General features: G+C 43.7%; 1 protein-coding gene across 1 annotated transcript; it reads left to right on the top strand.

The window, feature by feature from the left end:
* The first annotated feature begins 31,666 nt into the window (after positions 1–31,666).
* Positions 31,667–98,308, top strand: LOC115461519. The gene is made up of 10 exons (XM_030191373.1): positions 31,667–31,686; positions 35,286–35,439; positions 37,530–37,644; positions 52,590–52,666; positions 57,895–58,003; positions 64,972–65,071; positions 67,132–67,214; positions 70,084–70,180; positions 95,813–95,911; positions 98,047–98,308. Exons 2-10 carry the CDS (start codon positions 35,286–35,288, stop codon positions 98,080–98,082), a joined length of 870 nt encoding a protein of 289 aa, XP_030047233.1. The 5' UTR covers positions 31,667–31,686; the 3' UTR covers positions 98,083–98,308.
* The last annotated feature ends 36,726 nt before the right edge of the window (positions 98,309–135,034 follow it).

Below are 135,034 nucleotides of genomic sequence, written 5' to 3'. Positions count from 1 at the left end.
TAGAAAACAGGCTGCTACCTGCATCCCTCTGCTGCTCCATTATCTGGAGTTTTGAAAGTTACTGAGTTCTGTCCTCCCCTCCACAGGTAGGATCTCTACTCCAGCCCCCACCTCAGAGCCATGTCCTGCCGCTGCCTCCTTATCCTCTGGCTGCTGGGTAAGTGCTCTAGACTGTGTTGCCAACTGTCTCATGTATTTTAAAGTGGGGTCACCTCTGAACCCAGACAACTCTTTTGAGTCTAATGCTGCTGAAGACACTGAAGCTTGCTGCAACTGTAGTGTTCCTGAACCCCCAGACTGAGGTATTGAAGCCATCCTTTCTCGGTTAACATAGAGCTCCCTCAAAGGATTCACAGAGCCCTTTTTTAAACAGTTCAACAAGTGTTCTTTTTTCCCCAACAACTTTGATATCCGGGCTTCCTCTTTAACATACATTTGTCTGTGCTCCGCTGGGGCAAATTTACACATAGTTCTTGCCATTTTCAGACGTTTTCCTAGCTCCACTACTTCTTTTTCCACCAGCTTAATTCGTCTTACAATATTTACCACACTACTTGCTGGATCATCAGGGTCATAGCTCACTTCAAGGAACTCCTCATCTGACGATCCATTCTCCTCACTCTCACTCTCAGCTGCCTCCAGCAAAGGCTTCTGGCAAACTTCCATCGCCTCTTCCTTCTCCCTTCCTTGGAAGCGCCCTTCTGGGGCCTGTACTATCTTCCTCCCCCCTCCACTGTCTTCTCGCTTACCTTCCGCAAGCTGGGCCATGGAGGGGGAAATGCTCTGGTGGCCTCCACTGGGCTGCTTCTCCCTTCGGTCCACTGGACTCCTTTCCCTTCTCCCGGTAGTCAAACCAGGGAGAGAGCCACTCCTTTCGGCCTTCTGGTCCCGGGCCCCAGGAGGCCCCATAGCCTGGGACTTTCCTGAGGCCTTCTCCCCAGGGACCCTCCTCATCTTTGGGGAGGGAGCTAGGTCTCACTCCCTTTCCACTGGAAGTCAGCAGAGCTCTCTAAAACACCTCCTTCCTCCTCAGCAGACTGGAAGGACCATGCAGGTCTTTTTCTGCCGTCATTTACTATGTTACTATACTGGACTGTAGGCATAGGCGGTCGGTGGCCCAACTGTTTGGGGGAGGCTAAAGGGGGCGGAGTTAGGGGTGGTGCCAAGGGTGGGACTTATATCCAAAATTGTCTGGCAACAGAAAAAAATAAAAACGTAAAAGTAAAATAGTCAAAATTACTACCTTTTATTAAATTTAGATATTAGATATATATGTCAAACAATATTTTTATTTTAACTTATAGAACCTCTCTGCCCCAATCCGACATTGCCCCTTTGTCTTGTCCCTCACCACTATCCAACATTGCCCCTATGTCCTCCCCATCTCTCTCTCCTCCCTTCAACATCCAGCATCATCACCCTGTCCCCTCACCAGTTTCCTGTTCAACAAAGCAATGAGACCCAAATACTCCTTACCGCTTGCTTGCTCGATCCGCTGACTCCCTCCCTGGCTTGGTCAGTGTCAGTCACTGATTGAAAAGAGCCGCCCTGTGCTGCAACACTCAGGCTCCGCCGCTCCTGCTGCTCGCTCTTCTTCCTGGCACCCCCCGCATCTGCCCTTGAAAAAGAAATGTCCGACATGGTGGTGACGCGCAGCGCCTCGCATTTGCATGTAAAAGAAGCGGATCGTCTCATTGGGCCTTGCCTCACTGTCCTGCCCTTGCGGAAATAGGAAGTTGCGTCAGAGGAGGGCGGGACACAGTGAGGGAAGGCCCAATGAGATGATCCGCTTCTTTTACTTGCAGACACGAGGTGCTGCGCCTCGCCACCACGTCGGACATTTCTTTTTAAAGGGCTGGTGCGGGGGGGTGCCAGGAAGAAGAGGAGCAAGCAGCGGGAGCGGTGGAGCACCCCCCCCCTTGGGCTGACACCCTGCAGCCAGTAAGAAAAGAAATTAGCGGAGCGGGCACGGTGCTGGTGGGGAGAGGAAAATACAATTTTGTTCCTGCCCTGAATTCAAGAAGGCAGGGAAGCGATACGTCATGGTTGGGCTGGGGAGGCTTAGCCTCCCCAAGCCTCTTATACGGGGCGCCTATGACTGTAGGGGATGGCATGAAGCCTTCACCTGCTGGAAGTGGGGGTGGCACAGGCAGAACACCCAAGGCTAGCCTGATACCTTTAGACCAACCATTTCCATTCAGGTTTGTCACCATAATAAACTACTGGGAACCCTGCCTGCCTTGCTGCAGAACGGTAGCTTGCTGGAAAAATGAACTTCATGGGGGGGGGGGGGGGGGGGGGGAGGAGGGAGTAGGCAAAGCTAGTAATCTGTATTCAAAGCACTGGCAAGTTTAAATTTTTGCATAGCCTTGCATACTAATTAGGAAAAGTCCATGGGGTTGAACTACTTATGACCATAATGAGACTATTTTTTTGAGATGGGTGAAAGAGGAAACCATCTGCTCAGACTGGACTGTTGTGTGCAGACACCTTGTGCCAAGGTGTTAAGCTGCAAACAAGTTACAAGTATGAATCATATCTAAATCAGTTACAAATAGGTGGATGTTTACCTTGCACTTATGTTTTATAGAAATGCAGCAGGTTGTAGACTGACTTGACAGTGATCTTAACCCATTCAGCATGATTGTAATGAGCATGTCTGGCAGATTAAGTACCTTAATGTTGCTATACTGCAGTGACCTTTTTCGCATAAAGATCCACAAAGTGGTCACAAGCTCAAAGGGCCACCAAAAGATAATTATTCTTACCTGTGATTTTACTTTCAAATCCCTTTGTTCCTCCTTTGCTTCCTGCCCTATATCCATTCACCTTTCTTCAATTTTTCATTCTCAAATTTATATAGTTTCCATCTCTTCCCTTTTCCTCAGTCCATAGGTACGGTCACCTTCCATCTTTCCTTTCCCCTCCCCTCCCCTCCATGGGCATCATCTTGCCTTTTCTTTGTTTCCAGCATATGTCCCTCTGAAACCCCTATGGTCCATCTCTTCCCTTTTTTCCTTGGGCATCTTACTTACCTTTCCCAGCACTCCTGCACACCCCCTTCCCTGCCCTCTGAACTTGCCTTTAGTGCTGCTGTGCTGAAGGAATGCTGCTTCTCACCACCTGAAGTTTCTCTGAAGTATCCTGCCTCCTCTGACAGAACTTGTTTCTGGCCAAGATGCTTCAGAGACTGGATGGTGAGAAGCAGCATGCCTTGAACATGGCAGCGCTAAAATCAAGTTTAGAGTACTGAGATGGGCAAGTAAACGGAGCTAATAGGATGCGGAATTCGGGAGATGTAGACAATCTCTCTAGACCAGGGTTTTTTTTTTTGTTACATTTGTACCCCGCGCTTTCCCACTCATGGCAGGTTCAATGCGGCTTACATATTATTATACAGGTACTTATTTGTACCTGGGGCAATGGAGGGTTAAGTGACTTGCCCAGAGTCACAAGGAGCTGCCTGTTACATTTGTATCCCACATTTTCCCACCTTTTGCAGGCTCAATGTGGCTTATATATAACCGTTAACTGTGTTAGCCAATTACGGTTTGAACAAATACATAGTATGAATGAATACAAAGTGATATTGTGGTATAATGAGGTATATGTATGGTAGGGAACAGTTGGGGGAAACTTAAGAGAGGGAAAGGGAGAAGCAGAGTCAGTAGTAAAGGTCCAGATCATACTTAACCGGCTCTTGAGCTGCCCAACCCTAGGTGCATTGCTCAGCACCAAATCCCTCAACCATCGAATATTATGAATAAACAAAACATACCAGTAATATATGCACTCAATATGCAGGTTAACTATTGCTAGTCTCTTCTTCAGTCATTACCTGTAATACTTTCTTGGACTTTAGCCACATTTAGAGTCTCAGGGCCAATTCCTTTTCACCTAACTTGCGAACAACACCCATCTGTACAAGTTCCCCAAAAGTGGAAATGCTTCTGCTGCTCCTTCCTGACCCTCCTTGCCATGAGCAGACTTGCCTATTCTTGCACTCCAGCTCCTTTTGCCAACATGTGCATACAGCAGTCATTCTGTTACATTTACCTTGGCTGTTGCTGGAGGTGATGTGATTAAGAGCTTTTCCATTGCTGATCAACATTCATGGTGAATCATTTGATGCTCTGCATAGTCACCTCACTGGGCCTGGAGGGGGAAAATGAATGATGAGAGTATTCCGTGCAGCACAAAGCAGGGCCTGGCTGACAGAGACCTGCATGCTACCCATTAATTCCCACACGTACTCAAACAGAAGCTTCTACATATCTGAGAACCACTGCTGGTGTCTAACTGAAGAATGAGTGCTAGGCTGGCAGTAGTGACCAGAGCAGCAGGCAGCCATGACTTCTGTGCACACTTAATCAGATCTGAATTTTTCCAAACCAGTGTATTGTGGCACTAGTGTACCACTATTTTACCACACAGGCCCCAGAAAGAAAAGGTCAAAAAGGAATCCTGTTAAGAAGGAATGTAGCCAAAGAAGCTTAGCAGTGATTAGATGGCAACACCAGTAATTAGGCAGCAAAGCCAGTGCTGGTCAGACTTCCACTGTCTGTACCCTGATTGTGGCTGGACAGATTCAGCTTCAGAAGTTGGAGAACAAGGCCAGTAATGGGCAGACTTCTAGTCTGCTCTGATCGTAGATGGACAGATTTGGATGGGTTGAAGTGGAGCTTCGATGACAACTTCAGAAGTTGGAGAAAAAGGACAGTGCCAGGCAGACTTCTACAGTCTATGCCCTGAAAATGGCAGGACAAAACCAAGATCAGGTACACATAGGTATCACACCATACCTTATTGTATGAGTATCTTGTTGGGCAGATTGGATGGACCACATAGGTCTATCTGCCATCTACTATGTCACTATATTCCTAATTTGAATCACAACTAAAAATTCATATTTACAGAAGTAGCCTTAAATTTATCTTTATTTACATCCTACTGTGGAAGTTAACAGCTAATGGGAGAAGCACAGAGAAGATTCTACTACTAATCATTTCTATAGAGCTACTAGATGTATGCAACACTGCTCGACAGAGCTTATAATCTAAACAAACAGTACAAATAAGGGATAAGGGAATTACTTAAGGTGGGCATTATAAAACAGTGCATGGCTGAGAGGACAGGGTAGCCTGAGAAGGGGCATTTGATAATAGGAATGAATTGTGTGTGTATTGGGGGTAAAAAGATAGAAAGACTAGACTTGATGGAAAAGGAAGAGAAGGCAGGAAAGCCTTTTACAGATTGATATATTAAGAGATCTACCACTATTCGAGTTCCCATCAAACAGGGCTACTTTTATTCACAGTTAGAGCAGTTGTTCTTAACCAATGTCAGGCTACAATGGTGTCACCAAAAATCTGAATACACTGGTGCTTTTCTTAGCCATGTGTGTTGCATGTTAGGGTAAGTTGAGAACAAGAAGTCAGGTACTTGAAATCTCCATAACTGATCCCTACTAACACCAGCCTCAATGGAAAATGCTGCATCCCTTTCTTCCACCCCCCAGCAACCACCACCATTGCATCTATATGTCCCTTACATCATTGTTAGCAAAAGTGAAGTGTTATATAGGGTTTTTATCTTTGTTTAGCTGTGAATTGTAGTATTCAGTGCGTCACCAATGTGAACATTATCTGCCAGGTGTCAACAGAATAAACACTGAGAACCACTATGTTAGCCATGTGTTGACAGGCATTAGGAAGCTGCATCAAAAAGCATGCACCCTCAAAAAAACAGCACACTGCTGCAGTAATATGTAGCCATCTTTTGTATCGAGAGTAAAACTGCTTCCTTCCTATCAGCATGTGAGACTGTGTGTGGGCACATTAGCTCATACATTTATAAGAATGGACATTATGAAAAAGCTGTCTGTTGGACTCTATCCCCTGACACCCAAACAAGATCCCCAATGCGCCACTGCAGGCTCCCTACCCTTCTAAGATGGGAAGCAATAGTTTCCTTACTTAAAATGGTGGCACAGAGGCAAATGGGGATTGCTCCTACCTCATCTTAAAAAGGCACATGGAGGTGGGCCTCAAGACCACATACTTCATTTTCGGTGTCCGGGTAGGTGCAAGCCACTTGATGAAGAGCACCTTCCATAGAGATCCGAGATGACATGCCCCATTCCATAATCCAGCCACAAAAGGTGCAAGTTCTCTTTTGATCTAGGCACATGAAAACAAGATTTTACTTCTCCAAAGGGCACATGAAAACAAGATTTTACTTCTCCAAAGTTTCAATCTAAATCACGATTAATATGGGCTATAGAAGTAAATAGCAACTCTGAATGTTGAGGCACTTGATTCTCATAACATGATATGCTTTAGTGGCCTTTTACGAGGAGAAAAAAATCTCACGATATAACACATGCTAGGGTGTCACTATAACCAGCCCCTCCAAATTACACACTTATTACGATTTAAAATAAATTACTACTCTACCTATACAAAGTTATACTGCCTCTGGGAACATTCGTATGCTGCACAAGCTGGCACGTTTGAAAATATAAGTGAGCTTAGAGATTAAATAAAAATGCTACCATCAATAAAGCACGACAACGTAGCTGCAGCAAATAGAACTAGCAACTCCTAGCTCCGCTCCTCGTCCTCGTCCTCCTGCGTTCAACTCCCGAACTCAGTGACTCACCGCTTTCTTCTGCCTTCTCCTCCGGTGCCCGACTGTCCTCCCCTCGCCTCCTCTGGCCGGCATGGCGCAAGCCACGTGGAGGACAGAAGGGATGGCATACGGAAAATCTAACCAGCACACACACTACAGCAGGAAACACAGACCACTGGGAAAAAGATGGCGCCGGACCGGATGATAATTTAAGTGGGCCAGATCCCGCCTCCCTCGGTCTCCTATTGGTCCAATTAGGACCAATAGGATTAAGCAGTACAAAGCCGTAGCGGTAAAAAAAGAAAAAAGAAGCGCCCAACCAGCAACCCCCCACAAAAACCAACGCGGACTCTCTCTCGGGGGGGGGGGGGGGGGTTATCAAGGAGGTTTAATAAACAGACCAAGTGACGTCAAAACGTTGAAACATAGTAACATAGTAGATGACGGCAGAGAAAGACCTGCACAGTCCATCCAGTCTGCCCAACAAGATAACTCGTATGTGCTACTTATACCTGACCTTGATTTGTATCTGCCATTTTCAGGGCACAGACCTAGAAGTCTGCCCAGCACTAGCCCCGCCTCCCACCACTGGCTCTGCCACCCAATCACAGCTAAGCTTCTGAGGATCCATTCCTTCTGAACAGGATTCCTTTACGTTTATCCCACGAATTCTGTTCAAACACGCGTGGGATAGTAGTAGATTGGTGAGATGCTTCACATCTACCCGTTCAACTCCACTCATTATTTTATAGACCTTTATCATATCTCCCCTCCCTCAGCCGGCTTTTCTCCAAGCTGAAGAGCCCTAGCCTCTTCAGTCTTTCCTCATAGGGAAGTCGTCCCATCCCCTTTATCATTTTCGTCGCCCTTCTCTGCACCTTTTCTAATTCCACTATATCTTTTTTGAGATGCGGCGACCAGAATTGAACACAATATTTGAGGTGCGGTCGCACCATGAAGCGATACAAAGGCATTATAACATCCTCATTTTGTTTTCCATTCCTTTCCTAATAATACCTAATATTCTATTTCCTTTGGCATGTTCTTGGTGCCTTAAAATAGGTACCTCATATACAATTACCTTCTACATGACTGTCAGGTGAATTTTTGAAAGAGAAGGACACCCATCTTCCGAGACAAATCGGGAGATAGGCGTCCTTCTCTCAGGGTCGCCCAAATCAGCATAATTGAAAGCCAATTTTGGGCGTCCCCAACTGCAGTCCATCGCGAGGACGACCAAAGTTCCTGGGGGCGTGTCGGCAGTGTAGCGAAGGCAGGACTGGGACCTGCTTAAGAGATGGGCGTCCTTGGCCAATAATGGAAAAAAGAAGGGTGTCCCTGACGAGCATTTGGTCGACTTTACTTGGTCTATTTTTTTTCATGACCAATCCTCAAAAAGGTGCCCACACTGACCAGATGACTACCGGAGGGAATCGGGGATGACCTCCCCTTACTCCCCCAGTGGTCGCCAACCTCTTCCCACCCAAAAATAAATAAATAAATAAATTTTTTGACAGCCTCTATGCCATCCTCAAATGTCATACCTAGCTCCATCACAGCAGTATGCAGGTCCCTGGAGCAGTTTTAGTGGGTGCAGTGCACTTCAGTAGGCAGGACCCAGGACCATCCCTCCCACTTGTTACACTTGTGGTGGTAAATGTGAGCCCTTCAAAACCCACCCGAAGCCTACTTTACCCACATGTAGGTGCCCCCCTTCACCCCTTAGGGCTACAGTAGTGGTCATAGTTGTGGGGAGTGGGGTTTTGGGGGGGGCTCAGCACCAAGGTAAGGGAGCTATGCACCTGGAAGCAATTTGTGAAGTCCACTGCAGTGCCCCCTAGGGTGCCCGGTTGGTGTCCTGGTATGTGAGGGGGACCAATGCACTACGAATGCTGGCTCATCCCATAACCAATGCCTTCAATTTGGTCGTTTTTGAGATGAGCGTCCTCGGTTTCCATTATCACCGAAAACCGGGGACAACCATCTCAAAAATGACCTAAGGACGACTATCTCTAAGATCGACCTAATTTCATGGATGTCCATCTTGTTTCGATAATCCGAGTTGCCCTGCCCCTTTACAGGGCCATCCTGCGAGGATGCCCTCATGAAAACTTGGGCGCCCTGTTCGATTATGCCCCTCCGTATTGACCAAAATTAAAAGTATATTGCTGGAGAATTTTTTTAAGTACTTTATGTAGCTGCACCACAGCTGAGTTCATTAGGGGCCCTGTTACAAAGATGTGCTAACATTTTTAGTGCTCACTAAAAATTAGCACGCACGAACCATGTGGATGCCATAATATTCATATGGTTAACACGTGCTAATTTTAGGTACACTAAAATGCTAGCTCGCTTTTGTAAACAGGGCCCTAGCATTTTTAAATGTCAGTCTCGGTATGTCCTGTCTGTGCTGCACACACATAAATTCTTCTTTCCCCTGCTTCTCTATGCAAGAGCTGTAGACTCTCAAGAAGGTTCTACTACTACTACTACTACTACTTAACCATTTCTAAAGCGCTACGAGGGTTACGCAGCGCTGTACCATTTAAAAGAGAGGACAATCTAAAGGACAATCTAAAGGACAAAGTGTGCAGTCAGTCAAATTGGGGCAGTCTAGATTCCTGAAAAGGGTATAATGGTTAGGTGCCGAAAGCAACATTGAAGAGGTGGGCTTTGAGTAAGGATTTGAAGATGGGCAGGGAGGGGGCTTGGCTTATGGGCTCAGGAAGTTTATTCCAAGCATAGGGTGAGGCGAGGCAGAAAGGGCGGAGCCTGAAGTTGGCAGTGGTGGAGAAGGGTACTGAGAGGAGGGATTTGTCCTGAGAGCGGAGTTTCGGGTAGGGGCGTAAGGGAGATGAGGGTAGAGAGGTAATGAGGGGCTGCAGATTGAGTGCATTTATAGGTTAGTAGGAGAAGCTTGAACTGTATGCGGTACCTGATCGGAAGCCAGTGAAGTGACTTGAGGAGAGGGTGATATGAGCATATCGGTCCAAGGCGGAAGATAAGACGCGCAGCAGAGTTCTGAACGGATTGAAGGGGGGATAGATGGTTAAGTGGGAGGCCAGTGAGGAGTAGGTTGCAGTAGTCAAGGCGAGAGGTAATGAGAGAGTGGATGAGAGTTCGGGTGGTGTGCTCAGAGAGGAGAGGGCGAATATTTTGCTGATGTTATAGAGAAAGAAGCGACAGGTCTTGGCTGTCTGCTGGATATGGGCAGAGAAGGTTTAGTTCCAGTTTTTGGGTCTCAAGGCCCAGGACACAAGGGATATTTTTTTTGTGTGGGAAATAATCTCACTGGTGTCCAGTCCAAGTGATGAGGTTCAGCAATCTGTTACTCCCTGGCTAACATGTCAAAATGTAAGAATTTTCACTCACCTTCCATTGCAGCATGGCTAAAGGAAGGTGAGGAATGTAATTTCTCAGATATAATCTACTCACTGATGTCATGGAAGTGTGGCGTCAAGAAATTGTTAGATTAAACTCAGAGCCCCAGTGCAAGGGTGTTGATGCCCTAGGCAACCTTTAGCCTTGCATCCCCCCCCCCCCATCCCACCCATAGTTCCCCTCTAGTATTTTCTTAAATTCAACAAGCCTGATTTTCCAAATATTACCCATTCCAGAAGAAACATGTAAAATGCATAGATAGACATCACACTTTTAAATATGAAATGTTTCCCTCATACATGGGTACAGGTACATGCTGATTCTTTGAGCTGCCTGGCTGTCAGGATCTATGTTTTCTTTTGACTCTAGCTGCTCTTTGTCCTCCCCAGAAGCTGTCACCCTGGTGACTGCCTAAATTCCTCTAATGGTTATATTGGCCCTGATTGAGTTGCTGGATTGCAGGCAGTCTCTCCTGATGCCAGCCCTGGTGCTCAGGGGCTGCAGACAGTGAGAAGATCCAGCACCAAAGGGGGTCACTACTCAATCTTCTCAGGTCCTCTAGATTCTTCTAATGCCCTGACACTCCACAGAGTCAATTAATGGCAGCTCTCACCTCACATTCCTGGAACAGTCTGGAAACAGAGATCTCTACATACCTCTGCAGGCAGAAACCACTTATTGCAGATTTATGAATGTTTCACTCTGTGTCAATAATGTATTTGCTCTTGCCATAAAAGAAAGGGCCTCTATTATATTAAATATTGTATTTGATGTTCTTTTAGTGTCAAATTGCTGAGTTTACATTAGCTTAATGGAGGTTTGCCCGGTGTGATAGTGTTGTGTTGCTTAGACTGGAGTCAGAGTCTGCACTGTATATAAGTATGGACAGTGATTCTTTTTCTTTTCACTGTGCTTTGACAGTTTGGGAATACATGCTACTGTAACTCTGTGCTGCAGACCTTGTACTTTTGCCGGCCCTTTCGAGAGAATGTTTTGGTATACAAGGCTTAGCTGAAAAAAAGAAGGAAAATCTACTGACTGTCTGACAGACCTTTTTCATAGCATTGCCACGCAGAAGAAAAAAAGTTGGAGTAATTCCACCAAAGAAGTTCATTCAAGGTTAAAGAAAGAAAATGGTGAGTGCAGATGAAAAGTGTTGTTCAAAGAGAGAAATAATCTGTTAGTGTACAGAGCACAGGCTTGAGGGAGGTGGTATTTCTGCACTTTTGTCTGCATTTCCTACATATATGAAGTAATGAATGAAAGAGAATTTTCCTGCAACTGCTCTTAACAATGAGCCACACAGCCAATCTAAGTACATAAGTACATAAGTGTTGCCATACTGGGACAGACCGAGGGTCTATCAAGCCCAGTATCCTGTTTCCAACAGTGGCCAATCCAGGTCACAAGTTCATGGCAAGATCCCAAAACAATAGAATACATTTTATGCTGCTTATAAGCAATGGATTTTCCCAAGTCCATTTTAATAATAGCTTATGGAATGTTCTTTCAGGAAGCTATCCAAACCCTTTTTTAAACCCGCTAAGTAACCGCTTTTACCACATTCTCTGGCAGTGAATTAATTACATGTTGAGTAAAGAAATCTTTTCTCCATTCGTTTTAAATTTACTACTTCGTAGTTTCATTGGTGTCCCCTAGTCCTAGTATTTTTGGAAAGAGTAAAACAAGCGATTCACATCTACCCGTTCCACTCCACTCATTATTTTATAGCCCTCTATCATATACCTACTACTACTACTACTTAACATTTCTAGAGCGCTACTAGGGTTACACAGCGCTGTACAGTTTAACAAGAAGGACAGTCCCTGCTCGAAGGAGCTTACAATCTAAAGGACGAAATGTCAAGTTGGGGCAGTCAAGATTTCCTAGATAGAGGTTGTAGTGGTTAGGTGCCGAAGGTGACATTGAAGAGGTGGGCTTTGAGCAAGGATTTGAAGATGGGCAGGGAGGGGGCCTGGCGTATGGGCTCAGGGAGTTTATTCCAGCATGGGGTGAGGCGAGGCAGAAAGGCGGAGCCTGGAGTTGGTGATGGTGGAGAAGGTACTGAGAGGAGGGATTTGTCTTGAGAGCAGAGGGTTACGGGTAGGAACGTAAGGGGAGATGAGGGTAGAGAGGTAAGGAGGGGCCGCAGATCAAGTGCATTTGTAGGTTAGTAGGAGAAGCTTGAACTGTATGCGGTACCTGATCGGAAGCCAGTGAAGTAACTTGAGGAGAGGGGTGATATGAGTATATCGGTCCAGGCGGAAGATAAGATGTGCAGCCGAGTTCTGAACAGACTGAAGGGGGGATAGATGGCTAAGTGGGAGGCCAGTGAGGAGTAGGTTGCAGTACTCAAGGAGAGAGGTAATGAGAGAGTGGATGAGAGTTCGGGTGGTGTGCTCAGAGAGGAAAGGGCGAATTTTGCTAATGTTATAGAGGAAGATAGTGACAGGTCTTGGCTATCTGCTGGATATGCGCAGAGAAGGAGAGGAGGAGTCGAAGATGACTCCGAGGTTGCGAGCAGATGAGACGGGGACGATGAGGGTGTTATCAACTGAGATAGAGAATGGAGGGAGAGGGGAAGTGGGTTTGGGTGGGAGACAATAAGCTCGATCTTGGCCATGTTCAGTTTCAGGTGGCGGTTTGGACATCCAGGCAGCAATGTCGGATAAGCAAGCCGATACTTTGGCCTGGGTTTCGGCAGTGATGTCTGGTGTGGAGAGATAAAGCTGGGTGTCGTCAGCATAAAGATGATATTGGAAACCATGAGATGAGATCAGGGAGCCCAGGGAAGAGGTGTAGATTGAGAAAAGAAGGGGTCCAAGGACAGATCCCTGAGGAACTCCAACAGAGAGCGGGATGGGGGTGAGGAAGAACCATGAGAGTGTACTCTGAAGGTACGGTGAGAGAGATAAGAGGAGAGCCAGGAGAGGACAGAGCCCTGGAACCCCAATGAGGACAGTGTGCAAGAAGTAAATTATGATGACAGTGAAAAAAGCGGCGGATAGGTCGAGGAGGATGAGGATGGAGTAGTGAGCTCCCCTCAGCTGTCTTTTCTCCAAGCTGAAGAGCCCTAGCCACTTCAGCCTTTCCTCCTAGGGAAGTCATCCCATCCCCTTTATCATTTTCCGTTGCCCTTCTCGGTACCTTTTCTATTCCACTAATCTTTTTGAGATGTGGTGACCAGAATTGCACACAGTATTCAAGGTGCAGTCGCACCATGGTTATTCAGGAAAATGACTGATCTCAAGTCTTGAAAAACATAAATTGAGACCGTACAGGGACAACAAGAAGGGAAACGCTGGTGGCTGTCGTAGAAACATAGAAGAAGATGTCAGATAGTGGACCATTTGGTCCACCTTGCCTGTTTATTTGACCCTGCCTATTTTGCCGTTAGAAGTCTTCCCTGAACTATGGTTTCTGCTCTCATCCACTGCCCTCTGCATCTGTCTGAAGTATGCTTGAATTTCATCATAATTTTTTCTCCTGCCAGCTCCACTAAAAGTCTGTTTCAATCTTTCAAGGAAAAAAACATGGAGGTAATATTCAGCTGGCAGTAGTCATCAGTTTTATGAGTACTGAGTGTTGCAGGCTAAATTAGTCCTTTAGATATTCATTGCCAGGCCTTTTCTGGGCACTGGCTTTGAATAACTGAGTTTGCAACAGCACCCAGACTTATGCTGGTTATGGCTGATATTCACTAACATACCCTCATAGCTAATCGAGCAGAGTTAGGACTGCTATTTTACAGGGTCCTACTTGCCAGTTAGTTATGTGGGCACCAGCACTGCATATCACTGGTAGGCTAGATAACTTCCATGGACTGTACTAACTGTGTCCCCAGATCACCCCTCAACTGGCTGCTTTTTGACATGGCTAGTTAAGCCGATATTCAGTGGCACTGCCCAGTTAGTGCTGCTGAATTTTGAATATGGTGGAATTCCGTCCCGAAATTCATCTGATGGGAACCTAATTATTTGATAGGAAATACCTTAAAGCCACTCTGTTTAAGCAATTCCTCACGGATAATCATAATTAATTTAAACCCCTAATTGTACAGGTATTCAATTTCTCAGTTCCATTAATTGTTATTATACATGGATGACTATAAATTGTTACCTTTTTCGTGTCTAGTATTCATTTCCATATTACATATTGTAATTACTCAATCCTCATTAATTTTGTTATTACTACTGAATGTATACTATCCCCACATAACTTTTTGTACCGTTAATCACAACAAGTTGTTAGCCATATTGAACTTGATCTATTGGGAAAATGTGGGATATAATGAAATAAACAAATAATAAATAAAATATTGGGCCCATTATCTTATCTTTCTCTTTAAGCCTGCATCCCGCCCGGTTCACAGGGCAACCTCTTTTACTAAGCTGTTGAAAAATAGCTACTATCTGGTACCCAGTGGGTAGGAAGGGGGGCGGGAGGGCGGTCCGCCCCGGGTGCACGCGCTCGGGGGGTGCCAGCCCCGTTGGTTCCCTGCTCCCTCTGCCCCGGAACAGAGAGAGCAGGAACCAGCGGGGCTGACGCAGCTCAGAGTGACGTTGCACTCGAGGCGGATCGGCCTCCTGCAGGTAAGAATGCGGTCCGGGGGGGGGGTTCGCGGTCCGGAGGGGGGGGGTGCGCCGCAGAGGGGGGTCGCGCCGTGCTGCACCCAGGGGGGGGTGCGCAGCGGTGACACGCCCCGGGTGCCATTAGCCCTCGCTACGGCACTGCTGGTACCTTAATGATAACACTGGTAACAGTGCTAGTATAATATTATCTCTTTTATTCTCTTCTTAGAGAGTCCATCTTTTGTTCTTTCTGTCTCTCTGGATATATGGTTTGCAGTGCAGTTATGCTCCAATTTGGTGGCCCTCCTTTGAACTGTCCTTTTATAGATGTGAAAAACAAACAGGGCCTTACCAACTGGAGTAGAGATGGTGAAAGCCATGATAAATTATCAGAACATCACTACTTATGGGGGTCTTTAAAAAGCATTTTCCATGTTTCAGCATGCTTTACATTTGGAAAACGGTTCTTATAAAGTCACTGTGCTACTGATGCTGACTGTTGCATTATCTGCTGTTCATTGCAGTTATTCTCCTTATTGGTTTCTGTATTCATATACAGTTGTAACCCCTGAGAAAGGCATATTGCCAAAACACAGTCCATTTATACTACCTTTTTTGGAGAATAAATTATATTTTTTAAGACATTGGATTTCTGGAAGTTCTGGGAACTTCCTCCTTCCACTCTGTGCTTATCTCTTATAAAGCGCTCATGGGTGTACATGTGTAGAATAGTGGCATAGCCAGACCTCAACGGGGGGGGGGGGGCATAGCCCAAAGTTGGGGGCACATTTTGACCACCCCCCCAATGCACCCTCCCCCGCCACCTCTCCATCATCATACTTTGGCTGGCAGGGGTCCCCAACCCCCACCAGCTGAAGCATTTGTCCCACGCAGGTCTCGCATTGCCTGCCCTGCTCTTCTCAGTCACGCCGTGCACACTTTTTTTTAATGAAACTGAGCATGCTCAAAGTGTAGCACATGCTCAGTTTCACTAAAACGAGCGTAAACAGTGTGACTGAGAAGAGCAGGGCAGGCAATGCAGCGAGACCAGTGCAGGACAAATGTTTTAGTTGGCGGGGGTTGGGGACCTCCAACAGCCAAACCAGGGACCTCAGAGCCAATTTGGGGGCCCAGGCCCCCGTGGCCCCCCATAGCTACACCACTGGTGTAGAATTAAATTTGCTGATGAGCCTGTGCATATTTTTAACGATCCATGCAAAGCTGTTCTCAAGGGGTGGAGTTTGGATGGAGCGGGGCAGAGTCATGATGTAATTTTATAATAGGGTGCCTATATGAAATGTTCAAAAGTCTATTTTATGCCTATTTTATAAAAGAAATCATACACAAAACATACATGCTCTGGGGGATACCAGAACAGGACCATCAAACATGGGAGAGCATTAATTAGAATAGATAGACAACCTTTGGTCATATCTTTCAGTATCATCATGAGTACAGATAAAGATATTTTTATATATATAAATAGCACCACTGTTCAACACTGTTCAGTAGAAATAACTTAAATATATATTAAACACTGATCTCCACTATTCAAATTCATACTTTATTCTCCGTTCCAGGTTCATATTTCACTCCGATATGATATCATATCTTGATGAAGCCATTTGCACCGGGGGATCCTGCTGATACTGATACATTCTTGTATTCCGCTACAACCTGCAGTTCAGTGCCGATCACATTTAACTAAGAGTTCGGACAAAATCAGTAAATGGTTCTAAACAGATAAAAGATGTTTCTTAGAAAGATATGTTCCTAAAGTATTTCTAAAAACCAAATAATCTGAAATAATACAGATCTCAGCTGGAAGAAAATTCAGCACGGCTTTTGTGTGGGGAAATCTTGCCTGACCAATTTACGTCAATTCTTTGAAGGAGTAAACAAACATGGACAAAGGGGAGCCAGTTGATATTATGTATCTGGATTTTCAAAAGGCATTTGACAAGGTACCTCATGAAAGGCTACAGAGGAAATTGGAGGGTCCTAATGTGGATTAAAAACTGGCTGAAGGATAGGAAACAGAGTGGGGTTAAATGGGCAGTATTCACAATGGAGAAGGGTAGCTAGTGAGGTTCCTCAGGGGTCTGTGCTAGGACCGCTGCTTTTTAATATATTTATAAATGATTTAGAGATGGGAGTAACTAGCGAGGTAATTAAATTTGCTGATGACACAAAGGTATTCAAAGTCGTTAACTTGCGACAGGATTGTGAAAAATTACAGAAGGACGTTACAAGACTGGGAGACTGGGCGGCTAAATAACAGATGACATTTAATGTGAGCAAGTGCAAGGTGATACATGTGGGAAAAAAGAACCTGAATTATAGCTACGTCATGCAAGGTTCCACGTTTGTAGTTACGGACCAAGAAAGGGATCTGGGTGTCGTCGTCGATAATGCACTGAAACCTTCTGTTCAGTGTGCTGCTGCGGCTGGGAAAGCAAATAGAATGTTGGGTATTATTAGGAAAGGTATGGAAAACAGGTGTGAGGATGTTATAATGCCGTTGTATCGCTCCATGGTACAACCGCACCTTCAGTATTGTGTTCAATTCTGGTCGCTGCATCTCAAGAAAGATATAGTAGAATTGGAAAAGGTGCAGCAAAGGGCGACTAAAATGATAGCGGGGATGAGATGACTTCCCTATGAAGAAAGACTAAGGAGGCTAGGGCTTTTCAGCTTGGAGAAGAGACGGCTGAGGGGAGACATGATAGAGGTATATAAAATAATGAGTGGAGTGGAACAGGTGGATGAGAAGCATCTGTTCGCGCTTTCCAAAAATACTAGGACTAGGGGGCATGCGATGAAACTACAGTGTAGTAAATTTAAAACAAATCAGATAAAGTTTTTCTTCACCCAACGCATAATTAAACTCTGGAGTTTGTTGCCGGAGAACGTGGTGAAGGCAGTTAGCTTAGCAGAGTTTAAAAAGGGGTTAGACGGTTTCCTAAAGAACAAGTCCATAAACCACTACTAAATGGGCTTGGGAAAAATCCACAATTCCAGGAATAACATGTATAGAATGTTTGTATGTTTGGGAAGCTCGCCAGGTGCCCTTGGCCTGGATTGGCCGCTGTCATGGACAGGATGCTGGGCTCAATAGACCCTTGGTCTTTTCCCAGTGTGGCATTACTTATGTACTTATGTACTTATTCCAGGAAGGACTGTGGAAGACAGGAGAGCTAGACTGAATCCTGAGATTGTTGATGATTTCTTTTTTAACCACAGATTAAAAAAACATAATAGTGCTTTATAGGGCATATTTTTCCCGTCTAGGGCATATAGAATGGGTTGTATTTTATACCCCTAGACATTTTAACAGTGTGAATTAGGATTCCTAGGTATAGTAGAAATCATCTATTGTTGGGGTTGGAAGGGTAGAGGATGGTGGTGGGAAGGAGGGTTATTACAGCTGCTCATTGTTATTATTGTTCTCTATTTGTAATTTATACACAACAGTTGCACAGCATATTGTTCCTTTTTATATTTTAATAAAGAGATTTAAATATAAAATCATAAGTTTTCAAGGCTTCTGCAGATGAGGACAGAACCCATGGGGACGGGGCGGGGACGGGGACAGAACCTGCGGGGATGGGGCAGGGGTGGAGACAGAACCTGTGGAGATGGGGCACCAACCGGGCACCCTAGGGGGCACTGCAGTGGACTTCAGAAATTGCTCCCAGGTGCATATCTCCCTTACCATTTTTCCTTTGACATATGTACTTGCACAGACTGCATTTTCATCACGTGGAAGTAATTGTTATTATATATCTCAATAGTCTACTACCATACACTAGCAACTCAACAAAAAAGTAGACTTAGGGTCCTGTTTACTAAGGCGTGTTAGTGTAGGTGCCTATAGAGATATTGAAGGCATGTACATGGTTAATGCACGTACTTGGTTAACGCACATTAAAAATGTTAATGCGCCTATAACGCTGCTTAGTAAACAGGGCCCTTAATGTTCACTCAAAAATATGTTGTGATGGGGGGAAAAAAGGTCTCGTTAGTCACTGGGATATGCTGCCGTATGGCAACTTCAGGACACAGATAAATCCCACTCGTGACTGAAATAATCATTGACCAAAAACTCCCCTCCTTACTGAATCTGTGCTCTGTGAAAATGTTTTCTAACTTTTAAGTTTTTATCAATCGTGATATATCTTTTCATAACATTGTTAATACTCTGAAGGATCATGGGGCCGCAAGGTGCGTTCGAAGTGTCAGTGATCAATGCGTCCTGCAATTCACACTAATTCTCGCAGCTTATAACACATTCCTCGTGGATCACTCAGCAGAAGCAGGGAAAGCAGAATGGGAAGCTGAGAAATGGCAATGAAATGGTACAGAGTAATAAATCTGAGCTCACCTGGATGCATGAAATCTTCCAGCGAACACTGATTAATGAAACGAGGTGCTTGACCCATATGAATCTGTAAGCATTGCACTGTTTACTCTACTGCCCATTCCAAGCATTTATGCTGCATTCCATTCAGAACAAAGCCTCTTTGTTGGCTGTTACAGAGAGAAATATTGAAATACATGGAGACAATAGTCACATTGACATACAACAATAGAGTTAAGAGGAATAAACAGTTGCTGGGGTTAAAGTGGTACAAGAATGATGCCTCTCTGGGAGTACATAAGCATTTGAGCTTAGGCTGTGGCTCACATTTTGCCCAAGTTATCCTTGAGGTGCACTGGAGCCCTGGAGGAGGGGGGGGGGGGAATGCAAGCAGCTGCTCCCAGGTCTTCTGAGATGGACACCCCACCCTCTCTCAGGGTGCTTTCCACAATTGTTCTTTGGTGGCCTTTAATTTGAATTTCTGCTACTGGTACACTCTTAATTTAGAATCAACTAAACTGTGAAAAATGTTCGGTTACAGATCGACAAAAAATAAATAAATACACAAAAAAAGGATCTTCACCAGCAGGTTTATGTAGTAACAGGTTTTTTGGCCAATTATGAAAGCAGGGTCTCTAGACCCGTTATAGCTTCAACAGATCGATTCAGGACCTGGAAGCTCTTTGAGGCCATTTTTCCTGCTGGATGTTAATACTCTTTTAATTTATGCAGAGTGAGTCCATTTTCTATGTGTCTTCTCTATAAACCATTCTGGATCTTAGCAGGCTTATCCAAAAAGTATTTTTTGTCACCTCAAGTTTCACACAGAAAATCAAAGGACGATTTGCTAGTTCTTGGTTAGCATATAAGATGCAAAGAGCTTTCTGAGGTTTGTTTCCTGGACTAATTAAATTTGGTACTGCAAGCAGCCTAACACAGACATATGGTGCAAGAAACACTGCATACCCTTCTGGATATAAATATGAGCATTGTCTTAGAAGTACCAGCTGATGCGGTGGTGTTGATGTTAGTTAATAAGTTGTCACATTCCTGTATTAACCATGGTACTGTTGCAGGATATGACATACAGTGGTGGAAATAAGTATTTGATCCCTTGCTGATTTTGTAAGTTTGCCCACTGACAAAGACATGAGCAGCCCATAATTGAAGGGTAGGTTATTGGTAACAGTGAGAGATAGCACATCACAAATTAAATCCGGAAAATCACATTGTGGAAAGTATATGAATTTATTTGCATTCTGCAGAGGGAAATAAATATTTAATCCCTCTGGCAAACAAGACCTAATACTTGGTGGCAAAACCCTTGTTGGCAAGCACAGCGGTCAGACGTCTTCTGTAGTTGATGATGAGGTTTGCACACATGTCAGGAGGAATTTTGGTCCACTCCTCTTTGCAGATCATCTCTAAATCATTAAGAGTTCTGGGCTGTCGCTTGGCAACTCGCAGCTTCAGCTCCCTCCATAAGTTTTCAATGGGATTAAGGTCTGGTGACTGGCTAGGCCACTCCATGACCCTAATGTGCTTCTTCCTGAGCCACTCCTTTGTTGCCTTGGCTGTATGTTTTGGGTCATTGTCGTGCTGGAAGACCCAGCCACGACCCATTTTTAAGGCCCTGGCGGAGGGAAGGAGGTTGTCACTCAGAATTGTACGGTACATGGCCCCATCCATTCTCCCATTGATGCGGTGAAGTAGTCCTGTGCCCTTAGCAGAGAAACACCCCCAAAACATAACATTTCCACCTCCATGCTTGACAGTGGGGACGGTGTTCTTTGGGTCATAGGCAGCATTTCTCTTCCTCCAAACACGGCGAGTTGAGTTCATGCCAAAGAGCTCAATTTTTGTCTCATCTGACCACAGCACCTTCTCCCAATCACTCTCGGCATCATCCAGGTGTTCACTGGCAAACTTCAGACGGGCCGTCACATGTGCCTTCCGGAGCAGGGGGACCTTGCGGGCACTGCAGGATTGCAATCCGTTATGTCGTAATGTGTTACCAATGGTTTTCGTGGTGACAGTGGTCCCAGCTGCCTTGAGATCATTGACAAGTTCCCCCCTTGTAGTTGTAGGCTGATTTCTAACCTTCCTCATGATCAAGGATACCCCACGAGGTGAGATTTTGCGTGGAGCCCCAGATCTTTGTCGATTGACAGTCATTTTGTACTTCTTCCATTTTCTTACTATGGCACCAACAGTTGTCTCCTTCTCGCCCAGCGTCTTACTGATGGTTTTGTAGCCCATTCCAGCCTTGTGCAGGTGTATGATCTTGTCCCTGACATCCTTAGACAGCTCCTTGCTCTTGGCCATTTTGTAGAGGTTAGAGTCTGACTGATTCACTGAGTCTGTGGACAGGTGTCTTTCATACAGGTGACCATTGCCGACAGCTGTCTGTCATGCAGGTAACGAGTTGATTTGGAGCATCTACCTGGTCTGTAGGGGCCAGATCTCTTACTGGTTGGTGGGGGATCAAATACTTATTTCCCTCTGCAGAATGCAAATAAATTCATATACTTTCCACAATGTGATTTTCCGGATTTAATTTGTGATGTGCTATCTCTCACTGTTACCAATAACCTACCCTTCAATTATGGGCTGCTCATGTCTTTGTCAGTGGGCAAACTTACAAAATCAGCAAGGGATCAAATACTTATTTCCACCACTGTATTACTAATTTTGTTTCACTTCTAGAGAATGCATTTGTTTTATCACTCTGCACTCACAGACTATTGACCCAGGGTTTCTGATAGAAACATTTGAAGCTTGGAATATTGAAATCACGTGGAGGGGCATAATCGAAAGGGGTACCCAAGTTTTCCTGAGGACGTCCGGCGAAGGGGCGAGGAAACCCATATTATCGAAACAAGATGGGCGTCCATCTTTCGTTTCGATAATACGGTCGAGGACGCCCAAACCACAAAATTTAGGTCGACCTTAGAGATGGCCGTCCTTAGAGATGGTCGTCCATGATTTTCGGCCATAATGGAAACTAAGGACACCCATCTCAGAAACGACCAAATCCAAGTCATTTGGTCTTGGGAGAAGCCAGCATTCGTAGTGCACTGGTCCCCCTGACATGCCAGGACACCAACCGGGCACCCTAGGGGGCACGGCAGTGGACTTCAGAAATTGCTCCCAGGTGCATATCTCCCTTACCTTGGGTGCTGAGCCCCCCAATCCCCCCCCCCAAACCCACTCCCCACAACTGTACACCACTATCATAGTCCTAAGGGGTGAAGGGGGCACCTACATGTGGGTACAGTGGGTTTCTGGTGGGTTTTGAAGGGCTCACATTTACCACCACAAGTGTAACAGGTAGGGAGGGGAATGGGCCTGAGGCCGCCTGCCTGAAGTGCACTGCAATACCCACTAAAACTGCTCCAGGGACCTGCATACTACTGTGATGGAGCTGGGTATGACATTTGAGGCTGGCAAAAAATATTTAAAAAGTTTTTTTTTAGGGTGGCAGGGAGTTGGTAACCACTGGGGGAGTAAGGGGAGGTCATCCCCAATTCCCTCCGGTGGTCATCTGGTCAGATTGGGCGCCTTTTCGAGGCTTGGTCGTAAAAAAAAAAATGGACCAAGTAAAGTCGCCCAAGTGCTTGTCAGGGACGCCCTTCTTTTTTCCATTATCGGTTGAGGATGCCCATGTGTTAGGCATGCCCCAGTCCCGCCTTCACTACGCTTCCGACATGCCCCCGTGAACTTTGGTCGTCCCTGCGATGGAAAGCAGTTGAGGACACCCAAAATTGGCTTTTGATTATGCCGATTTGGGCGACCCTGGGAGAAGAACACCCATCTCCCGATTTGAGTCGAAAGATGGGCGCCCTTCTCTTTTGAAAATAAGCCTGTAAATATACTAGACCACCAGGGTATGTTAAAGTACATGAGGGGAGAGCACCCTGAGGCCTGCCTGCTCGCAAGCCAGCCTGCCCGGTCAAAAGGGCAGGCTGGAAAAACCCACCCAGATGCCCTCAAATAGAGGACATGGCCGGGTAAACCCGGACATATGGCAACCCTAGTTCTGGCCACCTTCAGAGGAAGACTTCAGCTGACAGAGCTTGGGGATTCTCATTAGCTAAAGTATTTATAGTTTGAGTTGTGAGGTGCCGAGGGAGGGATGAAGAGTGACAGTAGGGCAGGGGCAGAGAAAATGTTGTGCCTTCCCAATTTGAGTTCAGGCCCACTCAAAATTAGCTGTCTGACTACACCACTGATATCGTGCCAAACGAACCTCATTGAGTTCTTTGATTGGGTGACAGGAGAATTGAATCAGGGACGAGCTATGGACTTAATCTACTTAGATTTCAGCAAAGCTTTTGACACGGTTCCCCACAGGAGGCTCTTAAATAAACTGGATGGGCTGAAGATAGGACCCGAAGTGGTGAACTGGATTAGGAACTGGTTGACGGACAGACGTCAGAGGGTGGTGGTGAATGGAATTCGCTCGGAGGAGCGAAAGGTAAGTAGTGGAGTGCCTCAAGGATCGGTGCTGGGGCCGATTCTGTTCAATATATTTGTGAGTGACATTGCCGAAGGGTTTAGAAGGTAAAGTTTGCCTATTTGCGGATGATACTAAGATCTGTAACAGAGTGGACACCCCAGAGGGAGTGGAAAACATGAAAAAGGACCTACGGAAGCTAGAAGAATGGTCTAAGGTTTGGCAATTAAAATTCAATGCGAAGAAATGCAAAGTGATGCACTTAGGAAGTAGAAATCCATGGGAGACGTATGTGTTAGGCGGGGAGAGTCTGATAGGTACGGGCGGAGAGAGGGATCTTGGGGTGATAGTATCTGAGGATTTGAAGGCGACGAAACAGTGTGACAAGGCAGTAGCCGTAGCTAGAAGGTTGTTAGGCTGTATAAAGAGAGGTGTGACCAGCAGAAGAAAGGGGGTGTTGATGCCCCTGTATAAGTCGTTGGTGAGGCCCCACCTGGAGTATTGTGTTCAGTTTTGGAGGCCGTATCTTGTTAAGGATGTAAAAAGAATTGAAGCAGTGCAAAGAAAAGGTACGAGAATGGTATGGGATTTGCGTTACAAGACGTATGAGGAGAGACTTGCTGAACTAAACATGTATACTCTGGAGGAAAGGAGAAACAGGGGTGATACGTATGATACAGTCGTTCAAATATTTGAAAGGTATTAATCCGCAAATGAACCTTTTCCGGAGATGGGAAGGTGGTAGAACGAGAGGACATGAAATGAGATTGAAGGGGGGCAGACTCAAGAAAAATGTCAGGAAGTATTTTTTCACGGAGAGAGTAGTGGATGCTTGGAATGCCCTCCCGCGGGAGGTGGTGGAAATGAAAACGGTAACAGAATTCAAACTTGCGTGGGATAAGCATAAAGGAATCCTGTGCCGAAGGAATGGATCCTAAGGAGCTTAGTCAAGATCGGGAGGCGGGGCTGGTGGTTGGGAGGCGGGGATAGGGCTGGGCAGACTTATACGGTCTGTGCCAGAGCCGGTGGTGGGAAGCGAGACTGGTGGTTGGGAGGCGGGGATAGTGCTGGACAGACTTGTACGGTCTGTGCCAGAGCCGGTGGTTGGGAGGCAGGGCTGGTGGTGGGGAGGTGAGGATAGTGCTGGGCAGACTTATACGGTCTGTGCCTGTGCCAGAGCCGGTGGTTGGGAGGTGGGGCTGGTGGTTGGGAGGCGGGGATAGTGCGGGGCAGACTTATACGGTCTGTGCCCTGAAGAGCACAGGTACAAATCAAAGTAGGGTATACACAAAAAGCAGCAAATATGAGTTATCTTGTTGGGCAGACTGGATGGACCGTGCAGGTCTTTTTCTGCCGTCATCTACTATGTTACTATGTTACTATGTTACTATATGCGAGAGTAGGGGTTTGCTGTTCTATTTTCATCATCGTTTGAGGTCTTATGAATTTGTAATTGTTAAAATGAGATCATATTGGAAAAATGTTTTGGAAATACTGGTCTAATAAAAAAAACTCATAAGTTCTATTGAAAAGTTTTAACAAAATTTCAGCTCTTCAAATGACATTTCTCAGGGCCCGATGCACAAGGCTTACTGAGCTTCGATGGTTTGCTTTAGACCGGTTGGTGCCGATCTACAGCAAATGTTATTTAGCAAGTAATGCACCAAGGGGTTTTCCATGGCTCTAACGTGCCCGTTAGTGGCTACCGAGAACCCTATGCAAATGTATTGCAAGGAGCTCATTAGTATTCAAATGAGCATTCTGAGCAATGCACAGAACCAAAATTCCCTGGTGGTCCAGTGGACCTCCTCCAATCCCCCCCTCCCCGGTACCCACCTGAACCAACAAAAATCCCTGGGGGTCCAGTGGACTGCATCCTTACCACCCCCTCGCTCTAACTCCCTGGTAGTATAGTGACCCCCCCCCCCCCAATTACCTTCAAGACTCTGAATGGAGGAGGGCAGGAGCAAATCCTCCCTCCTCCTGCCTCTGGACCCGCCATCTCAAAATGGCAGCACCCAGCCCATCCTCGTTGCATTCTGGGATGAATTGGGAGGGGCTAAACACCGCCATTCTGAGAAAGCAGGCTCAGAGGCAGGAGGGAGGAGGCGTTGCTTCTGCCCTCCTGTCTCCAGCATCTTGAAGGTATGTGGGGCGGTGGGGGGGGGATCACTAGACCACCAGGGAGTCATTTAGAGCAAAGGGTGGTGGTGGTGGTAGGAAGACAGTTCACTGGACCACCAGGGATTTTTGTTGGTTCAGGGGCATTGTGTGTGTGGGGGGGGGGGGGGGGGAGTCACAAGGAGGTCCACTAGAGCACCAGGGATTTTTGGTTGAGGGACGCCTGGAACAGGGGTCAGGAGGTGGTCTGCTGGACCACCAGAGATTTTCTGCACATGTAGGGGAGAGGAGAGGGGTCACTAGACCACCAGGAAGTTTTTCGAGTTGGGCAGGGGGCTCGAGATGGGGGGGTCTGCTGGATTCCAGTGGACTCCCTCTTGAGCCCATCCCCCCCGACACAACAAAAAAACTCCCTTTTGGTCTAGTGTCAAATGCATTTGACAACTCGAGTCGCAAACAACGACTGATGCACAAAGGGGGATCTGTGCATCTGATTTGCATACCATCCCTTTTGTGCATCGGTCACTGTTTGTGACTCAGTAAATTTTACCACAGCAGCCATTTTTAACAGCTGCCTTTGTGCATCGGCCCCTCAGTCTTTATAAACAACCACTTAGCAAGCCAAGGCTAGTGTTCAATTGCTTAATCCATAGATGAACAATGAACACCACAATCTACTATTTCTATGTGGACAGAAATCTTATGCTATCTTCAGATCCATGCAGAGATATACTAATGCTGTTTGTGTAAACACAGCTTTTTGCTAAATATGAAGGCCCATTTTGCATAGGACCTTGAGGGAAGAATTGAAACATCCAGATCAGGACATAGAAAATTCTTCCTCTATTTTACAAAGGCTCTGTATATAATACCTAAGAGGTACAGCATGCCTGTCCATTTCCTGGCATCTCTAGTGGGAACACTAATTTAAAAAATGCCAATAAATGAGTGCTTTGTGGTCTGCTAGTTGCATCGCTGCAGCCAAAAACATCTTGGGTTCCTGTTTATAGCAACGGGCATAGCAGAGCCCAAGCCAAACCTGATATCTGTTACAAGGATCAGTGGGCGTGATCAAGTCCCACTCCCACTCCCCACAAACACCGTCACAGTTCCCTTCCCTCCCCATAACCCCAGACACCGTCACAACCTGCCCCATATCAAGTATTTTGGCACATGCAACCTTGCCCCTATCACTTCTCTGCCATGGCTTCTTTCAGTCTCTGCACAACAGATGCACAAATAGCAGCTTTTTACAATTGCTATTTGCACATGTATGTGATGTACACATGTAACAGTGCCATTTACATATGTAGATGTTTCTAAAATAAGGGCCATAGTTTATCACCTGCGATAACCTGAACTGTTCAGAAAAGTAATATATTCTTACTTTTTAAAATAATACTCAAATGCAATAACTTAAAAAGTCATCTAGTTTATTGAAGAAAGGTACAAATTAGAAATGTGTCCTCTTTATGTGTCTTTGTGACAATTTCCTAACTCTAGATAGGTTTGAAGCACATTACGTTTACAATAAAGTGCAGTGCTCATTGCAACATATAGACAAAAAGAAAAACAAAAAGCAAACAAAAAATGTCTTTGGAGGTTTGGAAGCAAACATTTGTTCTAGCAATGGAAAAAATGGTTTCTATCTTATCAGTCATACCTAACAAGACTTAATAAATGCATCCAGTCCTCTACAGGTATAGTACACCACGTACTACTCATTACAAAACTAGAGATAATAAAAAGATACAAAAAATAAATCTATTACAGAGGAATAGATGCTGTAGGTTCTAACAAAATAATTGAAGCATTTTCTTTTCATATTCTATAATCTTAGTGCTTAACTGTCAAACATGCAGGGATAATTTTGGCTTTACTTTGAGTGCGTGATTCTCACACAATAGCAGTACTTTTCTAAACTGCCTTTAGGTTATAAAAGAGTAGTCTGAATTCTTTCTGTGAGTCGCACGACTTCATGATTCCCAAACTGAGCTGAATACATAGAAACAGAGAAAAAAATAGGCAGATAAAAACCATATGGCCTATCCAGACTGCCCATCCAAGCGATCTACTCTACCTATCACTCCCTTAGAGATCCTATGTACTTGTCCCAAGCTCTCTTGAATTCAGACACTGTTTTCATCTCCACCACTTCCAACGGGAGGACGTTCCATGAATTCACCACCCTTTCTGTGAAGAAGTATTTCCTAAGGTTACTTCTGAGTCTATCACCTTTCACTTTCATCCTATGCCCCTCATTCCAGAGCTTCCTTTCAATTGAAGGAGACATGCTTCCTGTGCATTTAGCCACATAGGAATTTAAATGTTTCTATCGTATCTCCCCTCTCCTGCCTTTCTTCCAAAGAATAGATATTGAGATCTTTAAGACTGTTCCCATATGCTTTATGACAAAGATCAACGACCATTTTAGAAGCCGCCCTCTAGACCAACTCTATCCTGTTTATGTCTTTTTGAAGGTGAGGTCTCCAGAATTGTACACAATATTCTAAATGAGGTCTCACCAGATTCTTATACAAGGGCATCATCACTTTCTTTTTCCTACTAGCCATTCCTCTCCCTATGCACCCAACCATCTTTCTAGTTTTCTCCATCACCTTTTCTAACTGTTTGGTCATCTTAAGATCATCACATTACAATCACACCCAAGTCTTGCTCCTCTTTCAAGCACTAAAGTTCTTCACTCCCTAATCTGAATCATTCCCTTGGGGTTTTGCAGCCCAAATGCATGATCCTGCATTTTTTAGCATTAAATCTAAGCTGCCACATTCAAGGTCATTCCTCTAGCTTCGCTAAGTCCTTCCTGATGTTATCCACACCATCACAGGTGTCTACTGGATTACATATTTTGGTATTATACACAAAGAAGCAAACCTTAACAGATAACCCTTCAGCAATATTGCTTTCAAGAATGTTAAAAAGAACTGGCCCAAGAACAGAACCTTGCAGCACATCACTGGTAACATCCCGTTCCTTAGAATGAGCCCTATTTATCACTACCCTCTGTCACCTTCCACTCAACCAGTTCTTAACCCAGTCAGTCACTTTAGGGCACTCAGTTTATTTATTAGACAGCTATGCGGAACCATGTTAAAGGCTTTGCTAAAATCTAAATATGCCACATCTAGCACTCTCTCTCGATCCAACTCTCTGGTCACCTAGTCAAAGAACTTAATTGGATTTGTCTGACAAGACCTCCTTCTAGTGAAATCATGTTGCCTCAGGCCCTGTACAATCCATTGGATTCCAAAAACTTTACTATCATCTGTTTTAAAAGCGTTTCCATTAATTTACTTACCACAGAAATCAGACTTACCAGCCTATAGTTCCCAACCTCTTCCTTACTTCTGCTTTTGTAGAGAGGGACCACATCTACTTTTCTCCAGTCCTTTGGGACCACTCCTGACTCTAGAGAAGCATTGAAAGGTCTGCCAGCAGAGCTGCTAGAACTTCCCTAAATTCCTGGAAGCCCAGGTCAAATATATTCTATGTATTAAAAAAGGAGGATGGAAGACCAAACAACAGCCGGCATAGTTAAAAAGTGAGGTGAAGGAAGCTATTAGAGCTAAAAGAAAATCCTTCAGAAAATTGAAGAAGGAACCGACTGAAAATAATACGAAACAGCATAAGGAATGTCAAGTCATTTGCAAAGTGCTGATAAGGAAGGCAAAGAGGGATTAAAAAAAAAAGATTGCGTTGGAGGCAAAAACACATAGAGGAGCATAATCGAACGGGGCACCCAAGTTTTCCTGAAGGTGTCCTCGTAGGACATCCCCGTGAAGGGGCGGGGAAACCCTTATTATCAAAACAATATGGGCGGCCATCTTTCTTTTCAATAATACGGTCGGGGACGCCCAAATCTCAACATTTAGGTCAACCTTAGAGATGGTCATCCCTGGTTTTCGGCCATAATGGAAACTGAGGACACCCATCTCAAAAACAACCAAATCCAACTCAATTTGTCATGGGAGGAGCCAGCATTCAGAGTACACTGGTCCCCCTGACATGCCAGGACACCAACTGGGCACCCTAGAGGGCACTGCAGTGGACTAACTGATGCACTAACTGAGCAGAAAAAGCCCTTCCCTTACCGATCCCTTAGCGATTCAGAAAGGAACGGGCAAGCATGAAGGAAATCGCATGCAAATGAGCTGCTCACTGTTAGCTCATTTGCACACGATTTCCTTGCTAAGGAGGGGAAGCCAAAGACGGCTTCATAAACGCAGAGAAGCTGTGTGTATAATAGCCGTCTACAACCTTAAATAAATTGCCATCTACAACCTTAGAAAAATGCAAGTCCAGGTGAAAACATCCAAGTGCACTTCAGGGATGTCTTTTTTTTTTTTAGAGTATGGGTGAAGGACGTCCTTTGCTATGCCTCCGTCCCTGCGACTGCAGTTGAGGATGTCCAAAATGTGGATGTTTCTGTGAGAAGGATGTCCATGCCTTTGCTATGCCTCTGACACCCCCTTTATTTATTTATTTATTTATTTATTTATTTATTTGGATTTTGGATCACAAGTAGCAGCAGTGGGATTTGAACTGGCCACCTCTAGAAACAGGAAATGAGGGCAGGACCAGAGCTGAGAGAGACAGAAGGGAAAACAACTAAGCACCGAGACGAGCCTGCATGCTTTTTATCGCTGCTGCCGCCCTAACCCCGACGAGGTAAAATAGATGACTTTTAAAATTTGGAGGGAGGGGGCCTGGAACTCGATGGGAGGAGAGAGGGAACGAACTTCCGGTGGGTGAACGAACTTCCGGTGGGTGAAATATTGGGGGTGCTCGAGCATCCACAGCACCCACGGAGCCGGCGCCTATGGCTTAAGTTATCTGCAGCAGGACCCATAGGAATAACATGGGCCCTGCTGCAGATAGCTCGAGCTAAGCTTTAGTAAAAGACCCCCTTGGTGCCATAATAGTCTGACCTGGATTGTGCCTGCACAAGTCATGGGATTACTGCTCAGATGTGTGTGGCAGCCATTCTTATTACTCTCTGCCTGTTCTTTGTCACTCATACAATTACTTCTTGTGAGGGAGTCTATAGGATGCTACCACTCCCTCTTAATGACACTCCCTCACAGTAGCAGAACCATCTTAAACCTCACATTCCCAGGGGGTGGGTGGGGGGGGGGAGGAGGGAATGGAGCCAGGAGGGCATGTTCCAGAGAGTATAAAAGCTCAGGGCACAGCTAGGTTGAGGAGGCCCAGAGGGAAGCAGCGAAGTCCCACTGCATATGCCTCCACATGTATTTGTGAATTGCAACTGCAACAGACAGGTAGGCCAAGTTCAATTTGGGAGCTTGCAGAACTGTACTTATGACTCAGTTGGACGCCAGCTGGCAAATGTTGTCTGATAAAGATTGTACTGGTAACAGAGTCAAGTGGAGTATTCTGCCTTGCTGAGAGACAATAGTACACACCGTGGCCCTGCAGGGGCAAGCCAAAAGAGGAGGTTCCTACATCAAAGAACTAGTTTTATGTTTATGTTCTCCATATCTGTGAACTGAACAGGACCCTTTTCATGGCACCTTTAATGAAATATATTTTTTTGTGTTCATCTTTAACCCATTGTGTGGCTCTGTTTATCAGAGCTCGGGCCTTGCTCTTGTTCACATCACCGCACTGCTTTCTTTGCTTGCCTGTCTGCTTTAATTCCATGAAGGTTTGATCTGACTTGGGGACTTTTGCAGTTTTCTTTCTTTACCTCTGGCAAATGCCATCTCCTGCTACCTTTACCTTGCACAAATCACTATTTATCATTCCCCATTTCTTGAGACTGGTTATGCAGGGATCCTGTCTTATGAGGAAGTGGTTAAGGAAGGACCATTGACAATAGGGGAGATTAATTCCTGGCTGTTGATTAGGAGGGTCATTGACCACAAATGCCAACTTCCAGTCCTCTCCCAATATTGACAGGCACTTACATTAGAGATTTTGAACTTTACAAATACATAAGATGAAATGATTATAGGGAGAAGTAGCCTTACAGTAAATATGTTTTTGGTCCTTTTGGTTTTCATGCTGGGGTCAAGCTACATGGTAAAATGGGCACTAGGACCTAGAGGAAGCCTGAATAAAGCATGTTGATGCTTACACCTTAGCAACCAACAATCCAAACTTAAACTCTGAAGGTAAATTGCCAGGTAAGCACTTTGGTTGTCTTATATCAGTAACTTTAATATTCTTGCCTGACTTTGCTTCACACATACAGCATTATAAAGAAAGGCATCGCAACTTTGTGACATATGGTATTTCTTTTCAAAGTATATCAAGTGGTGCTTAAATGGCAACTCTGGTTGTAAAAACTAAGGCCAGTGCCTGGCTGGCTTCTACAGTCTATGTCCCGCATATAGCAATCGAGTTTAGGATGGACTAGAGAGGGCTTTGATGGAGATTCCAATAATTTGGAATGTGTTGACAGTGCCGGGCAGACTTTTACAGTCTGTGTTCCGCGAATGACATGACAGATTCGGATAGGCTGGAGTGGGCTTTGAATGCAACTCCAGTAGTTGGAACATAAAGACAGAGCTGGGCGGACTTATACAGTCTATGTCCGAGAAACACCAAAGAAAGACCATGATTAAATATATAATCTCACATTCATGTTGATTTTAATCTTGAATTGATAATGAATGACTGTGGGGCACACTAGATGGACTGTTCAGGTCTTTATCTGCTGTCATTATGTTACCCCTGAATTCTATGTAGGTCGCCAAAATGTGGGCGCACAGGGCAGATGCGTGCATGAATTAGTTAATGAGCTGTTAATAAATTAATGACATTAATTGGCTCTAATTTGGCTGATATGGAATGCTCTAAAGGCTTTCAGAGATTGTCTGGTGAAACAAATTATTGCAATTCAGATGGACAACCAGGTTGCAATGTTTTCTGTCACTAAGCAGGAGGGTATGGGATCCCCCTTGTGTCAGGAAGCGGTCAGGATGCAGCAGTGAGCCACCAGGCATGGCATGGTGCTCCGAGCCACATACCTAGTGGGAAAGCACAACAGCCTGACAGACAGACTGAGTAGGGTGATGCAAACACATGAGTGGTTTCTCAACATGGGCATTGCCTGAAAAATCTTCTGACCCCCCCAGTGGATCTTTTTGCCACTCATCTCAACAACAAGTTCCCTCAGTTCTGCTCTAGGCTCAGGCCACTTGACAGACTATCATCAGATGCCTTCCATCTCAATTTTGAGGAAGGTCTCCTGTGTGCATATCCTCCAATCCCACTGCTGAAGACTCTGCTGAAATTCAAGCAGGACTGGGGAACCATGATCCTAATCATTCCTTACTGGCTGAGGCAGATCTGTTTCCCTCCTCTCCTGGAATTTTCCTGTGAGGAGCGGAGGAGACTGGACTATTTTCCAACTTTCATTACGGAGAATGAGGGGTCTCTTCAGCATCCCAACCTCCAGTCCCTGGCCCTCACAGCTTGGACATTGAGAGCGTAGAATTTGCATCTCTGCAACTTCCTGAGGGTGTCTCAAGAGTCCTGTTGGCTGCCAGGAAAGATTCCACCAAGAGGTGTTATACTTTTAAGTGTAGAAGGTTTGCCATCTGGTGTGAGGGCAAGGCCCTAGACCCTCTTACTTGCCCCCTATACCTCTCTGAGACTGGTTTGAAAACCAACTCTGTAAGGGTTCACTTTGGTGCAATCAGTGCTTATCATCACCACTGCATGAGAGGTTGGCTGTTGACAAAGCCCCATAACAGACCACCTACAGTGCCATGGGACCTCAGTGTCATCCTCACCCGGCAGATGAAAGTTCCTTTTGAGCCACTGGATTTCTGTCATCTGAAGTACCTGACCTGGAAGGTCATATTTTTGGTGGCAGTCACTTTAGTTTGCAGAGTCAGTGAGCATCAGACCCTAGTAGTGGATCCACCTTACACAACGTTTCATCCTAACACAGTAATTCCCCCCATGCACCTTAAGTTCCTTCCTAAGATAGTGTTAGAATTCCATCTTAATCAATATTCTTCCCCAAACCTCACGCCTATCCTTGCAAAAGTGCACTGCACACCTGGGACTGTAAACGAGTCTTGGTCTATCTTGAGTGGACTAAAGCCCATAGACAGTCCACGTAGCTTTTTCTTTCTTTTGATCCAAACAGGATGGAGACGGCCATCGGAAAATGCACATTGTACATTGGATAGCAGACTGCTTCTCTTTCACTTATGCCCAGGCTGGACTGATTCTGGAGGTCATATTATGGCTCAAAATGTCAGAGCTATGGCTGCGTTCGTAGCCCATTTGAGATCAGCCTCTATTGAGGAGATTTGCAGAGCTGCCTTCTCATTACTGCCTACAGCAGGATACCAAATGTGACAGCCGATTTGGTTAGATAGTCCTGCAAAATTTGTTTGATGTCAAGAATCCAACTCCACCCTCCTAGGCCAATTTTTCTTCTGCTCTAGGCTGCACCTTCACTACAAGTCTGTATATAGTTTCAGGTTGTCTGATTCTGGTTGGCCTTGCTGTTGCAAGTCCCTATTGTCCTGGCGTTGTTTTCGGTGAGCCCGGTAGCTAGGGATTCCCATATGTGAGAAATGATGTCCTGTTACAGAGAGATGCTTCGGGCCAGGTGAGAAGCAGCAGTGGTGAGGAGCAGGAAGAAGGAGCCACAGAGGAGGGGGGGCACTGGAGTGCTGTGCCTGGAGAGGTAAGACGAGTACTGGCTAATGGGGGAGGGATGATGATGTTAACAAGTTAAAAATGTTAACGCGAGTTACTCATTTAATGCATTAATCGCATTATTAACACATTAAATGTACAGCCCTAGTTCCTATATATGATAAGCTACAAAAATACACTTTCTTAGAGTAAAAATTGGGTGCATTGATATAGAATTACCCCCAAAGTTCCATAACACACACTTTTACTCACCTTCTCACCAGAGGAGGCCAGAACATGCATGGAACTGGCAGGAAAATGTATTCGCAGGTACCTGCAGACTTTGCACTTGGCCAAATGGTTTCGAGAACTGTTCCCCTCCCCTCCATCTCCATTGTATTTATGTTAATTATATTAATTTGGTAAAGTTCAGTGAGGAAAGGTTCCTGAATAGTCAGTGGGATACTCTAACTACTGCTTTACTACAATGGTTGAAACTGTAGGGATTGAGTGGGGTTGGGGGATGGGAGAAGAAGAGAATCATTCATTTACTACTACTACTACTACTACTTATCATTTCTATAGCGCTACTAGACGTACGCAGCGCTGTACACTTGGGTATCCTTACTGATTAAAGTAGAAAATATGCTGTGCAAATCCTAATAATTTCCATTCCTCTTAGGCTCAGTTTTACATCTAATTTAAACATTATTTGATATTGAGTTAAACAGGACTGTCTCGATTACAGCACATTGTTTGCTTAAGACTGTAAGACCATAACACATGTGCCTAAGATTCCAGTACTTATTCAACAGCACTGTTTCTGATTTTTTGGGTATTTGAATGAAGGAAACTGAGAAGCTTTGCATTACATTCATAGAAAAACTAAACAATAAGCATGAAGTACATTTTTTCAGCATTTTGTAATTCACTCTGCACTTCCAAGCCTAACTGTACATAACAAAAATTCCTTTCCTTTTAAAACTGAACATTATATAGCAGCACAACCAAACTTGAGTTTTAATAAAATAGGATTTTTGCCCTGTCTTTTCATATGTGCATAAAATACATTTTTGAGACATAAAAACGTAATTGAAAATGTGAATTTTCTATTCTGCCATAGATGCCGTTTCATAGGTCTAGTGCTGTGCTGCAGGATGGGAAGTTGCATGAAGCTAAAATTACAGCAAAGGAACTTCCAAAAGAGGTTGAAAAGCACTTTGGTCCTTCAGGAGCTGAAATACTGAGGCAGAGTTATTCTGAGCACTTAACGCTAGGTTAGTAATAATAGACTTTCTTCAGGTAAAAATCTAAAAATGACCAAATTTGCAATTCAGAGATTTCATATGCATAACCACTGTGTCTATGGTTATGTTTTTTGTTTATTACATACTTAATATACCACCATTTCTAGGGTTAGATTATAGTGGTTTACAACACATGGGAACAAATAGAATAATAGTAAAATAAAGTAGAACTTGAAAGGAATGCCAAATCAAGACAGGAGAGGTAATTGTTCGCACCACTATCACACAAAATAATAGCTATGTGTCTCGCCAGGAGACCAAACCATTCAAGTAGTCCAGATATTATCCACTGGAGGTGCATGGCTCTCACCACATTAAAGCCCTTGGGGCAGAACCCCAAAGGTGTGGCTGAAAAATATGGGCTTAAAGTGTGACCACTTGTAAGATGTCTCTCCTTATTCAGGATGGATTTTGTCTTTATACTATTCTCTCTGGGGAAAGGTAAGCATGCAGCATCCATCACTTAATTAATACCCTGTATGCCTCTCTTCCCATGTGCAACCAAAAGGTTGTATAATAATTTAACATGCCATTGCTCATTCAGGGCCCCTTTTACAAAGGCATGCTAGCGTTTTTAGTGCACACTAAAAATAAGCGTACGCTAAGCATTAGAGACACCCATCTATTCCTATGAGCGTCTTTAGCGTTTAGTGCGGCTAATCATTAGCGAGTGCTAAAAACACTAGTGCACCTTTGTAAAAGACCCCCTCAATTGCCTGTGCAGCCTAACAGACTGGACTATGTGAGCACATGTATAAATTATTACTGTACTTGCAGCCTGCCAAACAGACCCAGATATTTGAGAGTCATTTACTAATAGAGATATCAGATTCAATGCCATCAATAACAGGTAGCGACAGTGCAGATTTTGCCTCCGATCTAGTTTAAAATTACAAGTTTCCGTATGCAGAAGGGCAAAACTAAGATCAGCTTAGCCTTTTCCTGAAGTTATCAATAGAAATCAAACAAAATAAAACATGGATAAGATGATACCTTTTTTATTGGACATAACTTAATACATTTCTTGATTAGCTTTCGAAGGTTGCCCTTCTTCGTCAGATCGGAAATAAGCAAATGTGCTAGCTGACAGTGTATATAAGTGAAAACATTCAAGCATTACTATGACAGTCTGACAGGGTGGGAGGATGGGGGGGGGGGTCGGAGGTATGCATGGGAACATCAAAGCATATCATTGATATTCTAACAGGATGGGTGTGGGTAGGTGAGGGGAGGGTGATCAACAGAGACATACAGCTTTATGGTTTATAATGGGCTAGGAACCCCAGGTCCTTGTTAAGTCCTTTCTGTTGGGTGTTAAAATATTCAATCATTCTGACTTCAAAGGTCTTACGTTCTTGTATGGTTTTAAAGTTACCTTTCAGTATTCTCACTGTGAAATCACTGGTACAGTGTCCTGGTTCTGTGAAGTGCTGTCCCACCGGGGTGGGGGCCCTACTGGCTGTATTGTTCATGTGATGTCTATGTAAATTGAATCTTGTCTTAATCATCTGGCCTGTTTCTCCAATATAGCATCCTTCGTTACATTTTTTACACTGAATGATATATACCACATTGGAAGATGAGCAAGTGAAAGATCCCTTTATGTTGAATATCTTTCCTTTGTGGGTAACTGTGGGGTCCTGTGAAATATTTTGGCATAGTTTGCAACTGGATAAATTACAGGGACGTGTGCCCTTCTGTTCCTTTTCAGTTTGTGATGGAAGTTTACTTCTGATTAGCTTGTGTTTTAAGAAGAATTAGCTTTTTATTAACCCTAATGCTAAAATACATAGTTATACCAAATGCGAGCTAATTTAAACTTCCTAGGTCAGCTTTACATCACCTGCTTGGAGAAGCAACCGATATAGAAACAATCAATCACTCTGATTTGTGCATTTGACTTCTTTCAGCTGCTATCTTTTCTCTGTGTGGAGTACCCTGTATGCAAGGATTTAATATGGGCAAAGAATATATTGTCTTATTGAATTCTAGTTTGATTTCTTCAAATTAACTTCTCATATAAAACTAATTGTAAATGTTCTTTTTTTTTTTAATTTTAGGACACCACGGAAGTTCTATGGTTTCACCCCCCAAACAGGAGATGATTGATAGAATCTTGGCCATAAGAAATATTCAGCATTTTGACAGAAAAATTCAGAATGCCGAAATAATCAAGTAATGCCATAGCTGCTTTAGAGTGGAATAGTAGAGTTTTCCCAAATCTATTCAGGCATCTGAAGTGGGTTTTCAGCAGGCTAAAGGTCCAATCATTAATAGTGCTTATATGTCTTGAAAACTTTGTGTGCTTGTTGGCCATGTTATGCTGCTTCTCAGCTGCTTTCTGGGAAGCAGCATTGGGATTCATGAGCCAGATGTTCTGAGGATAGTCTCTATCACTTTGGGGGGAGGGGCAATTCATAGAAAAAAAAACAGTAAGTGGAACAATGGTTGTATGGTAGACTGTTCGGCTTTGCTGGGACTCCCCTGGTGCTTCCTTGGCTGAGTTGCAAAAGAAATGAGAGGCTTAGTTGGAGGGAAAAAAGCTATCGTAAAAGGTAGAGTATATGTTTCAGAGGTCCTTCCTTGCCTAAGAGCCTTCTCTCCACTGATTTTGCTATTCACAGAGCACTTATTTATGCCAGTCTGTGACATAACATATCATGGAGAAGCCTGGGAAGCATGGGACACATCAGTGATGAGACCTATGGCTTTGCAGACCACTTGCATGTTGAGGGAGAGAAATACCTTATAACTATCCTCACTCCCTGCAAGTGGCCTGAAAGCAATGTGTGTGCAATCTATTACCATCAAAATTAATGGAAAGCAAATCATATTGTACAATTGCGTCATGGTTGGCTGTGTCTGGTGACTATCCTCCGAAAAAGAAATATATCAGTTGCTTCTCAAAGAAAAGTACTCAAAAACTGTACAATGCAGAGAGAGGTGATCAGTTAGCTTATCCTTGCTGTAGCCACCTCAATAATATGGAAGCTTCCAGTGTGCAAAAAGGTGAGGACTGTGATTACCTTCAGATGCACTGGCATGGCATGTGCTTTCCAAGTAAAGGCTGAAACTTACCCTGCAATTCGTGGCATAGGTGGAGAACGGTCTCCTTATCAAACTTACACCTCCATTGACATTGCTTTTCTGACAAAGCCAGGAACTGGGTGCCGATCCTCTTTTTCTTCTGCAGGAGGTACCTCTTGGAGAAGCTGAGGAGTAGCCTAAGTTGAGGAGTAGCCCCAGGTATGAAATAAATACCTGTATGGAATATGTAAACCACTTTGACTATAACCACAAAAAGGTGGTATATCAAATTCCTTCCCTTTTCCTCTTCCTCCTCTGTTACCTCTTCCTCATTCAAGCCAGGGCACACACAAGCCACTGATAACTCATTCTAAATATACTTACTTACCACCAACACACTCAGATCCACATCCACACACACATATATAATATCTATCTATCTATCTATCTATCTATCTATCTATCTATCTATCTATCTATCTATCTATCTATCTATCTATCTATCTATCTATATACACCCTCCCCCAAAGCCATATGTACACAGAGATCTAGCCACACATATAAAGTCATAAAGAAGCACACAGACAAAGAGCAAACAGGCAGAAAGGAATAAAGAGACTGACACTAACCAGAATAGAGAAAAAATGTGTATGCAAGCAAGTAAGAGGACCGAGAAAGCAGAAAAAAATAAAATAAAACAGACAAGCAGCTCTCCAGCACAAACCACTCATCCAACTGTTGGATCCTAAAATGCAAGGTGGACCTACCTTAGGCATCTTATACAGCAGACACAAATTAGGGTTGTGAAGGCAAAAAAAAAAAATAATTAAAAAAAATATATATATATATTGTTTAATTTTCCATTAAAAAAACAACCAAACAAAAAAACCCAAAATACCAACCAAAAGGAAAGGGAAAAAACCCTAGGTGGAAAACATTTAAAAGCAGAGTAGGGTGGACCAACAAACGATGTAAAGAAATACACTTTTATTTACTAAGCACCATAAAATAAAAGAACCCAATATGAGGCCGTGTTTCGGCGGAGAACTGCCTGATGCAGGAGTTACAAAAGCTCTGTCAGACTGTATTGTGGTTCATGGAGCAGTGATGAAACAAGTCCGAGATCTGGTGGAGCTCAACTGGAAAAACATCAGTATAAATCGTCTTGCTTCTGTGGTTTTAGTCCTGATGAGAGAAGCAGGATGATTTATATTGATGTTTTTCCAGTTGAGCTCCTCCGGATCGGGGACTTATTTCATCACTTCTCCATGATCCACAATACATTTTGACAGATCATTTGTGACCCCTGAAGAATGCAGTCCTCGGCAGAAACACAGCCCTGTGTCGGGTCCTTTTATTTTATGGTGTTTTGTCAATAAAAGTGTATTTCTTTACATCATTTGTTGGAAGCTTTGTGTAATTTCACATGCCATTTACTGATTTTGCTGTTTGTTTAGTTTTTTCCCCCCATTTTGCATTATTTCTCAATAGCACGAAACAATATGAAACAACATCTGATATGTTATTGACATTTCTTATGTCATTTCAAATGACTGCAAAGAGTTTTATACTTCTCTCCAAAAGCTCAAGATCAAGTCCTATCAGAGCACTTTCTTAGAACGGACCTCCTCCTATTCAGATTGGATTGGCACTTTCTGGAACAGGGGCCCCAAAAGTTCTTCCTGCTACTGCAAAGGAAAGAGGATTTTAGCAGCCTGCTACATTTGCACACAGTTTGATGACATATGCACACACTGGTGTTATATAATATGTAGTACACACATATTTCAGTGTCAAGCCCTCAGCAAACATAGAGATGCAAAATCTCTAATGTACATGTATTCTCTTTTGCCTTAAAATCAATTCATATGCATAAACCTTCTTACATGTATTTAATACCAAATTTTATATCCCATTTACACCTTTTAAAATTACCTCCTTACAGGACTGCAGAGAGGGGGCGAGGGGGACAAGATTCCCCCAGGCCCGGCCTCCAAGAGGGGACCAGCGCCAGCAATAGAAAAGCCACTTTCTGTAGACTTCCGGTGGCAGGCACAGACAGAAGACATGTATCTGGCTTTTTGTATTAAAGCTCTTGATTTCAGTATTAATATAATCCAAACCAGATCTGAATCAGGGAAGAAATTTTGCCCTGATACTCTTGAGCTGCATCTTAAAGGGTCCAGTGCAAGCACCCCTCCATTTGAGCCCTCTAACACAACCTTGCATCCTGAAGAATCCTCTTGCCCACAAAGACCCCCCCCCCCCCACAAGACCCCCACTCCCTTATCCCCCCCCTCCGCCTATGCTTCCTAATACATGGTATCTAGGGGTGTCTGGGGCAGGAGTGATCCCCAGTCACTCTTACCCTGCCAGTGCCAGATTCAAAATGGTATTGGTGACCCTAGCAGTATCTAGAAGTATTCAATTTACATAATAATGAGGTACTTTGCATGTATCTGCATGCTTTCCATCTCGTTATTATGTATCCTGTGGTAACTTAACGTGCTCTATAATGCACATTATTTCCATTTAATCCAGATTAAGGAACTGTGGTAACATGAACGAGGGCAGGCCCTGGAGCCAGGATAAACCAGAGCCCCACAGCAGGTTAAAGTGAACAAAATAATATTTGTTTAAGGTGTCAGGTAGGGGGCCTGTTCAATTCACAGGTGAAAAGAGAAAGGTGGCATATACTTCTGGGCTCTGGTCTGGCTCCTAGAGTCCCAGTACAATCTTTAGCAGTCAACACAGTAGGGGCGTAGCCAGACAACAGATTTTGGGTGGGCCTAAGCAAGAATTGGGTGGGCACCAAGTGTTCTCCCCCCCCCCCCCCCCCCCCCAAATTATCTCAGCTGGTGGAAAAACGCCTCTTTCCATCTTGGCAGCAGGTACGCACAGAAAACTGAGCATGCGCAGGTGCCGGTGTCGTGGAGAGTAGCGTTTTCGTTACCATCAGGGGAAATCTTCAGCTGGTGGAGCTTGGGATTCCCACCAGTTACTGTAGGAGTGGAACGCCGGATACTACCCGAATACTACTGCCTACCAGAACAACCTCATGTTTTGTGCCTACTGATGGACTTATACTTATGTATTCTACCTCTGCTTTTGGCTTTTAGCCATACTTTATCACTGCACTGGACCTTTGTGCCTTACCCAGTTTTATTGTTTACTAATGTAAGACAGAATGCAGGGCTATTAGACATATAGCTTGTAACTGTAACTGTAGTAGCAAGGCGTATACGAGATCAGCTTGCACGTAGATGCCACATGAATAGGTGGCCTTGGAGGGTGCTAACACCCCCGCCCTGCATCTCTGAGCTGACGAGTCTTATCTCCTGTGCTAGAAAGGAGCATTGTGTGTATGTAGAATAAGCTGCTAAGTTTCGTTTCTTTTGCCAGTATCTTTTCAGTATTATGACGTGTGTACGTACTGAGAACTACAATTATGCACTGTAAGAACTACAACTGTTTACTGCGCATGCCAAATGTGACGTGTAAGGGGCCTAGTGCGCAGGCCCAGTAGGGAAGTATAAATGTAAGTGTCAGGTGATTTGGGACACACAGTGTCCTGAGACTACTCGGTACTGTTCACTTGCTAGCAATAAAGTTGCCTTGTTTGGAACCAAATTTGGCCTTTTGTCTTCTGATTTACTAGCCTGTTTCATTGGCGAGCCAGCCAGGAGTGTTATCAAAAGGGAAATCGGATTATATTCTTCCCCTCCCCCATTGCGGTCGGATCGGGTCATCGATCCCCTTCCGAGAAGGTGGTGAGTGGCCACCGCTGATTTCAGCGTCCATCTCCCGGAGGAGGGCCGATCAACTCCGCCTGACTGTAAAGGGGGCTGTGTGGTTCCGGCAAGGCACCTTTTTCTATTTCAGAGAGAAGCGTACGACGGCGCGGCCTGCGACCCCGGCGGACAGGCGAGTATACTCTATGTAGTGACCGGCCCAGTAAGGACCGAAGAAGAGGCGTGATCACCCTCTTTTAGCCAGTGACTAATACGGACTATTGGTATAAGACTAGGTCCCGAAACTCACTAGGCTCCGACGACGAAACCGAGCGGCGAACGGGAGGGTTTCTTGTGGCGTATGAAAGTGTGTGAATGGGCTAGCAGTTCCAGGCCGGGCGACCGCGATCTGGTCAGGCCGAGTGTTGAACCTTCTGTGTCTGGTGGAACGAGACCCCTTACTCCTCCACCACCCCTTTCCCCCTTTGTCCGTCACCTGTCCTTTGGCACTCAGGTTAGGATGGGCGGGGGTGGGTCCACACCGTTAGATTTAATGACGAAACACTTTAGCGAAGTGTTCGATCAAGATAAGTGTAGCAGGGCCGGGATGATACAGCGATGTCAATTTATGTGGCCAGGGCTAGGGATTGCTGAATGGCCCCCAGGAGGGTCATTTGAGTATGAAAAGGTGGCGGCGGTCATGAATATTGTCATAGTTGAAGGGAACCCAGGCTGCCCCGAGGACATTCCATACATCCAAGCGTGGTTGGATGTAGTCCGGGATCCGCCGGCTTGGGCCCAACGGAAGGTAGAGAAAGCCGCCCTCATGGTGGTGAAGCAGAGGAAGGGCCGGAAAACTAAACTTAAAGCCCTGCCGACCTATGCCTTCGCTCTCCAAAGCCCGGCAACCGCTGCCGTTCAGAAGGCCGCAGGGACCGCCCCCATACGGCCGACCGCCCCTAGCGTAGAGGCCACTGAGACCACGCCCCCTGCTACCATTGTTAAGGCAGAAACCGCGCCCAGTACTACCAACACACTTTCTAGAATGAAAACCCCGAAGGAAACCCGAGGGAAAGTTCAGGGTTTGCCTGAAAAGAAGCCCCCAAAGGCCCCGATACTTGCTACGACGGAAGAATACGAAGACGATATTGCGCCACCGCCATATGCCCCTATATACCCCGACTTCGCGGGCCTAGCAGAGGGCCCGGATAACGCCGGAGCCTCCGGGTCAGAGTCGGAGGCCGAAGAGATTTCCCGACCAGCCTCACCTGAACCAACGGGCCACGCGACTACCCGGAAGAGTAAACGGGGTGTGAAGAACATTACCCGGTTTCCCCAATCAAGTCCACAAAAGGCCCTCCCTCCCGGCCGTAAAGGGGGGCCCATCAATATATACCCAGTCCGACTATCTACCACTTTTACCCCAAACCCGACAGAAGAAGGGGGTCAGCCCATTGAATCAACAGTTTATAGCCACGTTCCCTTCTCCAGTGCCGACTTGTACAATTGGAAATTGCATGGGCCATCTTACGACCAGAAGCCCGAGCAGTTGGTAGAATTAGTGGAAGGCATTATATACAGCTATAATCCTACGTGGGAAGACCTTAGACAACTAAGCGCCCATATTCTGACCACGGAAGAACGCCGTCTCTTACAACAGAATATGGAGCAAGCTGTCCGGGATGCGAACCCAACTCATGCTAACTTACAGAATCTAATAGAAACGGAGGCGCCCCTCGCTGCCCCTGCGTGGGACTACCGAACCGCTGAAGGCCAGACCTCTATCCGCCGGTATCAGCAGGCGTACCTGGCAGCCTTGAAGAAGGGGAAGCAGAAGGTTACAAATATGGGGAAAATCCACAGTGTAGTCCAACTGAAGGACGAGAGCCCGGGGGACTTCCTCGAACGACTTATGGAGGCATTCAGAAGGCACAGTCCAATAAACCCCGAGGATCCCAAGAACCTCCCAACCGTGGTTATGAGTTTTGTTAGTCAGTCAGCACCGGATATACGAAGAAAGCTGCAGAGAACGGAGGGGTTTGAAGGGATGAGCATCAGCCAACTGAAAGCTATAGCTGATCGCGTATTCGGATATCGCGACCAAGAAGAGAAGACGGAGGCCCGGAAGGAATCGACCAGACGGATGCGGGAGAAGGCGGATGTGTTGGCCACGGTACTGGAAGAGCGCCTAAGGTCTAGACCAAAGGGGAGGGGAAAAAGGACAAGAGGAACACGGTCCCCCATAGGACGTAACCAGTGTGCAAGTTGTCGGCAAGAAGGGCACTGGTGGGCTGACTGCCCAGAGGAGATACGGGACCGCCCGAGAGAGGAGGAACCATGGGACCGCCCGAGAGAGGAGGAGACTAACGACCGCACAGGGGGCCCCAGACGAGGCCGGGGCCGAGGCCGAGGAGGTCGAGGACGGGATGACCAAAGGGAATGGCAGATGGCTGTTGACGCTACCCGGGACAGTACCGCATGAAGAGACCGGGAGGGCAGAGTCCCCACTGACCCTCTGGTGGAAATTCGGGTGGGGACGCAATTAATGAGAGCCTTATTAGACACGGGGGCCCAGCGATCTGTAATCACCACTGCCATAGCCCCGGCCACAAAAGAAACCATACCAATTGTGGGGGCCTCCGGGAAATCCCTTGCAGCGCCCCTCCTCAAGGAACGCCAAGTCCAGATCGGAGGGACGATGGTGTCTCATCAGTTCATACACATCCCCGGATGCCCAGTCCCCTTGATTGGTCGAGACCTACTCTGTAAGCTCCAGGCCACCTTGAAGTTCAAGACCACGGGGGAAGTGGAAGCTAGCTTTGAAGATCGGCCAGTAACACTTGTCTGCCCAGTGAGAGAAGAATGGAGACTACACGCCCTCCCAACTGTAGGGCCCGGCGACTGTCGGTATGACCAGAACACCCCTTTTGCCCAGCAGAGGCGGGCCCTAATGGATGAAGTGCCTAATGTATGGGCAGAAGTGAACTCAGGCGGACTGGCCGTTAATGCTATCCCCATATGGATTGAACTCAAACCAAATGCTCAAGTCGTCAACCAAGGACAATACCATATCCCTTATGCGGCCCGGCATAGTATGCAAATTCACTTACACAAACTTCTTCAACAGGGGGTCCTTAAACCGATCAGATCCGCGTGGAACACCCCATTACTGCCCGTTAAGAAGCCAGGCACATCAGAATACAGACCCGTCCAGGACCTGAGAAAAGTCAACAACCAGGTGGCCGATATAGTTGCTCTCGTACCGAACCCTTACTCCATTCTAGCCCAAGTGCCAGCCCACAGCAAGTGGTATAGTGTCATTGATCTGAAGGACGCCTTCTTCTCCATCCCCCTTGCTGCCGATAGCCAGAAGTTGTTTGCCTTCACGTGGGAAGACTTACAGACGGGAAATAAGCAGCAATTTACATGGACCCGGCTCCCCCAGGGGTTCAAGAATTCACCCACCCTCTTTGGTGACCAACTTGCCCAGGACCTGAAAACGTACCAGGACGAATACGGGCCGGTCGTCCAATACGTGGATGACTTATTAGTGGCCCGTGAAACGTACACGGACTGTGCAGAAGCTACCCTTTACCTCTTGAAAACCCTGGAAGCCCAGGGGTACCGGGCCAGTCGCAAAAAGGCCCAGATATGCGAGATCGAAGTCGAGTATCTGGGGTTTCGCCTCCGAGAAGGAACCCGAAGGCTCGGTACCCCCCGAACCCAAGCCATTCGTAACCAACCCACTCCTGCGAATAAGAAGGAATTGCGGGCACTCCTCGGAGCCGCTGGATACTGCCGGATCTGGGTCATCAACTTCGCTGTCCTGACCCAAGACTTGTACGCCAAACTGAAAGGACCTGAACTCGAGGGCCAAAATCTCCAGTGGGAGAAACACGAACTGAAAGCCCTTCAGGACCTCAAGGAGGCCCTTGTGGCCCCACCAGCGCTCGGACTGCCAGATGTGACTAAGCCGTTCCACTTGTTCATCGACGAGAAGAAGGGATTGGCACTTGGAGTCCTCACCCAACTGGTCGGCACCTGGCAACGCCCTGTAGCATATCTCTCCAAGGGAATGGACAACGTAGCACGAGGATGGCCGGGCTGTCTCCGGAGCATTGCGGCAGCCTGTCTGCTGATACACGAGGCCAATAAACTCACGTTTGGCCAAACACTTTTTGTGACCACACCCCACGCCATCCGCGGCCTACTCGAGAGTCACGGACCCAGATGGATGACCAACTCCCGATTGGTTAAATACCAAGCCCTCCTGTGCGAAAATCCGGAGGTGCGGATCCTGGACACAACTAACCTCAATCCCGCCACTCTCCTTCCAACCCCTGAACCACCATTCCACGACTGTGAGGAGGTAATGGCCACTGTGCATTCTAGCAGACCTGACCTCAAGGACCAACCCTGGCAAGGGGGCATTACCCTGTTCACCGATGGAAGCAGCCAAGTAATAGAGGGAAGTCGAAGAGCTGGCTATGCTGTTGTATCTGAGGACCACGTGATCGAGGCTATGGCCCTGCCACCCGGAACGTCAGCCCAGAAGGCGGAACTGATTGCCCTCACCAAAGCCCTCCTGTGGGCTGAAGGAAAAGTTGTTAATATTTACACCGACTCCAAATACGCCTTCCTCACCCTCCAGGTGCATGGAGCCCTGTACAAGGAGAGGGGATTCCTGACAGCTGAGGGAAAAGGACTCGCAAATGCCACCGAGATTTGCCAACTACTCGAGTCAGTCTGGAAGCCAAAGAAAGTAGCTGTGATGCATTGCAGGGCCCACACCGGCCGGACGGACCCTATTGCCCGCGGTAACCAACGGGCGGATGATGCTGCAAAAAGGGCAAGTCAGCTCCCTTACTCCTCTCATCCTTCTGACCCCGTACTCGTCGTCCAGCTCCCCGCAGAGACCCCTATCTACACCCCCCAAGAAACGGAGTGGGCCCGACAAGAATGTCTGGAGTCACGCAATGGCTGGTGGATACTACAGGACGGGCGCATATGGATACCCGAAGCCCTGGCCTGGGCAGTGACCAAAGAGGCTCACGACCGCACCCACCTGGGCAGGGACGCTCTGGGGCGCCTACTTGAGAAAACCTACTACATCAACAAGTTGTCTTTGTGGACCAAAAATGATTCCAGTCAATGTGTAACTTGTGCCCGGAATAACCCCCGAACAGGACCCGGTCCTGCGCCAGGACATGTGCTCCGAGGCACTAGCCCTTTTCACGTTTGCCAGATTGACTTCACGCATATGCCCCCGGCCCGGGGCTACAAAGCCATCCTAGTCGCAGCGTGTACATACACCGGATGGATTGAAGCCCAGCCCACTAGAACGGAAATGGCTAAAGAAGTCACCTCCCTACTGATTCATCATATCCTACCCAGATACGGTCTCCCCAAGCAGATAAACTCCGACAACGGGCCTGCCTTTGCCAGTGAAGTGACTCAGCAGCTCAGTACAAGACTGGGCCTCGATTGGAAGTTGCATTGTGCCTGGAGACCCCAGAGCAGTGGAATAGTGGAGAGAGCTAACCGATCCCTGAAGAACCAGCTAGCCAAGCTATGCCAAGAAGCCAAAGCCAAATGGCCCGACCTGCTTCCACTGGCCTTGCTACATCTCAGGTGTACCCCCAAGGCTACCGGCCTTACCCCTTACGAGATGATGTACGCTAGGCCACCACCACTACCCTCTTTCCCCGACTCCTTGCAGATACAGGGCGAGAATTCCTTAGTGAGACAGATGAAAGCCTTACACGAGGTAGTGCAAAACATCCAGCAATACACTGAGAGGGTAGCTCCCCTGGTTTTTACCAGTCCTATACACCGGTTCAGGGTAGGAGAGGAGGTATGGGTGAAAGAGTGGGATGACTCTGACTGTCTGAAACCCAAATGGAAAGGGCCCTCCCTTGTTCTCCTAACGACCCCAACCGCTGTTAAAATTGCAGGAAACCCAGTGTGGATACATTGGACCCGATTGAAGCCTGCTGCTCCTACTAGCAGCGCCCCGAAGCGTTGGACTGCGCATCAACATCCTGACGCTCCACTACGGCTGACCCTAAGAAAGACGTGAACCGACAGATTCATGCCTGCCCAGCAACAGGAGCTCAGCTTTTGGATCCACTGCGTCTTCGGCTCTGTGTTCATTGCAGCCTTCATCGTGGGCCTCATTATCTTCTTGCTGCAAAGGCTCGGATACCTCCCACCATATATATAATGCTGAGCCTACTCCTCCTCCTTTGCTCAGTCCCGAGCTATCCTACCACCCTGAGCCAGAATTGCACTGAATGTTTGCGCCTGGTGCGCCATCGTATAGAGGGAGGATATCACCTGGTTACCACCCTCATCCACCAGACGCAGCCCCCGGAAGGCAATTGCAAGCTCCTTCCGGCGTGTGCCATCATCACCCCGGATGGCCTCCAACAGTTCCACAGATGCCTCCAAGGCAACCTCACTGTCTGCCATAGTCCCACCAAGCCGAGATACTACAATGTCACCCTCAGTGTAGGACTCCCTGCGTATGTGGCCGGGCCCCCGGGAGTTGAAGGTGATGGCATTCTGTATTACGTCAATTCCACTCGCATCCTTGCTGGCGGTATCCCAACGGTGGCTACACTCACCTTCGACGTTTGCGCCGCCATGGACAAACACCCTTGGTCCCGTAAGTGTGGAAGCCAAAGTTGGCGTCAGGCATATGTGAACGACCACAAGTATGTCTGCCCCTTCAGCCCAGACATGAGATGCTGCTCCCCTTGGGTTTGGCTCCCCTGTGCCGGCGACACTCGAGCCTCGGGCTGGGAACGAGTATGCGCTTATACGGGAGGAGGATATGCCGGATGCACCGGCCTGGGCGAATTTCGTCGAGGTTCTGGTAACTATGTGTCCCTAGACTGGCCCATCCGAGGCCACAACATGCCCTGGAGAGGAACGTGGGGCCTTGGCATTGACGGCGGAGGGATGGATCCGCTGACGTATATTACCATATATCAAAGCCTTGAAACAAAGCCTCCCACGCACTACCAGACTACTGTCGTTGGGTACCAAGAGGTATTCGATGAAATCGCTCGCGCTGAAGAGGCAGCGACTAAGTTCCCCATCTCCACAGAAGCGCGGAATATGTTCCTCAACCTGGCCGAAAACATCGCCTTCTCCCTGGGAATTACCAACTGTTTCGTCTGTGGAGGCACGGATATGGGTGAGCAATGGCCTTGGGAAGCGAAGGAGGTCCGACAGCAAACATGGGATGCGCTCAACACTACTAACATTACCTTTCCCCAGCGCCCGAAGCCGTACGAGTGGGCTCTGAGAACCAATATCATAGGTACCCTCTGCGCTAGTCGAGCGCCATCGAAGCGTTATTCTGTACCCGTGGGAGATTCCGCTTGCACGGGGGTCCTTCAGTTTAACGGCAGTCGACATACCTGGTGGCAGACGGACCGCCTGCCTGCCCCGGAGCCCATCTGGACTGAACCCACCTTGAACGCAACGTGGACACACGGAGGGAATGCCTCCCTTAAGTGGGTAGCCCCGGAGGGCTACTACTATATTTGCGGGCGCAGGGCCTATGAACAGCTCCCGGCCCGCTGGTACGGTACCTGTCTCTTGGGCACCGTCCGACCTAGTTTCTTCCTTCTGCCCCTGCGAGTCGGCGAGACGTTGGGCATCCCCCTTTACGTGGAAAAGGGGCCTGATAACATTGCCAGACGTAAACGGTCTCTTCTAAGCACCAAACCTAAAGTCCAAATTGGAGACTGGAAAGACAACGAGTGGCCGCCAGAACGTATCATTCATTACTATGGACCGGCCACGTGGGCTGAAGATGGCACATACGGGTACCGTACTCCTATCTATATGCTGAATCGCATTATCCGCTTGCAGGCAGTGCTCGAGATCCTTACCAACGATTCGGCATTTGCCCTCAACATTTTAGCCCGACAGAACACTAAGCTCATTACCGCAGTTTACCAAAATCGCTTGGCTCTTGACTACCTCTTAGCCCAGGAAGGCGGGGTGTGCGGCAAGTTTAACCTCAGTAATTGCTGCTTACAGATTGATGACCAAAGCCAAGTCATCAGCGAGATAACTGACCGCATGGTCAAATTAGCCCACGTCCCCGTCCAAAACTGGAACAGCGCTTGGGATTGGACTTCCTCCCTTACCAGCTGGTTGCCAACTTCCGGGAGCCTGCAAGGCCTCCTCGTCATGGGTGGCCTGTTTTTGCTGTCCTGCCTATTAATTCCCTTGTCTCTTCCCTTAGTTTTCAGGTGTCTCCGCTCCACCATGGAAAGTATCGCTGACCGCCGAGCTGCTGCCCAACTTATGGCTCTCCAGGTGTACTCCCCCATTCCCCAGGCTGACGAAGCTGACGAAGAAGAACCTTGTGGCTGACGCGGACTTCTGTCCTCCCGAATCAATTTATGAGCCAATACCCTTGTGCCAGCATAAGACCGGCTACAAAGGGGGGGGGATTCCACTAGGGGCCCTCCGTCTCAACCCCGGCGAAGTAACCAGCGGCTGCACAAAGGCTTAGGGCTCCTTGTGACCTCCTTGCTAATACTTCTTGTCTCTCCTTTCCTTTTCAGGGTTCTGGGAATGATACTCTCCATCAGAATGAATGTCTAGTATCAAAAGGGGGGAATTGTAGGAGTGGAACTACTACTACTACTACTACTACTACTTAACATTTCTAGAGCGCTACTACCCGAATACTACTGCCTACCAGAACAACCTCATGTTTTGTGCCTACTGATGGACTTATACTTATGTATTCTACCTCTGCTTTTGGCTTTTAGCCATACTTTATCACTGCACTGGACCTTTGTGCCTTACCCAGTTTTATTGTTTACTAATGTAAGACAGAATGCAGGGCTATTAGACATATAGCTTGTAACTGTAACTGTAGTAGCAAGGCGTATACGAGATCAGCTTGCACGTAGATGCCACATGAATAGGTGGCCTTGGAGGGTGCTAACACCCCCGCCCTGCATCTCTGAGCCGACGAGTCTTATCTCCTGTGCTAGAAAGGAGCATTGTGTGTATGTAGAATAAGCTGCTAAGTTTCGTTTCTTTTGCCAGTATCTTTTCAGTATTATGACGTGTGTACGTACTGAGAACTACAATTATGCACTGTAAGAACTACAACTGTTTACTGCGCATGCCAAATGTGACGTGTAAGGGGCCTAGTGCGCAGGCCCAGTAGGGAAGTATAAATGTAAGTGTCAGGTGATTTGGGACACACAGTGTCCTGAGACTACTCGGTACTGTTCACTTGCTAGCAATAAAGTTGCCTTGTTTGGAACCAAATTTGGCCTTTTGTCTTCTGATTTACTAGCCTGTTTCATTACCACTAAACATGTGCTGCTGTTGGGTGGGCCTGAGCCATAAGTGGGTGGGCCCTGCCCCACCCAATCCCACCTGTGGCTACGCCACTGCAACATAGGCCAGCTTGCATCCAGCTGGGTCAAAGATATTGTGTTGCAGAGTTCCAAGTTGAACTTGGCCTACCTGACTGTCATGGTTGCAGTTCACAGGTTGCAGGTGGAGGCATATGCAGTTGGGTGTTTCTGTTTCCCTCTGGGCCTCTCTAATCTAGCTGCGCCTTGAGTGTTTATACTTCTTAGACCCTGCCCTCCTGTTTTAAGGTGGCTCTGACACTGTGAGAGAGAGCAATCAAGGGAGAGGGGCAGCATCTTATAGACTCCCTCACAGGGACATTTAATGTGTATTAATGCCATAATGCTTAGGGTTACCATATGTCCGGTTTTACCCAGACATGTCTTCTTTTTGAGGACATGGCCAGGCAACCGGGCAGGTTTTGCCAGCCTGCCCATTTGTCAAGATTTCCAGACAAACGGGCAGGTGGGTGGGCCTACTGGTGTCCTATCCTCCACTCCCCTTACCTTACTATACTGCCCTGGTAGTCTAGTGACCTCTTCAGGGTAGGAAAGAGCCCCCTCTTTCCTGCCCCCAGTGCCTGCATACTGTTCCTGTGACGGTCCTGGTGCCGATTCAAAATGGATGCCGAGAGTTAAAGTCTCGCAAGGCCACTTCAACTCTCGGTGCTGGAACCGGAGTCAGCAAGGAACAGTATGCAGGCACTCCAGGCAGGAAAGAGGGGGCTCTTTCCAGCCCCGAAGAGGTCACTAGACCACCAGGGCAGTATAGTAATGTAAGGGGAGGGGAGGATAGGACACCCTTAGGGGTGTGTGATAGGGGGTGGGGGCGTGGTGTGGGCGGGATGAGGTGTGGTGGGAGCAAATATGGTAACCCTAATAATGCACCTCAATGTTTTCACAAACCTGTTGGACAAGTATATGAAGGTAACAATGCCCTCTAACTCAAATATTTTCTTTTAAGGAAACTGAATGAAAACAAGGAATTATTGAAGAAAGAGCTTAAAGAGTTGCAACAACAAAAGAAGTATTTTCAAAAAGGTATAATCACATCTGACCTCTTTCAAGATGGTAGTGTTGTGCCATGCTTTATTCTGCTCTATGCCCATACAGCACACAGTGGGAGTAACTTTACAAAGCCTTTCTGCAAGTAAAACAGTATTTTAACCTGCAGAAATAGAAACGTAGGGCTCGATATTCAAAAGGATTTTAGTGAGCAGGAGAGACTCCTGTCTGGCTAAAATCCGCTGACCTGGCTGTCTGCCGATATTCAGTGGCACTTAACCAGGCAGTGCCACTGTATATTGGTTCTGAATGTTGTGGCACTGTCCAGTAAGTATAACAAAAGAGAGGGAACAAAGTACAAACTAAAGTCCAAACAAAAAAACAGCACCACGGGCCTTTAAAATGGAACAAAGTTCTTTAATGAATGAGCCTTGACCCGACACGGGCCGTGTTTCGGTGACTAGCACCTGCGTCAGGGGTCTACATAAAATACAAAACATAGAAATAATATATTTTTAAAAATTGTTAACATATAATGAATAAAACCAAGAATTAAAAATAATATTTAGACTCATCAAGCATACATATATAAGCCTATATAAGCACCTAAAGCATTTAATATTTTAACATTGCATTTAATAATTTAACATTCTCATATATTATTATATAGTAATTTGAAAATAAATGGATAAATAATCAAAACAAAAATGGTAATGGTAACTCACCACAGTGATGACGTGGAATTTTTAAAAATATATTATTTCTATGTTTTGTATTTTATGTAGACCCCTGACGCAGGTGCTGTTTTTTTGTTTGGACTGTCCAGTAAGTGCCAGGGTGGTCAATGAGCAGAGCCAGTACTTAACTGGCGTTATTCACAGAGGTGTAGCTAGGTGGGATGCCAGGGAAGCGACCGCTCCCCCAAATGGACTTTGGACGGTGATAGCGTCTGTTTTTCAGGTGGTCTGTCGCACCTATGCAGTGCGTACGCGCACCTCTCTGCTCCCCCTGGCGTCACAACCTGGCTACGCTTCTGGTTATTCAGTCCGCTAGCCAGTTAAACAAGCAGATAAATTTAGGACTACAGTACAATACCATACAACACAGTTAAGGCTTATAGGTCGCACATACCATATAATAGTTCAACACAGCTGAACAAACTCCTGAGCTTACATAAAAGGGGAAAGGGAATGGGACTTATACACTGCCTTTCTGTGGTTTTTCCAACTACATTCAAAGCGGTTTACATATTATATACAGGTACTTATTTGTACCTGGGACAATGGAGGGTTAAGTGACTTGCCCAGAGTCACAAGGAGCTGTAGTGGGAATTGAACCCAATTCCCCAGGATCAGAGTCTGCTGCACTAACCACTAGGCTACTCCTCCACTAAAAGATAAATTAATTAAAATGTAGGACATTGAACTTATGGTGCAGCACTCCAAATGGTCCATTTTTGTTGACATCTTGGACTTTGGGATACCGGCAGCAATAATGATGATACAGCTCACTTGAAGTCCCTGCAAATACTCTCTGCAACTACTGGTGCAGATAAATTTAACAATTTTGAGCTTTTTGAGACACTTTAAGCACATTGTTTGAGTTGATTATATAGATGTATTCTGCACACTGTATCAATGATCTTTACTGGAGTTTTTTTTTCTGCTAATGACTGAATTGGGGAAGCACATCTGATTGCCCCATTATTAATCTGAGGCTTTTTTCCTGTGTTGTTGGTAGATACTGTTTCTTTACCAGTGAGGTGTTTTGATTATGTTTTTTTGAGTAATTAAAAACTTACAGACTACGTATTTAAAATCTTGAAAACAAACAAGTTTTTAACAATTTACAAAAAAATCTTGTAATTAGATTCAAAACAAATAAAAGGTGGCAGTAGATTCCACCATTTTGCAGCCTGGCACGTAAACCTTAACGAAAATACAGTCTTATAATGCACCCCGAGAGAAGAAGGAAATTGAAGCATCAATTAATGCCTAGAGGTCCAGGAACAGTACTTATCTAATATCGTGATCAAAGGTAGCATATACTGACTGTCCTAACTTTATCCGCCAAGGTAACCATGCACTGGTCTGAATATCGGCCAGTACACTGTTAGCTTTCTAGTGTCCGGTGTCCCCTGTAACCTGGATATTCAATGCTGCTGCCTGGACATGACCTGGCTTTGAATATCTGGTCTCAGTTCAGCCCATAAAAACTGTTGAATATTATCCCCTTAAAAAATTAGCTAGGAATATACACACACATAAAATTACATGCTACTGACACATAAAACAGACTTCACACAGAATGAGCACTCCAATTTATTTATTTAGAAATTGATTATCCACCGTCCAAACTCCAAAAAGGGCTGCCCGGAGTGACATACATGATAAAACAGCACAGTACAGCAATATTCAGTACACATAATTCAGTAAGGGGTAGTTATCAAGCTGCATTAAGGTACTAACCCATGTTATTTACCCCTTAATATGTGTTAAAGGGCTCTAAGCTGAGTGTGGTGCCTTACCACAGTGATAATTTGGTTTCCCCCTGTTATATAGTAATGAGATGAAAAACATGCAAATGTATGTAAAACAGCTCATTACTAAGTAGATACTATACTTCTGCTTGCAGGGTGCAATGGTTATATACTGGAAGTCATGGTATATAGCTGGTGAAAACCATGTGAGAGCACTGGGTTGCCAAGCCTGGCCACATGGCTGCATATTGAAGGGGGTCAGCACATATAAGCCAAAGCCATGGCCAGAGCACCCTCACCCCCACATCCAAATTCATGACCCCCCCCCCACCCCAATTATAAGTGTCCCTTCTCAAAGGTAGTAACTCCTCTCCCAGGCCCCTTCCCTGCTTGACTGAAGTATACATGAGCCTTTCTAAGGCACTTAATTTTAGCAAAATTGGGGGGTTGGAAAACCTCAACGTAGATTGTATTTTCAAATCTATGTAAATTATGGGCAATATTCCAACCCCCCCTGGCTACCGCATAAAGATAAGGGATTTATTTGCTTCTCTCTATACCCAATATTCAGCGACCCTATCCATTTCAACAGGATCAATGAATATGCCATCCTAAAGTTAAATAGTTAACTTAGGGATCCTTTTACTAAGCTGCATGAGGTGCCAATGTAGCAAAAAAAATGGAGTACTGCAGGACATGCTACTACTACTACTACTTATCATTTCTAAAGCGCTACTAGACGTACGCAGCGCTGTACACTTGAACATGAAGAGACAGTCCCTGCTCGACAGAGCTTACAATCTAATTAGGACAAACAAGACAAACAAGAGATAAGGGAATATTAAAGACATGCTCAGGCATCCTGATCTGCACACATTATTGCATGCAAAAAAAAAATTCTAATTTTTTTGAGGGGCAGAGTGGGCATTCCTGCACTAAACAGCACATGTACATTACCATGTGCTAACTGTTTAGAGCACAAATAATGCAGGATGCCTTACCACCTTCAAAATGGGTGGCAGTAAATGCTCATGCGGTAATTTTAAAAAAATGGCAGTTTTTTTTCTGCTTCTGATTATGCTTGTATGCTGTTTTACCCTCTCTTTTGTTACTTTGGGTGATAATGGCAAAATTAGTGCATGGCCATTACTGCAAAAAATAGAAAAAACCCATATTTATGGCCACGGTAAAAATGGCCTTAGCGTGCAGGAAAGACTCGCTAAGGGTGTGCTAAGGCCTCTTTGTACCACAGCTAGTAAAAAGACCCCTTAACTGGTATGTTAAGACTGCTATGTTTGTAGTCCCCTAAACAGGTACAGTATATTCATCTGGATAGCACTGGCTTTTCCCATTGGCTTTTACAAATGGGCCTTGACTTCAGAGCCATCCTTTCAGACATAACACCTTTGTAAATATGGAGGGTTAGTCTAGTTGTTATCTTTGGCACATACTACTGAGCTGCCAAATCTAAGTCAAATTTTGTAGTTTGCAGATCATCTTGGTTTCATTTTTACTATATATAGCGGGGCATTTTTGATATGACGTCTAAGTCTGACTTTGGACATTTTGCAAAAAACATTCAAAATCTGAATAGGAAAGAAAGGTAATTTTCATAAAAGAAAAATGTCTAATTTTTGTTTTTGAAAATACTGTTCTGAACAATGTTTTGTGATTTGGACGTTTTGTTTTTTGGTCCATTTAAAAAAAAAAAAAAAAAAGTCTAAGTGCAAAACTCACAAAATCAAGCCACTGGGATGTAGGAGGAGCCAGCATTTTTAGGGGGCACTGCAGTGGACTTCATAAACTCCTCCCAGGTACACTTCATAAACTGCTCCCTTACCTTGTGTCCTGAGCCCCCCCCCTAAACCCACCCAAAACCCACTACCCCCAACTGTACACCACTACCATAGCCCTTACGGTTGAAGGGGGCACCTATATGTGGGTACAGTGGGTTTCTGGTGAGTTTTGGAGTGCTCACAGTTTCCTCCACAAGTGTAACCGGTAGGGGGAGGAAGGAGCGTGGGTCCACCTGTCTGCAGTGCACTGCACCATTACTAGACTACTCCAGGGACCTGCATGCTATTCTAATGGACCTGAGTATAACATCTGAGGCTGGCATAGAGGTTGGTAAGTAATGTTTTTCATCACATTTTTGGGGGATGGGAGGGGGTTAGTGACCACTGGGGGAATAAGGGGTCATCTGGTTATTTAGGTCACCTTTTTGCGTAAGGTCTAGCTCAAAACATCTAGTCCTGGACGTTTTTATTTTGTTCCATTATGGCTGAAAAATCTCTAAGTCTTAGGAACGCCCAAGTTCTGCCCTGAACACACCCCTAGCACTCCCTCTTGAGATTTGGACGCACTTCTGGTGGACTTCAGAGAAAAACGTCTGAAAATCAGTTTAAAAAATACTGATTTGGACGTTTTTGTGAAAAAAACGTCCAAATGCAGACATGCCACTTTTTGGACGTTTTTCTCTTTTGAAATGAGCCCAATAGTCAAGTTCGTCTTGAAAGCATCCCAGGTTTTTTATGTTTGATTGGTCAGCAGTTTTAGAAGTGCATTAGGGAAAGAAAATTGGATGTACAGTGCAGGTCTTTTTCTGCCGTCATTTATTATGTTACTATGTAATTTGCTAGGTCATGGTATCTAATTGTAATAGCTGATTGTATACCCTAGGAGTATTTAGTTTATTGGTGAGTTACCTTTAAACTGCATTCCTGCCATTTGGATGAACCCTGCTCTTTGTTCAGCTACAGTATATAAGTACATTTGATATGTTTAGTGCACACAGTGTCTTCTCAGCAAATAGAAAATAAACGATTGCTACAGAGTCGGATCATTTCTACTATGAAGCATCTACCTGACCTAGAGATGAGAGTACAAAACCTCAGGTTGGTTCCAAAGATATGAAGTGGTATTATTCTTATGTTCTCCTAACACATTTAGGAGGGAAGTTATCAGTGTGGCCTACCATTACGAGATGTTATTTTACAACTTAGCAAGCAATTTTAGCACAGATCCCATATTATACAATGAAACCTAATTACTAATAACTTGGGTTAACAGGAAAATAATACCTCTTAATGGAAGCCTATGTTAACTTCCCCTCTTTAATATTTTTGAGTGTCAAAATGCTTTATTCTTAATTGTTTTGATTCATCAGTTTCTTAATACAATTTATTTATGTACTTTATTAGGTTTAAATAATAATACAAGCACAGACTTGTCATGAAGAGTGCATAGGTAAATCAAAAAAGAAAATAGCTGTAGTAAAGAAACAAAACAGGTACTATGTTAGACAAGAAATCCTGTGAGAGACCAGGATAAGCAGCTTAAAATGTATTGTACTGTTTTGGGATCTTATCAGGTACTTGTAACCTGGATTGGCCACTGTTTGATACAGGAAGCTAGGCTTGATGAACCTTCGGTCTGTCCACGTACTTATGTAACTAAGAAATGTTAAAGAAAAAGAGGAGGCAAAAAAAAGACATCCTAGCAAATTCATTATGGTGGGTTCAAACTTCTACTCCCTCAGACTTCTAGGTGCCAGGACTTGAGATACTTTGCTCCTTCAAAGATCCTGAATCCAGGAAAAAATGTAATGTTGATGGCTCAAAAAGGACATATCTTACATTCTAAAACCTAAAGGCCAAAGTCTCCTGGTGCAGCAGTATAAATTTCTTCCTCCAGATCTGAGTAGCCATACTCAATTCAGGACTCATCCAGACTTTAGCTCCTGTTGATTCCTAAAAAACAAATAGATAACATAATCTTGCCTCTGCAGAAAGACCATGGTCACATGCAAAATCCTCCTATCAAGAGTGGACTGACAGGGATCTAGGCCTCCAAGAAATGAGTCAAGGGCCCTAACCCTATCAAAAATGATTAAACTAGATGGTGTCTAGGGGTGAGTGGGCCCCTACTGGTGTGGGCCCTCGGGCACTGCCTTATTGTCCCAATGGTCAGTCTGCCCCTGCCCCCTATGTTGCTTTTTAACTGTAGATCTCTTGAGAGGAGCAGAGACATCCAAACTATCTGTTTATTGTTCCAGATCTGAAGCTCCAACAGCTCCCCTCCTGTGGTACGGAAGGCAGGTGGTAGGCCCTATTCGTAGCCCTTTTAGGAATTTTTAAAACATCTCACAAAATATTTTTGAAGAGCAGCAATAAGTGTAATAGAAGAAATCTTAAGAAATTTCAATATTCATAAGTTCAGATTTCTACCTGCATTTTCAAGATTTTCCAACTTATGTGATAGAGCTTCCTTGGTCTCCTGCATACTGGATAACTATGACTGCTAGTCCAAGGCTCTGATCCTCCCAGCAATCACCAAGTGATCAGATTCCTTCAACTGTAATCTATTATGAATATGTGTAGTAATGGTGGCTAAAGAAGCCACTGTCTTCCCACTGAAGCAACCACAGTTCAAACACTGTTCAAAGTCACATTAGGAGGCCTCAGTAAAGTTGTTGTAGCTACCAGCATTTCTAAAGCCACTTTTGCCTGGGAGGAAGCTGACTTTAATTTCAACACCACCATTTAATTTTTCCAGACCACCAGCACTTACAGGTCACACTTCTGGTGATGCAGAAGTGCCCCCGGCTACTACAATAGATGCCTCTGCAAAAATGTTGCTTTGAGTGTGGTCTACAGCTGAACTCTGGGACACAAATGCTATGGAACTCATAATCCAGCTGTTTGGACTGAGCAATACCTCAAGGTTCAATGTGGGAGAACTTCCTATTAGACTTGGCATAAGGTCAGGAGTGTGGTGTAGGAGCTCAGGAATAGTGTTCTGCCTTCCAAACTCTCCTTTTCCTCTTTCTCATGAAAACTGTGAGAAAGAGGTAAGATGCTGAGAGAGATGAGAACTGCCATACACTTCTATCCCTTAAGGCACCATTTTGGTGTCCCTTAAAGTTAATTTAGGGGTCATTTTACTAAGGTGTGCTGAAAAACGGCCTGCGGTAGTGTAGGCGCGGGTTTTGGGCATGGTCAGGTCCATTTTTCAGCGCACCTGTAAAGCAGGCCTTTTTAAAAAATTTTTTGCTGAAAATGGATGTGCAGCAAAATCAAAATTGGTGTGTGTCCATTTTGGGTCTGAGACCTTACCGCCAGTCATTGACCTAGCGGTAAAGTCTCACGTGATAACTGTGCGGTAATGACCTACATGCATCAAATGCCACTTGGTGCGCGTCCAATACACACACCTAAAAATAAAAATTATTTTTTGGTCGTGCACCATAATTGAAATTACCGCAAGAGCCACGCGGTAGCCAGGCGGTAACTCCATTTTGGCGCACATTGGGCACGCGTACTCACTTGCACGGCTTAGTAAAAGGGCCCCTTAATATTTATATTCCACACTATATCCAAACCAAGGGGCCCTTTTACTAAGCTGTGTAAGCATCTACGTGTGCCCAACATACGCCAAAATGGAGTTACCACCTGGCTCTTGCGGTAATTTCATTTTTGGCACACATCAGATACATGCATTCAAAAAATAATTTTTATTATCAGACGCGTGCCAAGTGGCATTTGACGCACGTAGGTTATTACCGCCCGGTTACCGCATGAGACTTTACCGCTAGGCAAAGGAGCCGACTCTGTGGGTGCTTGAGCACCCCCAATATTGAGAAAACTCCTTGTATGTGTCCAAGGAAGGGTTATTTCCACTGGGCTTAGCACCCCCAATAAATTTGAAAAGTTGACTCCTATGCCGCTAGGTCAATGGCTGGCGGTAAGGTCTCAGACCCAAAATGGATGCGCACCAATTTTGATTTTCCCGCACGTCCATTTTCGGCAAAAATTTTAAAGAGGCCTTTTTTACAGGTGTGCTGAAAAATGGATTGGCGCACGCCCCAAACCCACTCTTACACTACTGCAAGCCATTTTTCAGCGCACCTTAGTAAAAGGACACCCAAAGGATCTAGGTGACTATTACATAACCTAAAAGATACATATGCAAAATAATAAACAAAATTATAGTACAACATAAAGAAAACAATAAGTTAACAATATAAATTAAATACACATTAGGCATAATATATTGAAAATATTACTGTCAGATTACAATTATAATAAAAATAATAAAACCAACTAAGAAAGATGAAATACATATTAAATATAAACAGAAATTCAAAAAGCATGATCAAACAATCATGTTTTCAATTTCTTCTGAAAATCAAATAATGCCTTTCAAATTTCAAATACAAAAATAAACTATTTCAGTTGAGGAACTCTCCCAGATGTTGTACATTCCTGGGAAGAAACTAACCTAATATCCCTAGAAGAGGGAATAGTCCATTGTATATTAGTTTGAGAGTGTAAAGACTATATTAGCGTATATCTAGTCCAGAGGGTCTCAACTCAATCCTCGGGATACACCAAGCCAGTCTGTTTTTCAAAATATCCACAATTAGCATTCACTGCCTCCATTGTATGCAAATCTATCTCATGCATATTCATTTGGGGTATCTTGAAAACCTGACTTGCTAGGTGTGTTCCAAGAACCAGGCTGAGAACCACTGATCTAGTCCCATACACCTGAATGTAATTGGGAGCAATCCCATGAAAAATTTTAAAAACAAATGTCAGGAGACTGAAAGAAATGCTCACCTACAGTAACACAGTAAATGATCGCAGATAAAGACCCACACAATCCATCCAGTCTGTCAAACAAGGTGGCCAGAGCCATGCCTGCCAGGGCAAGTTCCAGTCACCCATGCTTAAATGCTGGATGTCAAGTTTCCACTATGCGAACCATAAGCAGCCAAACATAATGGGGAAGATACATGGTTATAACCAGTACTCCAAGTATTGCTGACAGTATTCAGCTTATCAGTCAAGATGTCAAGTCCATAGGTCCAGTCATATAGGGCTAAGATGCAAAACTGTTTCAGATAGCTGGAGTATTCCTTGCAGTGTTCCGCAAGGTTCTTCTCTATCTCCCCTACTTTTTAAGTATATGCACACTCTTTAGGCTTTGAGTTGGAAAAATTAGGCTTCTGGTTTTTTATAGCTATGCCAACAATATAACTGTTTTGTTGCCTACCCATTCTTTGTTATCAGATTCCAATAACATTTCTAAAGTCATTGGTATCATTGAAAAATGGATGGCTATGCATAGACTAAAACTAAACACAAACAAAACCAAATTTTTATTTATTAAATAATTCTACTGTTCACGAGGAAACTGGTATCACTATAAATCAAATGGTTTATCAACTTTCCACCACTATAAGATTTTTAGAGGTACTTTTTGATTCCAAATTTTCTTTAGAACTGCAAGTTAACCTGATTATACAAAGATCTTTTGTACTTATATGGAATCTCTGCCATATTTGTAAATACTTTGAGCAAAACCATCTTCATCTGCTTGTACAAAAAAAGGATTAAACTACTGGAAAACCTGTTATCATTTCAAGCAGCAAGAATAGATAAAAATGTTAGTCATTTTCTGTTAACTGCTAGGGATTACAGGTATTTTAGGAGTTTGATTAAAACTTGTCTATTTAGAAAATTGATGTTAAAGAAATAGATTATGTTGGCATAAGTGGTTTATTCTTTATAATATTGTTCTTCTGTTTATATTATTACTGTATTTTGCTTTTATCTCAATAACTATTGTACTTCTTAGTACTGATCAGCTTCTTGACTGTGATACGCAAAGAACTGAAATGTTTATGGCAGAATATAAGACATTATGTTATGTTATATCTTCCTCTCCAACCTGAGCTGCACAGCACCCTCACTCACAGCATGGGCATGTGACAATAAAGTGATCTGCAACACTGGAGTTGCCGAAGCTTCACCTGTCTTTTGCCATTTGAGGGACACAGAACATAGAAGTGTCTCCGGCATCAGCCTTGGTTCCCCCCAGTGCTGAAGTTGCTGAATCTTCTTTCAGTCTTTTGTCATTTACAGAACACAGACTGTAGAAGTCTGTCCAGCATCGGCCTCAGTTCCTCCATGATGGATTTGGCTTATCTTCTTTCAGTCTTTTGCCATTTGCGAGACAAAGACCATAGAAGTCTGTCTGGCATTAGCCTTGGTTCCCCCAATGCTAGAGTTTATGAATCTTCTTTCAATTTTTTTGCCATTTGTGTGACACAGACCGAAGAAGTCTGTCAAGCAATGGCCTCAATTCCTCCATGCTGGATTTAGCTTGTCTTCTTTCAGTCTTTTGCTATTTGCAGGACACAGAGCATAGAAGTTTGTCCGGCATTGACCTTGGTTCCCCCAATGCAAGTGTTTCCGAATCTTCTTTGTCTTTTGGCATTTGTAGGATACAGACCGCAGAAGTCTGTGCAGCATTGACCCCAGTTCCCACATGCTGGATTTGGCTTGTCTTTTTTCAGTCTTTTGCCATTTGCGAGACATAGACCGTAGAAGTCTGTCCAGCATTGGCCTCAGTTTCCACTACTCTTGACCAACATAGCACCTCAACAGCCATGTTGTGCTTCCATCCGCTTTCTATTTAGGCATGCCCTTTGTCTATCCCATGCATTTTTGAAATTGCTCACTGTTTTTGACTCTACCACCTCTCCTGGAAGGGCTTTCCAGGAGTCTACCACTCTCTCTGTGAAAAAGTATTTCCTGATGTTACTCCTAAGTCTACCTCCCTGCAACCCCCATTCATGTCCTCTAGTTCTACCACTCTGGGATTGTTTGAATATTAATACTTTTCAAGTACTTAAGTGTCTGTATCATATTACCTCTCTGTCTCCTTTTCTCTAGCTTATACATTCAATTCCTCCAGTCTCTTCTCATACATCTTATGGCATAAATCCTGTACCATTTTTGCCACCATCCTCTGAACTGTCTCAAGTCTTTTTATGTCCTTGAAGAGATATGGCCTCCAAACCTGGACACAGTACTCCAAGTGGGGTCTCACCAATGACTTGTACAGGGGCATCAATATCTCCTTTCTTCTGCTGGTTACACCTCTGTCTATGCAGCCTAGCATTTTTCAGGGAACAGCTACCACCTTGTTGCATTGTTTTGCTGCCTTGAGATCCTCTGACATTATCACTCCAAGGTCTCTCTCCTGATCTGTGCATTCCAGTGCCTCACCCCCTTGTAAAAATCACTTTGCACTTCTTCGCATTAAATTTTAACTGCCAAACATTCGACCATTCTTCTAATGTTGTCCACTCCCTACATGGAGTCCGCTCTGTTGCAAATCCTGGTGTTATCCGCAAAAAGGCAAACTTTGCCTTCTAACCCTCCAGCAATGCTGCTCACAAATATGTTGAATAGAATCGGCTCCAGTACTGATCCCTGAGGCACTCCACTACTTACATTTCTATCCTTTGAACTGACTCCATTTATCACAATCCTCTGCCATCTGTCAGTCAAGCAGTTCCCAGTCCAGTTTACCACTTTATGTCCTAACACTAGCCTGCTGAGTTTGTTTATAAGCCTCCTATGAGGAAGGCAACCAAGGCAAGGGAATTAAATATGTTGTTTTGTCACTGTAGTGCCATGAACTTTCATTTGTAAATACTTTACAAGCTTTTAATACTTGGGATTTTTTTTCCTCCATTATTTAAATTCCTCCCTCCTCCCACCTCACCTCTATCTAGATGAACTATCACAGTGAAGGTCCTGAGACTACAGCTCACCCAGTATACATGTACCCTGAATCTGGCCAATAGATGTCACTGGTATGGAATGGCAAAGACTTACTCCGCAGTGGGTGCGGTGGTTGGGGGCTGCAAACACTCCCATCACAGTGTCCTGAGCCCTGGCTAATCTGAGCATTAGAAGCCAGGCCTGGAAAACAAATCTAGATCATCTGCAAGGCTGCTGACCCATCAGTTTACCCTGCTTTACTTTCTTTGTGTGTTGTTTTTCAGAGAAGAGCTTTATAGAAAAACTGAACAGAAGCTAAGACCATATCTGGGTGAATCTGTGCTTGTGGGAGCTGAACCCTATCAGATACGAGACATTAATATGGTATGCGTGTATTTTTAAAATTTTCTTTTTCTTTTTTATTACATTGTCACATGTATGTTTAACTGTTTTAGATCTTGGTCTATATTTATATTAAACCATTTTGGTTAATATTCCTATCAGTGTTCTCAAATTTTAATAGAACTTCCCTCACTGACAGTGGATTGGTTTATCTTCATCTTTATCTGAAGATCACCAAAATCCCCCTATCCTCACCACGAAAACTTGGAAATGGGATACTGTGCTTTTTACCCCATTTATAGTATGCGTTTAAAGATCAATGAGTTTGACAAATTCCTTTTTAGCAGATATTGGCAGTCAGTATTCAACACATTTAATGTTGGTAAACTCAGTTTTTACCAAACTCAGTTTTTACCGAGATAAAATCAACCCCACACAATTATCTTTGCAAAAAGGGAGCCGGACTGGAAGCATGGCATGAGCAGGATATTTAGCTGGGTAATGCTATATTGTGAATTAAGGCAATTTTAAAAGCCGTTTGTGAGTGTAAAGAGTACTTTATACATGAAATAGGTGCTTATAAAATAGTGCATCTGATATGTGTGTAAAGTTATGCACATATAGGGCTAGATTCTATATATCACACCAAGATTTCAGTGCAGAAATCGAAGCGTATTCTATAAAGTATGCTTTAATTTCAGGATACTTTATAGAATACGCTGAGCGCTGGTCCATGCGACTAAATTTAGTCACGGTCAATTATGCCAACTAAAACCTGGTATAATCCTGATGCTGAAATTAGGCACAGAGCGGGTGTATTCTATAACAACATGCATAGACTTTAGAAACACCCATGACCCACCCATTCCATGCCTATAACCACGCCCACTTTTTCAACTATACCACTAAGAATTTACGCACAGCACATTACAGAATACGCTTAGCAAGTACTGCATGTAAATTCTAATAAATGCTAATTAGTGCTAATTTTTTGTTAACATCCAATTAGCTTGCTAACCAATTAAGTTACACGCATTGTTATTGAATACACTTTGATTTCTGTGCAGAAATCTTGGTGTGATATATAGAATCCTGTGGACTGCATGTATCCTTTGGATTCTATATAGCACATCCAAAGTTGCACGCTGAAATTTGGGCATGCACCCAAGATGTGTGTGCAACTTTATTGATTAACAAACCTAACTTTTTTAGCACTTATCTAAAAAAGGAGGTGTGGCCAGGGCCTGTTTTCCCAAAAGTTGGAGGCAGAATTGCAGAATCTGGCCTAAGTGCACCTAACCTAGACACCGCCTTTTGTAGATCTAGGTAGTTTACAATCTAATAAAAATATACAATACCAGAAAAGAGAAAGGAACTAAAGTATACTGAAATGAAAGTAATCCACAAACAAATAGAGTTAGAGTGTGCCCATAAAAACAGGATAGTGGTAGGGGATAGTGGAAGGTAAAGGAGGAAGAGGCCTAATTATAAGGGAAAAGGAGGGTTTGGATTGTACCAGCAGTGATGAGCAGCAAACAGCTAATTCTGGAAATCAAAGGCCTGACAAAATAGCCAAGCCTTTAAAGCCGCTTTAAATTTTTTGAAAGACAATTCTGCGCGGATTTCATGAGGGAGGGAATTCCAGTGGGAAGGGGCTGGTGGATTCTAAACTGGCTTGCTTGGATGGTCCACTTTTCCGTGTTATTGACCATGTAGTAGTAATGTGCGGCACTATTGAGAACAAGATTTTTTACTATGTCCTCAATAAAATTTATTTTATACATATTAAATACCTTAATACACACTCGAACATTTTACTGAGTCACACATTTTAGAACAAGTTTTCTTGCAGAGGCAGGTGGGGGTGGAATGAAGTGAAAGAGTAAAGGCATTTTGGATTATTGGTTTATAATAATACTGTATTAGATTAGACTGTCTAGATTGGTTAACCTTGATTAAAACAGCATCAACTGTGATGTAATGGGAACATAATAGGAACAGGGAAATTAAAGTGTATTCTTTTAAGCAATAAAATATATTCTCATTATCCATCTTCATATTTGTCAATGTTTTTGCCATTAATAAAATGCCCTTTCTTTGAGGTTCGAGCATTACTTGATGAAATGGTAGAGGAGCTGATGGACGACTACTTAAAACGAGAATCGAAAAGCTATGACAATACACAGTATCCTTTAATGCTACAGTGAAACAGTTCTCTGTTGCTAGGCCATTTACTAGAAATCATATTTAAACTGCCTATATAAACGAGTTTTAATGCGTTTTATTATATGCTAGTATTTATGACAATTATGAGGTTCTGCTGCCAGCCTATGGATTGCTCTGTTTCTTAGAGGACTTGGAGTGAATATCTGCCTTCCCACTAACACAGTGGTGAGTGACCATGGTCTTCGCAACCCAGTCAGGTTTTCAAGATTTGCACAATGAATGTGCAGGAGATCTATTTACATACAGTGGAAGCAGTACTTGCAAATCTATCTCCTGCATATTCATTGTTGAAATCTTGAAAACCCATCTGGGTTGTGACCCTTGAGGACCATGGTTGTTCACCCCTGCACTAGCAGGTATTAGTGTAGTTCTTCTGGCCAGTTTAATCACTTTTACCTACTCTATGGTTCCCACTTCCTTTCAGGGGCCATCTTAGTTGAGAACATTTCTTGTCATGATGTGTACATATATATATTTTTTTTTTAGACCTCACATGCCTTCTTTGCCAGAACATGTACCATCTTGTTTTCTGATCCCATTGACTTCCATCTACTCTTGATTCCCTATGGTGATCTTGGTATTTTCCAGACATTGATTCCCTGCTGTTTTTGTTTTCTGTGTGCTCCATCAGCTGAACTGGCCCTCCTGTTACATCTTCAGCCTTTCCTAAGTATGGGTCTATGTTTTTGCTGTGTCCAGTAGTACAGCCAAGACAGTGACCTTGTATATCCAGGCCCTGGCAGTCGCCAGCACCTGAGGGCTCTATCTAAGGGGAAGGTGACTGCTTCAGGTGGAAATTAATATCCTTCTCATTTTAGTGCTATTGGTGTTCCATTCTCCATTCTCTTTTGTCTCATCCTTGGAATTTGCCCAGTTCCTCATCCCAGAGTACCTTCCACCAATGAGGATTGTCAAAACTACATGTGACTCCTCCCTCCTGAAGGATTGACGTGGATATAACCAGCCTGAGGGGTGGTGATGAGGGGAGGCCAGCCTCTAAAGGCAGGGCGGAGAAGTAAGTAAAAGGGCTTTACAATGTAAATCTGGGTTTTTGGTTGCCCAGCCCCCACCTAGACCTGAAGTACTGATGGGGAGTTCCGGAGTAAAGCCAGAGGGTCTGGGGTGGCTGGATGCTGTATCCCCTGCTTAATGGGCAGAGGAAAATGAGAGAGAGAGAGATCTCCTCCATCAGGGAGTCTTGAAGAGACGAGTGCCTGATGGAAAAAGACACCCCAGTTGGGATAGAAGTGGGTGCAGAGGAGCCCGCTACTAGAGTACAGCCATCTTCCTCTCCGAAAAGGGACAGACAGATGTGGGATGCTGAAGTACTGATGATCTGATCTTGTTCAACTGAGTTTTTTTCATTAGAGTTCTTACAGTAAAGCAAGTCTCAAAACATTTGATCATATCATATCACTCATCTTAAAAATACACATTGGATACCTATCACGCACTGTATTTCATATAAAGTACTGTTGCTATCTAGTACCTTATCTTCCCACACAAATCCTTAGATCTGCACATCTTCAACGCCTCAATGTACCTACTTATATGGAACTACACCATGAATACACTAGGCATGTAACGAACTTTGGAATGCATTGCCCATTCATTTATGACAGTGTACCTCCTTGGATACTTTCAAATCAGATCTTAAAACATTTCTGTTCCGAGATGCCTTTTCCATGATTCCATAAATATTTCTTTTTGTATTACTTTGAGGAATCAGTTGAGCCCCTGTGAGTCCTGATACAAGAGCAGAGTACCTAATATTTTCTACCTCCCCCTCCTTTGCTATCATACATTGGAGCTCTTCCTTTCTTTACTATTGTGTTTTTTGTTTGGTTAATCTGTTTACCTAGCCTGCTTTTAGTCTGTATGCCACCCAGATGGTATATCCTGTTAGGCAGGATAGTAAGTTAATAATAAATTTGAAACTTGATTCCCCTCACCTTGCAGGCTGCTTTTGCAGCATGCTTCCTAGCCCCCACTGCGATTCAGCTCTCCTGTAAACTTGAGCCCTGCAGTACAGGAAGTTTGGGCGGGTCTGGCAGTGTTTCAAGTCCTGCGAGACTCCCGAGCTTCCTGCACCACACAGCTCATGCTTACATAGAGAGCCAAATCGCCATGCAGAAGCATAACAGATGCTAGATAGTGTTACAAAAAAACCCCCCTTAAACTTCTGAGAGGCATTAAATCCCGGGCACCAGTGTGCAATTTCTAGGCCCCATGGTGACCTGGCGCCTGAGATTTGTCAAGCCCTGTCTATCTATCTATCTATCTATCGGGGGAAAACAACAGAGTTGCCCCCACTTCCTTGAATCTAGAGAACACTCTGGAGGGAGTGTTACACTTACTTGCAGGAAAAGACTCACTAAACATTGCCCTCTATCAATAAGCGCAAGAGTACTCATGTTGTTACCAACATGGGTACTTTTCTCCATGGTTGATAATGGGTGAGGTTAGGTCAGGGGCAGAGCTGGCCCAACCATTAGGCGTGGCCAGTCAGTTGCCTAGGGCTGCAGCTTCTTGGGATGGGGCAACAAAGAGCTGCGTGGGGATTTCATTTGGAAGCCTCATTCCTGTGGGTATATTTGCAGCTGCAAATGTACATGCTGATGAGCAAGTCCTGTTCCTGCGGCTGCCTGCATTTTCAAAGGAAAGCTCCACAGGGGGGTGGGGATCTCTCTGAAACTGCGATTGCAGCTTTGCTGGAATTATGTACTAGTTGGACTGCAAACCCTGCATGAGCTTTCAAAATTGCCCTCTCTAATGCATGATGCCTTGAACTATTTGCTTAATGTTTTCCTTGATTAAATTGTTTTTAGACAGCCTTATGGACAAAAGCAAATGGTCCCCGAAAATAAGGAGGAAATGGGATCTAGTCAAGTTATCCCACTCATTGCAGAGCAGCTGCTTTTGGAGGTGAACATATTGCTTATTTTGCACTTATACCTTATAAAGCTGCTAATAACTGTGTCTAGAAATCCTGTTTATCAATGTAATTACTTTTATTAGGCAGCATAGAAAAGCAGGGTCAGCAAACTATGCCCTATAGATGTAAGAGGGAAATTTTGAATAGCACATATAGGGCCATTTTACTAAATTATGTCAAGCAGTTACCACAGGATCTAGCATGCATTAACCTTTAGCACTGGACTGTGCTAACAGTTAATGCATATTAAAAACAGAGAGCTAAAACTCCCATGCTAACTGCTAATCGTGGGATGGGATGGGGTGGAGTCTGGGTGGGGTCTGGGCAGAGATTGGGCTGGACTGCACATTGCAGTTAGCGCATGGTAATTAATGCATGCTGGCTGCCACTTATGCATTACCGCCTCATTCTATAACATGGGATTTAAAATTACATGTCGATTGCTTGTGCAAATATATAGAGTACTAGCACTTAGGCTGGTAAATGCTTGCTGAGCATTCAGCACTGGTCTGTAAATGATTAATGCAAGGGCATTCACAGGGGAGCAGCATGGTCTCTATTCTATCCTTATCCTTCTTGATCTATCTGCTGCTTTTGACACTGTTGATCACCACCTAGTCCTTGATATGCTGTCCTCACTTGGATTTCAGAGCTTTGTTCTTTCCTGGTTTTCTTCCCATCTCTCCCATCACACTTTTAGTGTATGCTCTAGTGGATCCTCCTCCACTTCTATCCCACTATCAGTTGGTGTACTTCAGGGCTCTATCTTGAGACCTTTTCTTTTCTCCATCTATACTTCTTCCCTTGGTGCTCTGATCTCATCCCATGGTTTTCAGTATCACCTTTATGCTGATGACTCCCAGATCCGTCTCTGCACACCAGAAATTTCAGCAGGAATCCAGGCCCAAATGACAGCCTAACTGTCTGACATTGCTGCTTGGATTTCTCACCACCATGTGAATGCCTTTTTGAAGGAATTCACTCAAGGTGGTGTACAGTAAGAATAGATCAAACATGAACAATAGGCAATTACAGCAGTAACATAGTAACATAGTAGATGACGGCAGAAAAAGACCTGCACGGCCCATCTAGTCTGCCCAACAAAATAAACTCATATGTGCTACTTCTTGTGTATACCTTACCTTGATTTGTATCTGCCATTTTCAGGACACAGACCGTAGAAGTCTTGCCCAGAACTAGCCCCACCACCCAAACACCAGCCCCGCCTCCCAATCTCGGCTAAGCTTCTGAGGATCCATTCCTTCTGCACAGGATTCCACTACTACTACTACTACTTGACATTTCTATAGCGCTACTAGTAAAAATATTAAAATAACAATACAAAGTATGGTAAAGTATACTACTTACAATACAATGTCAACACAATATGTAATAGAACATTATAATTGATAGTGAAGTACATAAGTACATAAGTAATGCCATACTGGGAAAAGACCAAGGGTCCATCAAGCCCAGCATCCTGTCCATGTCAGCAGCCAATCCAGGCCAAGGGCACCTGGCAAGCTTCCCAAACGTACAAACATTCTATACATGTTATTCCTGGAATTGTGGATTTTTCCCAAGTCCATTTAGTAGCGGTTTATTGACTTGTCCTTTAGGAAACCGTCCAACCCCTTTTTAAACTCTGCTAAGCTAACCGCCTTCACCACGTTCTCCGGCAATGAATTGCATGGAGGCAGTTTGTTTTCATTACTGCCTTTTCTGACAACCTGCTGCACATTTGGAGGACTGGTGGGTGCCGGTGGGGAGGGGTGGGAGAGATGCCAGACCTGTGTGTGGGGATGTTCAGAGAAAGAAAAAGATGCTGGACCTGGGATAGGAAGCAGAGAGAATAGAGAAACCTGGAGCAAAGGGGAGGCGAAGAGAATATAAAATCATAACCCTTGCCATACTGGGACAGAGCAAAGGTCCATAAAGCCCAGTATCCTGTTTCCAAAAGTGGCCAATCCAGGTCAAGTGCCTGGCAATATATCAGAAGAGTAAAACAGATTTTATGCTGCTTATCCATAAAAAAGTACTGGATTTTCCCAAGTCCATTTTAATAATGGTTTATAGGAAATTATCCAAACCTTTTTTAAACCTTGCTAAGCTAATTGGTGTTACCATATTCTCTAGCAATGAATTTCAGAGTTTATTTACATGTTGAGCAAGAGATATTTTCTCCAATTTGTTTTAAATGTACTACTTAATAGCTTAATTGTGTGCCCCCTATCCTTGTATTTTTAGAAAGAATAAACAAGTGATTCACTTCTGCCATTTTCACTCCACATAGTGTTTTATAGATTTCTATTATAACTCCCCTCAGCCTCCCCTAGCCTTTTCAGCCTTTCCTCATAGGGAAGTTATCCCATTCCCTTTATTAATTTCACCGCCCTTCTCTGTAACTTTTCTAATTCCGCTATATCTTTTTTGAGATGCAGTGACCAAAATTGTACACAGTATTCAAGATGTGGTCCCAGCATTGAGTGATACAAAGGCATTATAATATTCTTAGTTTTATTCTCCATTCCTTTCCTAATAATTACAAACATTTTATTTGCTTTCTTAGCCACTGCTGCACACTGAGCAGAGGGTTTCAAAGTATCATCAATGAAGACACCTAGATCCTTTTCCTGAGTGGTGATTCCTAATGTGAAACCTTGCATCACATAGCTATAGTTTGGGTTCTTCTTTCCTACAAGCATCACTTTGTACTTGTTCACATTACATGTCATCTGCCATTTGGATGCCCAGTCTCCCAGTCTCATAAGGTCCTCTTGTGATTTAACAACTTTGAATAACTTTGTTTCATCAGCAAATTTAATTAGCTCATTAGTTATTCCCATCTTTAAATTATTTATAAACTAGTGAAAAAGGCCCTTTTCTGACAGAAATGAAACGGGCGCTAGCAAGGTTTTCCTCGGAATGTGTATGTTTGAGAGAGTGTTTGTGAGATTGACTGTGTGAGAGAGAGTGAATGTGCGAGTGTGTGTGTGTGTGTGAGAGAGAGAGAGAGAGAGAGAGAGAGAGAGTGAGACTGGGTGCGAGTGTGTCCGTGAGAGAGAGAGTGTGTGTGTGAGAATCAGAGTGTGTGCCAGGGGCCCATCCCTCCTCCCTCCCAGTTCCAGGGTCCCCCCTCCATCCCTCCGCGTTCCAGGGTCATCCCCCCTCTGAGTTCCAGGGTCATCCCCCCTCCCTCTGAGTTCCAGGGTCCCTTCCAGTTTCAGGGTCCCCCCCACCCCCTCAGAGTTTCAGGGTCCCCACCCTCCCAGTTCCAGGGTCCCCTTCCCTCCCTCGCTCCCAGTCCCAGGGTCCCCCTACCAGTTCAAGGGTCCCTCCCCCTCCCTCCCAGTTCCACAGTCCTTTCCCCTCCCTGCTTGGTGGGGGGAGGGGGTTGCTATTTGCGTCAACCTAAGGAGACACTGCTTCTGGCGTCCAGCAGCTAAGTCCTGTCCTGACCCACAGGCAGCTGGAGCTCCCTCATACTCTTTCAGTGACACACATTGACAGACAACGGCGGGGCTGACGCAGCCACAGGCACTTACCTGGATAAACTTTGTATTGTTGACAAATGATCTGAAAATACAGAGTTTAAAATTGCTGTTTCTACCAGGTAGAATAATTTTTAAAGTTGTTTTAGTGATATTTAATTTAGATTTAATGATATTCATATGTACAGATGGGTAGCTTTCAAATAAATTAAAAAGGTGTGCAGTAAGAAACCAAAAACAAAAACCTTTTGTCTTTTACCTGTTAAGGTGCAGTTTATCCAGTAGAAACAGCTTTAGATGTGTTCCAGATGGAAGAAGAGAAAAAAAAACGACAATGTGGATTAGCAGCTCCTAGGTGTGCTTGGTTTTGAGTGTATGGGAATGATGGCTGTGTTGGGGAGTGGAAACAGATATTAACCAATGGGCTTCGTTGCTTACATTGTAGTTGATTGGGTCACTTCCACTCATGTGTAGTAATCGTCCTGCTGCATGACCAGAGTCAGAGAGGAGAGGGGGTGCGGCGGAATGGTGAGCAAGCGGCTGCGGGAGGGTGGGTGAGGGGGACTGTGGGCGGGGGGATGGGGTGCAGTGGCGATTTTGTTTGGTTTTTGAGTGTATGTGAATAACGGCTGCGTTGTGGAGTGGAAACAGAGATTAACCAATGGGCTTCCTTGATTCGTTGAGTGTCAGTGCTCTGCCCTCGACGTCATCACTCATGGGCAAACCGGATATCTATGCCGCTTCAAGTTTCCGGCTTGAGGCTTCATTAGAACGTTGGAGGTGTGTTTTATATAGAGAGATATGTTAAAAAGCAGCGGTCCCAGCACAGACCCTTGGTGAACCCCACTAGCTACCCTTCACCATTGAGAATACTGACCATTTAATCCTACTCTCTGTTTTCTATTTTTTATTTATTTATTTTACCTAATACAATATAACAGAAGTAGCCTCCTACAAAGGATACAATAAAATTCAGAAACTAAACGCAAAGGAAATTAAATATCCAATAAGAAATAATAATAATACCAACTACGAACACAAATGAAGTAAAGTGGATCCAAGAAAAAATAATTATTTGCAAAGAAAAGAAAATAAGTTACATTAAGGAGAACATTATCCCAGTCCCCTCTATCAGCCAACCCTCAGCAGCGAGCGTATGGATTCACATCACAATTTTCACTTCCTCTTTGGCTATCAGAAATTCTTTCAGTTGCTTGGGATCAAAAATGTTTAATTGCTTAGCCTCAAATACTACGTAACATAAATAAGGATATCTTAATACAAAATCAGCCCCTAAGGCTAGAATTTTGGGCCAAAAGGCCAAGAAAGCCTTACGTCTGATCTGTGTTTCTCTAGCTATATCAGGGAAAACTAATTTTTGATCCCATAAACAGTGTTTCAAGATATCAAAAGGAAGTCTCAATATATTGTTTCAGTCCAATTCCAAGGTGAAAGTCACTATCAAAGTGGTTCTCTGGGTAATAACATCTAAAGATGTCTCCAAAAAAAGATGTTAAATTCATAATACCCTCTTCCTCACTGGGACTCTGGTAATCGGGGGGGGGGGGGGGGGGGCAATGATTCTGAACACAGCTTTAGAACATCCACCATATATCTCTTGAACATTTCCACCGAAGAAAGGAGAGGAGACAAAGTTGAGAAATCTCAAATTATGTCTCCTGGACTGATTTTCCAGGTACTCCAGATGTCTGTGTGTAAAGTTCCTATCTTTGATAGAGACCACCTCAAAGTTTTCCAAAGTCTGAACTTTAGATTTCAGAAAATCCAATTCTGAGAACTGTTGACCTGTGACTTGCACCTGAGTCAAGACCACTTGAGAAATCACAGTAATGTCTCTAGAATGTTGTCCCATTATAGACACCAGAGATGAGTGTATATTTGTGATAGCATCCCATAGAGACTTCAATGTAACCACAGCTGGTCTTCCCAACCCCTGAAACTTCAGTTCAGGAGCTACCTGGCTCCTATCTCTAGTTTCACTCAGGTTACTTACAGTCTCCTGCCCTAGGATTCTGACAGCAGCCTGGAACTGATGATTTTCTTCAAGGATCAGTGCCACATCTCCACCTGATGAACCCCCTTGCACTCTGAGGGCTGCATCCTTTAGCTGAACCACCTCCAAGGTGCACTGCATCGCTGATGAGCCACTCCCAGGTTGAGGGGGAGCCGTGCACTCAACCGGGCTCAATGACGCCCCGGAAGAACTGCCACCCAACACTTCCACGGCAGGGATGGGAGAAGAGAGAAAGATAATTTGGGTCGAAAACACTCGAAACAGATCCAGTGTCCTCTGTTGTGTTGCAGGGGTCGAGGAGGAGGCTGGGGGAACCCTTTGGTCTTAGCTCTCCTTTTCCCCATTACCAATCCAGAATGGATCTGAACAACCACAGCAGATTAAGTTGGAAGGGCAAGAGTGCTGACCACATGTCCTCTTTCACAGCACCATCTTAGATACTCCCCTGTTTTCTATCTTTTAACTAGTTTTTAATCCACAATAGGACACTGCCTCCTATCCTATGTCTTTCTAATTTACTCAGGAGTTGTTCAGACGCATTATGAAAATATAGATACACAACCATCAACTCGCTCACCTTTATCCATATGTTTATTCACTCCTTGAAATAAATGTAGCAGATTGGTGAGGCAAGATTTCCCTGGACTAAATCCATATTGGCTTTGTTTCATTAATCCATGTCTATGTATATGTTCAGTAATTTTGTTCTTTATAATAGTCTCTAACATTATGTCAGGCTCACTGGTCTATAATTAAAAAAAAATTGGCATTACATTTACTACCCTCCAATCTTCTGGTACCATGCTTTATTTTAAAGATAAATTACATATTACCAACAATAGCTCTGCAAGTTCATTTTTTAGTCCTGTCAGTACTCTGGGATGTATACCATCCAGTCCAAGCAATTTGCTACTCTATAATTTATCAAATTGTACCATTACATCTTCCAGGTTTGTAGAGATTTGTTTCAGTTCCTCTGACTTATCACCACTGAATAACATTTCTGGTACTATGTTCCCCACATATTCCTCAGTGAAGACTGAAGCAAAGAATTCATTTAGATGACTTGGGGGGGGGGGGGGGTGGAGGGAAAAGAGAGAAAGAAAGAGAGTGGAGGAGTGGCCTGGTCTTGAAATCAAGAGGTGGCCAGTTCAAATCCCACTGCTGCTCCTTGTGATCTTGGGCAAGTCACTTAACCCTCCATTGCCTCAGGTACAAACTTAGATTGTAAGCTCTCCTGGGACAGAGAAATATCCAGTGTTCCTGAATGTAACTCACCTTGAGCTACTATTGAAAAATGTGTGAGCAAAATCTAAATAAATAAATAAAGAGAGAGTAGAGGAGGGGAGAGAGTGATATATACAAAAAAAAATATATAAAATCTGCACAATAAAAGCTCCAGAGAGTCTGAAAGGAATGAGGACCCTTTAGAGACTAGTTTACTAAGAAAGAGGAGACACATAATAGGCAAATTGGCCATGGCAGTAATCAGTGGGGAGAAATGAAGAGAACTTTCATGAGTGTGGTGTGGAAGGGGTGGAACTTAGATCTAAGTGAAATAAGTTTGCCTCAGAAGCAGTTGAATTGGAATTTAGGTACATCTTTTATCCCCAGTAACATAATTTTTTTTCCAGTAGATTGTGATCAACCATCTCTCTTGCTGAAGTATATCTCCCTGAAATATATATCCTCAAAAACTGTCAGGTGCACTAATATCCACCGAAACTTTCTTCTCCTGTATCAAAACGCCGCACCTGTAGATAACAGAGGATAGCTTTATTGCTTAAAGTAGAGCCAGTGAGGAAGCAAGGACTGATAATAGCAAGAAATTAGTTAAGTGTGAAAGTTAAGTGTGTCTTTCAGTTTTTTTTGATACACTGTGTTTATTCAGTGGACTTTATTAAAAAGATTAGATAATTTTTGATATTATTGAAGAAATTAGTAATTATTTGGAAGTTTTTCAGACCTATGATTACTTTTTGACTGACTACAGTTTTAAGTGGTCGTACTTAAGGTTTATGCTTTAGCATTATGTGTATCGCTCTTAATGAGGTCTTTTCCTCCATGTTTTTGAATATTGCTAATTTATGAGTTTCCTGTATTTCTCCAAAACTCACCATTTTTCTTTTTAGATTAAGACTGTTTCTAATATGATGAAATTGATCTAACTTGTTTTTGCTATCAGACTTAAGACATATATCCTCTTATTTTTCCTTTAGTAAGGTTTTAAAGACTTATTTGTTTAATAAATACTTGGAACTTTGTTGTTGTTGCTTGCTTGTTTTTGAAATTGATCTCTTTTTTTATTGTTATACTTTCTTGAGATGTTACTTCTTTCTATTGTAGAGTTCTTTTGCTATGTAAACCGCTGTGTATCCTTTTCTGGGAAGTGGGCGGTATGTAAGACTCCAATAGAACAGAATAACTCTCTAAGATGTTGAGGTAGGGAGTTCCCAAGGTCAGGGCCTTGAACAATCAGCATTAATTGGCAGTTACGCATGTAACTACTCTTAGTTGGTAGAAGTTACACGCTTAAATTCCAGAGTGCAAAACTTCAAGGAGGGGGATGGTGAACCTGAGAGGGGCATGGTTAAGACAGGGGCTTGTTAGGCAGTTCTGCATGTGAGTTATAGAATACTAGTAGGAGTCACGGACCAAGAAAGGGATCTAGGTATCGTCGTTGATGATACGTTGAAACCTTCTGCTCAGTGTGCTGCTGCGGCTAAGAAAGCAAATAGAATGTTAGGTATTATTAGGAAAGGAATGAAAAACAAAAATGAGGATGTTATAATGCCTTTGTATCGCTCCATGGTGCGACCGCACCTCGAATATTATGTTCAATTCTGGTCACCGTATCTCAAAAAAGATATAGTGGAATTAGAAAAGGTGCAGAGAAGGGCGACAAAAATGATAACGGGGATGGGATGACTTCCCTATGAGGAAAGGCTAAAGCGGCTAGGGCTCTTCAGCTTGGAGAAAAGGCAGCTGAGGGGAGATATGATAGAGGTCTATAAAATAATGAGTGGAGTTGAACGGGTAGATGTGAAGCGTCTGTTTATGCTTTCCAAAAATACTAGGACTAGGGGGACATGCGATGAAGCTACAATGAAGTAAATTTAAAACGAATCAGAGAAAATGTTTCTTCACTCAACGTGTAATTAAACTCTGGAATTCGTTGCCAGAGAATGTGGTGAAGGCGATTAGCTTAGCGGAGTTTAAAAAAGGTTTGGACGGCTTCCTAAAGGAAAAGTCCATAGACCATTATTAACTGGACTTGGGGAAAATCCACTATTTCTGGGATAAGCAGTATAAAATATTTTGTACTTTTTTGGGATCTTGCCAGGTATTTGTGACCTGGATTGGCCACTGTTTGAAACAGGATGCTGGGCTTGATGGACCTTTGGTCTTTCCTAGTATGGCAATACTTATGTACTTATGTACTTAACTGCCACAGTTAGACACAAGCATTTTTGGCAGCCGTTGAGCTTGCATAAGTGCTTGCACCTTAACTCAGGCATGTAAATGCATATTTTACACTAGTAATCTATAATGACAGTTGTGCACACAACTGTCATTATAGTTTATTTGCACTTTCTATACTTCCCAAGCTAACTTGCAGATCTTGGTGATATACAGGCTAAAAGCAGAAAAATTCAGGGGCCCTTTTACTAAGATGCGGCAGGGCTACCGTGCAGGTAGTGTGTGCCAAATCGACACTACTGCCCGGGTAGAGTGCCCATCTGGCGGTAATTTCAAAGTTCTTGTGCACCGTTTCCCATGGTAGAAAATATTTTTCTGTTTTCTACCTTGGGGGCGTTCCCAGCAGTAATCGGCAGTGTGGCCACATTTTTATTTATTTATTTGCTGCACTTGTATCCCACATTTTCCTACCCATTTGCAGGCTCAATGTGGCTTACAAAATGTTACAACGACATTCACATTGGTGCTTGCTGCATGATTACTGTGTGTGCAGCGTGTGAGCTCTTACCGCTAGGTCAATGGATGGTGTAAAGGGCTCAGGCAATAAATAGGCGCAAACATTTAATTTTATTGCCCGGCCATTTACTGCTCCCATTATAAAGAGCCTTTTTTTCCCAGCCAAAAACGCGCCCACACTACTGCAGGCCACTTACTACAATATTTGATAGGATAGACAGTATCGCTCAGCAGTCAAAGGTGAAGGGTAAAAAAAGGAAAAAGGGGAAAGGGAGAGAAACTGTACTTAGAGTAAGAACTGGGGAGAGGGGAGGATTTTAACAGTGGAATGTGACAACCCAACTCTTTCTGTGATTAATTGAAAGCTTGTTTGAAAAAACAGGTTTTCAAAGCTTTTTTAAAGTTCTTAAAGGAAAGTTCAGACCATATCAGAAACGGAAGGGAGTTCCATTGGGCAGAAGCTGCAAAAAAAGAAAGCGTGATGGTGGGTGGATTCAAGTTGAACTACTTTAGGGTTAGGTAGGACAAGACAATGGTCGTTTATCGAATGGAGAAGGCGTGCTGGGGAATAGGGAATTGTGAGAGCAGAGAGATACGGAGTTAGGGAGAATTCATGCTTAGTGTACATCTTCCTGACACCTAACTTTAGGCTATCTGTAAAGAAGTACCCCTAATAAAACAATAAGATAGAAAAGGGAAGAAGGTAGAATCCTAAATTCATTAGTGCATGTTTAAACTTTTCAAAAAGAGCACACTTTGAGGAACACACATGGTAGGGTACATTGTTACATAGTGTATAGGTTCACGGGAGGCAGGCAGTTTGCTTTCTTAACTTTCTACACATTTCATGTGCTTCTTGCTCCATCACAGCTGTAAGGTACAGTTTGGGCACATATTATCTTTTATGTCCTTACCACACCTTTTTTTTGGTGATCCCACTTCTTCTTTCAGCTTTTTCCTTTTCTTCCCTTCCCTCTACCCCCTTTTTATTTTTATTTTCATTTTTCTTTCGTTTACCATATACATTTTTCATATATATTCTTATATATATTTTTTGGCATATATATACATTTTTATATGTTTTCTTATGTTGCATGGTTTTTTCCTTTTTTCCTTTTTTTGTCCAACGTCTTTAAAATAGCCATGGCAACAGTATATTTTTCTCAATTGGCTGTATATGGTGCGCACAGGTATAGGCATCACCACATGCATACACTAGTTGACACCACGTTCCTTTTTCATGCATATTATTTTATTTGTTTTTCCTTCTTTTGTTTATATATGATGTTGGTCTTACGTTTTCTCCTGTATACATGATGTTGGTTGTATGATTTTTACTTGGTTTTTTATTCAAAGTCTTTTATATTTGCATTTTGAAGACAGCATGTTTTACTTCTGTATGTCTTCCTTGTTTCAACATAAGCTGTGCACGTATTTGTATGATGCTGCTTTTATGATATGCTTTAGTATATATAGGTTTCCATATAATGCCTCATGGATATTTTATCTATTGTCCTTCATATATGCATGTATTTTAAGATAGTATGATCTATTTTTACATGTTTTGAATGTTTAGTTCCTTCCTATAATTAGTCCCTCTTACAATTATTTATTTATTTACACAACCATTTTGTGTAATTTTTTGGTGATATTATAACATCCCACATATGCATAATCTGTGTATACGTCACTTAGAGACTTTACGTTCATCATTATTTATTACCTCTTATTGTATATTTATTACTTATTTGAATGTTTTATTTGATTATTTGATTCTGTATATGTATTTGTTTGAAAGATTTATTTGATTTATGTATATGTTTTTATAGACTCCTGATGCAGGCCTGTAGGCCGAAACACAACAGTTGTGTCGAGTCTTTTCTTCAATAAAGAAGTTTTTATGACATTGTCTCCAGGATTTGTATTTCCGTGGTCAAACATCCCACTTTTTACCTACACAGTGTATAGAACCTAAACATGGCAGGTCAGAAAATTAGTCTTCACCTCATTTCAGAACTGGTTAGAGGTTTGCAAGTTTTATTTCACCTTCCTCTGAGGTATCACATGGAGAGAGCTGGTAGGAGATTGGAAGTCTGGATGTGACTTCTTTTAATTTAAACAGTCTTCTTTTAATTTAAACAGCAATAAAACCATAATTTACTGTTTAGTTTATCCCTGAACAAAATTAGCATCACTCAGACACTTGCGTGCATTTTAGTTCTCTGGTCTTTGTTTATAGCTCAAGTTTAACTTATGTCAACATAGTACATTTTCCCTGGGATTCTATGTAGCGAACCTAGCATTCCACACTGAAATCTATGTGTATTCAATAACAATGTGTGTAACTTTAATTGGCTTAACAAACTAATCAGCATTGTTAACAACACTTACCAAGCAATAATGAGCATTAATTGGCAATAATTATAATTTACACGTACAACTAGCGTATTTTGTAAAGCACTGTGCCTAAATTTTAATGTGCGCAGGCAAAAAGGGGCATGGTTATGGGCGGGGAAATGGGCATTTCATTGGCATTCCAAAATTTGTATGCACTATTATAGAATATGATGTCTGTGCCTAAATTTACGCAGTATGATTTATGCCACGTTTTCATTGGTGTAAATGGAGGAATGTAGTTTTAGGTGCTAGGATATCAACCAAGCGTATTCGATATATACCACGCCTAAATCTAGGTGCCGCTTATAGAATACACTTAGGTGAAAATGTTTTCCACATTGATTTTTTTTTAGGCACCATATATAGAATCTGTCTCTTTATGCTGAATTCCAGAAATGCAAACACCTAGAGATAAAAACAAAGTGCTAAAATAACTCAATTCAAAAATAATCCCATAGAAACCTTTGTAAATGAAAAACACAACAAAGAAAGATATAAATAGCTTAGATATTTTTAGCAAACTATTTTTCCTAACTGTAAAACATACTTATGTCAGATTTTCATTTGTTGTGTTTTTAGAATATATTACTAACACTGTCACGCCATTACACAACATTACTTTTGCAGTTGCTAGGTTGTTAATTGCCTTCGCTCCTTTCTACAGATAACAGATTTTTTTTCTGTCAACTGTTTCCTCCTATTCAAAACAATCTCAGAAAGTACTTTTCAAAGATTTTATTAGCTCTTGTATTATATAATTGCTCCTGTTGCTTTGTTGCCAGTGCCTTGCAAACACTACAGTTGCTATGTTATCAACTCCATTTATCTAATACATAATCAAGGCTGATGTACAAACCTGCAAACACTTTTGCAAAGAAAACCCTATTAAAATGCATAAAACAGCCCACAGTGTGGCATTCTATAACATAGGTACTAATATTTATGCACCAATTACACATGTAAATGTTTAGAATAATGGCATTTATGTGTGTACATGTGCACATACCTGCCAAACTTCTGTAAATACTAAACGCTAATCTATACTCATTTAACTTACATGGCATTTATTTGCAAGGTGGGTGTATACATGAGAAGTGCTTAAACTTATGCACAAAGGGGGAGATTCTATATATGGTGCTTATAAAATCCATGCAGAAAACATTTCCGACTAAGCGGTGCCTAGATTTAGGTGCAATATCTAGAATAGGCTTAGTTGATATCCCAGAGTCTAAAACTATGCGCCTCCATTTACACCAGTGAAAATGTGTCAAAATCCTGGCACGTAGATTTAGGCGCAGAGGACCATATTCTATAAATACATGCGTAAATTTAGGAACACCCACAAAATACCCATTTCTCCACCCATAACTACGCCTTTTTTGCCTGCACACATTAGGCGCACTACGTTACAGAATATGCTTTACGAGTTGTGCACATAAATTCTAATTATTGCTAATTAGTTCTTATTATTACTTAAGTGCTGTTATCAACGCTAAGCTTGTTAAGTCAAATAAGTTACCCGCATCATTATAGAATATGCCTGGATTTCGGCATAGATCTCTAGGTGCGCTGTACAGAATCCAGGGGATAACTCATATGTAGTAACTCATGGAGTGGAGGAATGGCCTAGTGGTTAGGGTGGTGGACTTTGGTCCTGGGGAACTGAGGAACTGAGTTTGATTCCCGGCACAGGCAGCTCCTTGTGACTCTGGGCAAGTCACTTAACCCTCCATTGCCTGCCGCATTGAGCCTGCCATGAGTGGGGAAAAAGTGCGGGGAACAAATGTAACAAAAATAAAATAAATAAAATATGTATCAGCTCCCTCATTGATTGATGTTGAGGGTTACTCCAAAAGTGGGTACATAACAAGTAGTATCTATAGCCAAAGTTGGACTTCTACTCTTCTAACTCTCAGACTCATGACACACAGACGGTATAAGGTCTAGTGAGATCGGGGTTCTCAACCCAGTCCTTAGGATGTATCCAGCCAGTCGGGTTTTCAGGTTATTCACAACAAATATGCATGAGATAAATTTGTATGCAAATCTATCTCATGCATATTCATTGTGGATATCCTGAAAACCTGACTGGCTGGATACGTCCCAAGGACTGGGTTGAGAACCCCGATCTCACTAGATGGAAATATAATTAGTCGACACAGTAAGAAAACAGGTGAAAAGAGTACTGGAGATAGTTGTTGGCTTTAAAATAAAAACTCCCTTTAATGGGCACTCCAGTAGTGAACAACTATTTACAAAAGAATAAAGATGAACACGCTGAGACAAATTGTCCATAAAGCAGGATAAAATAACTGTAAAAATGATCCAACAAATTAACTGGGTTAACAGTTTGGAACAGTCTCCTCCACTTCCAACTCCAACATCATGCTCTCTCACTCCCAGAATATAAACTGTAAAATGTGCCTCACTGCTGATGATGGTGCCTATGGCTTTTCTGTCTCCCTCTTCTACTCTCTGTAGCCCTTTTTCTCTCACTCAGTTGGTGTCTCTTAGGGGCCAAGGTTAAGCCCCGTGGTTCTCCTAGTGGATGTGTGTCAATTAACTCTCTCTAGTGTTTCTCTGTGTTTTATTTATTTATTTTGTTGCATTTGTATCCCAAATTTTCCCACCTATTTGCAGGCTCAATGTGGCCATCGCCAATTCCGGTATGACAAATACAAAGTGATATTTTGACAAAGTTCATGCGTGACAGACAGATAAGGGAATCAAGGAGGAAGAGTTATGTCCAGTTAAAGTATTAGTTTCGTTGTGTTGCAGGGTTCAGGCGTTTACGTTGGATCATTAGGGTATGCCTTTTTGAACAATTTGGTTGTAATGACTTCCGGAAGTTTGATGGGTCATGCATTGTTTTCACGGCGTTTGGTAATGCATTCCATAGTTGCGTGCTTATATAGGAGAAGCTGGATGCATAGGTTGATTTGTATTTGAGTCCTTTGCAGCTTGGGTACTGGAGATTGTGCGTGTTGATCTTTTTGTGTTTCTGGTTGGTAAGTCTATGAGGTCTGTCATGTATCCCGGTGCCTCTCCGTAGATAATTTTATGAACCAGAGTGCAGATTTTGAACGCGATACGTTCTTTGATTGGGAGCCAGTGCAGTTTTTCTCGTAGGGGTTTGGTGCTTTCGAATCTCGTTTTTCCAAATATAAGTCTAGCTGCGGTGTTTTGAGCAGTTTGGAGTTTCTTTATGATTTGTTCTTTGCATCCCACATAGATTCCATTGCAGTAATCTAGGTGGCTTAGTATCATTGATTGTACCAAGTTGCGGAATATTTCCCTCGGGAAGAAAGGTTTTACTTGTTTGAGTTTCCACATTGAGTGGAACATTTTCTTAGTGCATTAGAGGACAGCTGAGTGGATTCCTGGCAGCCCCTGTGCTTGATTCGTTCCCTTCTTTTCCCGTAGTCCCCCCAGGCAGGGAATTAAGGCTCTGATGGGCCCCTGGGTGGGGTTTTCTACTACTGCTCCTCTTCATGTTTCTTGTTGAATATCCTCTGAGAGAGGTTTTTATATTATCCTCCAAAAGTTTAAGCTCAAATGTTATTGGGCCACTTTTTAGTATTCAGACCTTCTAGTATTCAAGTTTGATTGACACTCTCTCTGGAGCAGGGGCCCAGAATGTTCTAATGCATAAGAAAGAGCTTTTGGGAAGCCTGTCATGTATATAGCTCCATTTTAGAAAGAACACAAAAGTCAGACTTGAGACATCCAGGTCAGAATGTTGCAAATTTCAGTAATATTTTAGAACAGAATTACTTACAGAGGTTGTTCTGTAATTCAGGAAAAATGAAGGCTTATGTTTCTTGTGTGTGTGGCATAAGCATCTATTTTTGTAAAAAAACAAATGTAGAAAATTTCAACAAGTTGAAAACCAGCACATACACATTTATCGTAGCCTGTTCAGAAATATAAATGTGTATTTTGCCTGACATGTCATAGAGCTCAGTATCCATTGCCAGTTTGGATTTTTATTTCGGGGTGTGGTGGGGGGAAGACAAAAACCACTGGGGGATTAAGGGGGCAAACTTCTCTAATCCCTCCAGTGAAGTGTTGCTCAATCGGAGCAATCTGCCAAAACTTAAACCTGCTTCATATTAGGAGTAAATTCTGATATCACTCTGTTAGGACTTTGACGTTTATTCCCCTTCTGAAATGGGGAATAAATATATATCTTCTAGAAATGCCCAAAACATGCCCCTTGCCATTTGTATGCACTTGGGTTTCAGGTGTACATATCCCAGTTTTGTAAAATGGGAACATAGATGTTTATGGAAGATAAATGTTTAAGTAATGGTTTATGAACGTCTCAAATGCGAATAGCCCTTCTAAAGTGACAACCATAGAATACTGTATGTTATTATAGCAATTAGATGGTATCACTTACACCAGCTCTATGGCTGGCTTAAGTGCTCTATCTTTTAAGTGCATATATACCCAATACCCAATACTATTTTTTTTTTTTTTAATTCTCAACAAATCATTTCATGTCCTTCCCATCAATAAAAAAAGATTTGTTTATTCATTAATCCCTTTCAAGTATTTACATGTCTGTATCATATCTCCCTGTATCATATCTCCTCTCCTCTAGGGTATACATTTTCAAGCCTTCAATCTCTTCTTATACATTTTCTGTCGCAGATACCTTACCATTTTGGTTACCTTCCTATGAAACTGTTCCGTCTTTTTATATTCTTAGCCAGAAAGGGTGGTGGCTATGTGGAATGGCCTCCCGGTGGAGGTGGTGGAGACAAAGATTGTATCTGAATTTAAGAAAGCATAACATAAGAACATAAGAATAGCCATACTGGGTCAAACCAATGACCACTGTTTCCAATAGTGGCCAATCCAAGTCACAAATACCTGGCAGAAACCCAATTAGTAGCAACATTCTATGCTACCAATCCCAGGGCAAGCAGTGGCTTCCCCATATCCATCTCAATAACAGACTATGGACTCCTCCAGGAGATTGTCCAAACCTTTTTAAAACCCAGATACGTTAACCGCTATTACCACATCCACCGACAGAGAGTTCCAGAGCTTAACTATTCTTTGAGTGAAAAAATATTTCCTCCTATTTGTTTTAAAAGTATTTCCTTATAATTTTATCGAATGTCCCCTGGTCTTTGTACTTTTTGAAAGAGTGAAAAATTGATTCACTTCTACCTGTTGTACACCACTCATGATTTTATAGACCTCAATCATATCCCCCCTTAGCCATCTCTTTTCCAAGCTGAATAACCTCTTTAGCCTTTCCTCATATGAGAGGAGTTCCATCCCCTTTATCATTTTGGTCACTGTTCTTTGAACATTTTCTAACTGCTATATTTTTTTGAGATACGACCACTAGAATTGAACCAATACTCAAGGCGAGGTCGCACCATGGAGCCATATAGAGGCATTATAATATTCTTGGTCTTATTTTGCATCCCTTTCATAATAATTCCTAGCATCCTGTTTGCTTTTTTAGCTGCCGCCACCACACACTAGGCAGAAGATTTTAGTGTATTGTCTACCTAGATCTTTTTCTTGAGTGCTGACTCCTAAGGTGGACCCTAGCATCAAATAACTATGATTTGGATTATTCTTCCCAATGTGCACACTTTGCTTTTGTCCACATTAAATTTTATCTGCCATTTGGATGCCCAGTCTTCCAGTTTCTTAAGGCCTTCCTGCAATTTTTCACAATTCGTATGCGTTTTGACAACTTTGAATAATTTTGGGTCATTTGCTTGGGGCAAGCATGTGGAATCTCTTAGGGAGAAGGAGATAAGAGTGTATGGTGTGGATGGGCAGACTGGGTGAGCCATTTGGCCTTTATCTGACATCATGTTTCTATGTTTCCAAGGCAAACAGGAAACATAGAAATAAAACATTAGCTTCCCTTCATCATACAGAACTCACCTAGAGCAAATTACAGATGTAAAGTGATACAACAATCCTCCTCATTCTTGACTTGAAATAATTACTTCCCCGAAATTCAATATAACTCCTATTTTGCAAATAAAAAGAGATGATAGAACCTCAGTCCACATGGGTGTTGTCTACAGACCCCCGACACAACTGGAGGAACTAGATAGGGATCTGATCGCGGATATTCAGAAGTTAGGGAAGAAGAGGGAGATGCTGTTGCTGGGAGATTTCAATCTGCCGGATGTAGATTGGAAGGTTCTGTCGGCGGAATCGGAGAGAAGTAGACAGATCGTGGATGCTTTCCAAAGTGTTTTGCTCAGACGGAACCCACGAGGGAGGGAGCGACGCTGGATCTGATGCTCACAAATGGGGATAGCGTGTCAAATGTCCGAGTGGGTGCCCACCTGGGCAGCAGTGACCATCAAATGGTTTGGTTTGATATGACTGCTGTAGTGGAGGGCAGCCACTCAAATCTCAAAGTCCTGGATTTCAAACGTGCTGACTTTACTTGGGAACTATAGGACTGGTGAATGCCAGATCAGCTGCAAAAGAAATCCTCGGCAATCCATGATGTCATACATGAACAGCAGCTTGACATCCTAGGAATAACTAAAACCTGGCTAGATGAAAGTGGAGGTTTACCACTGGCTGAACTTTGCCCAACAGGTTTCAACATCTAACGTCAACCAAGACCAGGAAGATGGGGTGGAGAGGTAGTGGTCTTGATTTGGGATACAATCAAACTGCGCAGAATCTCCATTCCCCAACTACATGAATCAGAATCTCTTTTAATCCAACTTGAAGAGGAGAAACCAATCGGGCTGCTCATGGTATACCGAGCAGCTCATAACAACACATTATCTGTGCAAGAACTCCTAGACCCAATTACTCAAGTGACCCTGAATTACCCTAGACTGGTGATCATGGGAGATTTCAATCTACACATCGAAACCTCAGATACCACCACAACTGCCTTTCTGGACACAATGACAGCACTTGGATTTACACAGGTGATCAATTCTCCAACCCACGAAAAGGGTCACATACTAGACCTGGTATTCTATCATTCATTTCATTTAGGTATTTATATACTGCTTAGACCTTAGTGGTTTACAGTTTCATTTTACAGGTACTGGGTCTGTCCCTAATGGGCTCACAGTCTAAGCAGCACATTGTACTACTGTTGTATATGGGGCAATGGAGGGTTAGTGACTTGCCCATGGACACACAGAGTTGCAGAGGGAATTGAACCTGGTTCCCCAGGATCTCAACCCACTGCTGACAGTCAGGCAGCAGCAGGACTCAAACCCAGTTCCCCAGGTCCACAATCTACTACACTAACCATTAGGCCACTTCTCCACTCCACTTGAAATAATTGGGCAAATGAAATTGGTGGAGAGGTAGTGGTATAGGTTATGGACAGCTTAGAGTCAAACTTTTGAGCTGAAAGATGGCAAGGTTAAGGTCTTCCTCTGAGAATTCAAAAGATTAATGTGTGACAATCCAGTGGGGGGTGGGGGGATTACTTTGCTAATTATAAAGTTACAAATGAGTGGTTGCATGCAATCATGTCACAGTAAAATGCTCCCAGTGGTGTGTGAGCTGACATAAATACCTCAATGTAAGCAGCCCAAAATAGATGCAACTCATACACAGGGCCGCTGAGAGACTGGGCCAGGCCCGGGACAAGGCCCCCCCTGACCCCCCCCCCCCCCCCCCCCCGAGGTCGCCACCGCTCTCCCACCACCCGTCCCCCCTCCGCGCACCAGCGGGCCGGGCCCCTGCATTGAAATCACAGCGCCTCTCACCTCCATGTGAATGCACTGCAGGCAGCAGCAGATTGCCTCCCTCCTTCAGGCCTCCTTCCCTCCCTGTGCCCCGCCCTCATCTGACGTAACTTCCGTGACGGCGGGACACAGAGAGGGAAGGAAGCCCGAAGGGAGGCGATCTGCTGCTGCCTGCAGCGCTTTCACACGGAGGTGAGAGGCGCTGTGATTTCAATGCAGGGGGCCCAGCCTGGTGGCAGACGGTCGACGACGGACAGGGCCGGTCTTAGCAACTGCAGGGAGCTGTGCAGACCAGTTCTCAGAGCCCACCCACCCCTCCCCAGTATACCCAAAATGACAGAAACCAAATTAGCATACAGATTCTGCATGCAGCACAATACCAGAAAAACAGAACATTGCTATACATTGCAAAATAAGACAGCCGATGTAAATTCTCAAATTGGACATATTCCAAACACTAAAATGAAAATAAAATGATTTTTTCTACCTTTGTTGTCTTGTGACTGTATTTCAGATCATGTTGGTCCCAGTCTCTGATTCTGTTGCTCTCTATCTGCTCCCTTAACTCCACTTCCAGGGTTTCCTTTCCATTTATTTCTTTACTTTCTTCCTTTCTTCTTCATTTCTTGCCCTACATCCATAGGTAAAAGCTGGGTCCTCCGTGGACTTGACTGGAAGAGGTATAGAGTGGATCCAGCTTTTGCCTATTTTCTCCAGCCATGTGCAGTTTTTCTCCTCTTTTCCCTTTCCCTCATCTCCATCAGGATGCATCTCCTTCCTCTCTCTTCCCTCTCCTCCATCCATGTCCAGCATTTATCCTCTCTCTCCTCCCCACCATCCATGTTCATCTCATGTCATCTCTTTCCTCCCCTGCATCCATATCCAGCATTTCAACTCTCCCCTCTCCTCCATCCATATCCAGAATTTCTTCTCTCCCCTCCATCCATGTGCATCTCCTTCCTGTCTTCCCTCACTTCCATGTCCAGCATTTCTCCTCCCCTCCCCTCCATCCATCGCAACTCTCCTCGCTCCCCTGCCCTCCCTACTCATCCCCAGTGATTCTCCTTTGCTCCCTGTCCTCCCTCCCTTCCCCTCCATGTCCAGTGACTTGCCCCAACTTACCCCCCTTTTCACCCCCTCCCCCGAGTTTCAGTTCCCAGCCCCAGCTGTGCACTCAGGTTTCCAGCACATAAGTGTCATAAATAAGTAAATAACTAAGCAGATAAAAACTCTAAGTGTTAGAGTTTTTATCTGTTGAGCACCTGATTCTCATAAATGATGTCTGTTTTAGTGACCCTTTACCAGGAGAAAAAAAATGTCTGCACGAATACAACATGTGCTAGTGAGTCCCTATAAACAACCCCTCCAAATGACAAATTACTACGAAAAGTTATTCCGTTATTATACTTCCTCTGTGTACATTCCTATGCTGCACAAGCCGGCACGTTTGAAAATATAAGTGAGAATAAATAAAAATGCTACCCACAAATGAAGACAACGAGGGACAGCCCTTCCTTCCTTCCAGGCCAGCCGCCCTGCATTTAAAAAGTTGAAGCGGCGGCGAAAACGCAGGCTCGCCTCTTCTTTAAGCCCTTCCCCTTCTCTCTCAGCGTGCACTGTGCCGCCTTCGTGGAAACCGGAAATTGCATCAGTGCACGCTGAAAGAGAAGGGGAAGGGCTTAAAGAAGAGGCGAGCCTGCGTTTTCGCCGCCGCTGCAACTTTTTAAATGCAGGGCGGCTGGAAAAAATCAAGCTCAGAGCGTCGCAACGAGGAAGGGAGCGCCAGGAAGCGCCGCAGGGCCCCAGGAGGTGCGAGGTCCTGATGACGGAGTGCAGGGTGGGACTCCGGCGCCGGGCCCCCCTGGAGGCCCGGGCCTGGGGAATTTTGTCCCCCCTGTCCCCCCCTCTCGGCGGCCCTGCTCATACACAGGCATTTTTCATGCACAATGGTAAAAAATAGCCCATTTAGGCACAAAATAGCCCATTCTGGAAACACTGGGCCTAAACAGTCTCTTCAAAGTGCAACCAGCCAAGAAATCTCTTTGAAGTAAGGAAAAATCCAGTACAGGGCTGCTTCAAGCAGAGGAAAACTGACTCCACCTAGTGGGCTCTGCTAGCAATTAAGAAGATCTATGTACTAAGGGATGGAAAACTATATAAATGACCCTTCATACACTAAAGCCAGCACAATTTGCATTATTTGCAATAGTGTGCACTATTTTGGCATTTAGAGGGTAATTCAATAAAGAGCCATCTAGATGTACACAGCAAGAATGCATGCAAATGCTGGTATTCTAGTCATTTATGCACATATGTGGACACATACACACGTAAACAAATATTTTCAGCCTATGTGGTATTCTGTAAGTTGTGCTACCTTTCGATGGTGTGTACTTTAGAGGTGGGCATTCACACAGGCAGAGTTTGGGTGGAGTGTGGAAAGGACACACATTTACATGCAGAAAAATCCACAATTCCAGGAATAACATGTATAGAATATTTGTACGTTTGGGAAGCTTGCCAGGTGCCCTTGGCCTGGATTGGCCGCTGTCGTGAACAGGATGCTGGGCTCGATGGACCCTTGGTCTTTTCCCAGAGTGGCATTACTTATGTACTTATGTACATTATAAAATACGATGGAGCCCTTCTACTAAAGCTTAGCATATGCTAGCGGACATTAATGAAGCAAAATGCTGCATGTCTTATTACATACCTATAGGTCAAGTGTCACTGAGTGCATACTAATGTCCATTAGCAAGCTTAAGCTGTAGTCAAAGGGGCCCTATGTTCTTTAACAATCTTGGTGCAAGCATTTACACCAGTTCTGGAGCTGGTGTAAGTGATCATGCATGAAATTTAGGCCTGTTTCTGACCAATTGCACTAGTATTCTGTAAAAAAAAGTAGGCACCAACTATTCATTATAGAACAGGCATGTTTGCAAATAGTAGAATTCTGTTCATAGTTCTCTATGTGCAAAATGATATTCAAACTCAAAGTTAATGCAAAATCATATAAAGCATCAAAGTATTAGTTCGGTACAAAGATATGTGTAAAATGGCTTGTGCAGACCATGTTGCATAAAAAAACAAGTGCACCTCAATTAGATGATCTTTTTCACAAAAGATTGTCATAGAATGCAATGTTTGTGTTCTATTTTCCTATATATCTCATTAGCATATGTAGAAAAATAGCATGCACACAGAGTGAGGAATCACAAAACGAGGATTTCAAATCACAGTACCCAAGGTCTTTATTCTATGTCACATCAAAAACCTATTGAGGGAAGACTCGACACAGCCGTGTATCGGCACAGATCGTCTGCATCAGCTGGGTGGACTTCTACAATCTATGTCCCAGAAACACCAAAGAAAGGCTTGTGATCAAGTATATAATTTCACATTCATTGATGATGTAATCACGAATTGAAAATGACTATGACTGTTGGGCAGACAAGACGGACCATTAGGATCTTTATCTGCCGTCACTTACTTTGTTACAAAGAGAGGCATTTTCGAAAGAAACGTCTAAGTTGGGATTTGGACGTCTTTGTAAAACGTCCAAATCCGGAGGCAGGGAAAAGCGTATTTTCAAAAAAAGATGAATGTCCATCTTTCATTTCGAAAATACCAAGGACGTCCTTAGATTTGGATGTCTTTGACTTTCAGCGATTTTCGAAACCAAAAACGTCCAGGAGGAGCTAGCATTTCTAGTGCACTGGTCCCCCTGACATGCCAGGACAGCAGTTGGGCACCCTAGGGGGCACTGCAGTGGACTTCATAAAATGCTCCAAAGTACATAGCTCCCTTACCTTGTGTGCTGAGCCCCCCAAAACCCACTACCCCCAACTGTACACCACTACCATAGCCCTTACGGGTGAAGGGGGGCGCCTATATGTGGGTACAGAGGGTTTCTGGTGGGTTTTGGAGGTCTCGCTGTTTCCTCCACAAATGTAACAGGTAGGGGCGGTATGGGCCTGGGTCCGCCTATCTGAAGTGCACTGCACCCACTAAAACTGCTCCAGGGACCTGCATGTGCTGTCATGGACCTGAGAATGACATCTGAGGCTGGCACATAATATTTTTAATGATGTTTATTGAGGGTAGGAGGGGGTTAGTGACCACTGGGGGAGTGGTCATTGGTCATTTCGGGCACCTTTTGTGCCTTATTCGTAATAAAAACACGTCCAGGTGAAAACGTCCAAGTTGTAGTCATGGACTTCTCTGCTTTTCTCGATTATGGGTCAAAGACGTCCAGGTCTTAGGAACGCCCAAGTCCCGCCTTCACCACGCCTCCATTATGCCCCCTTGAAATTTGGACGTCCTTGCGACAAACTTCAGTTAGAGACGTCCAAAATCGGGTTTTGAAAATGAGCCTGATAGTGATGTTGGTCTGTGCCAAATTCTTGTCCTGAAGTCACTTTCTGGATCAGAAAGGTATCATCTTATTTTCTTTTCTATGTTTTATTTTATTTCTATTGATTACCTTGGATCAGAAACCAATCTCAAACTTAGGGTCAGTGGATATCCTGTTTCAACTGCAGTGTTTTAGTGCTGAAGCAGTCCAAGAAGCTGAAGGGACTTCTGTCCCTCTTTGGAGGAAGGAAGTGTAGTTCCCAATAAGACTAATTTAACTGCCAAGGGTACATGGATTGCAAGGGAGTGCCAATAGCAGAAGGTGAGGAGTGGCCTAGTGGTTAGGGTGCTGGACTTTGGTCCTGAGGAACTGAGTTCGATTCCCACTTCAGGCACAGGCAGCTCCTTGTGACTCTGGGCAAGTCACCTAACCCTCCATTGCCCATGTAAGCTGCATTGAGCCTGCCATGAGTGGGAAAGTGCGGGGTACAAATGTTAAAAAATAAAGTGAACAGGACTTGTGGATTATAGTGTGTCTTGAAACTTAGAAGAAAGAAAAATAGTGTTTTTGAAAGCTTAAAAGAGAGAGAGAACAATTGTGAGCTAGGTTAATTCTCTGTGTGTGGATTGCTACAGTGTTTGCTAAGTGAAATAGAGTTTGAAAAAGGGAGAAGGTGGGAGACAGCGAGAGAGCTGTTCTTATAAATTAGTGATATGTGATCCCACCCTCCTCCCCGGCACATTCTTTGATTTATAGATCTTTACCCCGCATTAAGAGTTTAGGAAGGATATGTGTTTTAACAAGTCAGTTAAGTGAGTAATCCTGATTTTAGCAGTAGACTAACTGTAGTCTTTTTACAAAGGATGGGATTGGAGTGGTCTCCCTCTGCTCCCACCCGTCTGGCTCCAGATGTCAACATAGAACCAATGACTCCTAGTAGTAGACTTGCAGTACTACAGCTAAGAGTCACCCTTCCATATAAAGGCAGTCACTGCCTATATGGAGGGATATCCTCTAGTGGTAGCACTGCTGTAGGTTAGCTGTCACAACTGGTCACACTTCTGCTATGTTTCTGTTATGCCATTGACCTGCTGTTACCTGCATTATGCAGCTAGCACAAGTTTTTTTTTTTTTTTTTTACTGTGCTGGCTGGTTTTAAGGTGTGGTAGCTGTTAACACAGGTCTGTGCTAATGTCCACCACATGGTAAATCCACACTAGCTGCAGTAAAAGGGCCTTATATTGATCCTTGGCCTTACAGTTCTTATCTGCCAAATTATTTTCTGTTTCTAAGGGAGGAGGAAGGAAAATCAATATTTCCCTAATAAATCTGAATCACAGTAGAGATCCACGAATATGATCCACTGAACTTTCTTTTATTCCACACAACATGGATTAAGTTTCTTTTCTTATTTTTTGTTTGTTTGTTGGCTTCTACGGTCTGTGCCCTGAAAATGGCAGATACAAATCAAAGTCAGGTATACACATAAAGTAGCACATATGAGTTTACCTTGTTGGGCAGACTAGATGGACCGTACAGGTCTTTCTCTGCCATCATCTACTATGTTATTGTTTTACTGGATCTAGAAGTATAAACAAGGATGAAAAACCTTGAAACCATTTTTGTAATAGTTTTATATGGCACTTCTGTATTGGACATTTCATTTATGATTATTAACAATTGATATTTTCTAGGTTACACTTGAGATTACAAAGCAGGCAGCTAATGAAGTGTTCCTCATTAACAACATGGGTCACACTTTAGGATATGGCCTAATCTTCTGTTCAGTTCAGGTAAGCAGCATGTGCTAGAGGTATTTGTTTTTCTTTAAGAAAACATTGTATGGCTGATAATTTTGCACCTTACACATCCAGTACAGAAGTATCTGTTTTGCAGATTGTGGACTTTGTATAGAGGTTTTTCAAAACTGGTTATAAAATCAACCAGGAGAAGTTGGAAGTACTTCCTTCAAATGTGTATAGTACCTGAGAGATGTTGAATACCTTTCTTTTTAAGTGGACTCCTTCATTAGTGAAGTATCGGGGGGAGGGGGGGGGGAGAGAATGGTGTTTTGTAGCAGAGGTGGAATAAAATCAATGCTTTCATATAATACTAATAAAACTATATCCCAGATGTGAGACATTGTGACACTGTCACCCAATGGTCCCATCTCTATTTTCCTTGGTGGGCTAGATTGAGTGCCATGAAAATGACAACTTCTCCTCAGATTAAGTATATGCTCTACATTTTACCACTCCCATTCTGTAAGTCATTGTTTGTTAAAATAGTGTGTATCCTTAACACTTTTTTAAAGAAGGCATAAACTACCAAAAATTACTCTCTGGAAACTCAAGGAACCCAAGCAATATGGTACAGTTACATTCCAAGATTTCCAAAGGAACTACTAAGCTTCCCTTTCTTCATCAAGGGTGTTATTGAGTGTACTAAGAAGAGAATAAGGAGCTTCCCCATTGGCTAGAAATAGTATCTGAGCTGATTAAACCTCAGCAGCTAGACAGGCTTATAGGTATACCCCTATGAAGACAATTCTTGATTTTATCTTATATCCAAGTCATTCATGAAGCCTTATGAGTTTTAGATGATAGGTTAGGAGTTTCCTGGTTCTCCTCTTCCAGAAGTCTTTTATGGCTTAATCCTCATTTTCAAATAGACTAAGGTCATAACTTGGAGGCCGTGGCAAAAGGCACATATCTAGGATGTTGGGGATTTATTTTGTAAGGATACGTTTTTAGTTTTCCAGAAACTGTTCTAAATTTCATCTTCCTCAAACCCAGTTTTTCTATTAGTTACAAATTACTCATCATATAAGGATAAGTTATAATGGGCTCCATACTTTTATTAATGCATCAGATCTGATGGGCATAATGAGGAAAATTGTAAGTTCACGTCATGAAGCTTCTGCATTTTATAAATGTGGACAGATGCAAGGTGATACACATTGGAAAGAATAATCTGAATCATAGTTACCTGATGCTAGGGTCCACATTGGGGGTCAGCAACCAAGAAAAAGATCTAGGTGTTATTGTAGATAATTTGCTGAAATCATCTGCTCAATGTGCAGCGGCGGCCTAAAGAACAAGCAGGGTGCTAGGAATTATTAGGAAAGGGATGGTGAATAAGACCGAAAATACTATAATGCCTCTGTAACACTCCATGGTGCGACCTCACCTTGAGTACTGCATTCAGTTCTGGTCGCCATATCGCAAAAAGATATAGCAGAATTAGAAAAGGTTCAAAGAAGAGCGACCAAAATGATAAAGGGGGATGGAACTGCTCCCATATGAGGAAAGGCTAAAGAGGTTAGGGTTCTTCAGCTTGGAAAAGAGATGGATGAGGGGAGATATGATTGAGGTCTACAAAATCCTGAGTGGTGTAGAACGAATAGAAGTAAATCAATTTTGTACTCATTCCAAAAGTACAAAGACTAGGGACACTCGAGGAAGTTTCATGGAAATACTTTTAAAACAAATAGGAGGAAATATTTTTTCACTCAATGAATAGTTAAGCTCTGGAACTCTTTGCTATTGTAACAGCAGTTAGCGTATCTGAGTTTAAAAAAGGTTTGGACAACTTTCTGGAGGAAAAGTCCATAGTCTGCTATTGAGACAGACAAGGGAAGCAACTGCTTACTCTGGGATTGGTAGCATGGAGTGTTGCCATGATTTGGGTTTCTGCCAGGTACTTGTGACCAGGTTTGGCCACTGTTGGAAACAGGATACTGGGCTAGAAGGACCATTGGTCTGATCCAGTTTGGCTACTCTTATGTTCTTATGTTATTAGAGCATATGTTTGCATCTCCTCCAGCTGTTACATAAATATGGGAAGACTTATTTTAGATGTTGAATTAATCTATTTAAGACCACTGGCCTGCCAGTCTGACACAAACCTTGTATTTTACAACATACAGAATGTATTGGACTCCAAATGCATCGGGCCCACCTGACATCCAGTAATGTGTGTTGATCCTGTGGCACAGCAGCAGGGACTGTTGAATATATGCTTCTTGCATGTTCTTATCTGAAGACATCATTTTGCCAAGGATTTGTAACTGTTTTTCACATTTCCACACTTTTTGAATGTCTTGTTTTTGTAGTTTTTACTGTCTTGATCAAAAATCAATAAAAATACTGACACTAAAAAAAAGAAAATATTACACTGCAGCTTTTCAACTGGTGACCAACATTGAATATCTGGTTAATTTTTGGCCAGTTTGAACTCAACCAGCCAAGTCAATATTCAGCGCTGGCTGGTTACGTTTGAACCAGCCAAAGATATAACATCTATTGATGAGGCCAAATATGGCTGCCAAACTTAACCAGCTATCTGCCAGGCACTAACTGGCGATATTCAGCGGGAGATAGTCAGCTATCTCCCGCTAAATATCACCAGATTGCCGGCTAAGTACCATTTAACTGGCCAGGTACCATTCCTGGCTGGGTAAATGGTTTTGAATATCGGGGGGTATGTTTCTATGTATTTTCTATATATGTATGGCCCAGGACTTTTTTTGAAGAGGCCCATATAAAATTACCCCTATGACATGAGGTAAAAACTCCTTAATGCAGCCTCAGCAGTAACTAACATTTGTATAATAATAGCAATACAGATCATTGTCTGCTAAACCGAATCAGGTCTGTTCATTACATAATCTGGGCCGGCTACTGAATATGTGCTTGCTACACTGACAAATTGCTAGTGTATGAAACTATAGACCTGCTTTATCAACTGTTTTCCCCATGGAAATGGCATAGGAGAGAACGCTTGATAAATTAGATCCTATGTTTGTTATTTTTAGCTAGCTAGGAATATCTGTGGAGCCTGTAGCAACTGCTCTGTAATTACATCCAGATGTTCATAAGCAAGTCCGGTTTTCTGAATGTATTGTAGAATTTAGTGGCTATGTTTACTTTGCTCTCCTCTATCGTAACTGCAATTCACACTGGTCCTAGAATTCACACTGGCCCTATGCTGTCTCTGAACCATATAACATTTCTAAAAGAGAGTTTAAAAAAAATTAGCTTCCACAGCTTCTTGTGAGCATTTGCATGTTTCTGGTTATTGATAATGAAAGATATTTTCTTCATTCCCACAGTTTATTAGCAGCTAGATTTTTCTAACAGAGGGGGAGATGTGCTAGTCTGGATCACAAAAAATGATAGAAGCAAAAAAGACCCCGCTTGGTTCACCCAATTCGTCCCTTTATACCTGGCTACTGTACTGACACAGATCTTATTGATCACTGAGGGGCCCTTTTACTAAGGCACGTAGGCGCCTATGCACGTCCAATGCGCGTCAAGTTAGAACTGTTGCCGGCTACTGTGTGCACCGGGTGGTAATTCTGTTTTTGACGTGCATCCAAAACGCACGGCAGAAAATATTTTCTATTTTTTTACCGCGTGGCACTAACCGGGTGGTAATCGGCAGTGTTCCGCATGCTGACGATTACCGCCCGGTTAACGCGTGAGACCTTACCGCTAAGTCAATGAGTGGTGGTAAGATCTCAGGCTCAAAATGGACACGTGCTCATTTTAATTTTGCTGCCCATCCATTTTCAGCCACAAAAAAAACAAGGCCTTTTTTATAGGTGCGCTGAAAAATGGACCTGTGCGCGTCCAAAACATGCGCCTACACCAGCGCAGGCCATTTTTCGGTGCACCTTAGTAAAAGAGCCCCTGAACTCCTTCCACTAAGATCCCATGCATGTTGAATACTGTCAATTGTTTCAGTTTTTTCCACCTCCGCTGGGTGTTTATTCCAAGCTGTTGACCAGCCTCACAGTGAAAAAGTATTTTCTCAGAGTCTCTCTCCCTTCAGCTGCATATCATGACCCCTAGTCACTGAGCTTCTCAATATATGAAATATGCTACATTCTGGTACCTTATTGAATATTACTATATATTTGAATGCTTGTATCGAATCTTTTCTGACCTTCCTTTGATCTAAAGAATATATATTTAGCTCTTCAGAGCTCTTCCTATATGGATTAATCACAGGACATGTACCATTATCGGGATCCATTGTGGAAATGTCTCCATTTTATTAGTGTCCTTTGAAGATGTGGTCTCTAAAAGGGGTCTCGCAATAAATTCATAAAGAAGTAGTATTATGTCTACCTTCCTATTACCGGTAATACTATTTATATACCAAAGCATATGCCCAGACGATCGAAAGCCCCACGCTGTTCCAAACAGTGCTCTAAAAATATCGCTGGAACATCGTGGGGCTTTACCACCCCTATGATCAGAGATAATTAGCATGCAAATTTATGCACACTATTTTCTCTGATCATAGGGTAAAGTGCAGGAGGGAGGGCACGGGGGGGGGGGGGGAATAGGGATACAAAAGAATTATGTTGGTCAGAGCAAGAATAGGGACACAGAAATGGGAGATGCTCAACATGGCGGAAAGACAGGGGTGTTTCTGGTTCAGATAGATAATGATGCAGAGAGAAGAAAAATGGTGGAAAGGGAATGGGACTCATATACCACCTTTCTGTGGTTTTTCCAACTACATTCAAAGCGGTTTACGTATTATATACAGGTACTTATTTGTACCTGGGACAATGGAGGGTTAAGTGACTTGCCCAGAGTCAGAAGGAGCTGCAGTGGGAATTGTACCCAGTTCCCCGGGAACAGAGTCTGCTGCACTAGCCACTAGGCTACTCCTGCCAAATGGATAAGGAGACTCTGGCAAAACAATTAAGAGAAGAAAGAGGAAAGCAGAAACCAGAGTTTAGGACCAACACAATACGAAAAATAAAATTACCAGACAACAAAGGTAAAAAAAATATATATATTTTTTTATTGATTGATTGGAATACTACTACTACTACTACTTAAAAAGCGCTACTAGGGTTACGCAGCGCTGTACAATTTAACATGGAAGGACAGTCCCTGCTCAAGGAGCTTACAATCTAAAAGACAAATGTAGAGTCAATCTGATAGGTCAGACTGATTGGGGCAGCCTATATGTTCGAAAGGTTAGGTTCCGAAAGCAGCATTGAAGAGGTGAGCTTTAAGCAAGACGTCATAAGCAAGAGTTGCTATGGTTACATAGAGATAGTGCTGGGTCAGCTACACCCCGGGTGAGAATATCCAAAGGGGGGGCTACAGGAAGGTTTGGGAACATGTGAAGTCATTCTGATCAACTGATAAGGACTGGGAGCCCAGTTGAGACAGCTGGGGTCCATTGAAATGAATAGGGCCAAAATTGTATATAAGCAGCAGTTTGAGGAGTATTAGTTCAGACGAGACGAGACGAGAAGAAGAAGGAGATGAGAGGAGAAGACGAACAGAGAAGGGAGACTCCAGAAGGCTAGAGAGAGAGGACATGCCATGATATGCGGTTCCATTATGTGAATGCTTAACCTACCTGTATTACCATTGGTAAGATTGTAATAAACTATCTTATTATATCTACTACATACTGGGTTCCTTTCTAATTACAAGAGTCCATACTGCCTGATGGTGTAAGCCTGTCATGAGCAGATTCAAAGTTGGGAAAGCTAGATATTTGGAGGGCATATGTAACTTTGCCCAGAGAGAGATGAGACGGGCCACTGCTTCCGCTGCTTGATTAGCAAAGGCAGATTCGGAGAAAATAAACAGTAGGGAGGGGGCTTGGCGTAGGGATTCAGGAAGATTGTTCCAGGCATAGGGTGAGGCAAGGCAAAATGAGCGGAGCCTGGAGTTGGCAGTCAGTTTTAAGAGAAAAATCTCATTCATTGGCCTTCAATCTCCAGCATAGCGGTGGTAAATCTCCAGCATTGGGATTGTCTACCCTTGGCATCTCTGCTGACCTAAAACCCTGCATACTTAGAGGCCCTTTTACTAAAATATGGTAACTTTAGTACTTACCACACATTAATAGCAAAGATTAGCCTATGGTAAGTGCAACACTTCTGCTGTAAATACAGGGGGCATATACAGCATCTGTCCTGTATTTACCGCACAGGTCAGACAATTATTACACAGCACAGAAATGCATCACATGTAGTGGCAGGTAGTACAGGAGCCCTCTGCATGTAATGCACTATAGGCTTAGAAAAATAAACACTTTCTTTCAAAGTCTGAATTTAGAGAAGGCAGGTTTTGCAGTTGGCTTTACATGATTCTTAAATGTCAATTTGTCATCTATAATTACATCTAAATATTTCACTTCCTCCACAATCTGAATATTAAAATTTTTAGTAGATACAGAGGGACATTTTCAATATGGTGTCTAAAGTTCGACTTTGGATGTTTTGCTCAAAATATCCAGAATAGTGCGCATGCCAAATCAGCATTACCGCCTGGCTACTGCGTGACCCTGGTGGTAATGCTGAATTTGGCATATGACAAAAACATGTGATAGAAAACATTTTCTATTTTCTACCGTGTGGCGCTTACCTGGAGGTAAACAGCAGTGGACGAACGCTGCACGCCTACTGACTGGGTAGCATGTGAGACCTTACCGCTAGGTCAATGGGTTGCAGTAAGATCTCAGGCCGAAAATGGACGTACAGTGGTTTTTATTTTGCCGCAAGTCCATTTTCCGGCCCCTTAAAAAAAGCCCTCTTTCCAGGATGCGGCTTTTCTGGCCCCTTCAAAAAGTCCCTTTTTTTATGACGCAGCAAAAACTGACCCAGCACATGCCCAAAAGATGTGCTCGCACTGCCGCAGGCCACTTTTTACCACAGCTTATTTATTTATTTATTTATTTACTAGTAAAAAAGGCCCGTTTCTGACACAAATGAAACGGGCGCTAGCAAGGTTTTCCTCGGAGTGTGTATGTTTGGGAGAGTGTATGTGAGAGTGAATGTTTGAGAGTCAGAGTGAAAGTGTGAGTCCAATCCATGCTCCTCTGTCACCTGGCCCCTCCATTCATCCCTCTCCAGCAATTCCGCTCTCTCCCTGAGGCCTGCCCTGCAATCCATATGCATCCATGGCCATCTGTCCCCTCCATTCATCCCTATCCAGCAATTCCCCTCTCCCTGAGTCCTGCCCTTCCAATCCATGCCCATCCATGCTCCTTTGTCACCTGGCCCCTCCATTCATCCCTATCCAGCAATACCCCTCTCTCCCTGAGGCCTGCCCTGCAATCCATATCCATCCATGCCCATCTGTCCCCTCCATTCATCCCTATCCAGCAATTCCCCTCTCTCCCTGAGTCCTGCCCTCCCAATCCATGCCCATCCATGGTCCTCTGTCCCCTGCCGCCTCCATTCATCCTTTTCCAGCAAGTCCCCTCTCTCCCTTCCATAACCCCCCCTCGCATCCATGCTCCTCTCTCTCCCATGAGCCAGCCTGGCCCGCCCTCTTCTCCCCCCCCCCCCCCCTTCGCATCCATGCTGTCGTTTCTTCCCTGCCTTCCCGCTCCCATTGTTGTACTTTACTGGCCACCCTCTTCTCTCCCCCCAACATGCGTGGGTTTTTTTTTTTTCTTGTTTTTAAATTTACCTCCGTGGCGGTTCCGGCAGCGAAGCGTCAGGGAAGGAGGCGGTGCTCCCGATGTGAAGGTTTCCCTTCGCTGTGTTCCGCCTTCTTTTGACGTCATCCTTGATGTCAGAAGAAGGCGGAACACATGGAAGGGAAGGCTAGACGTCGGGAGCGCCGCCTCCTTCCCTGACGCTTCGCTGCCGAGCGATGCGATTGGTTGAGTGTCATTGCTCCGCCCTCGACGTCATCACGTTTGACGCGTGGGCGGGGCAGACACAATGCGATCTCACCCCCTTCACTTTGCTAAGAGAGGCTTCATTAGAACGTTGGAGGTGCGTTTTATATAGAGAGATTTGTTGCATCTGTATCCCACATTTTCCCACCTTTTTGCAGGCTTAATGTGGCTTACAATGTACCGTTATGGCATTCGCCATTCCAGGTTAGATGATAACAATTGGTGTTACATAGATAACATGGATGACATAATAAAATTAAGCAAACAGATATAAGAAGAAAACAGTTCCGAATATAGGTAAAGTGGAGATGTGTTACATTAGCTTAGTAAAAGGGCCCCATGGTGATTTTTGAAACAGCAAAACGCCTTTTTTTTTTTTTTTTTCCAAAAATGGCCACTTGTTAGATGTTTTTGTGCTCTGCATGCTCATCTTTTTGGTCCATTTTTGAAAAAAAAAAAAAAAAAAACCCCAGTCCAAATAATGCACAAAATAAAGCCATTGGGATGTAGGAGGAGCCAGCATTCTTAGTTGACTGGCAACATAGACATCCCAGCAGAGCAGTGCGGCATCCTCGGAGGTACTGCAGTGGATTTCACCTAAAAGCTCCAAGGTACACATTTCACCCTTGCTCCATTATATTGTAGAATGAGCCCTCCAAAAACCGCCAAAAACCTACTATACTAATCTGTACACCACTACAATAGACCTTATGGCTGCAGGTGTCACCTATATGTGGGTACAGTAGGCTTTTGGTGGGTTTTGGAGGGCTCACACTTTCCACCACATGTGTAACATTTAGAGTAGATTATTGGCCTGGGTCCCCTTCTCCACAGTGCACTGCACTGACCACTAGGCTATTCCAGAGGACCTGCTTGCTGCTGTAATAGGACTGGCCATAACATCTGAGGCTATCATAGAGGCTGGTATGTACTGTTTCTTTCACATCTTTGGGGGTTGGAAGGGGGTCAGTGACCACTGAGGGAGTAAGGGGGTCATTCCTTTATTCCTCCAGTGGTCATCTGATCATTTAGGACACTTTTTTGTGACTTAGTCGTTATTAAAACAGGTCTAGACCAAAACATCTAGTCCTGGATGTTTTTGTTTTGTTTCATTATGGCTGTAAAATGTCCAACATGCCTTTCTGAGATTTGGATGCACTGAAAAATGGGTTTTGAAAATACCAATATGGACGTTTTGGAGAGAAAAACGCCCAACTGCTGCTTTATGCTACTTTTTAAATTTCATTCTCTTTTGAAAATGAGCCCCACAGTCTCTGGAATTGTTAGAGTTGCCAATCTAGATATAATAATAATGTTTGTTTTAAATATAGTTTAATTGCAGTCAGTTATCATTCAACCAATCAGAACAGCAATTAGTAATCAAAGAACGTTTTCTTAAAGAAACATCAATGGACCTGATATTCAGCCTGTGGCAGTCAGTGTTTTTTCAGCCCCTGACAGCAGTGGGCTGAAATAAGCCCAGATATTCAATGCAGGCCATGTCCAAGCTCCGACATTGAATGTCCGGGTAAGTGTGGTCACTGGAAAGTTACTGGCACCGATATTCAGCTGGTCAGCTCAGTGGATAAAATTAGGCCAGTTTTTATGCTGTCCTAAATTTATGAGCTTACTTAACCAGTTAGCAGACTGAATATTTATTTATGAACATTTATACCCCACTTTTTTCCACATTAAGCAGACTCAAAGTGGCTTACAATGTACAGGAATCAATTACAATTACATTAGATAGGGTAAAAGGAACAGGGTAGGAAGAGAAAGGGTAAGAGAGTCTAAAATGGACTGTAGAAGACCAGATGCTGAGATGGAACAAAGTGGCTGGAACAGCTCTCGGCAAGGCAATCCAAAATTGGGAAGTGTAGTATCGCCCAGGAAGCGCAGGTGAGGTGCAGCAGAAGAAGCAGCAGCAGTATGTGGCCTGAAGAGTGGAAGAGGTTTCCGGAGGCAGACGACATCAGCTGGATCCGGTGACACAAAAAGAAGCAAGTCCCCAGCAAGGTGTAGCCATACTCGAGAAGACTCTCCAACATGAAGTAGCTGGCAACGCGCAACAGCCGGGACTGGCAATGTAAAAGATGACCCTGGCCTGGTCCGGTGACTAAGACAAGTGGCAAGTGGCTCAGGCGGAGCTCGCAGGAAGAAGGCCCACAATGCAGAGACGCCAACGGCTCGGTGAAAAGGCTGGAAGAAAAACTGAACCAGCCGGCCACCAGCCCAGCCCGCTCCCAGAACTGCATCGCTCCCGATCAAGAACTGGTCTATGCACTCCGGCACCCGCCACCCGCACCGCCGATGCAATCGGGCTCACCGCCGACCAACCGACAAGCTGATGATCAGGAGCACACAGCTGGGAGGCCTGTAATATACTCCCTTTCCAGACAGGACTGTTGATAGGGTAGACCGAGCTGAGTGGGAGTATCCCAAAAGACAAGCAGCTGACCTCTCCCAAATCTCCGCCCCTGCAGCACAGGTGGATTGCAAAACGGTGGCGGTCCAGTAGCAACGTTTCGGGCCCTAGTCGGGTACAGGCTGTGCCCCAGAGGTAAACACTGTCGTGTGACATCTGGAGCAGAATTAGGGTGATATTGTGATGCATCGCGACCTAAAGGATCCGCAACTGAAAGTCAGACGAATGGTCGCTCCCAATGAAGTTACCGGACCCAAACAAATATGGAGATAAGCAGTTATCTGCGGTAACCAATGAAGACGGTTTGCTGCAAAAATGGTCTAAATCACAGCCAAACAACGGAGGAGATCGGCCACGGTATTTGGAGCTAACAGCTCTTGTGCCTCTCCTGCCTGGTTAATTCCTTTTGAATCAGACGCAGTGTCTTCTGAGCATGTCATATGAAGAAAGGCTAAAAAGGTTAGCGCTCTTCAGCTTAGAAAAGAGACAGATGAGGGGAGATATGATGGAGGTCTACAAATTCCTGAGTGGTGTAGAATGAGTAGAAGTAAATCGATTTTGTACTCGTTCCAAAGGTACAAAGACTAGGGGATACTCGAGGAAGTTACATGGAAATACTTTTAAAACAAATAGGAAGAAATAGTTTTTCACTCAATGAATAGTTAAGCTTTGGAACTCTTTGCTGGAGGAGGTGGTTACAGTGGTTAGCGTATCTGGATTTAAAAAAGGTTTGGACAAGTTCCTGGAAGAAAAGTCCATTGTTATTGAGACAGACATGGGAAGCAACTGCTTGCCCTGGGATTTGTATTATGGAGTGTTGCCACGATTTGGGTTTCTGCCCAGTGGCGTACCAAGGGGGGGAGCGGTGGGGGCGGTCCGCCCCGGGTACACCGCTGGGGGGTGCCGCGGCACGCGCCTGCTCCTCCGAGTTCGCTAAACTTCGTTCGTTTGCTGCAGCTCCCTCTGCCCCGGAACAGGTTCCTGTTCCGGGCAGAGGGAGCTGCAGCGAACGAACGAAGTTTAGCAAACTCAGAGGAGCAGGCGCACGCCGCGGCACCCCCCCCAGCGGCGTGCACCCAGGGGGGTGGTGTCATCTAGCGGGGGGGGGGGCGCATTGGCGCTCCGCCCCGGGTGCCATTCAGGCCAGGAACGCCACTGTTTCTGCCAGGTACTTGTGACCTGGCTTGGCCACTGTTTGGAAAACAGGATACTGGGCTAGATGGACCATTGGTCTGACCTAGTATGGCTACTCTTATGTTCTTATATGTTCATGTCAAATGCAAAATGATGTCATCTGCATATATGCACATGGTTAAACATAATTGTAAAAATGGCTACAAATGTAAATTAATAATATAGAAAGTGGGAGAAAACCTTTAGTAATTAGGCTCTAAAATTTGTAACATGCTATTATTTCCTATTTTGGGTACATTAGTGAAATATTCTCTACCGATTCACTAGAACCTTCAACATTTTCAGTGTGAACACACACATTCATCAAACACCGTGCTCAGTTATCATGATTCTGGTCAGTGTTTGACCAGATATGTAAAGAAGTCCATCATAGTCAGATGTTGCTCGTAACTACTGCTCACAGATCCTTTTTTATAGGCACTTTTGGTAATTGCAATGCAATGAATAAAGAACCACTTGCCTATAATAAGGGAATGGAATTATAGGGTTACAAGAAACAATGCAGTATTCAGAACTGTTAAATAATATACTTTGTGAACTTGTTGTTTTAGAATGGCTCAGAACCTTTAACCAGCATAACAATTTAAACACACTGTCCTCAGGGACACTAATCAAGTTGTGCAATCCTACAATTTACCTTCAAATAGGCAAACAGTAGAGGGTAAACAAGCATGTATAAGATTTTCCTGGTACCCTGATGTTAATAGATGCTTGCAGAGGTCTATAAAAAGTAGGTTGTTTGCTAAAGAAGAGTGAAATGGTTCAGAATCAGAACCATTTCTCCACACACTCTTGTGCTAGCTCATGAATAAGGTCACGTTCTAGCAGAAAGATATTTTTGTTACTAGGAATCTATTCACTAAAGGCACCTCACTTTGATTCAATATTCTGTCTCAGTTGCTGAAAAATATTGTGTCTTGAATCTGCTGCATTTTTGTGTTCTTAGCTACAATTAAGTATGAAGTATGACGTTGCCGGAGGATATGGTAACAGTGGTAAGTGTATCTGGGTTTTAAAAAGGTTTGGACAAGTTCCTGGAGGAAAGGTCCATAGTCTGTTATTGAGATGGACTTGGGGGAAGTCACTACTTGCCCTGGGATTGGTAGCATGGAATGTTGCTACTAATAGGGTTTCAGCCAGGTACTTGTGACCTGGATTGGCCACTGTTGGAAGCAGGATGCTGGGCTAGATGAACCATTGGTCTGACCCAGTAGGGCTATTCTTATGTTCTTAACAAGGCACAACCAAATTTATTGAGGGTAATTTAAGAACATAATAACATAAGCATTGCCATACTGGGACAGACTGAAGGCCCATCAAGCCCAGTGTCCTGTTTCCAAAAGTGACCAATCCAGATCACAAGTACCTGGTAAGATCCCAGAACAGCAAAACAGATTTTGTCCCGTCCTCATTTCCTATTTCCGCAAGGACGGGACCACAGCTGAGAAAGAGAGAGAAGGGCCGAGCCTGCACGTGTTTTACCACTGCTGGCCACCGTCGTAACCCTACTACTACTACTACTACTATTACTTCTATTTAGCATTTCTATAGCGCTACAAGGCGTACGCAGCGCTGCACAAACATAGAAGAAAGACAGTCCCTGCTCAAAGAGCTTACAATCTAATAGACAAAAAATAAAGTAAGCAAATCAAATCAATTAATGTTTACATGAAGAAGGAGAGGAGGGTAGGTGGAGGCGAGTGGTTACAAGTGGTTATGAGTCAAAAGCAATGTTAAACAGGTGGGCTTTCAGTCTAGATTTAAAGGTGGCCATGGATGGGGTAAGATGTAGGGGCTCAGGAAGTTTATTCCAGGCATAGGATGCAGCAAGACAGAAGGCGCGAAGTCTGAAGTTGGCAGTAGTGGAGAAGGGAACAGATAAGAAGGATTTATCCATGGAGCGGAGTGCACGGGAAGGGGTGTAGGGAAGGACGAGTGTGGAGAGATACTGGGGAGCAGCAGAGTGAGTACATTTATAGGTTAGTAGAAGAAGTTTGAACAGGATGAGAAAATGGATAGGGAGCCAGTGAAGCGACTTGAGGAGAGGGGTAGTATGAGTAAAGCGACCCTGGCAGAAGATGAGATGGGCAGCAGAGTTTTGAACCGATTGGAGAGGGGAGAGGTGACTAAGTGGGAGACCAGCAAGAAGCAGATTGCAGTAGTCTAAACGAGAGGTGACAAGAGTGTGGATGAGGGTTTTGGTAGAGTGCTCGGAAAGAAAGGGGCGGATTTTACGAATGTTGTAAAGAAAGAAACGACAGGTCTTGGTGATCTGCTGGATATGAGCAGAGAAGGAGAGAGAAGAGTCAAAGATGACCCCAAGGTTTCGAGTTGAGGAGACAGGGAGAATGAGAGAGCCATCAACAGAAATAGAAAACAGGGGGAGTGGGGAGGTGGGTTTGGGGGGGGAAAATGAGAAGCTCGGTTTTGGTCATGTTTAATTTCAAGTGGCGTTGAGACATCCAGACAGCAATGTCAGACAAGCACGCTGAAACTTTGGTTTGGATGCAAGGTGAGATATCAGGGGTAGAAAGGTAGATTTGGGAGTCATCAGCATAGAGATGGTAGGAAAAGCCATGGGATGAGATTAATGAACCAAGGGAAGAAGTGTAGATAGAAAAGAGGAGGGGACCAAGAACAGAACCCTGAGGTACGCCGACAGGCAGAGGGATAGAAGTAGAAGAGGATCCACCAGAGTAAACACTGAAGGTGCGGAGGGAGAGGTAGGAAGAGAACCAGGAAAGGACAGAGCCCTGGAATCCAAGTGAGGACAGGGTATCGAGAAGTATGCTGTAATCGACAGTGTCAAAAGCAGCGGAAAGATCAAGAAGAATGAGGATGGAATATTGACCTCTGGATTTAGCCAGTAATAGGTCATTGGAGACTTTAGTAAGCGCAGTTTCGGTTGAGTGGAGAGGGCGAAAACCAGATTGTAGTGGGTCAAGAATAGCATGTAAGGAGAGAAAATCAAGGCAGTGGTGGTGAACAGCACGCTCAAGTAATTTGGAGAGAAAAGGGAGGAGGGAGATGGGTCGGTAATAAGAGGGACAAGTAGGGTCGAGTGAAGGCTTCTTAAGGAGAGGTGTGACCACAGCATGTTTAAAGGCAGTAGGGACAGTTGCGGTGGAAAGTGAGAGGTTGAGAATGTGACAGATAAAAGGAATAAGAGCAGGTGAGATGGCATTAAGAAGGTGGGTGGAAATGGGATCAGAGGAACAGGTGGTACATTTTGAGGAAGAAAGGAGAAGTGTAGTTTCCTCTATAGTAACTTCAGGAAAGGAGGAAAAGGAATGAGGGGAAGGAGAGAGAGGGGAACGGACTAGTGGAGGGAGAGGTAGTGAGATAGAGAATTCAAGGTTTATCTTTTGAACCTTGTCGTGAAAGAATTCAGCAAGGGTCTGAAGAGATAATGAAGGGGGAGTTGGGGGAGGGGGCACCTTGAGGAGAGAGTTCAATGTGGTGAAGAGAAGTCAAGGGTTAGAGCCAAGAGAGTTGGTCAGTTGGATATAATAAACCTGTTTGGCGCGTAAAAGAGCAGATTGGAAGGAGGTCAGCATGAACTTAAAGTGTAAGAAATCAGCAAGGGCCTGAGATTTCACTTAGTAAGTGAAGATGACTTTTAAAAATCGGAGGGAGGGGGCCTGGAACTGGAAGGGAGGGACGACGACCCTGGAACTGGGAGGGAGGGGGGAAACTGGAACTGGGAAGGAGGGAGGAGGGGTGACCCTGAAACTCGGAGGGGGGGATCCTGAAACTCAGAGCGAAGAAGGGAGGGGGGACCCTAAAACTTGGAGGGAGGGAGGGGACGACCAAAACCTGGAACTCAGAGGGAGGGAGGGGACGACCCGACCCTGGAACTCGGAGGGAGGGGACGACCCTGGAACTTGGAGGGAGGGAGGGATGGAAAGATGACTCTGGAACTCGGAGGGAGGGAGGGGGGGGGACCCTGGAACATGGAGGGAGGAAGGGAGGGGGGCCCCTGGCACACACTCTCAATCTCACACACACACACACACACACACTCTCTCTCTCTCACAGACACCCTCACACCCAGTCTCACTCTCTGTCACACACACACTCGCACATTCACTCTCTCTCTCTCTCTCTCTCTCTCTCTCTCTCTCTCTCTCTCTCTCTCTCTCTCACACAGTCACTCTCACACACACTCCGAGGAAAACCTTGCTAATGCCCGTTTCATTTCTTTGAGAAACGGGCCTTTTTTACTAGTCATTTATATATACGTTAAATAGCACCGGTTCCAGTACAGATCCCTGTGGCACTCCACTGTTCACCCTCCTCCATATAGTGCAAGAAAAAAGGAACCATGAATGTAATAACATAATACATGAATAAATAAAAATCAATCATATATACAAAATCAATCATATAAACGATCGCATAAAATTGTCTGAACAGGCAGAATTTATAAAATTATATAAGCATCATGTAACTGAACCAAATGTAAGTGAGTGTTGGAATGTTGCCACTAATTGGGTTTCTGCCAGATACTTGAGACCTGGCTTGGCCACTGTTTGTAAAACAGAATACTGGGCTAGATGGACTATTGGTCTGATCCACTATGGCTACTCTTATGTTCTTATGTATAAACAAATAAATAAATGATATTGTATGAAATCAAATTGATAATGAAAATAAATGAAAGCTGATTATAACTCATACCTAATTATGGAGATGAATGCTTAGCTGTTCACCCATTGTAGTTGTGGCATTCCATAGTGGTATTCTATAAAGCACATATCAAAAGCACTTAACACGTATGTTTATATTTATTTAAAGTAGAGACGTCAGCCTTTTCCCCACATTGATAGAATCAGATGCTATCGGCGACTTTGTCCGTTATATCTGAAGACGTACACATAGTTGCTCCTTATTGCCATAAAACCTGCCAGCATTTTCAGTGCAATACCAGCAAGAATTTTACAGAGGAGTGACCAAGAAGCTTTGACTCCTGAGGCACATGACTGTGTCGAGTCCTGGTTTAACTTGATGTTCAAATAAAGGTTGACTTTTGTGTTTACCTATGGGGTCTCCTTGTGGAGTTATTTTGGAAGGCTCACCAGCAGCGTCTGAAACGGTGAGCACCATTTGCTATCACTAACTGAAGGAAGAGACTGACCAAGTACCGTCTCCTGAAGAAGTACCAATGAAACACGGCCAGTGTTGAGACCTAAAATGTTTAAATCACAGAGTTGATGTAATTACAATTCTTGAGTGTGAGTTAGGTGTAGTCACCATTTTAGAATCAAGGAACAAACTTAACTGTTTAGCATCATAAAATACATATTTTACTGAGTTTAGCTTTAATACGCATTTACATGGAAAATTCAACCAAAATAAAGTTTTGGGTGCCAACTGAATATCAGCAGCCAGCCGACTGAATATGATTTAAGTGGGCAGGAGCCTCTCTTACCTGCTTTAATTTCCTTTGATATTGAACTCAAAGTGTTTTTGCTCTTTAGCCGACAGACTCCTGAACATAGTAATCCTTTATCTAAAGTGCTATCAAAATGATTGATACAAAAATACAAGTATGAGGAAACAATAACCTATCCATTTAACTGACTGCTATATGTTCCACCAGCCAATAATTTGTACCACATGCATAATGAATGCATCCTGAGATTAAAGCCAAGGACAATATTGGTATAGAGCATGGGAAAAGAAAACATATGTAGTAATTAATGAAATTTGATGACTAGAGTATTCTGTGCTGCCAACTGTGACTGCATTAACTGTTCTAACCCTCTTGTTGTATACTTAAAACACTGAAATGTACAAATGTTTGGTCAGTTTCAGCTCTCTGTCCCAGGTTAATGCACAAGACTAAATCCACAATATCATCTTGTGATTTGGGGTGCTGGTAACTCAGAAAATGACTTGAGGGTATTTCTTTTTTTATATAAACACTATTCTTCCAGAGTGTCAAGGATCCATAAAGTCTGCCTTGAACTCTTTCCTCACCAGGCTCATATCTAAACATAGGTACTTTGTGTGTAGCTGAATAGAATTAGTTTAAAATCAAAGGGGCCGATATTCAGACCACGCAAGTTAGGCTGGCTATCTCCCGCGGTCTGCACTAAGCCGGATATTCAATGCCGGATGTTTCCAGTGACCAGCATTGAATATCTGGGTTATTTTTGGCCGGTATGAAAATAATTGGCTAAGTCAATATTCAGACTTAACTGGTTATCCTCAAACCGGCCAGAGATATTCCAGGGTTTGACATGGCCAAATATAGCTGATAAACCTGCTTTAAAAATCGGTGGATAGCCAGTTATATCGCGCAATATAGGTGGCTATCTGCAGGGATAATTAGTGGAGGATAGCTGGTTTTCCCCACTGAATATCGGTGGATAGCTAGTTAAGTACTATTTAACCAGTCAGCAGCTGTTCTGACCGGTTAAGTAGCGCTGAATATCGGGCAGAAAAAAAGTGTCCTTCAAATAGCATGCTCTCCTTCAACAAGCTTGATAAAATCCGTCACACAAGTGGGTTAGCCTACAATGCTGAATCAAACCTGCACTTTCCAAAACCAGAAGGATTTAGGCCTTTCTGAGCATGTACACGACTGCCTCTCTAGCTCCCCATCCTTGAATGACTCCTGTGTCAGCAGTAAATGGACAGTGGGAGCACTTTTGAACACAGCAAAGTGGAGGAGTAGCCTAGTGGTTAGTGCAGTGGACTTTGATCCTTGGGAACTGAATTTGAGTCCCACTGCAGCTACTTGTGACTCTGGGCAAGTCACTTAACCCTCCATTGCCCCTGGTACAAAATAAGTACTTGAATATATGTAAACTGCTTTGAATGTAGTTGCAAAAACCTCAGAAAGGCTGTATATCAAGTCCCATTTCCCTTCCCCTTCCCTTCACTGTGTCGCTCTGGTGCAGCTGCATCCAGGGGTATAGCCAGACCTTGCGGTGGGAGGGGGCCAGAGCTCAAGGTGGGGGGGCAATTTTGGTCCGCTCCCCCCCCCCCACCCTGCTGTCCCCCCCCTGCTGCACTGCAGCTCCCTCCCCACCCACTGCTGCAGCAAATACCTTAGCTGGCAGGGGGTGGAGCGTGGATGTTCTACTCTCAAAAAGTCACCTTCTTTAGATGTCAAAAAAAACAGCTTTTAATCCTATTTTTATGAGAGCAACTAATTAAGCAGCATATCATGGCACCGCTTTTCAGTAGAAACAAAGGAGGATTCATACATCCACTGTGCTAATCACGTCCCCAAATTCTTTTGCATCAAGTGTTATTTATTGATTATTAAGACTGAGATGTTTACTGAGGAAAGTACATTGCACATTATTGAAGTTGTACCTCTGTGTTAGTGGTATTTTTTATTTTTTGTTTAATGTGAGAAAGTTTTGGACCAACTAATGCATTAAAAGTAACATTATATTGAGATCAAGCATTGAGATTTTGCAATGTTTTATTTTCAGGTGGTTTGATATATATATTTTTTGTTACATTTGTACCCCGTGCTTTCCCACTCATGGCAGGCTCAATGTGGCTTACATGGGGCAATGGAGGGTTAAGTGACTTGCCCAGAGACACAAGGACCTGCCGGTGCCTGAAGTGGGAATTGAACTCAGTTCCTCAAAACCAAAGTCCACCACTAGGCCACTCCTCTACTAACTATTAGTGTATGTTTTCTTTGTTAACCCCTTTTAGGTATGTCAATGTTTATTCATTCAATGATTATTTGCACTTTAGCACTTATATCACATGAAAAATAACAGCAATTTATAGTGCAAAGACTTCATTTTCCTTTTTAAGGCATATTTTTGCCTTAAGACATTCATGTTGTATACTTGATTGTAATATTCTACTTTTATATATAATTCTATGCACCTAAAACTTAGAAAAATATAAGTAGTCTTAATCAGGCATATTCTGGGAACATAGGTATGTCAGTTTCTTCATAATTCCTTGGTATGATGCAACCCTCTGTTTTATATTGTATTTGGACTAATTGCTCTGAGTAGGAAATCAATCATGCTTACATTCCAGGTGTTTAAAAAGAATTCTTGCATTGAGGTATAGAAGTCTGTTTTGACGTTTATTTGACGTGGTATAGAGTTTAACCAGGCAACTGATCCCTGCCTCCGGTAAAAAAAAAATGGTCATGTGTTCACTGTAATCCACAGAGAGCATTTTGTAAGCAGTTAGCAAGACATACTACATACAGTGTTATATCCTCAGGCAGCCAGATAATTTTGGTCTTCCTGCTATGCAGAGGAATTAGGTCCAAGCTAAGTCTTGCAAGCATGATGACGTACTTAATTCAAACAAATATATATTGTTTCAAGCACGGAAATTAAGAATGATAATTGTTCTGTCCCCATATTCGTGGACAGACAAAGAGGCAATGGTCCACAATCATAAATAGACGTCAACAAACAAGCAGACCAAAAGATCAGAGGTGCTGTATTATTGGTTCAAACAGTAACCCAACATGGCCACATTTTGCTCTCAGGATGCGACAGGGGCAATAACTAATAAAAACAAACAACTCAATTAAAATCATATAACAAATGAAATCACAAGGCATAATAAATAACTAAAACAACTTAATAAAACATATAATAGAACACCAATACAGTGGCTTCCAATAACTGACATAGAGTGGTTTAAAAAAATGCCTAATACATATGCATATGCATACATAGGTCATTCCAACTGCTTGGCATATAAGAACAGCAAAGCAGTGAACAAGCAAACCAATGGTCTTAATGTGGATATGTATTTGCCTAGTGTGAAATCACACAATTAAATAACAACTGCAAAACCATAAGGCACAATAATCATAATCGCTGGCTTACTGTGAAATAAAAAGCAAGCCATGCATAGAAAAGTAATCAGCACTGTTCCAAAATGGACACATACCTATAGGGGATTACAATAGGCGGCACATGCCCCATAAGTTCAATATGATCCAACCAGTTTACAGAAGAAAAGAAAAGAGGTTCTTTTCAGCAACACTAAGATTATCTAAAAAAAAAAAACCCAAAACCCCAGGAACTGTGCATTTTAGTTCATTAGCAAAGTAACACACAGCACTCCTTGATTCAGAGTAACAGAGTTCCCACCACAAGTGAATCTGGAATCTTAGTTGCTTATATCTTTTCCTTCCAGGTTCAAAGGTCACACTGCACTACATTTTAAAATATACTTATAAAATCTTAACAAAACAAAATGTAGGGACTGGAAACTTATTTTATTATGGGCCTTGACAGTATAACTAAAGTGTTTCTGTCTTATGAAAGTGTTTACTAAAAACTGCTTCAAAAACACTATTTTGAGCTTTAAAAAAATCAATCTCTCAAAAATCCTAAAAACACAAAACCGAGGGTGGGAATGAGCAGAGGGAACTATGCCCACCTAGAGTTGCTACTTTGTTCCAAAAACCACTGTAAAAAATGCTAAAAAAAAGTAACATTTAAAGTCAGAATTTTATGCATGCCAGCTGCCATCTTTAATATGATTTCTAATGATGAAATCTCATTATAAACATTATGGGAATGCTGGAAAACAATCTCTATTCTAAAAAATTTAAAAATATGGATTAGAACTCTAATGTTGGCAAAAAAAAGAAAACTCTGTCAAATACTGGTGGATCAGTAGGATGACCAAATAAACTTCATTAACATAATATCAATACATATATTTAAAAATAGATTGTAAAACAATAAAACAAAGTCCCTCCATACATTTCTTCATAAAATAACAACTGTTTAATAATTAACATAACATACATAGCAAATACAGATATAATGTATAAATATCAATAATATATTAAAACCAAATGAACTTAAAAAACGCACATATACATTAAAACAACAACCTGAGTCAGTCCACTAAGAAACTTAGAAAAAAACAGTGAGATCAGATTCCTGATTTAACCCCATTGGTGTAACTATATTATATTTAAAAATAAACCTCTGTTCTTCCTGCAAAAAAAAAAAAAAAAAACGTATCTGTATCCAATGTGGAATAACCTTCTTCAGAACAGTGAATCTTAATTCATCAAACGTATTTCCTTTCTCACACAAATGTTCTACTAGTGGTTTATCTAAAACTCTCCTTTTGATTGCACTGTGTTCAGTGATGGGCTTATTTAACTCATGTTTAGTCTTTGCAACATAGAGTATTCTACACAGGCAGACCTCAATGCAAACCACGTGTTGTTTTACAGTTAGAATATTGATGTAGTTCAAAAACCTCACCTTTGACTGTATGGATGAAATATTTAGTCTTAGAATTAACATGACAGACTGAACAATTAAGGCAAAGGTAATGTCTCCATACTGGATCTACTTCTCTTGTAGCCCACAGAGCAGAAGGTACTAACATATCTTTTGCAATTTTGCTCCGTTTAAATGCTATCATAATTTCTTTCTCCTTAAAACTGGCATGCTCTGCATGATAGCCCAATTCTTCTTCAATATCCGGATAATATCATTGGATAGGTGATCATAATAAAGTGTGCAAACAATTTTTTCTTGTGATCTCTAACTTGGTTTGTAGTAAAGACTCTCTGTCTTGCTGAGATGCTCTATCAAATCCTTCTTTTATATATTTAGTAGGATAACCTCTCTCATAGAACCTCGCAGCCATACACTCTGATGAGCCGATGATCAGAAGCAAATGCAAGCGCTAGAGGCTGTTAGCACCATACTAAGCGCCTGCATTTGCTACTGCCCCATGTTCAGAGCCCCGAGCATGTGAAACAATGTGCTTGTGGGCTCTGAATGCAACTAGTATGCAAATACATGCAAAACAGGGCTCTTAGCACAAGTAGCATGCAAATGCATGCTAAACCTATTCATCCCCAATAATCAGCGACCAGCGCACCAAACTGGCTCGTTGACCGGTGGCAAACCCCACGCTAGCTCGGAGCTGGCGTTTGGGGTTTGCAGACCATTGGGGAGGAATGGTGAGTCCTGTCCAGCATGCATTTGCATGTAGCAGGCCCCCATTCCCCCAATGCAGCAGCCTCCTGCAGGAACCCAGACCCAACCCCCCCCCCCCCCCATGACGGGGCTGGAGGTCCAGCGGACCTCCAGTCCCCCTGACAAAGGTTCAGGGGGATAGAGATCCAGTGGGATCTCCAGTCCACCTAACCCCCCTCCCCCGGCATCCCTCAGATGTCCCTGGTGGCCCAGTGGGCCACGGGTCAATCCCCTCACCTGGTGGTCTAGCGGCCCTTCCCCACCCCCTACCTTCAGTTGGAGTAGGGAAGTGGTCTCCCTCCTCTTCCATTGGTGCCGCCTGGAAAAATGGGGGCGTCCAGCCCTGCCCAGTGCATCCTGGGATGCGCTGGGCAGGGCTTCACACCATATACAGCAGCTTGACCCCTAGCAGTATGCTCATTTCAGGAATGAGCCCCACTCTTTTCTGTCCGCAGCTGCTGCTCTGCCCAATGACATCATATTTTCAAAATGGCTGCTGAGACTTCCTACGGTAGCCTTGCAGGTCTCAGCATTCTTGCGAGACTACCATAGGGAAGTCTCAGCAGCCATTTTGAAAATGCAGCAGCACCAGGCAAAGTAGCAGCGGCGGGCAGGAAAGAATGGGGATCTACTCTGCCCCCAAAGAGGCCACTAGACCACCAGGGCCCTTAAAGATATGAGTAGGGGGGGCTGTAGTTTGCAAGGGAGAAGAGAGAGACTCTAGACCCCCTAGAGCCTATGAGCCCTCAGGCACTGCCCAGTTGCCCATATGGTCAGTCCGCCCCTGCTCAGTTGTGCATGCTATGATAACATCAAGACTGGATTACTGTAATGCATTCTACACTGGTCTGACTACAAAGGGTTTGCACCAGCTCCAGTTGATTCAGATTGATACAGCAAGACTACAGAAGGTTGTAAATGACATGACCACATCACACCATTTTTGCAAAAACTTCTCTAGCAACCAGTATAGTACAGGGCTAAATTTCAAGGCCCTTAAAGGAAATGGCCCAGAGTAGTTGAAGAACAGGATCACCCTCTACACACCTCCAAGTACACTAAGATCCTCCCAAGGAGTATCCCTAACCATACCCTCTCTAAAGGATATCACATGATGCAGGGGCAGACTGACAGTGATCTGGGCCCCCCAGTCAGTAAAGGTCATTGGGCCCCCACGGCCACTGCCCACCAACACCCTTCCCCACTGCCATGCTTCCGCCCCCTCCCACACACTACAGCCCCCCTACTGCCACAGCTGGCACCCCCCTCCACACTACAGTCCCTCGAGCCTCAGTGGGCCCTTCCTGGTCCTACCTTGAAGGGCCCTGGTGGTCTAGTGGCTTCTTCAGGGGCAGAAAAGAAACACATTCTTTCTTATCCACTACCACTATTCTGCCCGGCACCGCCGTGTATGCAAAATGGGCACTGAGACTTCCCATGGTAGTCGTGCGGGTCTCAACAGTCTTGCAAGACTGCCATAGGGGATTTCGGCAGCATTTTTCAAACACAGTGGCGCCGAGCAGAATAGCAACAGCAGGCAGGAAAGAGTGTTGTTCTTTCCTGCCCTCACAGAGGCCATTAGACCACCAGGGCCCTTCAAGGTGGGACCAGGGAAGGCCCACTGAGTCATGGTGAGCTGTGGTATACGGCGGCAACAGTGTGTGTGTGTGGGGGGGGGGGGAGCCTCTGTGCACCCTAGAGCCCCTGATACAATGTGATACCCACCAGTGAGCCTTCTCTGGAGTAGCCCACGCACTCTGGAATGCACTCCCTGAAAGGCTTCACTTAATACAAGACGATCCTTACTTCAGGAAGCAGGTGAAAGCTTTGCTCTTCATCCAGGCCTTTAATGGAAGAAGTAGCTAACTTTGCTAATCAAACACACACACACACATACACAAGGAGTGACACTGGCTGCACATACTATATATAGCAGGATATGTTTATCCACTCCTACCCTAGCTATGATAACTTTTAAGCACCATTCTGACCTCATGTGCAACTTTCTTTAAATTACTCCCCTTATACTCTATCTGTGTTTCATCTTTACTTACACTCTATGCTGTATATTTAAATGTTTTTATCGAGTATTGTGTTGACATTATAATGTAGCTTACCACGTCATTGGGCGAAACGGGGGTTTTCAAGCCTGTGAATTGTAATAGTATTTTCATGCATTGTATTTCTTTGGTTTGGCCAGCAGGTGGTGTTTGTTTCTGTTTTAAAGCTGTAACAGAAAGCTGTTTTCTGTTTAGTTTAGCCCTGTGGGATGACAACCTGCAGTGCCATTGGACAGATACTTTCAAAGTTGGTGCTCTGGACTCTGATTGGCCCTGGAGTTCAAAATCCATCCAGGAGATACTGGATTGTCCCCAGTCTGAGAACTGGGATAGGGAGTGCAAAGGGTAAACATCTCTGCTCTGAGGCCCTGTTCAAGAACTGTGAGCAGCTGTTTTCCTGAAACTCCCCAGGTAGTGACAAAGTGTTTAGATAGTTTTAATATTGATCCTTATTCAGTTACCTGTTATTTGCTTGTTGTTTTTCCACCTGTTTTATATTGTTCACTGTTCTATTTCTGTGATAATAAACCCATTAGTTTATTAGCTCTAATGTCTTGGACTAAGAATCGAGGTGGTTTGAGTTTTGGATCTGTGAGTGCTTTCTAGGAAATATGGCACCCCTGGGAGTGTGGCCTTAGTATCCTAGAAAACACCAGGGAATAACTTGAGAGTGGGAGACTAGCCCTGAGGCAAGTGGGACCCAGTTGGTAGAAGGAGGGTACTAGTGTAGAGGACATGATCAGGTGCAGGCAGCTGGGGACAGAAGCTCCAGGTGGCTGCAGGGTTAACTCCAGGTGGGTACTAGACATTCCATGACAGCCATAGTTTGTATTATAATTTGAATATTTTTACTACTGTAATTGTCTATTCCTTATGCTTGACTTATTCTTGCTGTACACTGCCTTATTTATTTATTTATTTATTACATTTGTATTCCGCGCTTTACCACTCAAAGCAGGTTCAATGCGGCTTACACAGTAAATGGAATACAGAATATTGTTAGAGAGGATAAAAGTTAAGTATACCAGAATAATAGACGAGATGGGTAAGTAGAAATGGGCAATGGAGAGGGGAGTAAGGAGGGAGATGAAGTCTGGGTCAATGTCGTTATCATGGGGGTATGTGTTAGGTATATGGTTCGTAAGATTAATCTGGATCGTTTGGATATGCTTGCTTGAATAAATGGGTTTTTAGTGTTTTTCGGAAGGATAAGTAGTTGCAGATTGATCAGATATATCTGGGAGAGAATTCCAGAATTGACTGCCCAGGTAGGAGTAATTAGAGCCATTATAGGTCTTGTACTTTATTCCTTTGCAGTTGGGGTAATGCAGGTTGAGGTAATTTCGCGAAGATTCAGACATGTTTATGGTAGGGACGTCAATCAGATTGAGCATATAGTCCGGAGATTCACCGTGGATAATCTTGTGGATTAATGTGTGGACCTTGAAGTTGATTCGTTCTTTGATAGGGAGCCAGTGAAGTTTTTGCACGAAGAGGGGTTACGCACTCAAAATGTGATTTGCCAAAAATGAGTCTCGCTGCTGTATTCTGGGCAGTCTAAAGTTTTTTCAGGATATGGGCTCTGCAGCCAAGGAAAATGCTATAACAGTAGTCTACATGGGTAAGTACCGTGGATTGTACTAAATTCTGGAAAGTTTTCAGGGGAGGATAGGGTTTTAACGCGTTTCAATATCCACATCATATTGAACATTTTCTTTGTAGTGGATATAGCATGGTTTTCAAGTGAAAGGTGGTTGTCTAGAATCACTCCAAGGATTTTCAGATTATCAGAAATGGGGATTGTGATGTCTGAAGTTTTAAGAATAGAAGGGAGGGGCACAGAGTGTTGAGATGAAAATTCGCCCTTTCCTCTCTGAACACACCACCCGAACTCTCGTCCACGCTCTCATTACCTCTCGCCTTGACTACTGCAACTTACTCCTCACCGGCCTCCCACTTAGCCACCTATCCCCCTTCAATCTGTTCAGAACTCTGCTGCACGTCTTATATTCCGCAAGAACGATATACTCATATCACCCCTCTCCTCAGGTCACTTCACTGGCTTCCAATTAGATACCGCATTCAGTTCAAGCTTCTCCTCCTTACCTACAAATGCACTCAGTCTGCTGCCCCTCACTACCTCTCTACCCTCATCTCCCCTTATGTTCCCGCCCGAAACCTCCATTCACAGGACAAATCCCTCCTCTCATTACCCTTCTCCACCACTGCCAACTCCAGGCTCCGCTCATTCTGCCTCGCCTCACCCTATGCTTGGAACAACCTTCCCGAGCCCTCCCTGCCCATCTTCAAGTCTTTGCTTAAAGCCCACCTCTTCAATGCTGCGTCAGCACCTAACTCTTACCGTTCAGTAAATCCAGACTGCCCCAATTTGACTGCCCCTATCAGACTGACCGTTCACATTGTCTTCTAGATTGTAAGCTCTTTGAGCAGGGACTGTCCTTCTATGTTAAATTGTACAGCGCTGCGTAACCCTAGTAGCACTTTAGAAATGTTAAGTAGTAGTAGTAGTAGTAGTAGATGAGAGGATTAGGCCTTGAGTGAATTACTTCAAAAAGACAGTAAACAAATCATCATCATCATAAATAAAAAAAACATGACAAGGAAGGGAGTTAAACAGAAGGATCAGGTTATGTCCTTAATAATCAAATATGAGCCATATTTTGTTGGAACTTATTTCCATAATAAATGACATAGACATTGTGGTAAACATTTTTCTGGGCTGCATTGTGCAAATATAAATTAAGCAAGGCTTTATTGTAACCTTAGAGGTCTGTGAATCTTTGTGTTTTACATCCTCCTAGTTTTTTGGAGGCTTTGGCCACCTTGTTTTTCTATTTGAAATTTGCAAATTTTCTTCATAAAGGAGATTTTTTTAAATTATATGTATAGAGAGACCCCCAAATGGGTAGAGTGTATTCAGCTTTTTGTCAACTCGACCTTGTATTTCAGAGTATGTTACCCTGTTCTCAGTTTGTTAGGTTTAGTATAGCTGGCAAATGCACATAATGTGTTTATCGTACAATAGTACTTCTGTGGACACAATGTACCTTTGAAATTACGTCATATCACACTTGATCATACCCTACTTGAACTCGGGGGGGGGGGGGGGACTTGAGAAAACATAGTTGCATGGCTACAGAAATCTTTTCCATTGTCTGTTGCTGCCCTCTGCTGACACAGTAATTGCAAATACCTCTGGGCAAGGAACAAAACCTGAAAGTTAAGGAACTGGCTTGAAGGTTCTCTGTAGGTCTGTTTTACAAAGCTGCGCTAGCAATTACTGTGTGGTAAATGAGAGGAAGACCATTCAATTCCCATGGGCTTCCTCTCATTTACCGCACAAGAATCGCTAGCGCAGCTTTGTAAAAGAGGCCTTATGAGACTTATCATGAAAAAATGCCATCTTACTTGTTTTAAAATATTGCGGCATTCTTGTGATGCTTGAGTACTCAAGGATTTAATAGCTACTCTTCATAAGAAATATTTGCATTGTATCTTTAAACACTGTAGGGGCTACTTTTATAGGAGAGTGCCTATAATATTGTCCAAAAAGCACCTATGTGTCTCTATGAACTACACAGAACCAGCCCCAGTAGCACACAGATGCTCTTCTACAAATTTACGCCTGTTCCTGAGGCAGGTGAAAATATGCACATGTTGGGGATGTGCATGGGCAAAATTTGTTAGTTTTTTTTGTCTGTTTCACATGTTAATTATAATGCAAGGGTGTAAAGCAATTTAATATGCATTAATTCATAGGTTAAATTAATTTTGCACACACTAAATACTGTATGTTTGCTAATAAGTTGGTGGTGCACCAGAAAATGAGCTGCTCCTAAAAGGAGGGAAAGGGGAATGGGACTTGATATACCACCTTTCTGTGGTATTTTGCAACTACATTCAAAGTGGTTTACATATGTACAGGTACTTATTTTGTACCTGGGGCAATGGAGGGTTGGGTGGCTTGCCCACAGTCACAGGGAGCTGCAGTGGGAATTGAACCCAGTTCCCCAGGATCAAGGTCTGCTGCACTGGCCACTGGGCTACTCCTCCACTTCTGAGGGGCCCTTTTACTACAAGGTTAGTGTGCAGCAACAGGTTTGCCATGTGCCAATCCAGAATGTACTTGGGGAAAATCCATTACTTATTTCTGGGATAAGTAGCATAAAATGTATTGTACTGTTTTGGGATCTTGCCAGGTATGTATAACCTGGATTGGCCACTGTTGGAAACAGGATGCTGGGCTTGATGGACCTTTGGTCTGTCCCAGTATGGCAACGCTTATTTCTTATGTTCTTAAACCACAGTAAGGATTGCACTTCCAATGCCAACAAAATGCCGTGGAGATGTCAACATTATCAAGACATATGAAGTACTTCAGTAGATATTTGTGTAACGATTGCTCTCACTGCCCATTCTAGAAAATACACATAGTTTTGCAAGTATTTTAGAAAAGGTTCTGAATCAGCAGCTCCTTTTTTAAAAAACCACCAAGAACTGACCACGATCTGACCTGGGTATTTCAATTCCGATCTCTACACTCTATGTAAAACGGGGCTCTATATAAAATAATTATGCATGCCTGATTATAATCTATCTAGAACAGGCTGTCCAAGTTCAGTCCTTAAGGGCTGCAAACAGGCCAGGTTTTCAGAATATTCCTAATGAATATGCATGAGAAATATTGGCATGCCTACTACATCCATTGTATACAGATGTTTCTCATGCATATTCATTAGGGACATCCTGAAAAACCTGGCCTGCTTGCAGCCCTTAAGGACTCAACTTGGACAAGCCTAGAATACTGTTGGGATATGGATTTAAATTCTTAAGTAATTCCCTTATTTGTCCTGTTTGTCTGTGTTGATTAGATTGTAAGCTCTTCTAGCAGGGACTGTATCTTACATGTTCAGTGTAGCGCTGTGTACATCTAGTAGTGCTATAGAAATTATTATTAGTAGTAGTAGTAGTAGTAAATTCTATATATGGTGCCAAAAAAAGTGCTACTCTACATATGCGTTATCGCCCGGATTCTAGACAGCGCGCATAGAGATCCATGCCAACATTCAGGTGTATTCCATAAAAATGCACGTAACTTAATTGGCTTAACAAGCTAATTAGCATTGATAACAGCACTTAACAAGCAATAATGGGAACTAATTGGCAAAATTAGAATTTACACGCACAAGTCGCTAAGCATATTCTGTAATGAACTGCTCCTAAATTCTAATGCGCACAGTTCAAAAGTGGCGTGGCTAAGGGCAGGGAAATGGGCATTCATAGGTGTTCGCAAATTAATGCACATAGTTATAGAATATGGCCCAGTGTGTGTACATTCGCACCAGGCCTGTTCACCATCCGTTGATCGTTGCGGCTGGGCCGTTGGGCCTATTGGAACTGCGTCGCCTGGTAGCTGCATCCATCGTCTGAGGAGCTGGAGCGGACGGTTGAGGAGCAGCTTTCAACTTCTTCTGCAGCCTGCTTTTTCGACTTGGCCTGTTCGGTCGCTCTCATCTCATCCTGCCACGGTTGGGTGGCCGGTTGCCACTGTTCAATCCAACTGAATCAAAACCTTCTCTACCATCAGAGACTGGCAGAGGCAGCAAAAAGGGGTTCAGCCTACACCTGGCCTCAACATATCACCTGAAGTCCTTCCTACCAACATATTTATGGACCATTTTGGACTTTTTTCACCTTTCCTTATTGTCTATTTTTCTCTGTTTCTTTGTTTCTATCTAATCAATTTCTGATTTCATTGTACTTGCATCTCCTCTGATCTGGCCAAAGCCTTTCAGTGCATTTTCCCTTCCCTTCTTCCTCTGATCCTTTTACCCTCTCTACTGTAAATGTAATTGTTTCCTCAGTTCATTGTAAGCCGCTTTGAGGCTGCTTTAAGTGGTATAAAGCGGGGTATAAATGTTCTGAATAAATAAATAAATCTATGCACAGGGATTTACACCACATTTTCATTGGTGTAAGTAGAGGCACATAGTTTTAGGCACTGGGATATTGACTAAGTGTATTCTATATACTGCACTCGTATTCTATATACTGCACTCCGACATTTAGTCGGAAATGTTCTCAGCACGGACTTTTAGGCGCCATGTATAGAATCTCCCCCAATGCACTTAAAGTTAGTCACAGTTTGTAGAATAGCGCCTAAGCCTTAGAATCATGCCTAACTTTAGGCACAGCCATTTGCACCAACCAAAATGTGGTGCAAATACCCACGTGTAAATTTAGGTGTGGAGGCCCTTATTCTCTAACGACGCATGTAGCTTAAAGGAATGCCCCTGATCCACCCCTGACCCACCCTTGGCCCTTCCATTTCCATACACCCGTTTATGATTTGCAGGTAAAATGTAAGTGTGGATCATGTTATGCAATTAAATTCCACAAGCAAATTGGGCATGAGCCCAAATTTGCGCACACAATATTTAGCAACTATTATAGAATTAGAAGGATAATGGAATATAAAATTGATAAATTAAAATGAAATGAATGACAAAACTCTAGACTTATTTCTTATTTCTTTTATGTAGAATAATAGATCTACTTATAACAAAGCTTCTAAAACAAAAATTTCTCTGAAAATTTGTTTACAAAGGCGCACTAGCATTTTTAGCAAGAGCGAAAAATTAGTATGCGCTAACCGTGTAGATGCCCATAATTCCTATGGGCATCTACACGGTTAGAGCGTGCTAAAAATGCTAGAGCACCTTTATAAACAGGGCCCTAAATACCTTCCCTTTATTTGTCCTTTTATGCTGAAAATTATAAGTACTAAGGAAAGGTTAATTGTGGTTTCTGAAAAGATACCAAAATAATACATAAAGAGCAATGTAGTACTGCAATCTGTAGAATACTTTGAAACACAGCTACAGCCTGTTAAATGTACTTAAATTTATGCAGATTAAGAGCAAACAATACTTTTGCCTGAAATGCAGCCAACTCTGAGTTCTTTGTTGTATCCTTCAGCATACCCATTCCTGGTCAACAGATGTTGCGTCAATGAGTCTTTCTGTTTATTAATGCATCTCAGAATCACCATGCTCAGCAGATAAGTTTATGTCTCTTAACTGTTGCCCACACTCATTTTTTTTTTACTTCTTCCTTTCATCCATGGAAAGGAAGTCAGGAAAGAGATGTTTCTTTTGGGAGAAGAAGAAGGAGACTTGTGCCTGAGTGTTTGTCAAAGAACAACCTGAGTCAAGGTTTCAACTTTCAAACAAAAAAAGTCATATTAAAGAGGAGTGGTGGTGATTTTGTAACGTTCTCTGTTACGGTCCTTCCCATGGAAAATAAGTTGATGTAAGCAGCTGGAGACTGTACTTGGAAAGGAGAGAGACAGTAAGATAAATAGACCGTCCTGTTTTTTTCTCTTACACCATCCTAGAAGGGCTTGGCCCACAAGGACTCTTTCAAAACCAGATGTTGGACTCCTGGCAGCTTTTCCTCGGTGCTACATATCAACTTTCGTTTTACATGGAATACATGAACAAGAGGTTCAGTTATAGACTTGCTCCCTGGAGCTTGCTGCTGGCACACAAACAACCAGCTGTAAAGGGCCTTGTATCTGACTAGAATGTGAACAATATTCAACAAAGCAATTAGCAGCAGAACTTAGTGCAACTTAGTTATTACAGTTTCTTCAATACTCCTTTCTTTACACCCTCTACAGCAAATAATGCAAGAAGCAGCTAGCAGGGAATTTTCCAGAAATTGCCGAAAGCAATCAACAACTAGCAAATATGCAGTTTCTCAATTAAAAAAAAAAGAGATTGGACTACCTTTTCAAATCATTAGGTGGAACTTACCTTTTTATTTATTACATTTACAAATTCAAAGAATCATCTTTGAAAATAAATTACAGAAATAATTGGAAAAAAAAAAAGGAAACAAAACCCCCTCCAAAACTATGAGACTGAATCTTATATTATATGTTGAGGGGCATTTTACAAAAATAGACAGTCCAAAAAACAAAACAAATCAACTGTCCTGCTCATAATGTCCAAAAAAGCAGCCATCTTGCAACCATAATCAAACAGAAAAAAGTCTAGATTTCCTGTTCAATTATGGCAGTGAGATGGACATTTTTGCACTGAAAATGTCCAAAATGAATAGCCATTTTCCAACTTGAAACATCCAACTTTTGAACGACAAAAACTAGGGACACGATCATGTGTCTGGCATCATTTTCAAAAACTATAGCCACATAGATGTCCCTGTAGAACAGAGTAGCCTAGTAGTTGGTGTAGTGAACTACAAAACAAGGGACAAAGGTTCAAACCCACTGTAACTCCTTTTTGTAAATGTGATCCCTCTGGGACCTGAAAAATACCTTCTGTACCTGAATGTACACCACTTCAATAGCCTTCAGGCTTGCAGGTGTCATATATATATATTTAGTACAGTATCCAGCTTATTTTCGAAAGAGAAAGACGCCCATATTTCGACCCAAATCGGGAGATGGGCGGCTTTCTACCATGGGCGTCCAAATCGGTATAATCGAAAAACGATTTTGGGCATCTTCAACTGCAATCTGTCACGGAAATGGCCAAAGTTGACGGGGGCATGTTGGAGGCATGGTGAAGGCGGGACTGGGGCGTGTTTATCAGCCGAGGAGAGATGGGCGTCCTCGGCCAATAATCAAAAAAAGAAAGGTGTTTTTAGCGCCAATTTGGGTCACTTTTTTGGACCCTTTTTTTCACGAACAAGTCCCAAAAAAGTGCCCTAAAAGACCACCGGAGGGAATCGGGGATGACCACCTGACTTCCCAGTGGTCACTAACCCCCTCCACCCAAAAAAAACAACTTTAAAAACTTTTTTTTCCAGCCTGTATGCCAGCCTCAAATGTCATACCCAGCTCCATCACAGCAGTAAGCAGGTCCCTGGAGCAGTTGTTAGTGGGTGCAGTGGACTTCAGGCAGGTGGACCCAGGCCCCCCCTACCTGTTACACTTGTGGTGGTAAATGGGAGCGCTCCAAACCGCCCCCAAAACCCGCTGTACCCACATCTAGGTGCCCCCTTCAGCCATAAGTGCTATGGTAATGGTGTAGAGTTGTGGGGAGTGGGTTTTGGGGGGGGGGGATTTGGGGAACTCAGCACCCAAGGGAAGGGAGCTATGGACTTCAGAGGTAGTTTGCTTTGTTGTTTTAATTGTTACAAGTGCCCCTAGGGTGCCCGGTTGGTGTCCTGGCATGTCAGGGGGGACCAGTGCACTACGAATCCTGGCCCCTCCCACGACCCAATGCCTTGGATTTGTTCATTTTTGAGCTGGGCGCCTTCGGTTTCCATTATCACTGAAAATGAAACCGCCCAGCTCAAATCCACACAAATCCGATGCATTTGGCTGACACAAACTGTATTATCGGAAAAAAGATGGACGCCCATTTTTTTCAAAAATACGGGTTGTCCTGCCCCTTCACGTACCCGTTCTCTGAGATAGACGCCCATGAAGATGGGCGTTCGCGTTCGATTATTCCCCTCTATGTATTTTCTGTTTCCGGAAGGCTCAGAATTATTTTTTAAAAAGTAAGTACAAATGGAACTTGAAATTGTGTCCCTTGGTTTACAGTCCACTGCACTAACCACTAGACTACTCCTCTAACCTTACTGGTTTGTTCAGAATGGCCATAATAACTTCACCTGACATAGCGCCTGGATTTCCTTTCCAGTTTCACCTTCAGGGGAGAGAGAAGAGGACAGCAATCACTGTTGGATCAAGAACATAAGAGTAGCCATACTGGGTCAGACCAATGGTCCACTAACCCAGTATTCTGTTTCCAACGGTGGCCAAGCCAGGTCACAAGTACCTGGCAGAAACTCAAATCGTGGCAACACTCCATGCTACCAATTCCAGGGCAAGCAGTTGCTTCGCAATGAGGGGCATAATCGAACGCGAATGCCCATTTGTAAAAACATCCATCTCCGAGAAGGGTTCGTGAAGGGGCGGGCCGAACTGTATTTTCGAAAAAAAAGATGGACGTCCATTTTTATCGAAAATACATTGGATTAGGGCGTTTTTTGAGCTGGGCGTTTTTGTTTTTTAGCGATAATCGAAACCGAAGCGTCCCAGCTCACAAACGACCAAATCCAAGGCATTTGGTCGTGGGAGGGGCCAGCATTCGTAGTGCACTGGTCCCCCTGAGATGCCTCTATGCCAGCCTCAAATATCATACCTAGCTCCATGACAGTAGTATGCAGGTCCCCAGAGCAATTTTACTTTAGTTGGTGCTGCGCGGGACCCATGCAGAGAGGAAAAATCGGAAGAAGAAAAAACAAGCAAGCAAGTGCAGTCAGGGACGTCCAAATTAAAAGATAGTAAAAGGGGGAATTGAACCAGTAACCTTTTGATTACAAGCTCAGTGCTCTGGCCAGTGCCCACTGATTAGACATCCTTCCCTTTCCATTAAGTCTCTCCAAGTTTCTGTCAGCCAATCACAGCTCATTTAGCTGACATCTGTGTCAGCTAAACAGCGGTGATTGGCTGACAGAAACTTGGAGGGACTTAATGGAAAGGAAGGACATCTAACCACCTGAATAATGGGTTCACTGGCTAGAGCACTGAGCTTGTAATCAGAAGGTTGCTGGCTCGATTCCCCTGTTATTATCCTGGTAATTTAGACGTCCCTGACTGCACTTGTTTGTTTTTTTTTTCTTCCGATTTTTCCTCTCTGCATGGGTCCCGCACAGCACTAACTAACTAAAATTACTTCGGGGATGCATATGCTGTCATGGAGCTGGGGATGACATTTGAGGCTGGCTTACAAGTTGGGCAAAAAGTGTTTAACATTCGTTTTTTTTTTGGTGGGAGGGGGTTAGTGACCACTGGGGGAGTCAGGGGAGGTCATCCCGGTTCCCTCCGGTGGTCATCTGGTCATTTAGGGCACTTTTTGGAACTGTCGTGGTGAAAAAAATGGGTCCAACAAAAGTGACCTAAATTCTCTCTGAAACGCCTTTTTTTTCCATTATCGGCCGAGCACGCACATCTCTGCTCAGCCGATAACCAAGCCTCAGTCCCGCCTTCACCACGCCTCGACACGCCCCCATCAACTTTATGCGTTCCAGCAACGGAGTGCAGTTGGAAACGCCCAAAATCGGCTTTCGATTATACCGATTTGGGCACCCACAAGAGAAAGACGTCCATCTTCCGATTTAGGTCGGAATTTGGGCGTTTTTCTCTTTCGAAAATAAGCCTCAATGTCTGTCTCAATAGCAGACTATGGACTTTTCCTCCAGGAACTTGTCCAAAACTTTTTAAAACACAGATACACTAACCGCTGTTACATCCTCCAGCAAAGAGTTCCAAAGCTTAACTATTCATTGAGTGAAAAAATATTCCTCTTATTTGTTTTAAAATGATTTCCATGTAACTTCCTTTGTGTCCCCTAATCTTTGTACTTTTGGAACGAGTAAAAATCATTTACTTCTACTCATTCTACACCACTCAGGATTTTATAGACCTCAATATCTTCCCCATCCATCTCATCTCCAAGCTGAAGAGCCCTAACTTCTTTAGCTTTTCCTCATATAGGAGGAGTTCCATCCCCTTTATCATTTTGGCCACTCTTCTTTGAACCTTTTCTAATTCCGCTATACTTATTTGACATACTTTGAACAGAACTGAATACAGTACTCAAGGTGAGGTCGCACCATGTAGTGATACAGAGGCATTATAGTATTTTCGGTCTTATTCACCATCCCTTTCTAATAATTCCTAGCATCCTGTTTGCTTTTTGGCTGCTGCTGCCGCACATTGAGCTGAAGAATTCAACTTATTATCTACAGCGACACCGAGATCTTTTTCTTGAGTGCTAACCCTCAAGGTGGACCCTAGCATCAGTAACTATGATTCAGATTATTTTTCCAATGTGCATCACTTGCATTTGTCCACATTAAATTTCATCTGCCATTTGGATGACCAGTATTCCAATTTCCTAAATTCTTCCTGCAAGATTTCACATTCCGCACGTATTTTAACAACCTTGAATAGTTTTGTGTCATCTGCAAATTTATTCACCTCACTCGTCATTCCGATTTCCATATTATTTATAAGTATGTTAAATAGCACCGGTCCCAGTACAGATCCTTGCGGAACTCCACTGTTCACCCTCCTCCATTGAGAGAAACAACCATTTAACCCTACCCACTGTTTTCTGTTCAATAACCAATTCCAAATCCACACCAGAACATTGCCTCCTAGCCCATGACTCTTATTTTCTCAGGAGTCTCTCATGAGAAATTTTATCAAAAGCTTTCTGAAACTCTAGGTACTCATCAACAGCTTACCTTTATCCAGTGGCGTAGCAAGGGCGGTGCGGTGGGGGCGGTCCGCCCCGGGTGTCACCAGAAAGGGGGGTGCCGCCGCTCCCGCTGCTCTTCTTCTGGCACCCCCCCCGCACCATCCCTTTAAAAATAAATGCCGACGCGATAGCGAGCGCAGCACCTCGTGTGCAAGTAAAAGAAACGGATCCGATCATCTCATTGGGCCTTCCCTCACTGTCCTGCCCTCCTCTGACGCAACTTCCTATTTCCTCTAGGGCGGGACAGTGAAGGAAGGCCCAATGAGATGATCGGATCCGCTTCTTTTACTTGCACACGAGGTGCTGCGCTCGCTATCGCGTCGGCAATTTCTTTTTAAAGCCGGGTGGCAGGGAGAAGACGAGGCAGGGTGAGGGTGGGGGACAGATGGGGTGAGGGTGGGGGGGACTCGGATAGCAGAAGGGACTGGGTGGGAGACAGATGGGGTGAGGGGGACTCGGATGGGCAGAAGGGACTGGGTGGGAGACAGATGGGGTGAGGGTGGGGGTTGGGGGCACTTGGATAGCAGAAGGGACTGGGTGGGAGACAGATGGGGTGAGGGGGACTCGGATGGGCAGAAGGGACTGGGTGGGAGACAGATGGGGTGAGGGGGGGGGCACTTGGATAGCAGAAGGGACTGGGTGGGAGACAGATGGGGTAGGGGGACTCGGATGGGCAGAAGGGACTGGGTGGGAGACAGATGGGGTGAGGGTGGGGGGGCACTTGGATAGCAGAAGGGACTGGGTGGGAGACAGATGGGGTGAGGGGGACTCGGATGGGCAGAAGGGACTGGGTGGGAGACAGATGGGGTGAGGGTGGGGGGCACTTGGATAGCAGAAGGGACTGGGTGGGAGACAGATGGGGTGAGGGGGACTCAGATGGACAGAAGGGACTGGGTGGGAGACAGATAGGGGGGGGGCACTTGGATAGCAGAAGGGACTGGGTGGGAGACGGTGGAGTGAGGGGGACTCGGATGGGCAGAAGGGACTGGGTGGGAGATAGATGGGGTGAGAGTGGGGGGCACTTGGATAGCAGAAGGGACTGGGTGGGAGACAGATGGGGTGGGGGACTCGGATGGGCAGAGGGACTGGGTGGGAGACAGATGGGAGAGGAGGCATGGAGCTGGAACTGGGGTCTGAAAAGTGAGCAGAAGGGAGAATGGGGTCATGCCTGGGGCAGGGGGGATGGGAGAATCAATGGATCTGGAACTAGGGCAGCCGCAAGTGGGAACTGGGAGCCGAAAAGAGGGGGCAGTGAGAGAGGGGGGATAGATCCTGGATGGAATGGGGAGTGAGAGGAGGGCAGACCCTGAATAGATGGGAGGGGAAAGAGAGAGGGCAAATGGTGAATCGAAGGAGCAGAGAGAAAGGGCAGACAGTGGATAGAAGGGAGTGAAAGAGCAGACAGTGGATGGAAGGGGGCAGAGATAGAGGGCAAATGCTAGAGGGAAAGGAGAGAGAGAGGGCAGATGGTGGATGGAAGGGGGAGAGAGAAATAGCAGATGGGGCAGATGGTGGATGGAAGGGACAGAAATAGAGGGCAGATGTGGATGGAAGGGACATTAGAGAGGGCAGACATTGGATGGCAGAGAGAGAGCAAAGACAGATGCTGGATGGAAGGAAGACGGTGAATGAAAAGAAGATGAGGAAAGCAGAAACCAAAGACAACAAACTGTAAATATATATTTTTATTATTTTGCTTTAGGATATAGTATTTTAGCTGTGTTAATAAATGTTTATAAATAGAACATGTAAATAAGGTAATCTTTTTATTGGACTAATTTAATACATTTTGACTTAACTTTCAGAGAACAAAACCCCCTTCCTCAGATCAGGATAGGATACTGTAACAGCACTATACTGTATTGACCTGAGGAAGGAGATTTTGGCCTCGGAAGCTAAATGTATTAGTCCAATAAAATGGTATATTTTATTTCTGTATTTGTTTTATTTCTATTTGTTAATTTGTAAAGTGGTGATTGGTATTGTTAGTTTTTTCAAATTTACATCTGCTGTCTTTATATTTTGCACAGTACTAGGAGACATTTTCTGTTTCTGTGGTGTTGCATTGTATGCAGAGTCTGGCATCGGGGGTTCAGTTTAATTTTTGTCTAAATAGAAAGTTTATGATTACTTATTCTATAGTGGATTAGGGTGTATCTGTGTTTGTGAAAAAGACATGGCTTTCAGTTGGCATTGACTGTACAAGATCGACGATCTGTACTATTCTGTCTGGGTTTCGTTTTACAATAGGTGAATTGATGTTTAGTGCTCACTG

This window comes from Microcaecilia unicolor, chromosome 2, assembly GCF_901765095.1.
Source record: "Microcaecilia unicolor chromosome 2, aMicUni1.1, whole genome shotgun sequence".
Lineage (NCBI taxonomy): Eukaryota > Metazoa > Chordata > Amphibia > Gymnophiona > Siphonopidae > Microcaecilia > Microcaecilia unicolor.
This window is presented reverse-complemented; position numbering and strand designations above follow the sequence as displayed.

Bases quoted from the DNA above. Each gene is read 5' to 3' on its own strand.
- LOC115461519 (XM_030191373.1), top strand. From the start codon at position 35,286: ATGCCGTTTCATAGGTCTAGTGCTGTGCTGCAGGATGGGAAGTTGCAT. The intron at 52,667-57,894 runs GTATAATCACAT...TGATATGTTTAG, and splicing joins AAAGAAGTATTTTCAAAAAG to TGCACACAGTGTCTTCTCAG. The intron at 65,072-67,131 runs GTATGCGTGTAT...CCTTTCTTTGAG, and splicing joins AGATACGAGACATTAATATG to GTTCGAGCATTACTTGATGA.